The sequence below is a fragment of the Dipodomys spectabilis genome, unplaced genomic scaffold (assembly GCF_019054845.1).
Source record: "Dipodomys spectabilis isolate Male_0828 unplaced genomic scaffold, ASM1905484v1 ptg000039l, whole genome shotgun sequence".
Classification (NCBI taxonomy): Eukaryota; Metazoa; Chordata; class Mammalia; order Rodentia; family Heteromyidae; genus Dipodomys; species Dipodomys spectabilis.
Window position 1 is genome coordinate 1,327,271 of NW_024870716.1, and position 137,901 is coordinate 1,465,171.

The window sequence follows — 137,901 nt, forward strand, 5'->3', positions numbered from 1 at the left end:
CAAAAAAAACATGCCTACATTGTGTTGTATCCTGTGCTGAGCACATGAATTCCAATTTGCAGGTGAAGAAATGGAGGAGCAACTTTTAGTGTTTATTCTAGTTTGACCTGGAATAAGAATAAGGGTTGAACTCTCATCCATTCCCTCCACTTGCCAGATACTTGACTCAGGAATAGGTCTTGCAGTCAGAAAGAGGTACTCTTTTCTAGATATGACTTTTTTTTTTTTTTAAGTTTTGGTGAGGAATTATTTTAACATAATATGGTTAAAGTAGAAATAAATAGAAGATAAGAGAAGTGATTACTGCCCCCTGTGTGGGAAATGGAAGCTAAAGACTTCTTTTTTTTCTTTTTTAATTTATTTTTTATTTCAGTGCTGGGTATGGAACTCACTCAGCCTTGCACATGATAGCACTCTAGTACTTAGCCACACCTAGCCCCTCCTCAGCCCTATGGGTATCTTTTTTCTTTCCTTTGGTACCGATATTAGAGCTTAAATTCAGGGCCTGGCACAATTTTTTTTTTTTTAAGTCAGTCGTGGGGCTTGAACTCTGGGCCTGGGCACTGTCCCTCAGCTCTTCAGCTCAAGGTAGTGCTCTACCACTTGAACCACAGCACCACTTCTAGTTTTCTGGTGGTTTATTGGAGATTAGAGTCTCATGGACTTTCCTGCCCAAGCTGGCTTTGAACCGTGATCCTCAGATCTCAGCCTCCTGAGTAGCTAGGATTATTTATAGGTGTGAGCCACGAGCATCTTGCTTCACCTGGCAATGTTTTTGGTGATTAATTGGAGGTAAGAGTCCCATGGACTTTCCTGCCCAGATTGGCTTCAAACCATAATCCTGAGATCTCAACCTCCTGCATAGCTAGGATTACATGTGTGAGCCACCAGCACCCAGCTTACTTTTTATAATATTGCCTTCTTTCATATCCTCTAAGGTGCTCTGTTGCCTTAAAGGTTTGCCCACTGCTAGTTGGAACTAGACCTAGATTTGAAAACTGAAAATATTGGACCAGATCTCTGCTTGGAACTTTGAGCTCTGGGTATAGCTGTGGGCTGGGGCAGAGTTGGTAACTGACCTTGCTGTACATAGGGCCTGTCTGTGCTTATTGTGGCCATCCACATCTTGGAGCTACTCATTGATGAGGCTGCCATGCCACGGGGCATGCAGGTATGAGGATGCCCCTCTTACCATGTCTTTTGGGGAGAGAGGCTGGGTGCTGGTTGGTGCTGGTGATTGAGTGTGCCTCAATGATACTGCCTTACCCACAGGATGCCTCCCTGGGCCAGGTCTCCTTCTCCAAGCTGGGCTCTTTTGGTGCCATCATCCAGGTTGTACTCATCTTGTATCCTTCTCACTGTTGCCTCTGCTTGTCAAACCTGTCACCTGGGACTCTTTGTTTTTTTTGGGTCCGGCCATGGGGCCTGAACTCTGGGCCTGGGCGCTGTCCCTCAGCTCTTCAGCTCAAGGCTAGCGCTCTACCACTTGAGCCACAGCGCCACTTCCGGCTTTTTTCTGTTTGCTTATGTGGTGCTGAGGAATCAAACCCAGGGCCTCTGGCATGCAAGGCATGCGCTCTACCACTGAGCCACCTTCCCAGCCCCTCACCTGGGACTCTTGACAGCACTCTTCTAGGACTGTCTGTCTGGGTCTCTAGAGGCCAGTGATGGAGAAGGGAGCAAGTTTTTCACCAATCAGGGATTCAGAAAGAGGAAAAGCTTTGTGCTAGTAACTCATGCCTGTAATTCCATCTACTCGAGCGTGCGCAGCTGAGATCTGAGGATCATGGTTCAATTCAGAGCAGCCTGGGCAGAAAAGTCTGTAAGACTTTTTTGTTGTTGTTGTTGGTCGTGGGGCTTGAACTCTGGGCCTGGGCACTGTCCCTCAGCTCTTCAGCTCAAGGCGAGCGCTCTACCACTTGAGCTACAGCGCTACTTCCCGTTTTCTGTTGGTTTATTGAAGATAGGAGTCTCACGGTCTTTCCTGCCAGGGCTGGCTTTGAACCACGATCCTCAGATCTCAGCCTCCTGAGTAGCTAGGATTACAGACGTGAGCCACCAGCGCCCGGCTATCTGTAAGACTTTTATCTTCAGTTAGCCAACAAAAAGCTGAAATGGTGCTGTGGCTCAAAGTATTAGAGTACTAGCTTTGAACAAAAGAGTTCAGAGACAGTACTCAGGCCCCAAGTTTAAGCCCCATAACTGACCCCTCACCCCCTTCAACTTGACCTTGAAAGGACGATTGGGAGTAAGGACCATTCCTTTTGAGATGAGGCATTCTTTCATCCTTTGGAGCTGGTCACTTCTTCCCTAACCTAGTGACAGTTACTTGATGGTGTCCTCGGTTGTGGGCTTCTACAGCTCTCCTCTCTTCTGGAGTCTTCGGCCCAGATGGCATGATACTACCATGACACAGGTAGCTGGGAGGGAAGTGGGAAAGCCTTCTGGGGTCTAGGGCAGGGTACTAGGTACTAGTACTCTGCTACTCCTGTTTCTTTTTCTACTCCCATGCAGATAATTGGCAACTGTGTCTGTCTCCTGGTCCTAAGCTCAGCACTTCCTGTCTTCTCTCGAACCCTGGGTAAGTAAGTGGCAAGAGGAGAAAAGGGAATTGGCTTGTTTGGGTTTTTGCCTTTGTTTTTTATTTTTTAATTTTTTTGCCAATCCTGGAGGTTCGAACTCAGGGCCTGGGCACTGTCCCTGAGCTTCTTTTCCTCAGCGCTAGCTGGCACTTTACCACTTGAGCCACAGCACCACTTCTGGCCTTTTCTATGTATGTGGTACTGAGGAATGGAACCCAGGGCTTCATGCATGCTAGGCAAGCACTCTACCACTAAGCCACATTCCCAGTCCATCTTTTTTCTGTTTTTAAGTTGAAGAAATTGAGGCACAGAGAATTTAAGGAACTTCATCTAGATCACACAGCTAGTTAGGAAGGGGTGGAGCTGGGATATGAATTAAAGCAGCCTCATCACAATCTAAGCTCTGAGCTACTACATTGTTCTCTGTACTGAAGAAAACATGGTGTGGTCAGCTAGTAGATCTCTGGTCCAAAAACAAGTTGCAAGCCTGGGAACTCCTAGAGACACCTGGAGTTAGAAGTTCAGCACTGGCCCTGCGGTGGGACAGCTTGGGAGGTGACCCCAATAATGCAGAGAAGCTGTCAGCTGTGATGTGGCCACCAGGAGGCAGCAGAAAGTTGGGCTTCTATCAGGAGAGAAGTTGGGGAGCCCTCCCACCCCAAACTTGTCTCATCCTGGAATTTGTATTCTAGGACTGACTCGCTTTGACTTGCTGGGTGACTTTGGACGCTTTAACTGGCTAGGCAACTTTTACATCGTGTTCCTCTACAATGCTGCCTTTGCTGGCCTCACCACACTCTGCCTGGTGAAGACCTTCACTGCAGCTGTGAGGGCTGAGCTGATCCGGGCCTTTGGTGAGAAAGAGTGGGAGACATGGGCTGCTGGGGTGTTGGTTCTAAGAAAGGTCACTCTAGATCATCAGGAGTGAGGGTGTGCTCCTGCTTTGTGTGTATCTTTGCCTTGGTTGCCTTAGGATAAGAGACTTCTAACTGTCCATCTCCCACTTTTCTCCAGGACTGGACAAACTGCCACTGCCTGTCTCCGGTTTCCCCCGGGCATCTAGGAAGACCCATCAGTGACCTGCAGCTGGGGGTGGGAGGGAGAGAACTGGACACTGCCATCTGCTTCCTAGTCCTGGAAGGGAGTGCAAGATGGTTGGACCTCAGGACCTAGAATCTGAAAGGTTGGGTGGCAGAGGGGAACTGAGCCATCTCTGCACTGTTGCATAATCTGAGCCAGAGTTTGGGACCAGGCCTGGGTGTTTTCAGACTTAGCTGTGGCCTCAGATGAGGTAGAGCTAGGTGACTGGATCTGGCTTCTGGTCTCAAAACTGTTTACACATCAACCTGCCTCACTGCTGTTTTGGGCCAAGCCCATAGCCATGTTTACATGATTTGATGTGCAATAGGGTGGGGTGGGAGGGGGAGGGACTGGCCAGGGGCTAGTGGGGGAGACTGGTTGTGGTCTCCTTTGCCTCTGGCCAAGCAGATCCTAAAGCACTGTGCTAACCTGGAGGACTTTGGACCACTGGAGACGGAGGGCATAGGGAAGAAGAGGCTGCACCCATCAGCAATAAAGTTGATACCAGGGTTTGCTTTTTTTTTTTTTTTTTTTTAAGAGCCTGTCTCTGTGTCTATTTGAATGTCCTTGCTCCAACCAAGTGGGATAAACAGAAAGGTCTGCTACCATCCTGTTAGTGTCCTTTTTTTGGGGCTACATAGATCTGGTGTTAGGCCATACAGTTGTGCAGTGGGACCTTAGCCTTCCTTAAAGTTGGTTGGTCCCCTTACTTTATCCATTGTCTTATCTCTGTACCTTGGGAATTGGGGGTTGAAGGGCATTGTAATAAGATACACCCCACATCTTTAGCCCTGTCCTCCCTTACTTGACACTTAGCTGTAGAGTAAATGAAACGGCTGACTATCAAAGATTTTTTTTTTCCATGCTAGTAGTAGGGCTTGAACTCAGGGCCTGGGCTTTGTCCTGTAACTTTTTTGCTCAAACCACTAGAGCCATAGCTCCACTTCTGGATTTTTGGTGATTAATTAGAGATAAAAGCCTCTGGGGGCCAGGTGCCAGTGGCTCATGCCTATACTTCTAGCTCCTCAGGAGGCTGAGATCTGAGGATCATGGTTCAAAGCCAGCCCAGGCAGGAAAGTCCGTGAGACCCTTATCTCCAATTAACCACTAGAAAACCAGAAGTGGCGCTATAACTCAAGTGGTAGAATGCTAGCCTTGAACAGAAGAGCTCCAAATTCAAGCTCCACAACCAACCAAAAAAAAAAAAGCCTCTTCTGCCCAGGCTAGCTTTGAACCATTGTCCTCAGATCTCAACCTCCTGAGTGGCTAGGATTACAGGCATGAGCCACTAACACCCAGCCAAAGATTGTTTTATCCCTATCTCAGAAAAGCACCTAAGTTGATCTTTGTAGAGGCTCTCACTTCCTTGAAGGTACTCCCTCCCCACCAGGGCTAGGGATCAAACCCAGAGCTTCACATATACGCATTGCTCTACCACTGAACTATATTCCCACCCCCATGATCACCTTCTAAATGGAAGCCAGGAATGGTGCTTTGTTTCTTTGTTTTTCCTAAATGTATACAAAGTTACTGTGAATGCTGGTCATGGAGCTGGGTGAGAGGAGGGTAAATATGGAATACAAAAAAGCATAGATTCCACAAATAGTTGCTGAGCACCCTAGTGTAGACTAGACAGTTAGCCTTGGAGATATATGATAAACAAGCTGTGCTGAAGAAATGCTTTGTCTAGAAGAGTGCCAGATAATTTTAATGCTGTACTGCCATTATAGTTAATTGCTACTTCACAAGGGAACACAGATGGACATTGTTGGGACACCAGGGAAGGCTTCTTAGAGGAAGTGATTTATAAGTGGTATAATCAGTGAGTGATGAGTGAATATATAAGCCAGGTACTGGAGGCTCACACCTGCAATCCTACCTACTCAGGAGTCTGAGATCTGAGAATCCTGGTTCAAAGCCAGCCCTGGCAGGAAAGCACATGAGTCCTCCAATTAGCCACTAGAAAACCAGAAGTGGAGCTGTGACTCAAAGTGGTAGAGGGATAACCTTGGGCAAAAGCTCAGGGTCCTGAGTTCAAACCCTACTACCAGCAAAAAAGGAGGCAAGGCTGGGAATGTGGCCTAGTGGGAGAGTGCTTGCCTGGCATGCATGAAGCCCTGGGTTCAGTTCCTTAGTGCCACATAAACAAAAAGCTGGAAGTGGTGCTGTGGCTCAAATGGTAGAGTGCCAGCCTTGAGCAAATGAAGTTCAGAGACAGTGCCCAGGTCCTGAGTTCCAGCCCTAAACTTCCCCCCACAAAAAAAAAAAAAAAAAAACAAAAGCAAATGAATGAACTGTCTTCTGAGATGAGATCTGAGTCCAGAGAAGAGAATAGATGGAAAGTGAGCCAGTGGCTCACGCCTGTAATCCTAGCTACTCAGGAGGCTGAGATCTGAGGATCTTGGTTCAAAGCCAGCCCAGGCAGGAACATCCCATGAGACTCTTATCTCCAATAAACCATTCAGAAAACCAGAAGTGGCACTGTGGCTCAAGTGGTAGAGCACTAACCTTACGCTGAAGAGCGCAGGGACAGCGCCCAGGCTCAGAGTTCAAACCCCACGACCGACAAAAATAAATGAACATGGAAAGTGAAAGGAAATAACCATTATTTCCTTACAAATTAGGACTTGAAGGGCTCACTGCTTATGCCAGTCCTAGTGCTTGAACTCAGGGCTTAGGCACTGTCCCTGAGCTATTTTAATTCAAGGATAGTGTTCTACCACTTTGAGCCACAGCTACACTTCTGGTTTTCTTGTGTTTAATTGGAGATAAGTCTTATGAGCTTGCCTGCTTGGGCTAGGTTTGAATTAATCCACCAGTACCCAGCAATCTTTAGATTTTTTTGTACTTATCTTGCTGGTCCTGGGGCTTAAACTCAGAAGCCTGGGTTGCTTTTGCTCAAGACTAACACTCTACCACTTGAGCCACAGCACTATTTCTGACTTTTTTTGTTTATGTGTTACTGAGGAAGGGAACCCAGGGCTTCATGCATGCTAGGCAAGCACTGTACCACTAAGCTACATTCCCAGCCCCCTTTAGATTTTTTTTCCCCTCAAGGCTAGCAGTCTGACACTGAGCTACAGCTTCATTTATGTGTTGTTGTTTTTTTGCGGGGGGGGGGGGGGTAATGGAGTGGATAAAGGGGTGTTGCTGGCTAATTGAAGGTAAGTGTCTCACAGACTTTCCTTCCTGGGCTGGCTTTGAACTTTGGTCCTCAGGTCTCAGCTTCCCAAGTAGCTAGAATTACAAGCATGAGGTATGGGTGTCCTTTTGGAAGCTCCAAAGATATCTGGCAAGGGTTGAGAAAGCACAAAAGTTAGAAATTCATGGAGCTGGGAAGGTAGCTCAGTGGTAGAACGCTTGCCTTGCATGCATGAGTCCCTGGGTTCGATTCCTCAGCACCACATAAGCAAAAAGAAAGAAGCCAGAAGTGGCGCTGGGGGTCGAGCGCTAGCCTTGAGCTGAAGAGCTGAGGGACAGCGCCCAGGCCCAGAGTTCAGGCCCCACGACCAGACCTCCCCCCCCCAAATAAAAAAAGTTATAGAAATTCATGACTGTAAGTACCAAGACCTGCCTATTCTGGGGGGTGTTCCCCAAGGGGGACTAAAAAGTTACTAGGGAAAATGGCCCTCTGGGATGCACACCTCCCAACCCTAGTTACTGCTGAGTGAGTAGTGAGATAGAAGCTCCGGAGGTTGGGGAGGATCACAGAGAAGGGAGGCTCTGGTGGTATGCCCAAAGGATTTGGTTGGCCTTGAGCAGAAGTTAGAACTCATACTTCCTGATGACAGCAGAGGACACGGCCTGCCAGGATAGGCTTTGGGAGAGCAAAGACCCAATTCAAGCCTCAGAGGAGGATGGTTTGCTTCCAAATTTAGGCTTGGAGGTAGAAAGATGCTTATCCAGGCAGCCAAGGACTGTAAAGCTACAAGGATTTCCTAGGCAGGTGCCTGCATGGTTTCCAGGATGGGACACACTTCAGTCACAAAATGCACCAGTGGTGACCGGCTGCATCCCCCGCCCGGGGTGGGAGGGGGCGGGACGGTCCTGGGAGAAGGGCGGGGGGCGGGGCCTGGGGCCACTTTAAGGCGGAGTCGGAGCTTTCTGGCAGCACGGGAGCCAGGCAGCATTGAGACGGGGCTGGGCTGGCACTCACCCACGACCCCCCCTCCCCCTTGTCCAGCTATGGTGATCCATGAGTAGCAGGGTCCAGGCCCCCTGGGGCATGTGGGCAGAACTAGCGGTAGCCAGGTGCGCAGAGCCACAAGAGTTCTAGGGCACTCTGGGGCAGCTCTGCCTGCTGCACACTCTGGGGACCTTAGAGATGCCCAACTGACAGGAGAGCCAGTGAGGACAAAACGCTCCCTTGTACCCAAGCCCGCTGCACCCATGGCGCTGCTGGCCACTCTGTTGCCCCTGTGCTGTTTGGCACTTTTGGCATTGCCTGCCCAGAGCTGTGGGCCAGGCCGGGGACCAGTTGGCCGGCGCCGCTATGTGCGCAAGCAGCTTGTACCGCTGCTCTACAAGCAATTTGTGCCCAGCATGCCTGAGCGAACCCTGGGCGCCAGTGGGCCAGCGGAGGGGAGGGTAACAAGAAGCTCGGAGCGTTTCCGGGACCTCGTACCCAACTACAACCCTGACATCATCTTCAAAGATGAGGAGAACAGCGGTGCTGACCGCCTCATGACCGAGGTAAGGAGATTTTCCCACCTGCTGTTTGGGTGTCACTAATCTCTGAAGTTTCCATGTGGCAACCTGGGAGGGTGAGCCTGAGTTTCATGTGAAGAGACCTTAGTCTTGGAGATCTCCCTGCCACACACACACACACACCTTCCAAAAAGGTAACCTACTGGCTGGACAGTGGTTGGGAGATATCTCAGCCGGGGAGAGGCTGTGATGGGGAGAGGGAGAGGGGCTAGTGAGAGTGAAGCTGGCAGAGGCAGGGAGCGAGGGTGGGGGAAAGGAGGATGGCGGCAGGCGAGACGGGAAATGGCTGAGGCGTGGACCGGGGGTCAGCCACTGAGCCAGGCAGGAAGGGCTGGGGTGAGCTGGGGGCCAGGAGCTGGCTGGGTAGCAGATCGAAGGATCTACCCTTAGCTTGGCTCCTGACCTGATGTGGAAAAGTTTCATAGAGGGGAGGGGAGCAAAAAAAAAAAAAAAAGGTTTGGAAAAGGATGGGCAAAGATCAGGTTATTAGTTCATCTACTTAAGAAGGGGCTGGACAGGAATTCTCTTTGGGATGGGAGAGGTGTTCTGGAACCAGAATAGAGCTACTGTAGGGTCTAAACAACAGTCTTGGGGTGGAAAGCAAATCCTCAGTGAGAACATTTGGTCTCACCTGAGAAGGACTCCTCCCAGGTTTTCCAAGCTCAGCTTAGCTCAGGGACTTTTCTTCAAATTAAAGAAATTGAACTACCATGGATGAGTATCTACTGCAGGCAGAATCCACCTGGGGTGAGATGGGCCGGGTGTTGGAAGAGAAGGACTACCTCTGACCAGTGATCAGGAGTGTCCGAAATGAAAAGAAACTTGGAAGTCACTTTTCTCCATCCCGCCCCACCTCTCAGTTTACATCTGAGAGCTGGATCCCAGGAGGAAAAGCAATTAAATCAAAGTCGCACAACTCATTAGTGGCATTGCTGGGATTAAAATTAAGGACTCCTGATTCTAAGTCCTATATTCTTTCCATTACACCACCTAATTGTGTCTAGAGTGGGAAGGTGGAGGGGGAGGGAGGGGTACGGATTTCCTTTGATTAATTGCCATAATTCCAGGTTACTTTGTTAGGAAAACCTATCCAGGGGAGAAAGAATTCATTCTTGTTCTTGGGATGAAGCTATCCTCTTACCCAGAGATTGGGAAGGGACATTTTTTTTTCTCCTTGGCCATAGAACATTGTGGCCCTTCCCTCTGGCTGCCACCTGCAGCAGAGGGAGTAGAAAAGCCTAAGGAGAGCCTCTGTCAAGCTTGGGAACCCCCTCAGTCCTGCTTATCTCCCACACCCTGGTTGCAAAAGGCCTCCATTGAATTGGCTCGGCTCTGGGCTGCTGCCCCCGCAGGTCAGGGCCTCCCTAGGGGACAAAACGACAAGCTGGAAAGAGATACCACTTTTCCTGTTATCAGTCTCCCCGCCACCCCCTCCTCCCCCCCCCAAGGTGGTAACAACTAGCAAAGAGGGGCATGGGGAAAGTGTCCCCCTGGCAGTTAAGAAAACACCAAGTCCAAGGTGAGAGGTCAGAGAGGGAAGAAGAAAAGGAAATTGTCCTCTCTCTGCTTCTCCCGTGGTGGTGTCTCTGCTGTTGGGTGCCAAGGTCTTCAGCTCCCAGACTACAGATAACTGTGGCCTCACTCCCCCGGTGCAGGCCTCCAGCCTCTGCTTCTTTCCCTCTCCTCTCCACTCCCACCCTGCAGGGGGCTCCCCCAAAAAAACGTCCAAGGGTAGCCCCCACCTGTTTTTCTCAAGTATGGTTCCCACTTCCTCTCTGGACTGCTTCTGGAAGAGAGATGGAGAGATGGAGTCTCTCGGGACTGGGTGAACCTTAGCTGGAACTGGGAGGACTGGCGATGCTGGGGGAGGGGGCCTGGCGGGGCCCGAGCACGGATGGGGGGCGCGGCTTTCTGCCCTTTCCTCTCCCTGAGCCGGGGCGGTTGAAAAGCGCCTTTGTGGCTAGAGCTGCTGAGTCCGCTTCTCCCGGCGTGTTCCCGGCCTCGGCCCGGGATTCTCGCTCAGTTAAGTCATCCCCGAGAATGGCCATTGTACTTAGCGCAGCCCCCGCCACCCAGTCCTTTTTCCAGCAGTTTTGATCCCGCACAACTTCTGTTGGGCACCTCTGTGGGGGGCACCCAGCCCACGAAGGGGTTAATGCTAGGGGCTGAAAGGAGGAGGAGGAGGAAGGAAGGAAGGAAGGAAGGAAGCGATGCCCAGTGCCAGTGAAGGCAATGAAACAAAAGATGAATCAGGCAGAGGGAGGGCAGCCGGGGCCTGGGGCGGGGGCCAGGCGCAAACAGGGGCTCCTCTAGGGGAACCAGGCCCTCCCTAACCAAACTTCCACCCGTCCTCTCAACTCTGGCCCTCTCTCAAGTTGGACTGAGGTCCCAGAATAAGTAGGGGTGGGCATTGAAAGTGGGAAAAGATCCTTAGATAGGAGCGTTTCCTTCCCAACCTCAGAGGTGACCCCAGTGCTCTCCATTGATGCCTTGGGGCAAGGTAATTAGAATGGGGACACCTATTCAGACCTGCAATTCCCCAGGATATTCAAAAGCTGGTGGGGGAAATCGACCCCTCCCTTGCCCCCCACCCCTTAGGTCCCTGGAGGTGCTGATAGTAGTAAGAATATTGCCTTCTTTATTCCCTGCCAGCGTTGCAAGGAGCGCGTGAACGCACTGGCCATCGCGGTGATGAACATGTGGCCCGGAGTGCGCCTACGGGTGACGGAGGGTTGGGATGAGGACGGCCATCATGCTCAGGATTCTCTTCACTACGAAGGCCGAGCCTTAGACATCACCACATCTGACCGCGATCGAAACAAGTATGGCTTGCTGGCGCGCCTGGCAGTGGAAGCCGGCTTCGACTGGGTCTACTACGAATCCCGCAACCACGTCCACGTGTCGGTCAAAGCTGGTACTGTAGCGGGACGGGGCTCTGGAAACTGAGTCTATAATGGTCTTGTTGCTATCCTGCGGGAGATCAAGCGGGCATTAGTGGGTTGTTTGTGTTTGTTTTGTTTTATGCCGGTTGTAGGGGGCTTGAACTTAGGGTCTGGGGCTGCTTTTTTTACTCAAGGTTAGCGCTCTACCACTTGAGTCACAACTTCATTTTTGGCTTAAAAAAACAAACTGGTTAATTGGAGATGACTCTCACAGACTTTCCTGCCTGGGCTGGTTTTGAACTGTGATCCGCAATCTCAAGCCTCCCGAGTAACTAGGATTTTAGGCATGAGCCACCGGCGCCTGGCAGGAGTTGGTGTTATTTTAAATCACTCTTCCACTTGTGCCGAGAGTAGGGCCAGATCCGTGGGAAATTGCACTGTCCAGGACTGGCAACGTGTCCTTTGGGCTTAAGCCACATGTTTCAGGATCGGTACCAACTTTCTGGAGTCGCTGGTCTTAATTCAACCTCTCTGTGGTTGTTCCTTGTAGATAACTCCCTGGCGGTCCGCGCGGGTGGCTGCTTTCCGGGAAATGCCACCGTGCGCCTGCAGAGCGGCGAGCGGAAAGGGCTTCGGGAACTGCACCGCGGAGACTGGGTTCTGGCAGCCGATGCGGCGGGCCGGGTGGTGCCCACGCCCGTGCTGCTCTTCCTGGACCGGGATTTACAACGCCGGGCCTCCTTCGTGGCGGTAGAGACTGAGCGACCACCTCGCAAACTGTTGCTCACACCCTGGCACCTGGTCTTTGCAGCTCGGGGGCCGGCGCCGGCTCCAGGCGACTTTGCCCCGGTGTTTGCGCGCCGATTACGCGCTGGAGACTCAGTGTTGGCGCCCGGCGGGGACGCGCTGCAGCCGGCACGCATAGCCCGCGTGGCGCGGGAGGAAGCCGTGGGCGTGTTCGCGCCGCTCACGGCCCACGGGACACTGCTGGTCAACGACGTCCTGGCCTCCTGTTACGCCGTTCTGGAGAGTCACCAGTGGGCGCACCGAGCATTTGCTCCTTTGCGCCTGCTGCATGCGCTGGGGGCGCTGCTCCCGGGCGGGGCAGTGCAGCCGACTGGCATGCATTGGTACTCTCGCCTCCTCTATCGCTTGGCAGAGGAGCTGCTGGGTTGAGTGTCCAGACGTAAAAACCTCCAGGCCCTCAAAGGAAACCGGGTGGTGCTGGCTGAGATCTGGGGATGTGGACAGCAGGGCAGCAGGTGATGCTGATTGGGAGGGTGGGAGGGAAAAGGGAGCAAAGGGAGTTTATATGGGAACTGGTTTAGGAGGGGCAACTTTCAACCCGAGAGTCGATTCTTGGTAGGTGGGGTTGATGAGGGATACACTTTAACGAGGACACTTTAGTCTCTTCTTCCTACGTGCCTCAGCCCTTACCCATAATTTTATTTTATTTTCTATTTATAAATTGTAATATAATGATCTGCTCGCCCAACTGGCCAACCTGAGGGGGCTGGGCTAGAGAATTAACACTGTCTGACATAGCTGGCCAATCTGACCATGTCACATTTCCTGCTGGTGAGCTAATAAAGGGAAGGCTCCCAGGAACTATTGTAACACACCTCCATTCTGAGGGTGACTCACCTCCAGAGAAGGAGAAGAAAGAGAACCAACCTTACAGTCAGCACCTGCTACTTCCTGCTCTTCCTCATTCTTCAGTAGGGTCTTTGGGATCCTTTTCCTCTCCTTACAGGGGTGTCCCAACCTACCAGCATTATAGTCGAGAAGTCATGTGTGTTTTGGGATGCTGGTCCCATCTTTCATCAGATTTGGATAAAGCAGAAAGACCAGCATTCTGTTGCAGACAGACTTCTAGTAGAGCCAGGATATCCAGGCAGCTGGAAAGCCTGTGCACATCCCTTCCTTTATAGGGGACTCCAGCTAAGACACAGGCCCATAAAAGTAATGATACTCAAAGCATCTCAAGCCCAGCTCTGGTGGCTCATGCCTGTAATTCTAGCTCTAGCTACTCAGGAGGCTGAGATCTGAGGATCAAGATTCGAAGGTAGCCTAGGCAAGAAAGAAAGTCTGTAAGACTCTTATCTACAATCACACACACACACACACACCCCTGGAAATGGAGCTGTGATTCAAGTGGTAGACTGCTAGCTTTAGGGACAGTACCCAGGCCTTGAGTTAAAAAATAAAAAAAAATGCCGGGCGCTAGTGACTCACATCTGTAATCCTAGCCACTCAAGAGGCTGAGCTCTAAGGATCATGGCTCAAACCCAGTCCAGCAGGAAAGTCTGTGACACTCTAATCTCCAATAAACCACCAGAGAACCAGAAGTGGCACTGTGGTTCAAGTAGTAGAGCCTTGAGCTGAAGAGTTGAGAGACAGTGCTCAGGTCCAGAGTTCTAACCCCACAACCGATGGGGGAAGGGGGAGGGGAGAATCGAGATGCTGGTGGCTCATGCCTGTAATCTTAGGTACTCAGGAGGCTGAGATCTGAGGATCATGGTTCAAAGCCAGCCCAGGCAGGAAAGTCCATGTGGTATTATGGCTTAAAGTGGTAGAGTGCTAGCCTTGAGCAAAGAAAGCTCAGGGACAGTACCCAGGCCCTGAGTTCAAGCCCCATAACCATCAATACGTAAGTAAATAAACAATTTAAAAACCTATCTTGGTCCCCTATACTTAGCAATCCTGATCCTCTGAACCTAGAGGAGAGGCTGAAACTTTTCCTCAATGGAGGGCTTCAGAGAACAAGTTTGGCTTGAGTGTATGTGAGGGACACACATTCTCCAGGCAAGGCCATATAAGTATTAAAAGCTGAGTTTCCTTCCTGAACACTAGCCCTGGTGGTTATATACACTGGTTCCCTCCATAACCCTTTCTTCCCTCTCTTCTATCATTGCTTCTTCTGCATCTCTGGTCTGGGTGTACACAGTAGACACACGGAATCCAGGCAGGTGCCCTCTGAGTTGCAAGTGGAAGCTCAGAGGGGGCAGTTAGATTGCTTTGGAATGGGAGTGTGTAGATTCTGAGGGATAGGGTGGTTGGAGCCCTCCCTGAACGGGTATCAGCCATGTTGCCAGTTAGATAAGTCCCTGCTATACACTGCCCTCTGGTGGCCTTTAGGAAAATTCCAGGCCTGTGCATGCAAAATAGTTTTAGATAAAAGTAAAGACTTGAGCGAAAGAGCCCTGCCCAGAAGTCAGAGATGATGACTGGATCTTGCTAAACTGCCAGATGTGAATCAAGAGCTGGTGAGGAGCCCATTTGCTTCTCTTTGGGAAAGCCTTTCCAAACCTTAGCACTTTTGCGTTGGACATGCCTAGTTTAATTGTGGGTCCTGGAAGCTGGAGGTATAGCTGTAGTATACCCATAGTGCAGACTTACCTTAAATCTTGAAGCTGCCCTGTTATGTCCCTCATTTTTTTTCTTCTTGTGGGTCCTGAGGCCTAAATTTGCCCTGAGTGCTGTCCCTGAGCTTCTTTTGCTTAAAGTTAACACTTTACCACTTGAGCCACAGTTCCATTTCTGGCTTATTTTAATGGTTGATTAGAGCTAAGAGTCTCACAGACATTCATGCCTGAACTGGCTTCTATCCATGATCCTCAGATCTCGACCTCCTGATAACAGGCATGAGCCACCGGCACCCAGCATATCCCTCACTCTTGTGATCCTTGAGTTTTGTGATCAAGAGATCCCAAGGTGGCATTTGATAAAAGCCAAAACTGAAAACAGACTAAGTTTTTCTTAAGTGTCTTGTCACTCACCAATGCCCTCAACTCAAATCATGTACCTGTTGACACTCTTTTCTTGGTCTCAGAAACACATTACAAGTAGTAGACCTTGCCTATTGTCTTCCTAAACCACACTGTCTCCTTCTAACAGATCCTAGAGCCTTCTTGTCATGTCACTCAATGACTAATCTGATAAACATCAGTATTTTTGTGTTTCTGGGCTCTTTTTGTGTGTATGTGGTGGTGGGGCGGTCATGGGGCTTGAACTCAGGATGTAGGCACAGTTCCTGAGCTCTTTTGCTCAAGGCTAGTGCTCTACCACTTTGAGCTACAGTGCCACTTGCAGTACTTGAGTGGTTAATTGCAGATAAGAATCTTTTTTGGGGGAGTCCGGTCATGGGGCCTGAACTCTGGGCCTGTGCGCTGTCCCTCAGCTCTTCAGCTCAAGGCTAGCGCTCTACTGCTTGAGCCACAGCACTACTTCTGGCTTTTTTCTTATGTGGTGCTGAGGAATCGAACCCAGGGCCTCAGGCATGCAAGGCAAATGCTCTACCATTGAGCTACCTTCCCAGCCCCAAGATAAGAGTCTTATGGGGACTTTTCTGCCTGAGCTGGCTTTAAACTGAGATCCTCAGATCTCAGCCTCCTGAATAGCTAGGATTACAGGCATGACCCATTGGCTCCCAGCCTGGCTTTTTACTTTTATTCCCTTTTTCCAAGTTTCCTGAAGGCCCACTGAAAAAAGATATTGTAGCCATTAAACCATAATAACAATAATTCTTAGCACCTTAATAAATTATATAGGGAGCTGGGTGCTGGTGGCTCATATTTATAATCCTAGTTACTCAGGAGGCTGAGATCTAAGGATTGTAGTTCCAATTCAGTCCCAACAGGTAAATCCATGCGATTCTTATCTCCAATTAACCAGCAACTAGCCAGAAGTGGACCTGTGGCTCAAGTGGTAGAATACCAGCCTTGAGTGAAGAAGCCAGGCAAGAGCATGGGCCCTGAGTTCCAGTGTCAATACCAGCACAGCCAAACCAAACACATTTTTTAGGGAGATATTTGGGGACTATTCCTTGTATTCCTTGTATTCCTTGTATTCCTTCCCAGGCTTGAGGTTCTCACTTCCACTCCTAATTACCTTTGTTTCCTTGAGGCCTCTTCCAGCTCTCTAAAATAATCCCTGTGCTCAAGCAGATAAGTGCACTATCTCCCTGAGGCAGGTGGACATACCATAGCTTCCAATGATAGCAGGTAGCATCTATTCTCTAAGCAAAGTAGAGCAAGGATATGTCTTGTGAGTCAGACAGACCTGGGGATGATGCTACCTCCTTAACAGGATTGTTGGCAAAGATTGCCCTCAATGGAAGAGGGACTTGGAAAATATTTTCTATTCTTTGCATCAATTTTTCTCTCTTTTGTTGCTTTCTTCAGTCTGCATCTCTCCTCACAATTCTACCAAAAGCATTATTACTGCAAACATTTTTTTGGGGGGGTCCGGTCATGGGGCCTGAACTCTGGGCCTGGGCGCTGTCCCTCAGCTCTTCAGCTCAAGGCTAGCACTCTACCACTTGAGCCACAGCGCCACTTCCGGCTTTTTTTCTTTTTGCTTATGTGGTGCTGAGGAATTGAACCCAGGGCCTCAGGCATGCAAGGCAAGTGCTCTACCACTGAGCCACCTTCCCAGCCCTATTACTGCAAACATTTTGGGGATGAATTATGCCTGTAGTTATTTGATTTTTATACTTTTCTTCTCCCTCCCCCCCCCCCGCCCGCCTCCCACAAGGTTCTGGGAAGCAGATTTGGGTTTATTTCAGAACTAAAGTATAACTAAAAGTACTGTCAAACTGAGTGTGGCAGTACTTGTCTGTAATCTCAACACATGGGAGGCTGAGGCAGGAGATAGATAATTTGAGGCCATCTTAAGCTACATAGTAAAATCCTGTCTTTAAAAAAAATGGGGGGGCTGGGAAGGTGGCTCAGTGGTAGAGCACTTGCCTTGCATGCCTGAGGCCCTGGGTTTGATTCCTCAGCATCACATAAGCAAAAAGAAAAAAGCCGGAAGTGGCGCTGTGGCTCAAGTGGTAGAGCACTAGCCTTGAGCTGAAGAGCTGAGGGACAGCGCCCAGGCCCAGAGTTCAGGCCCCACAACCAAAAAAAAAAAAAAAAAAGAAGTACTGGGCTCCAGTGGCTCAACACTTGTAATCCTAGCTACTCAGGAGACTGAGATCTGAGGATGGTGGTTCAAAGCCAGCCCTGGCAGGGAAGTCCATAAGACTCTTATCTCCAATTAACCACCAGAAAACCAGAAGTGGCACTGTGGCTCAAGTGGTAGAGCACTAGCCTTGAGCTGAAGAGCTAAGGGACAGTGCCCAGGATCAGAGTTCAGGCCCCACGACCGGACCCCCCCCCCAAAAAAAAAATAAATAAAAGCTCAGGGACAGCACCCAGGCCCTGAGTTCAAGCTCCATGACTGACCAAAAAAAAAAAGTTTCAACCAGGTGTCAGTAGTTCTTGCCTCTAATCCTAGCTGATATTTGAGGATTTTAATTTGAAGCCCTGGCAGGAAAGTCCATGAGGCTGTATCACCAATTAAGCACCAAAAAAAAAAAAAAAAAAAGCTGGAAGTGGAACTGTGGCTCAAATAGTAGAGCATTAACCTTGAGCACAAAAGTTCAGGGACAGCAACTAGGCCTTGAGTTCAAGCCCCAAGACCAGCACCAAAAAAAAAAAAAAAAAAATTTTTTTTTTTTTTTAAATAAAAAGCTTACAGGTCAGTTGGGTGCCAGTAGCTCACACCTGTAATCCTAGCTACTCAGGAGCCTGAGATCTGAGGGATGCCATTTGATGCCAGCCCCAGAAGGAAAGACCATGAGATTTTTTTTTCTTTTTCCTTTCTTTTTTTTTTTTTTGAGACTATGAATTTTTTTTTGGGGGGGGGGGCAGTCCTGGGGTTTGAACTCAGACCCTGAGCACTGTCCTTGAGCTTCTTTTTGCTCAAGGCTAGCACTCTATCTCTTGAGTCACAGTGCCACTTCTGGCCTTTTCTGTTTATGTAGTACTGAGGAATTGAACCCAGGGCTTCATGCATGCTAGGCAAGCACTCTACCACTAAGCCACATTCCCAGCCTCAGACCATGAGACTTTTATTTCCAATTACCACCAGAACACCAGAAGTGGCACTGTGGCTCAAACTGGTACAGTACCAGCCTTGAGCGAAAAAGCTCAAGGACAGCACCTGAGTTCAAGCTCCACAAGCCAAAGGGAGAGGGGGGAAGCTTAAAGGTTTAGTTGATCTTTTCAGTTCCTTCCTTGAAATAAACCTTGCTGAACATTTACATAGTAGCATAAAGAAACAACTTCTTTCCTGAAGAAGTGGATATAAAATATTTAACTCCTAAAGCAACATTGTAACTTAATCAGTTAATGGTTAGTGGAAATAAGCTGAACTGGTAATAATATTACTAGGCGAATATAGAGAAGGTCTTAGAGAAAAAGGCCTGAGGCTGGGTACTTGTGGTTCATACCTATAAACCACCACATACTCAGGAGACTACAATCTGAGGATCAGGGTTTGAAGCCAGCCTAGGCAGGAGATCTTGTAAGACTTATCCATAATTAACTGCAAAAAAAAAAAAAAAAAAAAAAGCCCCTGCAAATGGAGCTGTGATTCAGGTGGTAGAGCAAAAGAAGCTCAGGGACAGTGCCCAGGCCCTGAATTCAAGCTCCAGGACTGCAGAAAGAGAGAGAAGAAAGAAAGAAAGAAAGAAAGAAAGAAAGAAAGAAAGAAGAAAGAAAGGAAAGGAAAGGAAAGAAAGAAAGAAAGGAAGGAAGGAAGGAAGGAAGGAGGAAGGAAGGAAGGAAGGAAGGAAGGAAGGAAGGAAGGAAGGGAAAGAAAGAAAAGAGAAAGAAAAAGAAGAGAAGAGAAAAAAGGAAAAAGGGAGAGAGGAAGGAAGGGAAGGAAGCAAGGAAGGAAGCAAGGAAGCAAGGAAGAAAGCAAGGAAGGAAGGAAGCAAGGAAGCAGATTAGATGCTGGGTGGCTTTGTGGCTCACATCTATAATCCTAGCTACTCAGGAGGCTGACATCTGAGGATCACAGTTCAAAGTCAGCCTGCGCAGAAAAGTCCATGAGACTCATCTCCAATTGATTACCAAAAGCTGTAGCTCAAGTGGTAGAGTGCTAGAATGCTAGCCTTGGGACAGAGCCGGGACCCTGAGTTCAAGTCCCGTGATGGGAACCAAAAAAGTAAATGAAAGGCCTGAGGAGGTATGGTAAGGCTTGAAAGGACTGAAATTTGGGGATGACATACAATCTGTTTAGAACAAGAGATTGGGAAATGCAACAGATATAGCTAATGTTTACTATGGAGTTAAGTCACTGCGAGCCAGCCCAGTTTATCGCAACTAAAGTAATAAAATGGAGCGAGAAGTGTGAGGAATCAGAATGTTCTGATGGCTGAAAGTTTTTTGATGGCTGAAAGCAATGGTGTGGGCCTAAGCTTCTTGATCTTTCCTTTCGTATGGAGGGGTCCTGATCCTATAGGATCAGTGCATTTACGGGAGCCACTATATAGTGATTTCTTGCACTCTCTTTACACACACACATACACACATGGAAAAACAATACATAAGGATGTAGTGTGAGGAAGAGTCTATCTAGAGCTCGCACTGAAACAGAATTGACCCAGAGTTGTTTTTGTTTTGTCAGTCATGGGGCTTGAACTCTGGGCCTGGGCACTGTCCCTCAGCTCTTCAGCTCAGGGCTATCACTCTGCCACTTGAGCCACAGTGTTACTTCTGGCCTTTTTCTGTTTATGTGGTGCTGAGGAATTGAACCCAGGGGCCTCATGCATGCAAGGCAAGCACTCTAACCACTGAGCCACCTTCCAAGCCCTGACCCAGAGCTTTGATCTCATATGTCTAGCCTCCAGAATTCCGAGAAAATAAATGCCCATTATTTAAACTAGTCATCATGATGCTTTGATGTGGGAGTCAAAGAAGACTGATGCAAACTTCCAAAAATCTTTCAACTTGGAAGAATAAAAAGCCAGGTGCTGGTGATTCACACCTGTAAGCTCAGTTACTGAGCTTTGAAACCAGCCCAGGCAGGAAAGTCCATAAGACTCTTATCTCCAGTTAACTAGGAAAAAAAGCCAGAAGTGACAGTGTGGCTCAAATAGTAAAACACCAGCCTTGAGGGAAAAAACTAAGGGCTAACACACAGTTCCTAAGTCCAAGCCCTAGTACCCAGCACAAAGAAAAAGTTGGGGAGGAGAAAAGGACCAACCAAGCTGTGTTCTGGATTAAAAAAAGCTACCAAGTTATTGACAAAAATAGATAATATATAGGAGAAGTCAGTTGTTGATGGCTTACATATGTAATCCTAGCTATTTAGGAGGCCTAAAATCTGAGGATCATTGCTTGAAGCCCAGGCAGAAAAGTCTGTGAGATTTTTTTTTCCAGCCAGTCCTGAGGCTTGAACTCATGGCCTGGGTACTGATCCTGAGATTCCTTTTAAAAAAAAAAAAATTTTTTTATTTAAGTAGTTGTAACACAAGAAGTTCCCATTCTACAAAATAGTATATGACTACAAAGTGTCCAATAACAGTGCCTGAATTTCCTTTTTCTCTACTACTTGAGCCACAGCACCACTTCTGGCTTTTTCTATATATGTAGTACTGAGAAATGGAACCCAGGGCTTCATGCATGCTAGGCAAGCACTCTACCACTAAGCCACATTCCCAGTCCCCATGAGGTTCTTATCTTCAATGAACCACCAGTAAACTGGAAGTGGTAGAGCCCTAGCTTTGAGAAAAATAAGCTCAAGGACAGTGCCCAGATCTCCCGAGTTCAAGCCCCAAGACTGGCACAAAAGAATGGGAAAAAATTAAATAGCTGGGTGCTGATCCACACTTCTGTAATCCTATCTACTCAGGAGGCTAAGATCTAAGGATCAAGGTTGGAAGCCAGCCTGGACAGGAAGGTCTGTGAGACTCCTAGCTTTAATTAACCATCAGAAAACTGAAAGTGAAGCTGTGGATCAAAGCAGTAGAGCATTAGCCTTGAGCAAAAAGCTTAGGGACAGTGGCCCAGCCCCGAGTTCAAGCCCCATGACTGAAGAAAAGGCCATAGTTAAGACAGTCTTATACTTAACAAAAGTAAGAGATGGTTCTTCTTGAAAATTGCTTGTTGATGGGGCTGGGAAGGTGGCTCAGTGGTAGAGTGCTTGCCTTGCAAGCATGAGGCCCTGGGTTCGATTCCTCAGCCCCACATAAGCAAAAAGAAAAAAGCCGGAAGTGGTGCTGTGGCTCAAGTGGTAGAGTGTTAGCCTTGAGCTGAAGAGCTGAGGGACAGCGCCCAGACCCAGAGTTCAGGCCCCACAACCAGACCCAAAAAAAGAAAATTGCTTGTTGATTATGCAAAAACTTGACATGTTTATCCTTGACAGCTTCTGAGATCTGTGTTATCTATCTAGAGAAGCTTTCCTTTCAGACTGGGAGATTGAGGCAGCTGTTTATAGGAAAGTAGGGTGTGAGTAATCTATTTTAGTTTTGGGGATTTTGTGACCAATTGGCACATTCGACCACTCCTCTTCTTGTTACTGTCCATGATTTAGTTGATGTACACAAATGAATATCTCTGTGAAAGGTGTTTTCTTTGATTAACTCTGTATTTATTGACTGCCTACTAGGTATCATGTATTATGCTGTATGTCGGGAACAGAATAGCAAATGTAAGGTTTTGCACCAGTGGCTCACACTTGTATCCTAGCTACTCAGGAGGTTGAGATCTGAGGATTGTGATTTGAGGCCAGCCCAGGCAGGAAAGGCCAGGAGACTCTTATCTCCAATTAACCACCAGAAAACCAGAAGTGGCGCTGTGGCTCAAGTGGTAGAGTGCTAGCTAGCCTTGAGTGAAAAAGTTCAGATATAGCACCCAGGCCCTGAGTTCAAGCCCTGTGACTAACAAAAAAAAAAAAGTAAATGTAGGTATAGACAATCCCTGTCCATCTTTCTTTCTCTCTCTCTCCCTCCCCTTCTTCTCTTTTCCCCTTATTCTCTCTTCCTCTTCTCCTAACCTGTTTTCCCTTCTCCCCTCTCCCTGTCCTTTTCTTTCTCTCCTTGTTTGGACAAGATCTTACTATGTACCCCAGGCTGGCAATTGAGTGTACTATCCTGTCTCAGAATTCCACATGCTCGGATTACAGTCATGTACCACCCCACCTAATTTCTCTTCTAGGTTTTTTTTTGTTTTGTTTTGTTTTTTTGCTTATGTGGTGCTGAGGAATTGAACCCAGGGCCTCATGCATGCAAGGCAAGCACTCTACCACTGAGCCACCTTCCCAGCTCCATCTCTTCTAGGTTCTTATAGGCCTTCTGGCAAAAATACATAGTTAGAATTGCAAAAGAGATGGGAAGAGTCAGGTGCTGGTGGTTCAGGCCTGTAATCCTAGCTACTGAGGAGGCTAAGATCTGAGGATTACAGGTCAAAGCCAGTCCAAGAGACTTATCTCCAAGTAACAACCAGAAAACCAGAAGTGGCACTGTGGCTAAAGTGGTAGATCACTAGCCCTGAGCTGAAGAGCTGAAGCACAGCACCCAGACCCAGGAGAAGAGATATTTTAGCTGAGATCTGAAATATGGGTTCCAGTTGCCCGGGAAGAAGGAATGCAAGGGCAAAGGCCTAGAACTGGAGAGCCTCAACAAGTTCAGAGTGGGACACCAGTGACTCATTACTGTAACCCTAGCTACCCAGATAGCTGAGATCTTAGCATCATAGTTTGAAGCCAGACTAGGCAGGAAAGTTCATGAGACTCTATCTCCAATTTAGCAAACAACTGGAAATGGAGGTGTGGTTCAAGTGGTAGAGTGCCAGGCTAAGGAGCAGTGTCGAAGTTCTGAATTCAAGAACCACTGCAAAAAAAAAAAAAAGTTTAGTAGTTAGAGAGAAATGAGAGCTGCTTTAAGAATTTTGAACTTTGGGGTTGGGAATGTGTCTTAGTGGTAGAATGATTGCCTAGCATGAAGCCCTGGGTTCATGCCTCAGTACCATATAAACAGAAAAGGCTGAAGGAGGCGCTGTGGCTCAAGTAGTAGAGTGCTAGCCTTGAGCAAAAGAAACCCAGGGATAATGCCCAGGCCCTGAGTTCAAGCCCTAAGAGTGGCAAAATTTTTTTTTGAATTTTGCACTTTTGTTATAAAGATGAAAAACAATGATAATGTTTGAAGTAGAAGCATAATCCTAATGGGAATAATCAAATTTATATATTATTAAATAAAATAAAAGAATTATTTTCATTTTGCCAGTCCTGGGACTTCAGGGCCTGGGCACTGTCACCTGAGCTGCGGCTGCTGCTGCTGCTGCTGCTGCTCCTCCTCCTCTTCCTTCTTCTTCGTTGTCAGTTGTGGGGCTTGAAAGCTGGCCCTGGGCACTGGTCCTGAGCTCTTCAACTCAAGAAGAGTGCTCTGCCACTTGAGCCACAGCACCACTTCTGGTTTTCTGGTGGTTAACTGGAGATAAGAGTCTCAAGGACTTTCCTGCTTGTGCTGGCTTTGAACCTCGATGCTCAGATCTCAGCCTCCTGAGTAGCTAGGATTACAGGCATGAGCCACTGGGGCCTGGATTTTTTTTTTTTTGGGGGGGTGTCTGGTCGTGGGGCCTGAACTCTGGGCCTGGGCGCTGTCCCTTAGCTCTTCAGCTCAAGGCTAGCACTCTACCACTTGAGCCACAACGCCACTTCCGGCTTTTTTTCCCTGCTTATATGGTGCTGAGGAATCGAACCCAGGGCCTCAAGCATGCAAGGCGAGCGCTCTACCACTGAGCCACCTTCCCAACCCAGATTTTTTTTAAACAGGCTTGATTCACTTTATTATTCTTGTATAAAATTTTGTGTTGTAGCCACAGCTGGAGCCTGAGTCCTCTGCATGGAGACTCTGGTATGGTCAGTGAATTTCTGATAAGGAGCTTTGGTGAATATGATCTCTTTCCAGAGGTCAGGGGTCAGGTAACTGTAGGTCTTGGAGATAGCATCAAAGGTAGCCATGGCAAAGTTGCCCAAGAGCAGCACAGCCCCCGGCTGAGGTATAGCAGTTATTGATGCCAGCTATCATCAACAACTTCTTTTGCTCAGGTCTAATACTCTACCACTCAAACCACAGCACCACTTCTGGCCTTTTCTGTTTATCTGGTTCTGAAGACTCAAACCCAGGGTTTCATGCAAGCACTCTACCACTAAGCCACATTCCTAGCCCTTAAATTTATATTTTAAAAAGGAAATTGCTGAACAGGCATGGTGGCTCCTAGCTGTCATCACATCTACACAGAAGGGCTGAGATTAGGTGAACTGCAGTTGAAGGCCCGTCAGCGACACCATCTCAATGTAAGTACCCATGCTATAACTCTCACTTGTCATCCCAGGAAGTATAAATTAGGAGGACTGAGATAGGTTGCTCATAGGAACTATGTCAAAAGAACCAGTGCAAAAAGGGGAGGGGTAGAGGTGTGGCTCAGCAGGGTAGAGCCTGTCTAGCAAGCTCAAGGCCCTAAGTTTAAACCTTCCAAACTCCAAAAAGGGAAATTTCAATGGGACCTTTTTTTTTTTTTTTTTGCAGGGGTGGGGGTGTTCTTTTTTTCTTTTTGGTTCAGGTACTAAGGCTTGAACTCAGGGCCTTATACTCTTTTTTTTTGTTTTTTTTTTGTCCGTCGTGGGGCTTGAACTCTGGGCCTGGGCGCTGTCCCTCAGCTCTTCAGCTCAAGGCGAGCACTCTACCACTTGAGCTACAGCGCCACTTCCGGTTTTCTGGTGGTTTATTGGAGATAGGAGTCTCACGGTCTCTCCTGCCCGGGCTGGCTTTGAACCGCGATCCTCAGATCTCAGCCTCCTGAGTAGCTAGGATTACAGGCGTGTGTCACCAGTGCCCAGCTTAGATTGATTCTTGTCTGAGCATCTGGATATCTCCTGCTGTGGTTTCAAACATAAGTAGGCAATGTTCCCACTTCCACATGGGTGTATTATGGGAACAAATGGGACAGTACAGGAACAAGATAGATGAGAAAAAGACTTGAAGCTGATTCTTCCAGCCCTAGCACTGCTTCCTTCAGAAGCCTAAAACCAAACTGTCTCTTCACTGCTGTCCTTGAGGCCTCATAACCTAAGAACACAGTTGTTTCATTTCAAACCACAGGGTGTCCAAACAGTAATCTTAGAACTGGGGATGATTTTGCTGCTGTTCTCGTTTGCTTTCCAGTTATCCTTTGAGCAGATCCTTGGAGCTGATGGCTGCAAGCTGAGGCAAAGCTACCATCCTAACAGTCAGGCCTGGGCTGAGCATTGCAGCTGCTCACGGAGCAGCTGGTTAATCCCTCAACAGCTGCAGCAGCTGGGATTCCACCCAACATTTGAACTGGGATTAATCCCATTTCCTCTACATACACATCCCTTTCTAGTTGTAGTTCCTGGCTCTTGGACAGTATCTAGTAGAATCTTTAAGAATAGATATTGCAGATATTTTCTTTAACTAAGCTGGAGCCTAAGTTACTCTGCCTACTCCTGGGCACAATTGACCTAAAGAACCTGGGAACCATAGGAAAGATGGTATGGGCCTGTCCCTCTTTTCTTTCTTTCTGTTTTGGTGTCCATATTGGGACTTGAAATCAGGTCTGGGTGCTGTCTCTTAGCTTTATTTTGCTCAAGACTTGTACTCTACCACTTGAGCCACAGCTTCACTTCTGGCTTTTAGTTGTGAATTAAAGAGACTCACGAACTTTCCTTCCCTGGCTGGTTTTGAACCATAATCCTCAGATCTCAGCCTTCTGAGTAGCTAGATTATAGACATAAAGCATCAGCACCCAGCTTTATTTTTATTTATTTTTAATAAACTGATTAGGCAGGTGACAGTTCACACCTATAATCCTAGCTACTCAGGAGGCTAAGATCTGAGGATCTTGGCTCCAAGCCAGCCTGGGCTGCAAACATCTTTGAGATTCTTTTTTTTTGGGGGGGTCCGGTCATGGGGCCTGAACTCTGGGCCTGGGTGCTGTCCCCCACCTCTTCAGCTCAAGGCTAGCACTCTACCACTTGCGCCACAGCACCACTTCCAGCTTTTTTCTTTATGTGGTGCTGAGGAATCGAACCCAGGGCCTCAAGCATGCAAGGCAAGCACTCTACCACTGAGCCACCTTCCCAGCTCATCCTTGAGATTCTTAGCTCCAACTAAATACTAAAAAGCTGGAAGTGGAGCTGTGGGTTAAGTAGTGGAGGACTTGCCTTGAATGAAAGAGCTCAGAGATAGTGCCTAAGCCTTGAGTTCAAGCTCCAGAACTGGCAAAGAAAAAAAAAAGGATAATGTGTGTGTGTGTGTGTGTGTGTGTGTGTGTGTGTGTGTGTGTGTGTGTGTGTGTGTGTGTCTATGTCTGTGTCTGTAAAGAGATGAAGATGGATTCTTCTTTGAATGGTATGATTTTCAGTAATTGTTGGAATTGGCTAAAGATGAAAGAGCTTTTCTGGTGGGGTGAGGAGACGGATTTTCTTCATCTTTGAAGACTCCATCCAGGTCCTAGAAATCTTTAGGAGTGTCGTAGAGAGTAGCATACCAGAGTTCGGTCGCTTTTTTTTTTTTTTTTTTGCCAGTCCTGGGGCTTGAATTCAGGGCCTAGACACAGTTCCTGAGTTTCTTTTGTTCAAAGCTAGCACTTTATCACTTGAGCCACAGTGGCACTTCTGGCTTTTTCTGTTTATGTGGTACTGAGGAATTGAACCCAAGACTTTATGCATGGTAGGCAAGCACTCTACCACTAAGGCACATTCCCAACCCCTTAATCACTTTTAAACTGATTGCTTTTCACTGAACTGATTCTACAGTTAAAAAAAACAACAACAACAAGCCACAAACTGGGTGCTGGTGGCTCACACCCGTAATCCTAGCTACTCAGGAGACAGATCTGAGGATTGAGGTTGAAAGCCAGCTCTGGCAGTCCATGAGACTCTTACCTCCAATTAGCCACCAGAAAACCAGAAGTGGCACTGCGGCTCAAGAGGTAGAGTGTTCTCCTTGAGCTGAAGAGCTGAGGGACAATGCCCAGGTCCACAGTTCAAGCCCCACCACTGACACACACAAAAAAGAAACAACAACAACAACACAAAACATAACCAAAATCAAAAACAAAAACAAAAAATAAAGCTATATATTGTATTTGGTTCTTAGTCTCTAGCTGTGTGACCTTGAGCAAATAAATCACTTCATGTAAGATGCCAAAGGCTACAATGAAGGGCTTCCAAGAGGGTGAAAAAGAAGAAGGGCTCTGAGCCAGGTTTGGAGGTATATACATATAGTCCCAGCATTTTGGCTCTTGGCAGGGTGAAGCAAGAGGATCTTGTTTGAGGACAGCCTGGGGCACATCACAAGACACTGTGTCAAAAGAGAAACAAAGATTTTGTTTTTGTTTTTGTTTTTGCCAGTCCTGGGGCTTGAACTCGGCCTGGGCACTGTCCTTGAGCTTATTTTGTTCAAGGCTAGCACTCTGCCACTTGAGCCACAGCTTTTTCTGTGTATGTGGTACTGAGGAATTGAACCTAGGGCTTCATGCATGCTAAGTAAGCACTCTACTTCTAAGCTATATTCCCAGCCCCATAAACAAGATTTAAACAAGGTGAATTAATACACTTAGGAACTAGGCAGTTCTTCCCAGATAGAGAAATGACTCCTTCCTACAACAAATATTTATAAGGCCATGCAAATACCGATAGAGTGCCAACCACTGCCCCCCCCCCCCCCCCCCCCCGCAATCCATCATGGGGCTTGAACTCTGGGCCTGGACACTGTCCCTCTGCTCTTCAGCTCAAGGAGAGCACTCTACTACCTGAGTCACCGTGCCACTTTTGGTGTTCTGAATGGTTTATTGGAGGCTTTGAACAGCTATTCTCAGATCTCAGCCTCCTGAGTAGCTACGATTACAGGCGTGAGCCACCGACACCGGGCCTGATAGAGTTTTTATTGTAGTAAAGATTTTGATTTTTTTCCCCCTCAGTACTCTAATACTGGAGATTGAGTCCCACAGCCTTCCAATAGCTAGACAACATTGCCATTAACAGCTCAATTTGGTAACCAATTGTGCCACAGAGACTTACTTTTGTTTTTTGCTTTTGGTGCCTTATGTTTTTTGTGTGTGTGTTGGTACTGGGGATTGAACTCTCAGGGCCTGGGTGCTGTTCCTTAGCTTTTTGCTCAAGGCAAGCACTCTATTACTTGAATCACAGCTTGCTACTTCTGACTTTTTGGTTGATAATTGGAGATAAGAATGTCCAGCATGGGCTTTTCTGCTTAGGGCAGCTTCAAACTCTTATCCTTGGATCTCAGCCTTCTGAGTAGCTAGGATTACATGTGTGAGTCACTCATGCCAGGCTCTGGCCTTTTGTCTAGAATTCTCACTTCTCCTGTCTCCAGGTCTGGAATAGCTGGGATTACAGACATGCACCACCATGTTTGGCCTTTTTTCTTTTCTGTTTCTTTCTTTTTTTTTAAAATTTATTTTATTTTATTTGTGAACATACTGTACAGAGGGGTTACAATTACATGGGCAGGATAATGCGTACATTTCTTACCAAGCATTGCAGCCTCCTCCTTTGTTTACCCTTCACCTCCCTTCCCAGCCTCCCCCGTCCCCCCCAATCCCAATCCTTCTCGCGCCCCACCCCCCCCCCACTGACATTGTAAAGCTCGTTATGGACATGACAACTTGTACTTCTCATTGTTGCAACAGGTTCACCTGTATCCTTAAATGACTTGTTTTTCCCATCTCCTCCACAAGTTATACTGACATCAAATATCTTTTCTGTTTCTTGATGTTGGGGCTAGGTCTTACCTTGTTTATATTAACCTTGAATCCTGGGCTCAAAAGAGCTCCTGCCTCTCAGCTTCCTGGAGAGCTAAAATTATAGGTGTGTATCACTACATGAAGGGAATTTTACTATTTTTCTAGAGAAACAGTCTGTCCTTTGAGTGAATTGAGTTAATATACAAGTTTTTAGCTTAGAGGACAGATCTGATCAAATTTGAATTTTATTTATTTAATTTATTAATTCACTAATTGTCAGACATGGGGCCTCCACTCTAGACCTGAGTGCTGTCCCTCATCTCTTCAGCTCAAGGCTGGCACTCTATCACTTGAGCCAAAGTGCCACTTCTGGCTTTTTCTGCCTATGTGAGAAAATGGAACTCAGTGCCTCATGCATGGAAGGCAAGCACTGAGCCACCTTCCCAGCCCCCAAATCTGAGTTTTAAAAGGACCAGTTGCTGCAAAGTAGAGAATGAATGAGCAGGGAGCTAATAGATTTAGGGAAGAAAGAAAACAAAAGGACAATTTAGTAGTGCAGATGAGAGATGGTTTTTTGTACAAATGGCCCAGGAGATGGAAGAGTAGGACAGTTTCAGGAAAGATTTATAAGATTAGTCTACTTTAACAGGTCACCATTCAATGATTCTCTAAGTTGCTGATTGTGATCCATGGATTGAGCAAGATAGTACTTGCTTGCCATTTTCCAGGTTGAGTGATATTGTTCAGCCTCCATGTAGGCAGAAGTTAAGGGTAGTCCTTGGAATGAGGAGATAAGTAGACATATAAAACCCATATGAAGATATGTGTACCTGTCCTGTTTAACTCTTGTTGCATGGAAATAGATCTTTCCATCACTGGTCCATTACCATGCAAACATCTGGGAGAAATCTCAAAATGTATGTCAATGCAATTATTCAATAACCTCCTCCTCCCTTCAACTAAAAAGATTCCTACTCTTTTTTCCATGTCCTGTAATCCTATAAATGGATTTACCATCTTCTACTCCCATCTATACTGGGGTTTGAACACAGGGCTTTGCTAGGCAAGCACTCTACCACTTGAGCCAGTTTCACTTTCAGCTTTTTGCTGGATAATTGCAGATAAGAGCATCACAAACTTTCCTGCCTGGGCTGGCTTCCAACCATGATCCCCAGATCTCAATCTCCTGAGTAGCTATGGTTACAGGCGCTGTGCTTCAGTAATGAGTTTTTTTGTTTGTTTGTTTGTTTGTTTTTTGGGACGGTTGTAGGGCTTGAACTCTGGGCCTGGGCACTGTCCTTGCTCTCTTCAGCTCAAGGCGAGTGCTCTACCACTTGAGCCACAGCGCCACTTCTGGTTTTCTAGTAGTTTATTAGAGATAAGAGTCTCACGGACTTTCCTGCCCGGGCTGGCTTTGAATGGCAATCCTCAGATCTCAGCCTCCTGAGTAGGTGGGATTACAGGAGAGAGCCACTGACGTCTGGTTTCAGTAATGAGTTTTAAGTTTTGTATATTGCCTAAGTTATCTTGCATACTGCTAATGGTATATTTTGGAACTTTTGGGTCATAAGGTTGAAATTTTTTTGTCCATTGTGGGGCTTGAACTCAGGGCCTGTGTGCTGTCCTGAGCTCTTTTTGCTCAAGGCTAGTACTTTACCACTTGGAGCTACAGCTCCACTTCCAAAAATAATTGTGTGTGTGTGTGTGTGTGTATGTGTGTGTGTGTGTGTGTGCATGTGCGCAATGGTACTGAAGCTTGAATTTGGCCTCCTTTTCTTATTAAGCATTTTTCCCCCCTCAAGATTAGCATTCTAGGGCTGGGAAGGTGGCTCAGTGGTAGAGTGCTTGCCTTGCATGCATGAAGCTCTGGGTTCGATTCCTCAGCACCACATAAGCAGAAAAAGCTGGAAGTGGCACTGTGGCTCTAGTGGTAGAGCGCTAGCCTAGAGCTGAGGGACAGTGCCCAGGCCCAGAGTTCAGGCCCCATGACTGGCGAAGAAAAAAAAAAAAGATTAGCATTCTACCATTTGAGCCACACATCAACTTCCAGCTTTTTGCTGGTTAATTGGAGATAAAAGTCTTTGCTGTGAGCTGGTCTTCTGAGAAAGGTCTACAGATACAAAAATCAAGTGACAGAACAAGCTGGGTGCTGGTGGCTCACACCTGTCATCCTAGCTACTTAAGAGGCTGAGATCTGAGGACTGCTATTCAAAGCCAACCCAGGCAGGAAAGTCTATGAGACTCTTATCTCCAAATAGCCACCAGAAACCTGGAAGTGGAGCTGTGGCTCAAAGTGGTAGAGTGCTAGCCTTATGCAGAAGAGCTCAGGGACAGTGCCCAAGACCTGAATTCAACCCATAACTGACAAAAAAGAAAAAAAAAGTAATAGTGAAATTAACTGCTCCCCCCCCCCCCCAAAAAAAGAAATTAACCGAATAAACAGCATTTTTGCATCATTTTGTTGTTGTTGTTTCTGCACTTGCATTTTTTTTTGGGGGGGGGGGGTCTGGTTGTGGGGCCTGAACTCTGGGCCTGGGCGCTGTCCCTCAGCTCTTCAGCTCAAGGCTAGTGCTCTACCACTTGAGCCACAGTGCCACTTCTGGCTTTTTTCTTTTTGCTTATATGGTGCTGAGGAATCGAACCCAGGGCCTCAAGCATGCAAGGCAAGCACTCTACCACTGAGCCACCTTCCCAGCCCTATCTAAACATTTTTTTTTTTTTTTTGGCTGGTTGTGGGGCCTGAACTCTGGGCCTGGGAGCTGTCCTTCAGCTCTTCAACTCAAGGCGAGCACTCTGCCACTTGAGCACAGCGCCACTTCCAGCTTTTTCGCTATGTGGTGCTGAGGAATTGAACCCAGGGCCTCATGCATACAAGACAAGCACTCTACCACTGAGCCACCTTCCCAGCCCCCTATCTAAACTTTTTAACTGGACATAATTTTTAAAAAGATGCTGCCAAAAGTAGATGCTATGTTAGGTTTGTGTCATTGAGACAAAGTATCTAAGTTAAAAGCAGGCAGGGGAACTAAGAATGTAGCTTAGTAGTAGAGTGTTTGCCTAGCATGCATGAAACCCTGGTTCAATTCCTTAATACCATGTAAACAGAAGCCAGAACTAGCTCTGTGGCTCAAATGGTAGAGTGCTAGCCTTGAGCAAAAAGAAGCTCAGAGACAGTACCCAGGCCCTTAGTTCAAGCCACAGGACTGGTCCAAAAAAAAAAAAAAAAGAGGCAGGGTGCTTTAGAAACTGTAGGTCATGGCCAACTGGTTCTATTCATTTTAGACCCATGGAAAGACTAGGAAATCATGAATGAATGAATGGCATGACAGGAAAATGTTGTTCACCTCATGACAGTAGGAGAGAAGAGACAAGAAGGGGTCAGGGCTAAGTTATACCCTTCAAAGGCCTACCCCATAGTGACCTGTTTCTCCAGCAAGGCTCCAACTTCCATAGTTCTTCTACCTCCATATAATAAATCCATCAAAGGGTGAAACCATTAAATAGGATCTAATTATCTCTGGAAAGGCTTTCACAGACACACTCAGAAATGTGCTTTACTAATCGTGTAGGTGTCTTTCAATCCAATCAAGTTGAAGATTAAAATTAACCACCCAGATGATCAGCTTCTTGTTTACTTAGTAGATCCCAAATAAAAGATGGTGCTTGGTCAACTTTAGCCAACTTTTAAGAATTAAATAATGAACTATCTTAAGTTATATTTAATGTGTTAGCTTATATACACATTTTTAAAATTTATAAATAACAGAAAAATATGGAACAATTCACACATATGCATGCTATCCATGCACATCACATCTACCACTTGAACCACACTTCCACTTCAAGCTTTTGCTGGTTAATTGGAGATAAAGGTTTCTGGTAGGTGGTGGTGGATCTTGTGAGAGAGGTCTTTAAATCTTTCTTTCTCTTCAGACTTTCAAAGGGGCTGTGATAATCCCTCCCATCCCCCCCTTCCTGGGCTTCAACTCAGTGGCTGGGTGCTATCCTTGAGTGGTTTTGCTTAAGACTACAGCACCAGCCACAGCTCCACTTCTGGCTTTTTTGGTGCTTAAGTGGAGATGAGAGCTTCAGATTTTTCTGTCCTAGCTGGCTTTGGACCAAATATCATTAAATCTCAGTCTCCTGAGTGGCTAGGGCTACATGTATAAGCCACAAGCTCCTGACTATTGTTTTGATTTTAGCATATATGTTTCAGAAGTAGAGCTACAAACACATATTTGACAGTACATGACCTATAAAATAATAGATTAGGCTAAGGGTATAGCTTAGTGATACAGTGAATGCTGAGCATATTCACAGCTCTGGATTTACTTCCTAGCAATAATAATAATAATCATAATAAATTAATTTTCTTTTTCATTTTTCCCCCATTTTTTTTTTTGCCAGTCCTGGGACTTGAACTCAGGGCCTAGGCACTATCCCTGAGCTTCTTTTTCTCAAGGCTAGTGCTCTTCCACTTGAGCTACTTTTTCTGCTTATGTGATGCTAAGGAATCAAGCCCAGGGTTTCATGCATGTTAGGCAAGCACTCTACCACTAGGCTATCTTCCCAGCCCCCTATTCCCCATTCTTACATTTGAAAACCACAGACAGGCTATGTTGAAAAATAGCCCAAACTTGGGCTGGGAAGGTGGCTCAGTGGTAGAGTGCTTGCCTTGCATGCCTGAGGCCCTGGGTTCGATTCCTCAACACCACATAAGCAAAAAGAAAAAAGCCGGAAGTGGCGCTGTGGCTCAAGTGGTAGAGCACTAGCCTTGAGCTGAAGAGCTGAGGGACAGCGCCCAGGCCCAGAATTCAGGCCCATGACAGGACCCAAAAAAAAGAAAAAGAAAAATAGTCCAAATTACTTTTAGTTCTTCTTATCAAGAAATAGAATCTATTTTCCATGCCTTGAATCTGGAATGGCCTTGTTACTTGCTCAGACTAATACATATGGAAGAAGTCATGTTTTTGGATGAGTCCGGAGTTTAAAGCCCAAGAGGTACATCTGCCTTTGCCCTCTTTTTTTTTCTCCTTTCTTTCAGTTCTGGGGCTTGAACTCAGGGTTTGGCCACTTTCCCTGAGCTCTTTTGCTCAAGGCTAGCACTCTACCATTTTAAGCCACAACTCCACTTTTAGTTTTTTGGTGGTTTATTGGAGATATGAGTCTTATGGACTTTTCTACCTGGGTTGGCTTTGAACCATTATTCTCTGATCTCAGCCTCCTAAGTAGCTAGGATTACAGGCATGAGCCACCAGTTCCTGGCTGTTCTTTGGATTTTTTTGGGGGGGGGTCTGGTGGTGGGGCCTCAACTCTGGGCCTGGGCGCTGTCCCTCAGCTCTTCAGCTCAAGGCTAGTGCTCTACCACTTGAGACACAGCACCACTTCCGGCTTTTTTCTTTTTGCTTATGTGGTGCTGAGGAATCGAGCCCAGGGCCTCATGCATGCAAGGCAAGTGCTCTACCACTGAGCCACCTTCCCAGCCCTTTTTTTTTTTTTTTTTTTTTTTGCCAGTCTTGAAGCTTGAACTCAGGGCCTGGGCATTATCCCTGAGCTTCTTTTGCTCAAAGTTAGCATTCTACTACTTGAGCCACAACGCCACTTCTGGCTTTTTCTGTTTATGTAGTACTGAGGAATTGAATCCAGGGTTTCATGCATGCTAGGCAAGCATTCTACCACTAAGCCACATTCTCAACCTTTCTCTTATTATTATCAAACCCAGAACCTATGTCTTTGAGAGTTAAAAGATCTTTCTGTCATGTTCATGTACTATTTCTAAAGTATGGAACAAGTAGTAGGGGCCCCATAAAATATTTGTTGAATAAATGATGAATGAATAAATGATAATGTTAATAAAACCTCATACTACCTGTCACACATTCTAGCAATTTTCCCAAGAACAGTTCCAGTTCCAAAGTTGGATCATGAAAGCCTGAGAAAATTTGGGGAAAGTTTGGGCTGAAGGCTGGGGGATGGAGTATACTGCCACTTTGGCCTTTTTTCCTTAGCCAAGGATCCCAAGAGATCTTGCAAAAGGGAGAACTTAGAAGGTTTTAACTAGAAACCCCAGCTTAACCACAACGGGTATTTTCTATGCTCGATTCTTCGTAGCCACTTTGGCAAATGCGCAAAGAACTTTAGGACCCTGGGTGTCTTTCTATTTCTTTATGAATGAACCCAGCTCAGGTTTACGCATGCGTGTTTTCCAGTTCTCCAGCTCCATGTGAGACCCACCCTTCCCTCCAGCCGGCGGCTCCGCCCTCATCTATTCTAATAGACCAATGAGGAGTGGAATGGGGGGCGGAGCCCGGAGCTGTAAGGCACTATATTTCCTTTCCGCAGCCGGCTTTCTTAGTTCAGTTGTGCTGTGTTGTGATCACGTGACCATCCCTGGGCTTGGCGCTTGTTTTGGTTTTTCTTCAGCTTGCCCTGGCCGCTTCGCGGTGCACGGCTTTCCTGCATCGGTTGCTGTTCCTGTCTGCAGCCTGACCTGTTCTTTGGGCTCTCACCCCGAAATTCTGCAAGTCTCCAGGGACAGGTCCCTGGCATGCCGCCGCCGGTTCGCTATAGGAAGGTGCTCGTACTCGGATACAACGCTGTAGGTGAGTCTCTCCCTGCTGTGGCTTTGCGGCTAGCAGAGGCTCAACCATGGGAATGAGACACTGGAAGGAATCGTGGCATCGCACCAGGCGCTTGTACAGCGAGGTTTGGAAGGATGAAGGAAGAAAGGCCGCAGGAAGCCGAGCGGGTTAATGTGGACTTGGCTATGGGAACATCACAGTGTTCCCCGGGGTTACTCTGGGAGCAAGCCTGGTGTTTGGATTTGTTCCCCGGGGTTACTCTGGGAGCAAGCCTGGTGTTTGGATTTGTTCCCCGGGGTTACTCTGGGAGCAAGCCTAGTGTTTGGATTTGAAGATACCGCCGAGATCTGTGTGGGATTGATAGGCATTAAGTGTTCTGCAGCAGGGCGGATTTGATCCTAGGGAATTCTAGATCTTCCCCAGGACGGGCTAAGCAACAGGAAAGCCTTACTGCGTCTTGCTGACTACAGCCAAAGTGGTACAGAGACAATGTGAAAGAGGGTGTGGGTCAGATACAGAAAGCAGTTGCTTGGGGTGTAGTCACAGACTGAGAGCTGATGTGGGGATACCCTTTGGTTCTGGGGCGCAGTCGAAAGGACTGATGGATGATTTGGATACAATTGCTTCTCCTCACAGGGAAGACATCTTTGGTACATCAGTTTGTCAATGGCGAGTTCTTGGAAGACTACGATCCTACTGTGGAGAATAGTGAGTAAACTCTCCATTACGTGTAAAGGGGTGGGACCTGGAGGTCTTGGGTAACTCATCCATCTCCAGAGTTTGAGATTTCTTTGTTGCCCAAGGGCTGATTTATTTAAAGTATAATATAATTTTAAAATATAAAATATATTTTATTAAAAATAAAATATTTATTTTAAAATTTAAATATAATTTACTTTAAGTATAATTTATTTTAAAGTAAAATACAATCTCTTCTACTAATCCTATTCTGTGAGTCTAGAGAATCAATTTTGCATGATACTCAGTCCAGGGTAGTGTACATGTAAACAGTATGAACCAGAGGATCTCTTTTTATAGCGACTTCCTTGTACCTGGTCTGTGTCACTTTCAGGATCAAGAAGGTTTGGGGTCCGTATCTCTGACACTATAAAATATCTCACAGACAAGTTTTTTTCCTTTTCAGCTTACAGCAAGATAGTGACTGTTGGCAAAGATGAGTTTCACCTACACCTGGTGGACACAGCAGGGCAGGTACCAGTTGTGGTATTCAAATGTGGCAGTTCAGCCTTATGACATGATATCCAGCACCCTCTGTGGTTCATGTGTAAAGTAGTAGTAAAAGTTTGTTTAGGTGTCAGAGTGTCACAAAGTATATAGCCCAGGCTGAGCTTGAACTCTTGATCCTCTGGCCTCAGCCTCCAGAGTGCTGGGATCATAGGCTTGTATCACTATGTCCAGTTAAAAGAAAGTCATTTTTAGGTGCTAAGGGAATGCAGAACTCATTGGAACTGCTTTGTAAATACTTGTTGAAAAGAAGCGACTGGAGCAAGAAGTGCTATAGGGAGGGTCATCTTAATGTCATCTCACTAAACCTGTTGCCATCTAAATGGTAAGGGTCTAGGTACTGATGTTTCTATTTCTTACCAGGATGAGTATAGCATTCTACCCTATTCATTCATCATTGGGGTCCATGGTTATGTGCTTGTGTATTCTATCACCTCTCTGCATAGGTAAGTGACTGTGATTGTGAGCTGGGGGCTTGGGGAGACCTTAATTAAGTAGTCCTAGAACTAAAATTATAACTCCATTTTTTGTGTTTAAAGCTTCCAGGTCATTGAGAGTCTATACCAAAAACTCTATGAAGGCCATGGGAAAATCCAGTAAGTAGTCCTAGGGGTTAAGATAGTGTGGGGACTGGGAATGTGGTGTAGTGGTAGAATGCTTGCCTAGCATGCATGAAGCCCTGAGTTCAAGTCCTCAGTACCACATACACAGAAAAGGCCAGACGTGGTGCTGTTGCAAGTGGTAGAGTGCTAGCAAAATAAGCTCAGGCCCTGAGGAGTTCAAGCCCCAGGACTGGCAAAAAAACAAAAACAAAAAACAACGAAAAACAACAAAAAAACACACACCTTAGTCAGTTCGTGGTGGCTCATGCCTGTAATCCTAGCTATTCAGGAGGCTGAGATCTGAGGATCACAGTTCAAAATCAGCTCAGGCAGGAACCTCTGTGAGACTCTTACCTGCAATAATCCACTCAGAAAACCAGAAGTGGCACTGTGGCTCAAGTGGTAGAGCGCCTACCTTGAGCTGAAGAGCTGAGGGACAGCACCCAGGTCCTGAGTTCAAGCCTCACAACCACCACCACCAACAACAAAAAAGGGAGTGGGAAAGAACAAAGGGGTTAATTATCCAAACTACACAGGAGTCTGGGATATAGATCATGCTTGGTTTAATTGGGAAGTTGTCTAACTTTGACACATAGGAGATTGGGATTCACAGAGAATAATAACTGCTGTTTCCTCTTAGGCTGCCGGTGGTGCTAGTGGGGAACAAGTTGGATCTTTCAACAGACAGGTATGTAAATTCTTTGCTGCTTAGGGGCTTTGAACCTCAATTTTCAGATTTTAGGCCTTCTAAGTAAATAGAATTTCAGATGTGAACCACCAGTGCCTGGCTCTAGCCTCCATCTTTTATATCTTAAATTTTCTTTCAGAGAAGTGAAAACAGCTGAAGGAAAGAAGTTAGCAAAGTCCTGGGGTGCAACATTTATGGAATCATCTGCTAAAGAGAATCAGGTGCTGGGCCTAATGACTAGAATGGTGGGAAGGGTAAAGCAGTGTCTTACATAGTGCTTGGTGGTGGAGATGATTGGGATGTAGCATAAGTGTGTTTATCTCAGGGCTAGAGAGTGTTAGCATTGAACTGATTCTTTTCCTTAATATCTATTTCCTTGTAGCTGACTCAAGACATCTTCACCAAAATTATCCAGGAGATAGCCCGTGTGGAGAATTCTTATGGGCAAAAGCATCGATGTCACGTCATGTGAACACTTAACTACCCTGGCACGAGCCAAGCTCCGTTAAGGCAGGCATGCAGACTCTCAAGGACCTCAAGAGTATGGTTGGCAGCCATGTCCTTGGTCCTCTGGACACCCAGTGTGGTGCCCTTATTTGCACTTTTTCCAGGTCCAGTGGCCTGGTTGTCAATGTTTACAAAGAGGAAAGGTGTCTCCTGAGCCCTGACCTCTAGCTCCCTGTTGTTCTAAATAAATTATGCTATAATCTGTAGGATAAGGAGTCCTGGGCATTATTTATCCAGAATCCACCTTCCTGTATAGGTTTTGGTGTTGGCTGGGTAAAGGAGAGCTGGAGGACTCCTGAAGTGGGAAAATATATATATGCAAATAAACTAAGAAATCGTTTGTTGACTTCTGTGTGTGTGGGGAGAGCTCAGGGCTAATATTCCCACCACCCTTTTTTTTTTTTTTTTTGCCAGTCCTGGGGCTTGAACTCAGGGCCTAGGCACTGTCCCTGAGCTTCTTTTTGCTCAAGGCTAGAGCTCTACCACTTGAGCCATAGCACCACTTCTTTTTCAGTATATGCAGTTCTAAGGAATCAAACCCAGGGCTTCATGCATGCAAGGCAAGCACTCTACCACTAAACCACATTCCCAGCCCCTAATATTACCCTTTTCAAAGAATTTTTTTTTTTCAGTCGTGGGGCTTGAACTCGGCCTGGGCATTGTCCTTCAGCTCTTCAGCTTAAGGTGAGCCCTCTAACACTTGAGCCACAGTACCACTTTCAGTTTTCTGGTGGTTAATTGGAGATAAGAGTCTCATGGACTTTCCTGCCTGGATTGGCTTTGAACCATGATCCTCAGATCTCAGCCTCCTGAGTAGCTAGGATTACAGGTGAGAGCCACTGGTGCCTGGCTTAAGGAATTCTTACTGGGGTGTTTTTGGAGTCTTTCATTCTATCTCACTCTGATTCCTTATTCCTCACTTATTAAGGATCATTACCCTAAAACTTACTATTTGTCTTTTCTATTTTACTGGGTTATTTCTATATAGTACTAAGTCCAGTTGGTTGCCCCACCTAGCCAAGTTTGTAGATTCCATTTTTAACTACGGAAACACCACCCTCTAGTGGCCAGCTGCTATATGCTGCAGTCATCTGAACATTTGCTGAAACTCAAAGAGCAGAGTTTGGGAGGAAGAAGGAAGCTTTTCACTCCTAATGTAAGAACCAAAGATTCCAGAGGCAGACTAAAAGTGCTGCAAGTGTTTTGATTCCCCAAGAAAATCGAAGAGAAAAGTAAGAATGTCGCAGATGGATATCAGTCTGCCATCTCTTACAGTCCGTTGTCCCTTTCATTACTGTGGACTCTGCCGGCCTCCCATACATACATTCTTTTCATAAGTTTAGTGGTCTTTTTCCACCTTTGGAGTCATGGTGCAGTTTTTAGATGTTAAAAGATTGCCACTGAATTACTACCTCAGTAGGAATATGGATATTTCAGCTAGAAAGGTTTTTGGATTTTGCTTTTTTTTTTTTTTAGAGTGGTATTGGGATTTAAATTCACACTTACTAGGCAGACAATATATCGTGAGCTATTTCCCTTTTCTACTTTTCTTTTTTTTCTGCCTTTCTTGATTGACTGTCCCCCCTGCCCCTTCAGTTCATCAGGCAATTGGATACTCTGTGTGTGTGTGTGTGTGTGTGTGTGTGTGTGTGTGTGTAAACATATCAGTATAGGAGTCTCACAGACTTGTTCCAAACTGTCATTGAACAGATACCTCAGATCTTAGCCTACTGACTAGCTAGGATTACAGGTATGAGCCACTGGAACCTGGCTAAATGGTGTATCTTCACAGGAAGAATGAAGACCTCCCCACTCTGCTATTTGGGGTGGAGGATGAACTACCCTATTCAAGTGTACTTGTGATTTTTTTTTTTTAAATTTTTGGTCAGTTGTGAGGCTTAACTCTGGGCCTGGGCATTGTCCCTGAGTTCTTCTAGGCTAGCATTCTGCCATTTGGGCTACGGCACCACTTCCAGTTTTCTGGTGGTTAATTGGAAATGAGTCTCACTGAGTTTCCTGCCTGAGCTGGCTTTGAACCATGATCCTCAGATCTGAGCCTCCTGAGTAGCTAGGATTACAGGCATGAGCCATGGTGTCTGGCACAAATTGTGATTTTTTTTTTAAGCTATGAGCTTGTCAGTGCTTAATCCAAGCTTATACTTTGGGTATGGAGATAATGATTTGCTATGGTTTCCCCCCTCCCTTTGTTTGCTTTTTCTTTAAAATAACATACAAACAAAAACCAAGAGGAACTTAGCCTTCTGAGTGATGGAATTACAGGTATGTGCCTGGTTCACAATACTGACTTTAATTGTCCTGCTAGCTGCTTTTGTTTCAATGATTCAGATCAAACCATACTAAAATAAAATGGATACTAGAAAAATCATACTACCAAAAACAACCTGTGGTCTAGGAGGTCCTTCAGGGCTGTCACCATCCTCTCCTGATTGTAATTCTTTTTACACATCTGACCAGTACACTCACAACATGGTCCTCCCATTGCCATTTCCACAAGGTCTTTGAAATAAATATCTGAAGTTTCTAGTTGCTTATTTTTATTTATTTGTCAGTCGAGGGGCTTGAACTTTGAGCTTGGGCGCTGTTCCTGCACTCTTCAGCTCAAGGCGAATGCTCTACTGCTGAACTACAGCACCACTTCCAGGTTTCTGGTGGTTAATTGGAGATTAGTCTCATGGACTTCATTGCCAGGGCTGGCTTTGAACCATGATCCTCAGATCTCAGCCTCTTGAGTAGCTAGGATTACAGGCGTGAGCCACCAGTGCCCGGCTTATTTACTTATTTAGTTGGTCGTGGGGCTTGAACTTGGGGCCTGGACTCTGTCCCTCAGCTCTTCAGCTCAAGGCGAGCACTGTACCCCTTGAACCACAGCTCCACTTCCAGTTTCTGGTGGTTAATTGGAGATTAGTCTCACAGACTACTGCCTGGGCTAGCTTTGAACCATGATCCTCAGATCTCAGCCTCTTGAGTAGCTAGAATTACAGGCATGAGCCATTTGTGCTCAGTTCTAGATGCTTATTAATAAGCAATATCAAGACCTGGACATAGTAATTGTTATTGCTGGTCAATAGCTTTTCCATTTAGCTTTGTTGTTATTGTTTTTTGTTGTTGTTGGTCGTAGGACCTGAACTCTGGGCCTGGGCACAGTCCTTCAGCTTTTCAGCTCAAGGCTAGCGCTCTACCACTTGAGCCACAGTGCCATTTCTGGCTTTTTCTGCTTATGTGGTGCTGAGGAATCGAACCCAGGGCCTTATGCATGCAAGACAAGCACTTTACCACTGAGCCACCTTCCCAGCCCCTCCATTTAGCTTTGTAATCATAGGTGTTCACTTAACCTTTCTGAGCCTTAGTTTCTTCCTATGACATGTGGTTGAATGTGTTTCAGAACCAGGCATTAGGGGCTCATGCCAATAATCTTAGCTACTCAGGAGGCCGAGATATGAGGATCACAGTTCAGAGCTATGTTGAGCATACAAGTCTTTGATACTCCATCTTCAAAACAGCCAGCAAAATGCTGGGTTGGTAGCATGGCTTTAATGGTAGAATGTTAGCCATGATTGAAAAACAAGCAAGAGCATGAGACCCTAAGCAGAAAAAGAAAAAAGAAAGAAAGAAAGAAGTCTACTAAGAGCTTGAGGCTCTGAATTTAAGGTCCAGTACTGATGCTTCTGTGTATATACACATACACAGCCTCAGAGGAATGAAATAATATACAGAATGCTTAACATAATTCACCATACATAATAACCCTTTAGAAATGGTGGCTATCAGTGTTATTGGAAGGCTTTCTGGTGAGGGCTTGCCTCTTCTGGCCTTTGGGTACTAACCATAGTGAGGTACAATCCTTTTTTTTTTTTTTTTTGTCAGTCATGGTGCCTGAACTCTGGGCCTGGGCACTATCTTTCAGCTCTTCAGCTAAAGGCTAGCGCTCTACCACATGAGCTACAGCAGCACTTCTGGCTTTTTCTGCTTATGTGGTGCTAAGGAATCGAACCCAGGGCCTCATGCATGGAAGGCAAACACTCTACCACTGAGCCACCTTCCCAGTCCCAATACCATCCATTTTTTAACTTTAATCTTTTCCTTTTCTTTTTGTGGTAGCCCTGGAGCTTGAACTCAGGGTCTGGGTGTTGCCCCTGAGCTTTTTTTGCTCAAGGTTAGCACTCTACCAGTTAAGCCATAGCTCTACTTTTAGCTTTTTTGTTGCTTAATTGGACATCAGTCTCATGGCCTTTCTTGCCTGGGCAGGTTTTGAATTGTGATCCTCAGAGCTCAGCCTTCTGAGTAGCTAGGATTACTGGGTGAACTGTGGGTCACTGCTGAGTTTTTGCTGAAATGAGCTTAAATGGTCAGAGAACATGATGTCAGTGTGTGGATAGCAGAAATTATGCCTCATCCTGATTCTGTCATGACCACGCCACATCTCCTGCACTGCCAATATGGAAACCACAAGTTGCAGTTGGCTATATAAATTAAAATTAAAAGTTGCTCAGCTGCACTACCTACATTTCAAAGTATTCAATAGCTACATATGAGTTATGACTATTCTATTAGGTAACATGGACACAATACATATTGATCATTAGAGAGTGCTATCAAATGGTGGTATAAGCCCTTCTCCACAAAACTAGCCCCAGGTCTAATATGCACACTTCTTTCCCCTTTTTCATATATCTTTATCTGGCCTATGTCTATCTATCGGAACCTATCCATACTTATAGGTCCTTATTTATAGATTTATCTATAACAGGTAGATAAATAGGTCAGGTAAAAACAGCCTTTGATTTGAATCATGGCTCAACTTGTCAACAGATGTGACTCCTTGAGCAATTTTTATCTATTTTAGCCTCAATCTTTTCAATTTGTGATATGGAGCTAATTCCTTGCAATTGGTATTCTTGTGGGAGGTAACTAAGAGGATATAAAGTATCTAGCACATAGTTTGTCTCCTGCTGCCCACCCAGTGTGTACAATTCATTCAGAAAAGGTAGTGTAATCACTTCCTTGCATCCATATTGAGGGTGTGTGTGTGGGGTGGAGGATTGAGGGTGTGTGGGGGGGTGGGTGGAGAATTGCCTGTCCAGATGTGTGTGCTTTGGGGTTTTGTCCAGACTAACAACAGTTTCCTGGCCAGGCAGTGAGGCTACCTTAGTTTACTTGAGAAGAGAAAAAAGAAAGAAAAAAAAAAAAAAAAGAAAAATGAGATTAGGAAAGACTAGTGATGGGGTACGGTGCAAAGGAAGGGAATCTTTATAATTGATGTTTGATGGGGAGATGGTCTGTGTGGTGATTGTGACATCAATACCCCCGCTGCACAAGGTGGCCTGGAAAGCAGGAGAGGAGGTACTTGTTCAGTTTTCTCCGGGCCCCCAAACGTGGCAAGAACCCACCCTTTACAGCGCTAGGCGCCGTGCCTCACTTTCTCCATTTGTGGACTCCAGTTCCCAGGATGCAGAGCAGTGGCCAATCTCCAGGCTCTTCTTCCATTCCTCCCCCCCCCTCTTACCCCCCCAGGAAAGATTGTCCCTGGCCTAGGCAAGGGGATAGCTAGAGTTTCTAGGGCCGATGATGAAAGCGGACGGAATTGGAAGTGGTTAGAACCCTAGTTTTACCGCTCCGGAGATAGAGGAGGTAGTTGCAGGGCAGGGGGCGAAAAGGAGGGGGGCTTCTTTCCCACGTGTCTGCTCAGTGGCCGGCCCGGCGCAGTCGGGGTTAACCCGTGGCGGAGGGATCCCGTTTGCGTGTGCGTAGAACTGCAGAGTCACAGCCTTTCCTCCGAGAGGCCCGTATCCCTCCGCCGCCCCGCTCCAACACAAAATAGGGCCGCGTCTTCTCCTTTCTCCCCCCGCCCCTGCTCGAGTGGGGTTCCCCGAGCCAAAGAGTCCCCCCACCGCCACACCTGGATCTCGCGCCGGAGCTTCACGAGTCTCCACGACCGCTTCCCAGATCTCGGGCCAGGAAATAGCCCCTTCGCAGGAACCACCCTACCGGCCGAGCAGGAGGCGGAGGGGTGGGGGGGGGGGAGGCGGAGCGGCGCCGCGCTGCACTACTTTCCTCTCCGGTTGCAAATGGCTGCCTCGTTCCCCACTTTCCGCTCAGTTTCCTGACCCCCCGGCGCCGGGAGCCGGGGTTGGGCCAATGCACCTCTAGGCCCCCCGCGATCACAGCCTGCTGGGGGTCAAGGGGGTGCCTCGGACCGGAGCCGGCCAGGCCGGGGGCGGGGCAGCTCCCCAGGCCAAGAGGGGAAGGGAGGCGAGCGCAGGGCCTGGAGCGGCCGGAGGGGAGCGGGCAGAGGGCTCGCACCGCCCGCCCCTTCCTCTTCCTCGCCCACCTACCCTCCTCCCTTCCCCAGGGGGGAAGCCGAAGGTGGGGGGCTCGTAGCCACCGAGGGAGAAGCGCTCGGGGGTCGAGGAGCCCGGCGCTGGGTGTGTGTCAGGTTCAACCCCGCGGCCCCGCCGGCTCCGCGTCGCCGTAGCTCGCGCGGCCCCGGGGCGCCGGCCGGCCGGGCAGGGAGAGGGGGCTCGACGCCGCGGTGAGGGTCTCTCGTTCCATCCGGGCTCGGCACGGGGCGGCGCGGCATTCCTTCCGGGCTGCTTGGGGAGGCGCCTCGACGTTCCATCTGGAGAGCCTCGACGTTCTGCCCGAGCCCGGCGCGGGCGGCCGGGGCGCTGGCCGGGCCCTGGGACTGAGAGGCCGCCCGACGACGCGGATGCGGAGCCTGCTCGCCCAAGATCAAAGCCACCGGTGCTCTCTTTGTGTCCGCTCGGGATTCGCCACCCTGGGGCTGTCCATGGAAACCTAAACTGCTGGAACCCAAGGCAGAGAACCCCTCTTTTGGCTTCTTGCTTTTTTTTTTTTTCTTTTTGCGTGGGGGGGGGAGGGTGGCCACTCCGACCTGGATTTACCGTTCTTGGCACCCCTAAGCCCCCCCGTGCGGGGGGCGGCTGTGATCGCTCTGGCGGTTGGAGGTCGGGGAGCGGCCCGGGCTCTGGCCATGTTCTCGGATGAAGATTTCTGGATCGTCCTGTGAAGAGGTGAGTGAAGTCCGCTCGGCCAGGGCCCAGAAAGGGTTGGACTGGGGGCACAGCCAGATGGACTATCTTGGCTGGTGGTGGCTTTTAGATTGGAGAAGGGGATATCAGAGCTGGGGAGGCTTCCTTTGGCAGAGTCTGTCAAGGGAACTTGAGCCAGTCGCTAGACAGAAGCGAGGCCTGGTGTCTTGGGGTGTGCCTCTTTAAAAGCTGGGGGTTCAAGGAACCACAGGAGTTTGGGAACCTATCCAGATAGCCTTGCTGCCTGTTTATTTTTGTATTGGGGGGAGTTCGACTAAACAAGGACCCAGGCCCTGATGCCAGCACCAATCCCAGGCTGCTTGCTGCTTCTCCCCACAGGGTTCCCTGGGACAGAACAACTTGGGAGATTGGGGGGAGGGGGGGGCAGGGTGTCACTGCCAGGTTGGACTTACTGCCAGGTTGGACTTTAAGGTTGTTCCTACCCAGCCGGGCACCCACAGCAGTGGATGGGAAACTCAAGAAGCTCTAGGTCCTTCACCAGGCCTTCTTTCCCTGGCAAAGAGGAGGGTGGGTGGAAACTGACTAGTGTGATGAAGGGGGTGGTTGGGGCAAGAAGTAGGCGGGACTGGGGGCAGTTCTGGCCCTGCCGGTCAACTTTAAACTAGCCCTGCCTGGCAAAGTGACCCCAGTGAGGCCTAGTGCTGTCTTAGCCTGCTTTGCCTCCCCTCCTCTCGGGATGGACATAATCTCCAGGGATTATAGAGGAGGCCGTTGAGATTTGTTCCCTGCGAATGTGGGCTGAAAAAATTAAAAAAAAAAAAAAGGCTTTTGTCTCCTGCTTTCTCTGGGCCTGGTGTGGAGAGCTAGCTTCTCTTGAGTCTCTGTCCAGTCCTGCAGGCCCCTCCCCAACTTCTACCCTTTTCAAGCTAAGGGAGTTTTAACTGTCCCCTTGATGCTGTACCAAACCTGCAGCATAGGGTGGCCTGTATTGCTTCCTAGGAATGACTTGACTTGAGCTCTTTCTGCTGGAAGCCAGTGTTTCCAGCCCTGCCTGGATGTGCTGGAGAGGAGTGTATATACACATGAAAGAAGGGTGCAGCATAAGTCTCATGTCTCAGTCTCTGGGCTCTGGGCTGGGACAGCCCCTCTCACACCTGTCATGCTGCCCAGCAGGGATTTGGCTAGTGCATTTTGCTCTCCTTCTCTACGCCCTCCAAAAAACATTTGCTAGATCTTCTTGAGTTTAGATTTTGAAAAAGAGAAAGTGAGGATTTTGCCCTTGAAAGATTGCTGGGGAGGTTAGTGGTGGCCAGGGGTGGTGGAATCAGGTGAGCTGTCAACTATGCTCTCTGTTCCTACCTTCTAGGGAGAGTCCTTCCTGTTCTCAAATAACTTTCTTAGGTGGGATTGTACTTTGTTAGCTATGGCTGCCCCTAGGATGACCCAGGGACGGTATGGAGGGTCTGCAGGGCCAGTGTTGCCATTTAGATCCTTCCTAGAAGACTGACCCAAAATGAGGGTGGATAGAGTTGTGGTTTGATTCTCAGGCTGGGAACCAGGAAGTCCTGAGTCCTGCTGAAGAGCTGTTCACTCAAAGGCTTGTTCTATCCTTTAACCTCTCCAACCCTCCATTTCCCTCTTGGTTCGGAAAATGGAGTGAAAGCTGTTGGTTTAGAGTGAAGCATGGGAGGAGAATGGGTTGATACAAACCCTTGCTGTTTTCTATTTGGGGCCTTTTATGCTTAAGAGGAGTCAGCACAGTTTTACACCCTAGATCAGAGGAAGCCTGGCTAGGCACTAGTGTAGTTTAGATCCAAGGAAAACCTCTTGGTGAATTTGTGTTTGTATTTATTTGTGAATTTGTATTTGCTAACTAAATAACAGAGCAGGGAGAGCCTGTCCCTTTATTTGTTTAGATGTGTTCAAGGGCTTGATTGCTGGGGGACTCAGTATTGGGGTGCAGATGCTACACTGCAGAGATTGTTAAGTAGTAGAAGCTGAGTTTTAGACTTCTTGGATGTACCTTTAGATTCTTTTGGGGACAGTTTGGAGGACACTTTTCTAGATTCTTTTTGGGACATCTTGGAGGACATTCTGCTCCTTGCTTCTTAATCTCTCATCTTCATGGCCCAAGACTGGGTCTCTGACTTTGGACAGTGTTGATATGATGTTCCCCAAGGCTGGATGAAGATGGTTTCTGTACCTCCTTTAAGCATTGCCAGCTTTTACCAGCCCGAGAGGGCTGCGCTCGGGGGAGGGCAGAGGAATTTGTTCCTCTGGCCTTGTGGGAAGCAGTCGTCCTCCTACCCACTGTATTATCTATCACTGTTGCTTTTTATTTGTTGCTGTTTGTGACTCTTTTGGTCTTAGCTTTGAGAACAGAATTAGAGAAGAATCTTTGGGCTGGGGAGCATGTGGTCATAAGGTATAGTGAGGTGTAAACATTTAGAAAACTTTTAGAAGGTCCTCTTGGACCTTCTGGGTGTGGCCAGGCCTTGACTGAATAGGAAGAGAGGTCTGGCTGGTACCCTGTCCTACAACTCCTACATCCCTGGAAATCTTAGAGAAGCTTTTCTGTGAGCTGGCCAGATAACCCATGGTGCTTTCCTTTCAGGTGTGATTGTGTGGCAGGTTTGGGAAAGGTATGTCTGGGACTGGAGATGACCAAGTGTCAGGTGCTGCTGTATGTTCCATGTGTAGAAGATTCTGAGTGTTCAGGGAAAAGTAAAATAGTTTCTTTTCCTGTGACATGGGCTCCTCAGGAGGGGCGTTGGCAATATCTGAAAATGAAGTGTGAGCTTAGAGAAGAAAGACTGGTATTGGAGTTGGACATTGATCACTACAGGTTTCTCTTGTCATTCAAACCCAGGTTATTATTGACTGGGGTATTATCCTTCCAGTTTGAGAGAGCAGGGTTGTCCTTACCCAGGTTGGTGTGGTTACTGGCTAAACAAGAGGAGCAGAAAAGATGGGATTACTCAAACTTGCACTATTTACATTTCTTTTTTAGTGACTCCCTACCCACAAATCAACTTGTAGAAACATTATACTTTATTTTTCTGACTAGGAGAAGGGTCTACTATCCTTCTCATTAACAGCTTCTGGCACCAGTCCCTTTCTCCTTTCAGGATCCCTTTCCGATTCCTCATCTCTGTGATTCTTATTTGCTCCTCTTCTCTGTTTTTGTACTATGCTTAGTTCCTTCTGAGGTTAAGGAAAATATGCCCAAAGTTGTGGTTCTCAACTTATTTACATATAACTTTAGTGTGTTTCATTTGGCTGTGGTATAAGCTAGCATATCTTAGAAGGGGACCGTTACTTCTCCCCAACCCCCGCCCTAACCCCCCAGTTTATGTAGAAACCCTGCTTGGCGGAAGAGGAAGGAAGCTACTCTGCTCTGCTATGTCCTGCCTCATTTAGATCTCCTCCAAGTGGCAATGTGCTTCCTGAGACTACAACTCCCAGCATGCATAGCCTTAGGTCTGGCTACACATGCTCAGTAACTCTTAAGGCCCACTTCTGTTAACTACTAGGGACATCTGAGGAGGAAGGGCAGTTGGCGTTGCTAAGGGCAACAACTTAAGGCCTTCATTCTAGGTGAGACTCAGGCCTCAGTTATGGCAGGGAGCAAGCGTGGACAGTTAGGGCAGGAGCTATATTTGGGTGGAAAAATTTTTTTTTTTCCTGTTGTGATTAGGATATCCTTGGTTGAACCAGTGGAGGTGGGGTAGATCTATCCAGAGCTAAGGTTTCATTCCAATAGTGTATTCTGTCTCTTGAAAGACCCTAGGACTCTGCTGATGGGAGAGAGATTTTTGGCTTGCCTCAGACTTCCTGGGTTGGCACTGTAGGATAGTAGCTACCTAAGACCTGAGGTCAGAGGCCAAGGGATAGGACCCACCAACAGCCAGGAGCTCAGAGATGAGGCAAAAAGTGGCACTAGATATGCTTCTAGTTGAATGCTGTTTTTCTGTGAACTTTTATGGAGGAGTCTGGAAATGGGAAAGTGTAGTAGACCCCCTGAGAGTCCAGAGTAGAAGAGGGTATGTGTTTATCTGGGGAAGAACTAGGCAGTGGTATAAGAGTTGGGGAGACTAACTCTTCTTGTTGTTACAGTTTGTAGGTAAGACTTAGCTCTGATGTCTGAAGGGTGCTGGTCATACAGCTATGTCTTGACATGAACAGGTCTCCCCGAGAGGGCCCTGCCCAGTCGGAGAGAGGGATGGACAGTCAGAAGCCGCCTGGTGAAGATAAAGATTCAGAACCGGCAGGTGAGTTGCTCAAATTCTGGGTTTGCTGACAACTTTTGGCTTTTCATAGGTGTCCTTTTATTTATTTCTGATCTTGGCATAAGGATGAGCTAAGTCTCTGTACTAGGCTATTGGGGGACATTGTTCTTTGAGAGAACAGTTGAAATGCCATCTCTATGATCAGCAGAGGGTTTTGGATAATCTCAAATCTGGTGAGTGGACTTAGTATCAAGTGAGGCTAATGTGCTGCTCTATTTATTCAGCCGATGGACCTGCAGCCTCCGGGGAGCCAGGTGCCACTGAGCCAGACCTTCCCGGCCCACGTGTGGGGGAGGTCTCTATTCCCAGTTCTGGGAGTCCCAGGCTTCAGGAACCTCCCCAGGACTGCAGGTAACTTATTTGGGAGGAATTGGTCATAAACGGTCGCACAAGAATTTTGAGACTTTAGTGCTTCAAGAGGAGGATTTAGGAAGTGAGTGTTTGGAAAACATAGGCATGCCAAATCATGGGGTTGTCAGGGGCTTGGCATGATACTGATGATTGTGTATCCACAGTGGGGGTCCAGTGCGGCGGTGTGCTCTCTGTAACTGCGGGGAGCCCAGTCTGCATGGGCAGCGCGAGCTACGGCGCTTTCAGTTGCCATTTGACTGGCCCCGGGCTCCAGTGGTGTCCTCGGAGGGGAACCCAGGTCCCAGTGAGGCAGTGCTGCCCAATGATGACCTGTCAAAGATTGGTTTCCCTGAGGGCCTTACACCTTCCCACTTAGGAGAACCTGGAGGTAAGTGAGGGCAAGTGGGACAGAAAATGAGATAGAGACTGAGCTAGCACCCCCATTTTATTGTTAACTCTCTCCTCTCTACTTCTTCCCACCTATAAAGGATCCTGCTGGGCACACCATTGGTGTGCTGCGTGGTCAGCAGGTGTATGGGGGCACGAGGGTCCAGAACTATGTGGTGTGGACAAGGCCATCTTCTCAGGGATTTCACAGGTAGGGCTAAGGCAAAAGGCGTTGCATAGGTGAAGGCAGGGCGGGAGGACCTCTGAGTTAGAGTAGAAGGAGAAGGACAATGGTTATGCGGGGCTGGGCGAGTACCTATACTGTTTCTCTTGGGAAAGCTGGCTGATACTAAGGCTTTGTCTCATCCTGGCAGCATTGCTCTCACTGCACCAGGCTTGGTGCCTCCATTCCTTGCCGCTCACCTGGATGTCCACGGCTTTACCACTTCCCCTGTGCAACTGCCAGTGGTTCCTTCTTATCCATGAAAGCACTGCAGCTGCTATGCCCGGAGCACAGTGAGGGTGCTGCACATCTGGGTGAGAAGTCCTATCCTTTGGACATAGAGCAAATGCGGGGCTAAGTGTGCCTTAGATTTTGGACTGTGCAGGGAATTCCTCGAAGTCTTTAATGTGCTCCACTAAAATAGGTGTGAACTTTTTGAGTACAGGGGCTTTGCCTAACAGATTTACTGTGATGTTTGTGGTGTCTAGAATGGTACCTGGCATACATTGGACAAGCACTTAAAAACTATTTGCTCCTTATTCTTGAGCCTGGAATACCTGTTACCTATATAGCACTGTGCTGAGTTGTGCAAAGACTGTGCTGATCACAAAGCTGACCTGTGCTGTTTGTCACTACTGCAGAAGAGGCGCGCTGCGCAGTGTGTGAAGGACCAGGGGAGTTGTGTGACCTGTTCTTCTGTACCAGCTGTGGGCATCACTATCATGGGGCCTGCCTGGACACTGCTCTGACAGCCCAAAAGCGTGCTGGTTGGCAGTGTCCTGAATGCAAAGTGTGCCAAGCCTGCAGGTAAGAATAGGAAGGCCTGAAGGAAGCCTTAGGCTGAACATGTTAGGGTTGAAAATGATGGCAGGAAGGCTCCTGTAATGTGCCATGTGCTCCTGCAGGAAACCTGGGAATGACTCTAAGATGTTGGTCTGTGAGACATGTGACAAAGGGTACCATACCTTCTGCTTAAAACCACCCATGGAGCAACTGCCTTCTCACTCTTGGAAGTGTAAGGTGAGTGTCTGCTAATTCTGCCTGCAATAGCATCCCCAGTGTCCTTGTGATGGCTAGTCCTATACTCTTCTCCAATCTCGACTGTCAGTTTGACTAGAGACTGTTTTGCTTGCTTTCTCCCTTAGACATGCCGGGTATGTCGGGCCTGTGGGGCAGGCTCAGGAGAGTTGAACCCCAACTCTGAATGGTTTGAGAACTACTCACTCTGTCACCGCTGCCACAAAGCCCAGGGAGGTCAGGCTGTCAGTTCTGTTGCTGAGCAGCATCCGCCTATCTGTAGCAAGTAAGTGGTGTGAACTGCTTGACGTTGGGAATGAGGGATCAGAAGGACTGAGATCGGCAGGGGCCATGTTAAAGCAAGTGGACTTTTCAGAGGAAAGCCCTAAGGTGGGCAGTGCAAATCATAATATTCACGCCTCGCCCCAGTGTGCTCTCTAAGAGTTCTTAGCTGGCGAGAGCCACAGTGCCTGCTCCCCTGTACCCTCTGCAGATTTTCGCCCCCAGAGCCTGGTGATATCCCCACTGATGAGCCCGATGCTCTGTACGTTGCATGCCAAGGGCAGCCAAAGGGTGGGCACGTGACCTCTATGCAACCCAAGGAACCGGGGCCCCTGCAATGTGAAGCCAAACCACTAGGTGAGTAGGGTTTGAGGGTCCCTGAAATTAATCTTCTGTGGCAAGAGACAGTTTTTGTTTTGCCTTAGACTCTATTCTTGTAGAGTAGATCTGAGCTAGGTAGGACTATTGTGTGTTGTATCTGCAGGGAGAACAGGGGTCCAGCATGAGCCCCAGTTGGAGGCCCCCCTAAATGAGGAGATGCCACTGCTGCCGCCACCTGAGGAGTCGCCCTTGTCCCCACCACCTGAGGAGTCACCCACGTCCCCGCCGCCTGAGGCCTCCCGCCTGTCCCCGCCGCCTGAGGCCTCCCGCCTGTCCCCGCCGCCTGAGGAGTCACCCGCGTCCCCGCCGCCTGAGGCCTCCCGCCTGTCCCCGCCGCCTGAGGAGTCACCCCTTTCTCCACCACCTGAGGAGTCTCCTCTGTCTCCCCCACCTGAATCCTCACATTTTTCTCCACTGGAGGAGTCGCCCTTCTCTCCACCAGAAGCGTCACCCCCATCTCCGGCACTTGAGACACCCCTGTCTCCACCACCTGACCCTTTGCCCCTGTCTCCGCCATTTGAGGAGTCTCCTTTGTCGCCACCGCCTGAGGCATTACCTACTTCCCCACCACCTGAAGCCTCTCGCCTGTCACCGCCACCTGAGGAGTCGCCCATGTCCCCTCCGCCTGAGGAGTCGCCCATGTCTCCACCACCTGAAGCATCTCGTCTGTTTCCGCCATTTGAAGAGTCTCCTTTGTCCCCTCCACCGGAGGAGTCTCCCTTGTCCCCACCTCCTGAGGCATCACGCCTGTCCCCACCCCCTGAGGACTCACCCATGTCCCCACCACCTGAAGACTCACCCATGTCTCCCCCACCTGAGGTGTCATGCCTATTACCCCTGCCTGAGGTGTCGCGCCTGTCCCCACCGTCTGAGGAGTCTCCTTTGTCCCCACCGCCTGAGGAGTCTCCCACATCGCCCCCACCCGAGGCTTCACGCCTATCCCCACCACCGGAGGACTCCCCTAGATCCCCACTACCTGAAGACTCACCTGCTTCACCACCACCGGAGGACTTGCTCATGTCCCTGCCGCTGGAGGAGCCACCTCTGTTGCCACTGCCCGAGGAGCTGAGACTGTGCCCCCATCCCGAAGAGCCACATCTGTCACCCCAGCCTGCGGAGCCCCAACTCTGTCCCCAGCCCGAGGAGCCGCACCTGTCGCCTCAGCCTGAGGAACTGAGACTGTGCCCCCAGCCCGAGGAGCCGCACCCATCCCCACAGCCTGAGGAGCCATGCCTGTCTCCTGCGCTTGAAGAGCCGTGTCTGTCCTCCCAGCCAGAGGAGCTGCCCTTGTCCCCTATGCCTGAGGAACCATGCTTGTCCCCCCGGCCTGAGGACCCGCACCTGTCCCCTCAGCCTGAGGAATTGCACCCGTCTTCCCAGCCTGAGGAACCTCAGCTGTCCCCCATACCTAAGGAGCCCCACCTGTCCCCCCAGCCTGAAGAAACACACCTGTCCTCCCCTCAGCCTGAAGAGCCTCCTGAGGAGCCAGGCCAGTGCTCTGCACCTGAGGAATTGCCCTTGTTCTCCCAATCCAGGGAGCCACCCTTATCCCCCTTGCTTGGAGAGCCGGCCCTGTCTGAGCCTGGGGAACCCCCCCTCTACCCTCTACCTGAAGAGCTGCCCTTGTCCCCATCAGGGGAGCCATCCTTGTCACCTCAGCTGATGCCACCAGGTGAGGGGATGTTAGTGCCCCCTTATTCTGGGACAATCTTAAATCTTTATGGCACATCTAATCTAAGCTGTTCTTTTTCTCCCCCAGATCCTCTTCCTCCTCCACTCTCACCCATTATCCCAGCTGCGGCCCCACCTGCCCTGTCTCCTTTGGGGGAGTTAGAGTACCCCTTCGGTGCCAAAGGGGACAGTGACCCTGAGTCGCCATTGGCTGCCCCCATCCTAGAGACACCTATCAGCCCTCCACCAGAAGCTAACTGCACTGACCCTGAGCCTGTGCCCCCAATGATCTTTCCTCCATCCCCAGGCTCCCCAATGGCACCCACTTCTCCCATCCTGATGGAGGCCCTTCCTCCACCATGCTCGCCGCTCCTTCAGCATTCCCTGCATCCCCCCAACTCCCCTCCTTCACAGTGTTCCCCTCCCGCTCTTCCACTGTCCATTCCCTCCCCATTGAGTCCCATGGGGAAGGCAGTGGAGGTCTCAGATGAGGTTGAGCCGAATGAGATGGAGACTGAAAAAGGTCCAGAACCTGAGTGCCCAGCCTTGGAACCCAGTGCCACCAGTCCTCTCCCCTCCCCCATGGGAGACCTGTCCTGCCCTGCCCCTAGCCCTGCCCCAGCCCTGGATGACTTTGCCAGTTTAGGGGAAGATGTAGCCCCTCTGGATGGGACTGATGTCCCTGGTTCACAGTCAGAGGCTGGACAGACCCCTGGCATTTTGGCTAATGAACTTAAAGGTTCCCCTGTGCTCCTGGCCCCTGAGGAGCTGGCCCCTGTGACCCCTATGGAGGTCTATGGCCCAGAATGCAAGCAGACAGGACAGGACTCATCCTGTGAAGAGCAGGAGGAGTCCCGTGTACCAGTGGCTCCTACACCACCTACTCTCATCAAATCTGACATTGTTAATGAGATCTCTAATCTGAGCCAGGGCGATGCCAGTGCCAGTTTTCCTGGCTCAGAACCCCTGCTAGGCTCTCCTGACCCTGAGGGTGGTGGCTCCCTGTCCATGGAGCTGGGGATATCTACAGATGTCAGTCCAGCCCGAGATGAGGGCTCCCTGCGGCTATGTACCGACTCGCTGCCAGAGACTGATGACTCACTCTTGTGTGATGCTGGGACGGCCATTGGTGGAAGCAAAGCTGAGGGGGACAAGGGGCGGCGGCGCAGTTCCCCTGCCCGTTCCCGAATCAAACAGGTGAGGGACTGTCTAGCTGTTACCTGAGGTCAAGGTCATGCACTGTCAGGTACAGTTCTGTGCCACAGACTGGTACCCTCACACGTGGTTTACTGAAGCCTAAACTGACTCAGATCCTTTAGTTCAACTTGTTTACTGAGGAGACCACTGATGATAAAAGCAAGTGATTTACCTAGCTTCATGATTGCACAGTAATAGAAATGAGACCACAAACTTGGGTTTCTCAAGTCATTTTTTTATGTTTTGTGCTATGTTAGCTACTCTTCTTGGGAGAGGGATATGGGTCTGGGGTTGGAGCTCTCTACTTGTTGATTATTTCAGCTTTTTTTTTTTTTTTCTGTTTCAGTGAGACTTCTAGGTTGTTTTTGTTTTCTCATACAGTATCTGTTTGTCTTTTTCCTTCCCTCCAAGACTATGAATCCAACATTTGCTTCTATAATTGTCCTCTTCCTTTACTCAGGGGCGTAGCAGTAGTTTTCCAGGAAGACGGCGGCCTCGTGGAGGAGCTCATGGAGGACGTGGGAGAGGACGGGCCCGGTTAAAATCAACCACTTCTTCCATTGAGACTCTGGTAGTAAGAAGAGGCTTCCCATCCTCTAGACATGCTTCACATGGCCCCTTCAAAATTCAGCCCTTAAATTCTGCCAGTTCCCTATTTATTTGCTGTCTACTTGTTAGCCTAGGTCCTGCCTGACTAAGTCTATACTGTGTACTTGGCCCCTAGGCTTTTCTGAAGTCTCTGCCATTGAGCACGGTCCCAGTTAGAGAGCTGGGGGTTTCTTTTGCTGCTTAGTCTTAGTGTCTGGCCTTCTTAGCCAGGAGTTCATACCTCCTTCCCCAATACCAAAGAGGAAGTTAGCTTAGTTGGAGCAGACTTAACCTTCCTCACTTTTCTTTCCACAATTCTCTGTCTATAAGGTGGCTGATATCGATAGTTCACCCAGCAAAGAGGAGGAGGAAGAAGATGATGACACCATGCAAAATACTGTGGTTCTTTTCTCCAACACAGACAAATTTGTTCTAATGCAGGTACCATATTTCGCTAGGGCAGTCCCATTCTTGGCAGAGAGAGTTGACATACTAATCGTGTGTGTGTGTGTGTGTGTGTGTGTGTGTGTGTGTGTGTGTATTGATGGGAAGGTAGATGGGAAACTCAGGGATTACTTTTGGGGCCACTAGTTAATGAGAAAGCAGAAAATGAATCAATGAATTAATCCCACATAGCAATAGTATCAAAACTTGTATCACCCAGGGAGCCTAGAATAATCTTGGAACTGGTAGAAATTTGTACTTTCATAACTATCATTTGAGCAGTCTTCTCCATCTTCATGTAATTTTTTTCTTCCATGTACCCATGTCAGAGTTCAAATTACCTGATCAAAGACGCAAGCTGCATAGGGAGGCACAGTTCTCTGGTTGTATAGGAAGTATAGAGTTCTCTTAAGTGTCTTAATGTTGTGGGATGTGCTTCTGACCTCTAATCTCAGAGTAGTGTTGTAGGACTTGGCTGTGACGACAGGGTAGGATGAGACTTGATTAGATGTCCATATTTCTGTGTTTTCCCAGGATATGTGTGTGGTATGTGGCAGCTTTGGCCGGGGGGCAGAGGGCCACCTCCTGGCCTGTTCACAGTGCTCTCAGTGCTATCATCCTTACTGTGTCAACAGCAAGGTGAGTTCAGGGCCCAATGACACTGGGGAACAGAGTCATTACCCTAGTGCCCTGTTCTGGCCACACTACTTTTTCTTATAGCGTATATTAATTGTACAAATGAATTTCATCGTTATACTTCCATACATGTATGTAACTTATTTGATCGAATTATCTGTCCCCCCCCCCCCCCAGTACTGGAGCTTGAATTCAGGATCTTGATACCTTACTTGGCTTTCTTACTCACACCTGGTACTCTGTTACTTGAGCCATACCTCCAGTCCAGCATTTTGCTGGTTAATTGGAGATGGAATCTTGTAGGATTTTCTACTTGGGATGCCTTTGAACTATGATCTTTTAGGTTTTAGCCTCCTCCCTATTACTTCTTAAAGTAAATGTGGCTTCTGGAAGTCTTTCATAGTCCATAATGATTATCAGACTTATTGTAGGGAGAAATGCTTTGGAACTCAGCGAATACTTTATAATTTTTATGGTAAACAAAATCATGATATAACTCAGTCCATCATAAATAATGACAAATCCAGGTGCTAGTGGCTTAATTCTATAATCTTAACTACTCAAGAAGATGAGATCAAAGGGTCAAGGTTTGAAGCCAGCTCATGCAAGAAATTCTGTGACACTTACCTCCAATTAACTATCAAATCCTCCAGTAGAGCTGTGGCTCAAGTGGTAAAGTGCCAGCCTTGAGCAAAGAAGCAAAGGGACAGCTCCTAGACCCTGAGTTCAAATGCTAGTACTGGCACAAAACAAAACAAAACAAAAAGCTACTAGTTGAAGATACATACAGTATATACTGGAAATGGAACAAAATCAAAACCATAAGGCATATCCACAAAGGGAAAGCCGTGTATTTGACCTAAGCATGAGTTGTCATTTTAGGGTTTCAATAGTACTATTAGGTGAGTTAATCTACTGCTAATAATCACTAACTTGTATTTAATTAACAGGTTCTAAGAGTTCAGAAAATTTAAGGAAATACAGGTAGCTGTGTCCCCAGTATTGTCAGGCACACATGGTTAAGTGACGTTGTTATTCCCCTCTCAAGATGAGGCAGTAGCTAGTGAGGCTGTTCTGTGATCAGCAGACACCTCTGGAAACCTGTTTTTATTTACTTATTTTTTATGTATTTATTTTTTGGCCAGTCTTGGGGCTTGAACTCGGCCTGGGCACTGTCCCTGAGCTTCTTTTGCTCAAGGCTAGCACTCTATCACTTGAGCCACAGCACCACTTCCAGCTTTTTCTGTGTATGTGATACTGAGGAATGGAACCCAGGGTTTCATGTATGCTAGGCAAGCACTGTACGTACCACTCAGCCACATTCCCAGTCTGGGAACCTGCTTTTAGAACCACCGTTTTGTTGGTGAGAGTTCTCTATAAACCTCCCTCTGTTGAGTTCTGGTTTTGGGCTTCTTCCAGCCTGATAAAAGTTCTGCCCCCCACCCCCTCCGCCCCTGAGGTATTCTGTCTTCCATACCAGATCACCAAGGTGATGCTGCTAAAGGGATGGCGTTGTGTGGAGTGTATCGTGTGTGAAGTATGTGGCCAGGCTTCCGACCCTTCACGCCTGCTGCTCTGTGATGACTGTGACATTAGCTACCACACATACTGCCTGGATCCCCCACTGCTCACTGTGCCCAAGGGCGGCTGGAAGTGCAAGTGGTAAGGAGACCTGGGAGCTTCCAAGGAGGTTGAAAGGATAGAGTGTCTGGATCTTGCATACATGACAGAGGCTGTGTTTAGGAGGCTCAGCTGCTTGTGTAGTTATCAGTGGGAACTCCTCCAGATTTGGATTCCTTGGGTAGGTTAGGTGCTAAGAGTCTTTCTTTCTGCCCCTACCAGGTGTGTGTCTTGTATGCAGTGTGGGGCCGCCTCCCCTGGCTTCCACTGTGAATGGCAAAATAGTTATACACATTGTGGGCCCTGCGCTAGCCTGGTGACCTGCCCTGTTTGTCATGCTCCATATGTGGAAGAGGACCTGCTAATTCAGTGCCGCCACTGTGAACGGTAGAAGCCACCCTTTACCCCTTTAAGTCAGCCTTACTCCACACTGTCAGCCTGGCATTACCTGTGCTCATCCTCCTTCGTCCACTCTTCCTAGGTGGATGCATGCTGGCTGCGAGAGCCTCTTCACAGAGGATGATGTGGAACAGGCAGCTGATGAGGGCTTTGACTGTGTCTCCTGCCAGCCCTATGTGGTAAAGCCTATAGGTGAGTACCAAGAATTTGGAGGAGGAGGAGGAGGAGACAAGGTAGTTGTTTCTGGCTTAGGGACAGTGCCTCAAGTTGCCATGGTTTGTCTTTTCCACAGTACCTGTTGCCCCACCAGAATTGGTGCCTATGAAGGTGAAAGAACCAGGTAAGTTAGGGAAATTTTGAATGCCAAAAACTAGATAAGACTTTAGGTACCATTTCTTCTAGTTCCAACACATTCCAACTTCATCTCCTCATTTTAAAGGAGAACTAAGGCCCAAAGAGGTTGAACGGCCTGCCCAGTTTCAATGTCACCTAGGAAGTGAGTGGCAAGTTAGAACCAAGACTTTGAGTTTCCTGGACACTCTTCCTTTCACCAGGCAACAGGATTTCTTCACTACCAGCAACTCATCTCTAGAGAGCACGTCTCTTCTCAGTGAAGGGGAATAGGGCTATCTCCTCCATCAGGATGCAGGCACTACTTCTGGCATCTGGGACACTGTGTGCCAGAATTCAGCAAGTAGCATCCTTCTTGTCCCCTGATAGGGAATCCTGAGCAAAGCCAGGCTTCTAAAGTAACAGATCCTGCGTGAATCCCTTGAGTCACTGATGAAAACTCAGGCCTTAGCCAGTGCCCCTTGGTGGCTTAAGGTCAAGCTGGACTTTCTGTCACTGCTTTTATATCAACTGAGAACATAGGCTGAAATTTGGGGTCCTTGTTTCCGTGGGCCTCCATCCAGAGATCACATTCTTTCCCCTTGTCAGAGCCCCAGTACTTTCGCTTTGAGGGTGTGTGGCTGACAGAAACTGGCATGGCTGTGCTGCGTAACCTGACCATGTCACCACTGCATAAGCGGCGCCAGCGGCGAGGGCGGCTTGGCCTTCCAGGAGAGGCAGGGCTGGAAGGTTCTGAACCCTCAGATGCTCTTGGTCCTGAAGACAAGAAGGATGGAGAACTGGACACTGATGAGCTGCTCAAGAGCGAAGGTTGGGCCAGGGAATCTCAGGAAGAGGCAAAGCATGTGGGAGTTGGGATGTTGGGTGGGGGCTGCATTACCACTCTTGCTCTCCCCACCAGCATTGTTTGTCTTATCCAGTTGGCTCTGTGGCAAGGTACTGGTCTTACTGGTCTCCGTCTGGCAGGATGACAAGTTAAAGGGCCTATGTCTCTGATCTGCCTCTTTCACCACATACAGGTGGTGTGGAGCACATGGAATGTGAAATTAAACTGGAGGGCCCCGCCAGCCCTGATGTGGAGCCTGGCAAAGAGGAGACTGAAGAAAGCAAAAAACGCAAGCGCAAACCTTATCGACCTGGTAAGCTCCTGGGGTGAGGAGGTTGGGTGGTAAAGGGCAGTTCACCAGGTCCCCAGCAGCTTCTCACGAGTTCTGCCTCCTCATAGGGATTGGTGGCTTTATGGTGCGACAACGGAAATCTCACACACGCGTGAAAAAGGGGCCTGCTGCACAGGCGGAGGTGTTGAGTGGGGATGGGCAGCCCGACGAGGGTGAGACGGGTGAGGGCACCAGTGGGACCTGGGAGATGGTGGGGGTCACAGAAACCATGGGGCATTGCCAGGGAGGTTTGGGCTGGGGGCTCACTGCGGCAGTCAAGAGAGTGGTGGACCTAGCTAGCTTTGGGGAAAAGAATAGACTGAAAATGATTCCCAATGGAGTTGGGCACAGCATGCTCTATCCCCAGGGAGCCTGATCCACTTTGCTCTGTCTATAGTGATGCCTGCCGATCTGCCTGCAGAGGGCTCTGCAGAACAGAGCCTTGCTGACGGGGATGAGAAGAAGAAGCAGCAACGAAGAGGGCGCAAGAAGAGCAAACTAGAGGATATGTTCCCTGCTTACCTGCAGGTGGGTCTTGAGTTCCAAAGGTTTCAAGGGGGTGAGGAGGGGAAGAAGTGGAGTTATGGCTCAAGTGGTAGAGCACTCACCTTGAGCTGAAGAGCTCAGGGACAGTGCCCCAGCCCAGAGTTCAAGCCCCATGACCAAAGGGGGAAAAAAAAAAATCTTGGGCTAGGATGGTGGCTCAGTGGTAGAGTGCTTACCTTGCATGCATGAGGCCCTGAGTTTGATTCCTGAGCATCACATAAGCAGAAAAAGATGGAAGTGGCACTGTGGCTTAACTGGTTGAGCGCTAACCTTGAGCTGAAAAGCTGAGGGACAAGATTTGGGGGAAGTATCAGTGCCCATAGGGCATCAAGAAACTGTTTCTCCTGATTCTTCCCACAGGAAGCCTTCTTTGGGAAAGAGCTGCTGGACCTGAGCCGGAAGGCCCTTTTTGCAGTTGGGGTAGGCCGACCAAATTTGGGACTAGGAACTTCAAAACCCCGGGGAGATGGAGGCTCAGACAGGAAGGATCTCCCTACATTGCAAAAAGGTTAGTTATGTGGAGATGAAGTGGTGTGAAGAGATCCAGCCTGCCTCTTGCTCAGGAGCTGACAAAGGTGTCTGGAGGAGAAAGGGACTGGGTCTCTATGTGTTAAGGGTAGGCCAAGGGCCCTGACCTGTGAGGTTAGGGACCCATTGTGAGCAATGGATATTGTGTATCACTGATTGGAGTGGAAACTGTTGCTTGTAGGAGATGATGGTCCAGATGCTGCAGATGAAGAGTCACGTGGTCCTGAAGGCATGGCTGATACACCAGGTAAGAATCAATGGGGGAGGGGCTGGGAAAGTGGCTCAGTGGTAGAGTGCTTGCCTTGCATGCATGAGGCCCTGGGTTCGATTCCTCAGCACCACATAAGCAAAAAGAAAAAAGCCGGAAGTGGTGCTGTGGCTCAAGTGGTAGAGCGCTAGCCTTGAGCTGAAGAGCTGAGGGACAGTGCCCAGGCCCAGAGTTCAGGCCCCACGACCGGACCACCCCCCCCCCCAAAAAAAAAAAAAAAAAAAAAAAAGAATCAATGAGGGAAATATGTCCTGACTTGGCTTTGCATCTACCAGTCTGTTCTTCCCCTGGAGGCTAGACACTGTTCTTTGCCCTGCTGTGCTTCATGGTGGGCTTGGCTGATGGGTTTTTCTTGGCAATTGCAGGACCTGAGGATGGGGGTGTAAAGGCATCCCCAGTACCCAGTGACCCTGAGAAGCCAGGCACCCCAGGTGAAGGGATGCTTAGCTCTGACTTAGACAGGATTCCCACAGAAGGTGAGACTGAGAAGTCTTCTTCAAGGGTCCCCCTTTGGAACGCAGAAGGTCCTAACTATGGGACTGATCTGCATAGCTTTCATGGGGAATCCTGACCATCCCTTCTGGCTGTGACCATTTGTACATCTAAAGTGTCCTGTGAACCTCTTAAGTCTTCCTCAGCAGTGTCCTTGATCATTTCCCCATAGAACTACCCAAGATGGAGTCCAAGGACCTACAGCAGCTCTTTAAAGATGTCCTGGGTTCTGAACGAGAGCAGCATCTGGGTTGTGGAACTCCTGGCCTAGAAGGGAGCCGTACACCACTGCAGAGGCCCTTTCTCCAAGGTGATAAGACAGAGAGAGTGTCTTGAAGACTGCTGTGGTTGAATTTGTTCCCTAAGTAGCTACTTACTTCCTTTTCTCTGATACTGTCCTTTTTATAGGTGGACTCCCTTTGGGCAATCTATCTTCCAGCAGCCCAATGGATTCCTATCCAGGCCTCTGCCAGTCTCCCTTCCTGGATTCTAGGTTGGTATCTGCACTCAACTTCTAGGGGTAGTCCCTGTTGTCCCTCCCCTCCAGCCTGGTTCCTACCTTGCCTCCTAGATCACTGTAGTGACTGCTGCTCCCATTCTCTTGTTAGTGGCCACACTGTTGAGGCAGGGCAGTGGCCTAGGTCTCTGGGCTGTTTGTCTAGGGTGGGTTGTGGCATCCCTACCCCCTGTGACTCTCTGCCCCTGCGCCCCAGGGAGCGCGGGGGCTTCTTTAGCCCAGAACCCGGTGAGCCAGACAGCCCCTGGACAGGATCAGGAGGCACCACACCTTCCACACCTACCACCCCTACCACAGAGGGTGAGGGCGATGGGCTCTCCTATAACCAGCGGAGTCTACAGCGTTGGGAGAAGGACGAGGAGTTGGGCCAGCTCTCCACCATCTCGCCTGTGCTCTATGCCAACATTAACTTTCCTAATCTCAAGCAAGATTATCCAGGTACCTGTGGGAAGAGGGCGAGAGAGACACTCTGGGAGCTTAAAAGGTGGAGGGGTCACCTGCTGAGACTTCTCTAACTCAGACCTTTTGCCTTCCAGACTGGTCTAGCCGTTGCAAACAAATCATGAAGCTCTGGAGAAAAGTTCCAGCTGCTGACAAAGCCCCCTACCTGGTAAATCAGAAAAGAGCATAAGCTATCCTGGGAGCCAAAATGGAGGGATATGTCCCTAGGGCATTCACCCTTAGTGCCGTAAAAGCAACTGGGCCTGGGGGACAGGCTTCTGAGCAAGGAGTTTGAGTAACACTGTAAAGGATGAGGGTGGGATTGAGATGTGAGTGCTAAGCCATACATGTGTCCTGTGTCCCTCAGCAAAAGGCCAAAGATAACCGAGCTGCTCATCGCATCAACAAGGTGCAGAAGGTGAGTGGAGTTTGGGCTGGTCCAAGCCATCAAGGTTAACAACTGGGTGGCTTCTTTATAGGGGGAGAGTGTGGGTCCTGCCTCTAAGTGTCTGATTGCTTTGTGCTTGCTCTCATCCTGTAGCAGGCTGAGAGCCAGATCAACAAGCAGACCAAGGTGGGCGACATAGCCCGTAAGACTGATCGACCGGCCCTCCATCTCCGCATCCCTCCCCAGCCAGGGGCACTGGGCAGTCCGCCCCCCGCTGCGGCCCCCACCATTTTCATTGGCAGCCCCACTACCCCCGCCAGCTTGTCTACCTCTGCGGATGGGTTCTTGAAGCTGCCAGCGGGCACGGTGCCCGGCCCCGACTCACCTGGTGAGCTCTTCCTCAAGCTCCCGCCCCAGGTGCCTGCCCAAGTGCCTTCGCAGGACCCCTTTGGACTGGCCCCTGCCTACGCCCTGGAGCCCCGCTTTCCTGCAGCACCACCCACCTATCCCCCTTATCCAAGTCCAACTGGGGCTCCCACACAGCCCCCGATGCTGGGTGCCTCATCTCGCCCAGGGACTGGCCAGCCGGGGGAATTTCACACCACCCCACCTGGCACCCCTCGACACCAGCCCTCTACACCTGACCCCTTCCTCAAACCCCGCTGCCCTTCACTGGACAACCTGGCTGTGCCTGAGAGCCCAGGGGGAGCAGGAGGCAAAACTTCCGAGCCCCTGCTCTCACCCCCACCTTTTGGGGAATCCCGGAAGGCCCTAGAGGTGAAGAAGGAAGAGCTTGGGGCATCCTCTCCTAACTATGGGCCCCCAAACCTGGGCTTTGTTAATTCACCCTCCTCAGGCCCCCACCTTGGTGGCCTGGAGTTAAAGGCACCTGATGTCTTCAAAGCCCCCCTGACCCCTCGGGCATCTCAGGTAGAGCCCCAGAGCCCAGGCCTAGGCCTACGGCCTCAGGAGCCACCCCCTGCCCAGGCTTTGGCCCCTTCTCCTCCCAACCACCCAGAGGTCTTTCGCCCTGGTCCCTACCCTGACCCCTATGCTCAGCCCCCATTGACCCCTCGGCCCCAACCCCCGCCTCCTGAGAGCTGCTGTGCCCTACCCCCTCGCTCATTGCCTTCAGACCCTTTCTCCCGAGTGCCAGCTAGTCCTCAGTCCCAGTCCAGCTCCCAGTCACCACTGACCCCTCGTCCTTTGTCCACTGAGGCTTTCTGCCCGTCCCCTGTTACCCCTCGTTTCCAATCCCCTGACCCTTATTCTCGCCCACCCTCACGCCCTCAGTCCCGTGACCCATTTGCCCCATTGCATAAGCCACCTCGGCCCCAGCCCCCTGAAGTTGCCTTTAAGGCTGGGCCTCTAGCCCACACTCCGCTGGGGGCTGGGGGCTTCCCAGCAGCCCTGCCCTCAGGACCAGCAGGTGAGCTCCATGCCAAGGTTCCAACTGGGCAGCCCCCCAGTTTTGCCCGCTCTCCTGGGACAGGTGCATTTGTGGGTACCCCCTCTCCTATGCGTTTCACTTTTCCCCAGGCTGTAGGGGATTCTTCCCTAAAGCCCCCTGTCCCACAGCCTGGTCTCCCTCCACCCCATGGGATCAACAGCCATTTTGGGCCTGGCCCCACCTTGGGCAAGCCTCAAAGCACAAACTATACAGGAGCCACTGGGAACTTCCATCAGTCGGGCAGCCCTCTGGGGCCCAACAGTGGGTCTTCAGGGGAGGGCTATGGGCTGTCCCCACTGCGCCCCACATCTGTTCTACCACCACCTGCACCGGACGGATCCCTCCCCTACCTGTCCCATGGAGCCTCTCAGCGGGCAGGCATCACCTCTCCAGTTGAAAAGAGAGAAGACCCAGGGGCTGCAATGAGTAGCTCTTTGGCAGTACCTGAACTCCCCAGTACCCAGGATCCAGGCATGTCCACCCTTAGTCAGACTGAGCTGGAGAAACAACGTCAGGTAAGTGAACATCCTGGAGCTGAGTGGCCCCCTGTCTGCCCCTACCCCGTCTATGCCAGCCCCATCTGTGGTCAGAAGGTAATGGGATTGCTTCTCTTTTCTGTTCTCTGCACAGCGCCAGCGATTACGGGAGCTACTTATTCGGCAGCAGATCCAGCGCAATACCCTGAGACAAGAGAAGGAAACAGCGGCAGCAGCTGCGGGTGCACTGGGGCCCTCGGGCAGCTGGGGTGCTGAGCCCAGCAGCCCTGCCTTTGAGCAGCTCAGTCGAGGCCAGACCCCCTTCACTGGGACCCAGGTAGGTAGACTGGCAAGAGATGTTGGGGCCAAGATCCTGAAGGTAGCCTTACCTTCATCTATACTTCTGACTTCTAGGACAAGAGCAACCTTGTGGGGTTACCCCCAGGCAAGCTAGGTGGCCCTGTCATGGGATCAGGGGCCTTCCCCAGCGATGATCGTCTCTCCCGGCCACCTCCATCCGCGACACCTTCCACTATGGATATGAACAGCAGGTGAGGCTCGAGGAGGTTCCTTGCAGGGTAAACCAAAAGATCCAGTTTTACCAACATTGCATGTCCCCTCTGATTTTCCCCTTGCACTGATCCTTTCCTGATGTCATTTACTCTTCCTCCTCATTCCTTCCCCCTCACTGTTTTCATTTGGTCCTTCCTCACTGCCCTAAGCCCCTGTTCTAGTTCTCCATCTTGATTTCATCTCACTGACTTACTGCATATTTCTTCCAGGCAACTGGTAGGAGGCTCTCAGGCCTTCTATCAGCGCACGCCCTATCCTGGGTCCCTGCCCTTACAGCAGCAGCAACAGCAGCAGCAGCAGCAGCAGCAACAACAATTGTGGCAGCAACAGCAGCAGCAGCAACAGCAGCAGCAGCAGCAACAACAACAAGCAACAACAGCAACCTCTATGCGACTTGCTATGTCTACTCGCTTTCCATCAACTCCTGCACCTGAACTTGGCCGCCAAGCACTAGGCTCTCCCATGGCAGGAATTCCTGCTCGCCTGCCAGGCCCTGCTGAGCCAGTTCCTGGTCCGGCTGGTCCTGCCCAATTCATTGAGTTACGACACAATGTACAGAAAGGACTAGGACCTGGGGGGTCTCCATTTCCAGGTCAGGGTCCCCCTCAGAGGCCTCGTTTTTACCCTGTAAGTGAGGACCCTCATCGACTGGCTTCTGAAGGGCTTCGTGGCCTGGCAGTAACAGGCCTTCCCCCACAAAAACCCTCGGCCCCACTGGCTCCTGAATTGAACAACAACCTCCATGCAACCGCACACACCAAGGGTCCTGCCATGCCAGCTGGCTTAGAGCTGGTCAGTCGGCCCCCATCAAGTGCTGAGCTTGGCCGCCCCCCTCCTCTGACCTTGGAGACTGGGAAATTACCCTGTGAAGATCCTGAGCTGGATGATGACTTTGATGCTCACAAGGCTCTAGAGGATGATGAAGAGCTCGCTCACCTAGGCCTGGGTGTGGATGTAGCCAAGGGTGATGATGAATTGGGTACCCTGGAAAACCTGGAGACTAATGATCCCCACCTGGATGATCTGCTCAATGGAGATGAGTTTGACCTACTGGCGTATACCGACCCTGAGCTAGACACTGGGGACAAGAAGGACATCTTCAATGAACACCTAAGGCTGGTAGAGTCAGCAAATGAGAAGGCTGAGAGAGAGGCTCTGCTTCGGGGGGTAGAGCCAGGACCCTTGGGCCCCGAGGATCGCCCACCCCCTGCCACTGATAACACAGAGTCCCGCCTGGCATCTGTGCTCCCTGAGGTGAAGCCCAAGGTAGAGGAGGGTGGACGTCATCCTTCCCCTTGCCAGTTCACCATTACCACCCCCAAGGTCGAGCCAGCATCTGCTACTTCTCTTGGCCTGGGGCTGAAGCCAGGACAGAGTGTGATGGGCAGCCGGGATACCCGGATGGGCACAGGGCCATTTTCCAGCAGTGGGCACACAGCTGAGAAAGGTCCCTTTGGGGCCACAGGAGGCCCACCAGCTCACCTACTAACTCCCAGCCCACTTAGTGGCCCAGGAGGATCCTCTCTTCTGGAGAAGTTTGAGCTGGATACTGGGGCCCTGACTTTGCCTGGTGGGCAGACAACATCTGGGGATGAATTGGACAAGATGGAGAGCTCACTGGTAGCCAGTGAGTTGCCCCTGCTCATTGAGGACCTGTTGGAGCATGAGAAGAAGGAGTTGCAAAAGAAGCAGCAACTTTCAGCACAGCTACAGCCTGCCCAACAGCAACAGCAGCAGCAACAACATTCCCTGATGTCCACACCAGGTCCTGCCCAGACCATGCCTTTGCCACATGAGGGCTCTTCTCCCGGCTTGGCTGGGCCTCAGCAGCAGCTTGCCCTGAGTCTTGGAAGTTCCCGACAACAAGGATTGAGCCAACCATTGATGCCAGCACAGGCGCCACCTCATGCCCTCCAGCAGCGGCTGGCCCCATCCATGGCCATGGTGTCCAACCAAGGGCATATGCTAAGTGCGCAGCATGGGGGCCAGGCAGGCTTGGTGCCTCAGCAGAGCCAACAGCCAATGCTAGCACAGAAGCCCCTGGGCACCATGCCACCTTCCATGTGCATGAAGCCCCAGCAGCAAGCCATGCAGCAGCAGCTGGCAAACAGCTTCTTTCCAGATACAGGTAACATCAACTCATAGCATAGTTGAGTTACTAAGAATTGATCTTTGTTATTAGTAACCTTAAGCCCTAGTAAAGAGAGCGAGAGCCGGGCGCCGGTGGCTCACGCCTATAATCCTAGCTACTGAGGAGGCTGAGATTTGAGGATCACGGTTCAAAGCCAGCCCGGGCAGAAAAGTCCGTGAGACTCTTTATCTCCAATTAACCACCAGAAAACCGGAAGTGGCGCTGTGGCTCAAGTAGCAGAGCGCGCGCCTTGAGCTGAAGAGCGCAGGGATAGCGCCCACGCCTAGAGTTCAAGCCCCATGACTGACCAAAAAAAAGAGAGAGGACACAAAAGAGGTTTGGCTAAACACCAAAGCTAGTGTAGTTAAGAGCATGGTAGCTTTTAAGAAGGGAAGTGACAGGCTGGCGTTGATGACTGTAATCCTAGCAGACGTCAGCCTGGACAGGAAAGTCCATGAAACTCTTTATCTCTAATTAAACTACCTGAAAACCACAAGTGGAGCTGTGGCTCAACCTGGTAGAGTGCTAGCCTTGAGCAAAAAAGCTCAGGGCCCGTACCCAGGCCTGCCGTGAGTTTAAGCCCCATAGTGACCAAAAAAAGAGGGGGATGAGGGTGGCAGAGTGACATTTCTGACATGTAGCAGGCATTCAGATATCTGAATAAACTAATGGAATGAATGAATGAAACCTGATCAGCAAAGGCTTTGTCACTATGGTCAGGCTGGAAGTTTAGGACTTGGAAAAAAAGAGGTAAAGGAAAATCAATCCAGGTAAGTGAAAAGGTGGAGATTGTTTTGGCCTCACTTGGGAAAATCTGTGGAATGTTTGGAGATGAGTGAAGTAGTGTAGAGAAGTGAGGCTGGGGGCTGGGAATGTGGCTCATTGGTAGAGTGCTTGCCTCGCTTGCTGATTGCTCAGCAGCACATAAGCAGAAAAAGTTGGAAGTGGTGCTGTGGTTCAAGTGGTAGAGTGCTAGCCTTAAGCTGAAGAGCTGAGGGACAGCGCCCAGGCCCAGAGTTCAGGTCCCACGACTGACAAAAAAAAAAAAAAAAGTGAGGCAGTTGATTTTGGAAAGAACTAGAAGCCTGTGGGTTTGGCTTGAGTGGTAAAATACTAGCTTAGCTAGCATGAAACCCTGAGTTCAAACCCCAGGACTGCCTAAAAAAAAGTAGAGCCATATTGTGGAAGACCAATTATAACATAGTTATAGTAATTACTATTTGACAAGCAGTGCTTTATCCTCATTGTCTATTTTTATCATCTCAACAGACTCATTAAATAGGTAAACTGTTCTCTTTGATTACAGAGAAGAAACAGTAAGTAGCAGACTAGATCTGATTACTGGTAGTTTTCTTAACTGCCTCACAATTCTGGACCAGTGAGATGGGTTAATCCATTAGAATGTGGAGAATCAGTTAAATTTTCTGAGCAGTGTAGTGAAGCTATCTATAATAAAGTACATAATTTTAGGAAGATTTTATTTGGAGAAATGGCTATTTATCTGTCTAATCTATCTCTATCTGTGCCAGTCCTGAGTCTTGAACTCAGTACTTGGGTGCTGTTCCTGAGCTTTTTTGCTCAAGGCTAATGCTCTACCACTTGAGCCACAACTCTACTTCAAGACTTTTTGCTGGTTAATTGGAGATAAGAGTCTCATGAGCTTTCCTATTGTGGCTGGCTTTGAATCATAATCTTCAGATTTTTGTCTCCTGAGTAGCTAGGGCTATAGTAGCTAGGTGCCATTGGCACCTAGTCATTGTCATAGCCTTCTCGGCCGCCTTCTTCCTCTTCCTCCTCCTCCTCTTTACTTCTTCTTCCTCCTCCTCTTCCTCTTCTTCCTCCTCCTCTTCCTCTTCTTACCTCTTCCTTCTCTTTCCTTCTTCTTTCTTTCCTCCTCCTCCTCTCCTCCCTTCTCTTCTTTCTTCCCTCCCCCCCCTTCTTGTCCTCCTCCTCATTCTCCTTCTTTTGTCAGTCATGGGGTCTGAACTCTGGGCCTGGACGCTGTCCCTCAGCTCTTCAGCTCAAGGCTCTACCACTCTACCGCTTGAGCCATAGAGCCACTTTCTGGCTTTTTCTGCTTATGTGGTGCTGAGGAATTGAACCCAGGGCCTCATGCATGCAAGGCAAGCAATCTACCACTGAGCTATCTTCCCAGCCCCTTCTTACTCTTCTTATTATTTTGTGGTGCTGGTACTGGGGTTTGAACTTAAGACCTTATCTTGATCAACTTTTTCACTCCACTCTTTTTTTTTTTTTTTGCAGCCGTGGGGCTTGAATTCTAGGCTTGGGTGCTGCCTCTCAACTCTTCAGCTCAAGGCTAGCGCTCTACCACTTGAGCCACAGCACCATTTCTGGCTTTTTGGTGGTTTATTGGAGATAAGAGTTTTATGATCTTTCCTGCCTGGGCTGGCTTTGAACCAAGATCCTCAGATCTCAGCCCCCTGAGTAGCTAGGATTACAGGCATGAGCCACCAGCACCTGGCTTTTACTCCACTCTTTTGCTTACTGTTGGCGGTCTACACTGGAGCCACATTTCCATTTTTAGTTTTTTGCTGGATAATGGGAGATAAGAGTCTTGTGGATTTTCTTCCCCAGCTGGCTCCAAACCATGATCCTCAGACCTCAGTCTCCTGAGTAGCTAAGATTATAAGTGTGAACCACCAGCACTATTTTTTGTTGTTGTTGTCTTTAAATTTTATTTTATTGTAAGGGTGATTAATGTACAGAGAGGTTACAGTTACATAAGTAAGGTAATGAGAACATTTCTTGTTGAACATTGTTACCTCTTCCTTGTGTCCTCCCACCTTTCCTCAACCTGATTCCCCTCCTCCCCTTTTTTTTGAGACAAGGTCTCACTGTGTAGCTAACGCTGACTTGTAACTTAGGATCCTCCTGTCTCAGCTTCTCAAGTGCTAGTATTGTAGAGCTAGCCACCATGCCCAGCTTTGCTTCTCTCTTAAAACACAAACATAAAACCAGCAACAAAAAAAATAGGACTGATAGAACAATAAGTTATTAGGTAATTCCTTTTTGTGTCCCAAACAGCTCTACATCTAGGGCTTTGCCAGAGTGCACACATTCTTGGATTCTAGGTACTCTCTTTGCACTAAGTATACTACTTTGATAAGTACTTTTCACTTCATAGAGTGTACCCACATTCTTGTTATGCATAGTTCTCTATAGCTCCATTAGGTAGGCTGACTAGGGATCCTGATCTGTATCAAATAGAGTTAAACTGAGGCCCAGAGTAGTAAAGTGATGTCAATCTGTTAACAGATATTTACTGACTCTTTTCCTTGTACGGTGCAAGGAAAAACAGGACCACATATCCTGGGAATAATAGAGCTATATCACCAGGCTATCAGGCTCCTAGTTTAATGGCCCTTTTGCTGGGCTGTGCCATTGTTCTGTGTGCCTTGGTGAAAGTCAAGATGTTAGAACAAATAGGAATCATACAATGAAGCATTGATCCCCCCCCTCAAAAAAAAAACAAAAAAAACAGCTCATTTGGTTCATCCCTTGCCAGATCTGGACAAATTTGCTGCAGAAGATATCATTGATCCTATTGCAAAGGCCAAGATGGTAGCTTTGAAAGGCATCAAGAAAGTGATGGCTCAGGGCAGCATTGGAGTGGCACCTGGCATGAACAGGTAAGACTGGGATGTGGTGAAGCTGGCACTTCTCTTTCCCAGCCATATTTCCCTTCTTGACTTTGCCTTCTCCAACACTTAATCCTCCATGCTTTTTATGAACTGCAGGCAGCAAGTGTCGCTGCTAGCTCAGAGGCTTTCTGGGGGATCCAGCAGTGATCTGCAGAACCATGTGACTCCTGGAAGTGGGCAAGTAAGTGATGGTGGTGGAGTAAGAACTTAGGTATTTCGCTGTAGGGATGCTGTTCTTAGGACCTGGCATGGAACAATGACCTTTTAGCAGTTTCTCTCATCACAGGAGCGGAATGCCAGTGATCCCTCCCAGCCTCGTCCCAATCCACCTACTTTTGCCCAGGGAGTGATCAGTGAGTATAAGGCATAGAAGGAAAGAGTGCACGGAAGTTGTTAGAGAACCTATATATATAGAGAGAGGGATCAGAGTCACCATTTTTTCAGGTCTTGACATCCCCATTTTGTCTCTTAGATGAGGCTGACCAGCGGCAGTATGAAGAGTGGTTGTTCCACACCCAGCAACTTCTACAGATGCAGCTGAAGGTGCTAGAGGAGCAGATTGGTGTGCACCGTAAGTCCCGGAAGGCTCTGTGTGCCAAGCAGCGCACTGCCAAAAAGGCTGGTCGTGAGTTCCCTGAAGCTGATGCTGAGAAGCTAAAGTTGGTTACAGAGCAGCAGAGCAAGATCCAGAAACAACTTGATCAGGTAGGGGAAAGCAAACTTCGGCTTAGCACCCAGAATCCAGGCACAAGAGATGGCATGGGTGGGCAGGCTCTAGACTGACTTCTCTGATCCTCCAGGTCCGGAAACAGCAAAAGGAGCACACTAACCTTATGGCAGAATATCGAAACAAACAGCAGCAGCAACAGCAGCAGCAGCAGCAGCAGCATTCGGCCGTACTGGCTCTCAGCCCTTCTCAGAGTCCACGGCTACTCTCAAAACTCCCTGGCCAGCTACTTCCTAGCCATGGGTTGCAACCACCACAGGGACCCCCAGGTGGGCAAGCCGGAGGTCTTCGCCTGCCCCCTGGGGGTATGGTCCTACCTGGACAGCCTACTGGCCCCTTTCTCAACACAGCCCTCGCCCAACAGCAGCAACAGCAGCATTCTGGTGGGGCTGGATCATTGGTTGGCCCCTCAGGGGGCTTCTTCCCTGGTAATCTTGCTCTCCGCAACCTGGGACCTGACTCAAGGCTCTTACAGGAAAGGCAGCTACAGCTACAGCAACAGCGTATGCAGTTGGCCCAGAAACTGCAGCAGCAGCAGCAACAGCAACAACATCTACTAGGACAGGTGGCAATGCAGCAACAGCAGCAGGGTTCCGGAGTACAGGCTAACCAGGGCCTAGGTCCCAAGCCCCAAGGGCTTCTGCCTCCCAGCAGTCACCAGGGCCTGCTAGTCCAGCAGCTGTCCCCCCAACAACCTCAGGGTTCCCAGGGCATGCTAGGTCCTGGCCAGGTGGCAGTGTTGCAGCAGCAGCAGCAGCAGCAGCAGCAACACCCTGGAGCTTTGGGTCCTCAGGGCCCTCACAGACAGGTGCTTATGGCGCAGTCCCGGGTACTGAGTTCCCCTCAGCTAGCACAGCAGGGTCATGGCCTTATGGGACATCGGCTGGCTACAGGCCAACAGCAGCAGCAACACCAACATCAACAGCAGGGATCCATGGTGGGGCTTTCTCATCTTCAGCAAGGCCTGATGTCACACAGTGGACAGCCCAAACCAAATGCTCAGCCTCTGGGCTCCTTGCAGCAGCAGCAGCAGCAGCTCCAACAGCAACAACAACAGCAGCAGCTCCAACAGCAGCAACAGCAGCAGCTCCAACAGCAACAGCAATTCCAACAGCAGCAGCTTCAACAACAGCAGCTTCAGCAGCAGCAATTTCAGCAGCAACAACAGCAGCAGCAGTTTCAACAGCAGCAACAGCAGCAGCAGCCATTGCAACAGCAGCAGCAGCAGCAGCCATTTCAACAGCAGCAGCAGCAGCAGCAGCAGCCATTTCAACAGCAACAGCAGCAGCAGCAGCAGCAGCCATTTCAACAGCAACAGCAGCAGCAGCAGCAGCAGCCATTTCAACAGCAACAGCAGCAGCAGCAGCAGCAGATGGGCCTCTTGAACCCTAGTCGAACTTTATTGTCTCCTCAGCAGCAGCAGCAGCAGCAGCAGCAGCAGCAGCAGCCACACCCACAGCAGGTGACCCTTGGTCCTGGCATGCCAGCTAAACCTCTTCAACACTTTTCTAGCTCTGGAGCCCTAGGCCCAACTATCTTGACGGGCAAGGAACAAAACACTGTAGAGACGGCTCTTCCTTCAGAGGTCACGGAAGGGCCCTCACCACATCAGGGAGGATCATTAGCAATGGGGACTCTACCTGAGCCAATGGCTGTTGAACCAGGGGAGGTAAAGCCCTCCCTCTCTGGGGATTCACAACTCCTGCTGGTCCAACCCCAGGGCCAGCCTCAACCCAACTCTGTGCAGGTGCAGCCACCTTTGAGGCTCCCAGGACAACCGCAGCAGCAAGTTAACTTGCTCCACACAGCAGGTGTAGGAAGCCATGGGCAGCAGATGGGCAGCGGATCATCTTCTGAGGCCTCATCTGTGCCCCACCTGCTGGCTCAACCCTCTGTTTCCTTAGTGGAGCAGACTGGGTCAGTGGCCCAGAACCTTCTGGGCCCTCAGCAGCCCCTTGGGCTAGAGCGACCCATGCAGAATAATCCAGGGCCACAGCCTCCTAAACCAGGACCTGTCCCCCATTCTGGGCAGAGTCTGCCTGGGGTTGGAGTCATGCCTACAGTGGGTCAGCTTCGAGCACAGCTCCAAGGAGTTCTGGCCAAAAATCCACAGTTGCGGCATTTGAGTCCTCAGCAGCAGCAGCAGCTACAGGCACTCCTGATGCAGCGGCAGCTGCAGCAGAGTCAGACAGTACGCCAGACTCCACCCTTTCAGGAGCCTAGTACCCAGCCATCTCCTCTTCAGGGCCTCTTGGGCTGCCAACCTCAATCTGGGGGCTTCCCTGGATCTCAGACAGGTCCTCTCCAGGAGCCAGGGGCAGGGCCTCGACCTCAGGGCCCATCCCGGCTCTCTGTCCCACAAGGAGCCTTATCCACAGGACCAGTCCTTGGTCCTGTCCATCCCACACCTCCACCATCCAGCCCCCAAGAGCCAAAGAGACCTTCTTCACAATTACCTTCCCCCAGTTCCCAGCTCACCCCCAATCATCCAGGGACTCCAAAGCCCCAAGGACCAACCTTGGAGTTGCCCTCTGGGCGGGTCTCACCTGCTGCTGCCCAGCTTGCTGATACCTTCTTTGGCAAGGGATTGGGACCCTGGGACCCCCCAGAAAACCTAGCAGAAGCTCAGAAGCCAGAGCAGAGCAGCCTGGTACCTGGGCATCTGGAGCAGGTGAATGGACAGGTGGTGCCAGAGGCACCCCAACTCAGCATCAAGCAAGAACCTCGGGAAGAGCCATGTGCCCTGGGATCCCAGGCAGTGAAGAGGGAGGCCAATGGGGAGCCACTAGGGACACCAGGTACCAGCAACCACCTCCTGCTGGCAGGCACCCGCTCAGAGGCTGGGCATCTGCTCTTGCAGAAGCTTCTTCGGGCAAAGAATGTGCAACTCAGTGCTGGGCGGGGGCCTGAGGGACTGCGAGCTGAGATCAACGGGCACATTGACAGCAAGCTGGCAGGGCTGGAGCAGAAACTACAGGGTACCTCCAGCAACAAGGAGGTGAGTACTGTGCTGAGAGTGACAGACAGTGGGGTCTGGAGTGATGGGAGGCAGAGCCATCAGGTCAGGGTCAGGCAGAGCAGGTGAGGCCTGTGAGGGTGAGGGCGGCAGTATTCATAGGGCTTATCTGGCTTAGGATGCAGCAGCGAGGAAGCCATTGACACCGAAGCCCAAGCGGGTACAGAAGGCAAGCGACAGGTTGGTGAGCTCCAGAAAGAAGCTGCGGAAGGAGGACGGGGTCAGGTCCAACGAGGCCTTGCTGAAACAGCTGAAACAGGTGACCCCCAGGAGCCAGTCCCTTGGTACCATCCCAGGATAAGGGACACCCTGTCCCCCAGCTGTACAGTGACAGAGATGCAAATGTTGCAGGTTTCCAACTTTGTCATCTTGCCCCTCATAGGAACTCTCTCTGCTGCCCCTGACGGAACCTACCATCACTGCCAATTTTAGCCTCTTTGCTCCCTTTGGTAGTGGCTGCCCAATCAGTGGGCAGAGCCAGCTGAGGGGAGCCTTTGGAAGTGGGGCACTGGCTGCCAGCTCTGACTACTATTCCCAGCTGCTCACCAAGGTCAGAAAAATGGCAATACCTTTTGGGAATGGTGAAGTTTTGGGGAGGTGGGGGCAGAGCTGCAGACTGGAGGAAATTGTAGTATGGGGCCAGGAGATTATACCAGTCTCCCTATGCCATCTTGCACACAACACCCACCCCACCCCTCAGAATAACCTGAGTAACCCGCCGACACCACCCTCGTCGCTGCCCCCCACCCCACCCCCATCGGTGCAGCAGAAGATGGTGAACGGTATCACTCCTTCTGAAGAGCTGGGGGAGCACCCCAAGGACGCGGCCTCTGCCCGAGACACAGAAGGAGCCCTGAGGGGTAAGTGAAGAGCCCACTTTCCTTTCCCAACTTGGTGGCTGGGGTGGGAGTAGCTTAGCGTCCAGTGACAGGATAGGCTGTCCAGGTGGGAAGGGCCTCATCAAGACTGATGGCATTTTTTTGAGAGGGCAAGGATAGGCTTCTAGAGTCGGAACAAAGACAACTGGGGAGGTTGGTGACAAGGAGAAACTTTGTGTGGAAGGAACAGTCCTGCTTTCTTGAGTGCGGAGTTGTACTCTGACCTAGATTTGAACTCTGCTATCTGAATATATTTATCTGTGTTATTTTAGTCAAGTAAATTGATTGACTTGGTGTGAGCCTCAATTTTCTTTCTATAAATTGGGTATTCTAATGTTTATCTCATAGAGCCATTAGATTAAATACTGACTGTACTTAGCTAGGTGTGGTGGTACATTCTTGTAATTCCAACACCCAAGAGACCAAGCGAGGCACAAGAATCATCAAGTCAAGGCCAGTCTGGGCTATAGTAAGACCCCAGCTTAAACAAGAGAAAAGGATGAAAGTGGTGCTGTGGCTCAGGTGGTGGAGCACTAGTCTTGAGCACAGAGAGGCTTGGGGACAGGGCCTAGGCCCTGTGTTCAAGCCCCAGGACTGGCAAAAAAAAAAAAGTGAAATTGACAAAAGGAGGACTGGGAATGTGGCTTAGTGGTAGAGTGCTTGTCTAGCATGCATGAAACCCTGGGTTCAATTCCTTAGTACCACATACACAGAAAAGGCTAGAAGTGGTGCTGTAGGTCAAGTGGTAAAGTGCTGGCCTTGAGCAAAAGAAGCTCAGAGACAGTTCCCAGGCCCAGAGTTCAAGCCCTAGTACTGGAGATAGAGAAGGGGGCTGGGAAAGGGGGGGACAGGGAGGGAGAGAAGGAAAGCCAGGTGCTGATGGTTCATGTTTGCAATCCTAGCTACTCAGGAGGCTGATATCTGAGGACACAGTTCAAAGCCAGCCTGGGCAGAAAAGTCAGACTAATCTCCAGTTAACCACCAGAAAACCAAAGTTGTAGAGCACTAGCCTTAAAGAGCTCAGGGCCAATGCTAGTGGCTCATGCCTGTAATCTTAGCTACTCAAGAGACTGAGATCTGAGGATCACATTTGGAAGACAGCCCAGGAGAAAAGTCCTTGAGACTCTTATCTCCAATAAACCATTCAGAAAAAGCCAGAAGTGGCTCTGTGGCTCAAGCACTAACCTTGAACACAAAGAAGCTTGGGAACAGTGCCCAGGCCCTGAATTCAAGCCCCAGGACCGGCAAAAAAAAAAAAAAGAAGAAGAAGAAAAAAGAAGAAAGAGCTCCCAGGCCCCAAGTTCACGTCCTACAACTGACAAAAACAAAAAGAGAAAAAAAGATACCTAAAGCCCAGTAACTGCCACACTAGAAAGACTCTATAAATAAAGCTTGTCTAACCCAAACTGGTAGATGAACAGATGGTCAATCATATTAATGCTGAACTAGATCTCATGCTAGTTGATCCTGGAATATTGGTGTGAAAATGCCATCCAGTATGACCCCAACTTTTCTCTCCATTCCTACACTTCAGATGCTTCAGAGGTGAAGAGTCTAGACTTGCTGGCCGCTTTGCCTACACCCCCTCACAACCAGACGGAGGATGTCAGGTGAGAGTGGGCCTAAAAATGTGGGTACGGAATAGGGTAGAGGACAGGGTGGCTTTATTTTTTTCTGGGCCAAAGGCAGAGGCAGATTTCAAGTAAGGCTGTAATACCTGCTAATGTCTACATTTGGGAGAAAAACCACAGGGCTATACTAACAGATGTCTCCGCTTATCCTGTAGGATGGAGAGTGATGAGGACAGTGATTCTCCTGATAGCATTGTGCCAGCTTCATCCCCCGAGAGCATCCTGGGGGAGGAAGCCTCCCGTTTTCCACAGCTGGGCTCACGCCAGTGGGAGCAGGACAACCGTGCTCTTTCACCCGTCATCCCCATCATTCCTCGGGCCAGCATCCCAGGTGTGTGCTCTTCTGAAAATGAGCCAGAGTTGTCTGAACCCAGGGATGAGTGGCGGAAGGAGGCAGCAGAGTCTACATGAATTCTTTTCTCATTCAGTCTTCCCAGATACCAAACCTTATGGGGCCCTCGACCTGGAGGTCCTTGGAAAGCTACCTGTCACAGCCTGGGAGAAGGGCAAAGGAAGTGAGGTGTCAGTCATGCTGACAGTGTCTGCGGCTGCAGCCAAGGTGTGTCCTGGGGAGCCCAAGGGAAACCTGGCCAAGGAGCAGTTCCTGGAGTTTGCTTGGATAAAAAGAGTTTCAATAGTACATAGTGTTTGTGAAAGCCTGGGCTAGCGGCTATGGAATGAGGGTAAATGAAGCATGGTCCCTTCCCTCCAGGGGCTCATCTTGTAGAAGCAAAGACAAACAATTCAACAGTGTGTTTCAGTGTGACAAATGCTACAAGATAGTTCTTTCTCAGTCACAGCTGGCAGAACACTGCTGTTTTTGAACATGAGCAGGGTTTTGTGGACAAAGAAAACTGGAAAACCTGGTTAAAACAACAGCACCATTTTTATCCATTTTTATTTCTTTATTTCTACAAGACCACCCCTCGTTTTTCAAACATTGGGTGAACTCCCAAATTGTGAATAGAGAGAGGATTATTTCCTAAATTCTTGTTTTGTTTTTGCCCGTCCTGGGCTTGAAACTCAGAGCCTGGGCACTTCCCTGAGCTTCTTTTGCTCAAAGCTAGCATTCTACCACTTGAGCCACAGCCCACTCCTGGCTTTTTCTGTGTTTATGTGCTACTGAGGAGTTGAACCCAGGGCTTCGTGCATGCTAGGCAAGCACTCTACCACTGAGCCACATTCCCAGCCCCTAAACTCTTGTCATTCCCTTCCTGTGGGAGCTCCTGTGGGTATCCACAGTGGTTTGGGCAAGGCTGCTATAAGATAGGTGAGATCTGGAGTGGCATGGACAGCACGAGCTAACCACTTGGGCAGTGGGTTCCAAGTGTTGTTGTCCCCACCCAGTTCATGATTACTTCAAACACTGCTGACTTGTCTCTCCCATCCCTTTGTCCACCTTAACAGAACCTGAATGGTGTGATGGTGGCAGTGGCAGAGCTACTAAGCATGAAGATTCCCAACTCCTACGAGGTGCTGTTTCCAGACAGCCCTGCTCGAGCAGGCATTGAGCCTAAAAAGGGGGAAGCTGAGGGTCCTGGTGAGTAGGGCAAGAGAGTACCTTGGGATTGGAGGAGGGAAGGGTTCCACCCCTTCCTTTCTATAGGTTCTGACCCCTTCTTTTCTGTAGGTGGGAAAGAAAAGGGTTTGAGTGGGAAGAGCTCAGACACTGGCCCTGATTGGCTGAAGCAGTTTGATGCAGTGTTGCCTGGTTACACTCTTAAGAGCCAGCTAGACATCTTGAACCTCCTCAAACAGGTGAGTTTAGGGGAGGAGGGAGGATTGTGAGGCAGGGCAAAAAAAGTACAAGATTGTGGAGTATGTAAAATCTGGGTGAGACAAAGGAGAGCTGCTTAGCTGAGGAACTGGCATTAATTAATTAACATTTAACAATGCCTTCCTGTAGGAGAGCCCTGCCCCAGAGCCATCCATCCAGCACAGCTACACCTACAACGTCTCCAATCTGGATGTGCGACAGCTATCTGCTCCACCTCCTGAAGAACCCTCCCCACCTCCATCCCCCTTGGCACCCTCTCCTGCTAGCCCCCCTGCTGATCCCCTTGTTGAACTTCAGGCTGAACCCTCTACTGAGCCACCAATCCCCTCACCCCTGCCACTGGCCTCATCCCCTGAATCGACCCGGTCCAAGCCCCGAGCCCGGCCCTCTGATGAAGGTGAAGATTCCCGTCCCCCTCGCCTCAAGAAGTGGAAGGGGGTACGCTGGAAGCGACTGCGGCTTCTGCTGACCATCCAGAAGAGCAGTGGGCGTCAGGAGGATGAGCGAGAGGTGGCAGAGTTTATGGAGCAGCTTGGCACAGCCTTGCGACCTGACAAGGTGCCTCGAGACATGCGGCGCTGTTGCTTCTGTCATGAAGAGGGGGACGGGGCCACGGATGGGCCCGCCCGCCTACTCAACCTGGACCTAGACCTATGGGTGCACCTCAACTGTGCTCTGTGGTCCACAGAGGTGTATGAGACCCAGGGTGGGGCATTGATGAATGTGGAGGTTGCCCTGCACCGAGGGCTGCTAACCAAGTGCTCTCTGTGCCAGCGAACTGGTGCCACCAGCAGCTGCAATCGCATGCGTTGCCCCAATGTCTACCATTTTGCCTGTGCCATCCGCGCCAAGTGCATGTTCTTCAAGGACAAGACCATGTTGTGTCCGATGCATAAGATCAAGGGGCCCTGTGAGCAGGAGCTGAGCTCGTTTGCAGTCTTCCGGCGGGTCTACATTGAGCGAGATGAAGTAAAGCAAATTGCCAGCATCATCCAGAGGGGAGAAAGACTGCACATGTTCCGTGTGGGGGGTCTTGTGTTCCATGCCATTGGACAGCTGCTCCCTCACCAGATGGCCGACTTCCACAGTGCCACTGCCCTCTATCCTGTGGGTTATGAGGCTACACGCATCTACTGGAGCCTCCGTACTAATAATCGCCGCTGCTGCTACCGCTGCTCCATCAGTGAGAATAATGGCCGGCCAGAGTTTATAATCAAAGTCATGGAGCAGGGTCTGGAGGACATAGTCTTCATTGATGCTTCTCCCCAAGGTGAGCACTAAGTCACTTATTACCTATTACTTAGGTAATAAGAAATTGGGTGAGTTTCACTTATTACCTATTACTTAGGTAATAAGAAATTGGGTGAGTTTCTCCAGGGGTTTTCTAGAGGGTTTGCAGCTTCCATGTGAGTGATTCTCCTCTATCTCTAGACAAGCAAGCAGGAGGCTCTCCTGAAAATTCTGAGCAGCTATTTTGCTTCTTGGTTCCTTTTCCCATCTTTGGTGGATTGGATATCAGTTCTGACACTCCCATCATCTGGTGTACCCAATCTAATCCTAAGTTCCTTGTGTTCATTTTTCCCTATATAAAATATTTTATCTTTTTTCTGTTTGTTTTTTTGGTACTTGGGATTCAAACCCAGGGCTTGTCTGCCACATGCTAGGCACTGAGCTATATCCCGTGCTCCTTTTTATTGCAATTTTTGTGTTAATCATAAAAATATCAAGAAACTCGTGACTTTTATTAATCATGTACTATGGGTCACAAACTAAAGTGATTTATATGGGTTATATCGTTCGTGCAACTCTATGAGGTAAGTACTATTACACCCAGTATATACAAAGGAACTGAATCTTAGCTGGGTCACGCCTGTAATCCTAGCCACTTAGGAGGCTGAAATCTGAAGATTGTGGTTCAAAGCCAGCCCAGGCAGGAAAGTCCATCATGAGAGTCTTTTTTTTTTGGTCCGGTCGTGGGGCCTGAACTCTGGGCCTGGGCGCTGTCCCTCAGCTCTTCAGCTCAAGGCTAGCACTCTACCACATCACGAGACTCTTTATCTCCAGTTAACCACCAGAAAACCAGAAGTGGAGCTATGGCTCAAAGTGGTAGAGTGCTAGCCTTGAGTGAGAGGTCCCAGAGACAGTGCCCAGACCCTGAGTTAAGCCCCATAACTGACCAAAAACAAGAAAAGGGACTGAGTCTTACAGAGAGATTTAGGTATGTGGCTTAAGTCCCTTGGCTAGTACTAGTACTTGGACCCAATTCTTCCCAACTCCAAAGCATACCTGTTCTTTCAGAAGACCAAGGCTTCTTCTGGCCCTCTGGAACCTGGATTTGTTTGTTTGTTTGTTTGTTTGTTTTTTGGGTCTGGTCGTGGGGCCTGAACTCTGGGCCTGGACACTGTCCCTCAGCTCTTCAGCTCAAGGCTAGCGCTCTACCACTTGAGCCACAGCACCACTTGCGGCTTTTTTCTTTTTGCTTATGTGGTGCTGAGGAATCGAACCCAGGGCCTCATGTATGCAAGGCAATTGCTCTACCATTGAGCCACCTTCCCAGCCCTAAGGGACCTGGGTTTTTGTGTTTCTGTATCACAAACTCTATGATCCTCCTCCACCATTGAAGTCTGCATGGAGTAGAAAGCCAGGAGGGGGTCCTGAAGGTCCATACTTGTAGGGAAAAAATAAAACACAAACAAAAAAATTTGTGAGGAGTTAGAAGTCAGGAGCCTCTGAGAGGAGCTTTCTTTTTCTGCCTTCTAGCTGTGTGGAATCGCATTATTGAACCTGTGGCTGCCATGAGAAAAGAGGCTGACATGCTGAGGCTCTTCCCTGAGTACCTAAAAGGAGAGGAGCTCTTTGGGCTGACGGTGCATGCTGTGCTTCGTATAGCTGAATCAGTAAGCAAGGGGCCAGGTGGTCTGGGGCATGAGGTGGGCACTGGGAATCTTGGCTCTGTCCCCAAGGAGCTCAGAGGCTGAGGCAAGCACTACCTGTGCCCACAGCTGCCTGGGGTGGAGAGCTGTCAAAACTATTTGTTCCGCTATGGGCGCCACCCCCTGATGGAGCTGCCACTCATGATCAACCCCACTGGCTGTGCCCGATCAGAGCCTAAGATCCTCACACACTACAAACGGTGAGCTTGTGGGCCTGGGGCTGGAGCCTGTGGGGGTGGGTGTTTATAGGGATCCTTTGGCCACCTTGAGAGTTTGGGATTGGGATTAGAGTTTCCTCAGAGACGGGGGGAGGGGGGGGGTTAACGCTTAAACTTCCAGATTAAAGAGCACATGTGTATCAGTAGGGTACCCCTCTCCTCTTCCCTAATCTGCTCAGGTGTACTGGGTTGACTAGTGGGAATGGTTTGTTGGGGAAGTTTTTTGATAGACAATGGTGAAACTTTATGAAATATAGGAGGAGTCTTGTCACTTTTTTCCTTCTTCAGTTTTGCTTCCAAAGGGCCTGTGATAACTCCCAAATCCCAGACACCCTATGAGCGCTAGGATCACCTTCCCTTCCCAAGTTGGTGTTAGAAATAATTAGAAATATAATAGAAAAATAATAAAACCTTACATTTGTATAGCACTTTATACTTTTTTTTTCAAAGCGTTTTCACATCCATTATCTCATTTGATCCTCACAACAACCTTATGAGGTAGGTAGGGCAGGTGGTATGACCCCCATTTTACAGCTGAGAACACTGAGGCCCAGAAAGACTACGTGACTAAATAAAGGTCACACAGCTGGGACTAGACCCTTACTTCTTCACTTGTGGGTCACTGTTCTTTCTGTATGTCACAATAGCCTAACCCTGGTCCTTGGGTAGAGGGAGGCAGGATCCATGGTTGCAGGGCTTTCTTGAGGACCTTTGGTGACTGACTCCTAGTTACTGTAGAGCGTCAGAGACTCCACCCCTAATCAGCCCTAGTCCTTGATGCTCTACAACAGTGGTTTTCAAACTGTGTGTATGTGTGTATGTGTGTGTGTTCCAAAAGTCCTGGAACACAAAAAAAATGGGCAGAACTTAGCCCTTCCTATGTGTTAAAACCCTCCCCCCCCCCCCAAAAAAAAAAATAGTTTTAACCAGAAGAGCTCCATTTTAACCTATCTTATGGACTGGAGTTCTGACCAACATTTTATTAAAGAAAAAAAATCTTTTAAAAAGAAAAAGGAAAAAAAGAATGGAAACGTTTGAAAACCACTGCTCTGGGATGGGCAAGACTTTGGCTGGTGCCCTAGGGTGGTGAAAGGCATACCGCCAGGCAGCAGTCATTCCCCTGCACTGAGCCATCTGCACAGAGCCCGATGCTATGTCAGGGAATGGGACAGACTGAAAAAAGGCAAGGATACCACCTTTAGGCTGGGAATGCACAGCCATTTTTTTATTCTAATTCAGCCACTGTAGTAGAGATGGCCCCTATTTTCAGGGCTTACAGCATGGGCAGGAGGTAAGCTTCAGACATTTGGACAAACCATCAGCTTAAATTCCAGGCCTAGGCTGCTTGAGGAAGACCTCCCAGAGGAGCGTGGCCTTAATGTATGGTTTGGCAGGAGGGTGGTAGAAAGAGAGGAATGGGAGAACAGGCTCAGTGTAGGGGAATTGGTGCCCCCCTTTCCCTCCATACCTACCCCCTATCTTGGGCTGTCTCTTCTACCCAGAGTATCAGAAGGGTCCCTGTAACTAGTTGCTGCCTCTTGAGAGCTGAGACCTGAGTGCCTCTACTCTCCTCCCAAGGCAGCACTTCAATGCTTGCTGGCAATACATGCCCATTGCTGGCATGTTGTATTCCCAGAGAAGAGGTGGGTAGTATATGCTTTGTCTCTCTTGTCATGGACTGTATCACCTCCCAGGCCCCATACCTTGAACAGCACCAGCATGTCTAAGGCATATCAGAGCACCTTCACAGGCGAGACCAACACCCCATACAGCAAGCAGTTCGTGCACTCCAAGTCATCTCAGTACCGGCGCCTGCGCACGGAGTGGAAGAACAATGTTTATCTGGCTCGGTCCCGTATCCAGGGCCTGGGCCTCTATGCAGCCAAGGACCTAGAAAAGCACACAATGGTCATCGAGTATATTGGTACCATTATTCGAAATGAGGTGGCCAACCGACGGGAGAAAATCTATGAGGAGCAGGTATGGGCTGTATGAAGGGCTGTTGTGGTCATTGTCCACACTCAGCCAAGGAGCAAGGGGAAGGTTTGGGCTCAAGACGGCAGTCAGAAAGCAGTGCATGATGGGAAAACAGGAGAAATGGATATACCACATAAGTCCACTTACCTCAGTCTGTTTACCTGATAACCTTGTCTGTCTTTCTGCAACTTCTGCCTTTGTAGAATCGAGGCATCTACATGTTCCGAATAAACAATGAACATGTGATTGATGCTACGTTGACTGGAGGCCCTGCCAGGTGAGAGGGAGGAAGGAAGGATTTGGGTGGCAGGGCCAACAAGGAGCCAATATTGTCTCAGTTGCCTAGTATTAATGACTTGTGTCCCACTGGGCAGGTACATTAACCATTCCTGTGCCCCTAACTGTGTGGCTGAAGTCGTAACATTTGACAAGGAAGACAAAATCATCATCATCTCCAGCCGGCGAATCCCCAAAGGAGAGGAGGTGAGAAGAAGAATCTTGAGGACTTGACAAAAGTAGCTGTTCCTTCTTTCCTGGCCCCCTTTTCTATTCTTTAGGAGTTGGGTTCTGTCACATTTTGGCCCTCTGCTCCCTTCCTTTGGGAGCAAACCTTGATTCTACCCTCTTTTTTTTTTTTTTTTTCAGCTGACCTATGACTATCAGTTTGATTTTGAGGACGATCAGCACAAGATTCCCTGTCACTGTGGAGCCTGGAATTGTAGGAAATGGATGAACTAAGAAGCTTTGAGGCTACCAGGCAGGGGAGTCCTACCCTCCAACCTCTTTCCCGCCAGGGATGAAGGGGAAGAGAGGTAGCAGCCAGAGCCAGGACCCAGGGCTGGCGCTGCCAGCTGACTGGAGCCCCTGAAGCAGGAGGCTGGGGCAGAGGGCCCTAGGCCAAACCCACCCTGGGCACCAGGGACAACCCTCTTCCCCACCACCGGCCCTCAGGCTGGCATCTCTGCCCCCAGCTCCAAGAGGGGCTAGATAGAAGCAGCCATGGGCATCTCAGGTTTGAGGGGGATATGGGCCGGGAACTACCCAGAAGCATCTGGGAGGCAGCAGGGAGGGGGGAAGAGGATGTGTGGCCAGGCCTCACAGCCCTGCTGCTCCCACTGACCTCTCTGGCCCAACTCAAGGCTGCAAAGAGACTTGACTAAGCTTGACAATCCCAAAGGCCGGGTCCCATACCTGGCCCTGCCTGCCGGGTCCTGCCCCCACCCACCCTCACCCCCATCCCCTTCCCTCTCTATCTGTCTCTGTCTCCCTCTTCTCCTCTGTGTTTCTGTCTCTCTATGGGTTGTGTTTCCTTGTTTTCCACTCTGACAAATGCAACATGAACGGGAAAGAGGCATCCAGCTGCCCAGGAGGGCGAGCTGGGCAAGCCGGGCAAGGAGACCCCGCACCCACACCTACCTCATTTAAGTGTTGGATTTTTTGCTGTTTTGAAATGTGAGACCCTCTCCAAGCCCCCTACTGCCCCAACCCTCTCCCCCACCTCACTGCCCTCTTCTGAGTGGGTGGAAGGGGGGGTAGGAGGAGGAAGAAAAAAACAACAACAAAAAATCCATCTTTGTTTTTAATTCTGGGCATGGGATGGTGGTTGAGGCAAATGGTGATGAAGATTGGGGATGACTGGCCCCTAGTTGCTCTAGGACTTCCTTCTCCATCTGGACATGGGGGCAGGAGCGGTGTGCTAAACCTAGGACCAGGACATTTCCCCGCTGTTTTCCCAACCTCATCATGAGCCCATTTGCCCTCCAGCCCCTGGATGGGGTCAGTGGGGGGTAGGGTGAGGGCTATCCCTGAGTGGCATGCCCATACCTAGTGAGGCAGGGTGTGGCCTGGAGCTCCCACTTTTCCTCAGTCACCAAACTGCTGCTGGTCTGGTGGGAAGGGGTGGTGATGTGGGGGTGGGGAGCTTAGTGTCAGCGCGGGGAGGGTGGGGGGTATTTATCTATTTATACATGGGATTGTACATAGTCTTGTGGGGCATGGGGGAGCCGGCTGGAGGTGAGAACCCTCCCCTCTCCCCTCACCCCCGGGGAGAGCAAATGTAAAACTACTAATTTTTGTGCTTTATATATTCTATATAAATATATCTATTTTCTTTTTACAAAACCAGTTTATAAATGGTAGGGGGGTGTGGGGCGGACAAATGGAGCTCCCCTTGTGGGGGAGCCCCCTCCATTACCCAACCTACCGCCCTTTTTCTCACCCCCCCCCACTCCCCACCCCCCTGGCTGTGACTGCTGTAAGGTGGGGGTATAGAGAGAGGCTGGGTGATTTCTACCCTGTTGTATAGTTGGACTATGTTATAACGCACAAAAGTGAGCTGGCCCCAGGGGGAGCCAGAGTGTGATGGGTTCCCTGCCTCCCTTTCCTTCCCCTTTCTGCCCAAGCTTGTGCTGCAGTTGAACCTCTTCCTGGGGGTGTGGGTAGGTAGAGGATGGGTAAGGCCCCTGTCCCCTCTCTGGTAGGGAGCCATAGGATGATGGTGAAGCTTATATGCAGTTCTCTCCTGGGGGCTGGGGGCGAAGGGCATTTTGTAATTAATATTTTCAAGAATCAGATGTCGGGAGTGTAGGGGTGGGCTTGGTGGTGGCAGATGGGCTGGCCTGCTGGAGGGGAAGCATGGTCGCTGTTGTGATTTTAGGTTTGTTTTTGTTTTGTTTTGAATTGCGGGGTTGTGGATTGATGGGGGTAGGGAGATTTCTTTCTTTTTTTTTTTTTAAGTTGCTTCAACTGTTTCAAGCTGCAAATGTTTAAGAGAGTAACATCCCCCCCCCCCCACTCCCACAGGAATCACTGCAATTAGATCAGACAGTGGGGAGGATGAGCTGCTGCCCCCCAAAGCCACAGCAGAAAGGTGGAGGCTACTGGGAAGGAGATAATGCTCTGGGAAGTCAGGCTGTGGTTGTTTGGGGCTTGGGCCCTGGGATTAGGAAAAGGAGATAGGGCAGACTTTGTAAGCATATGCTAGGTATCCCATAGTCCTGTAGAATTTAGTGAACTCTTATACAGTTTTTAATTTTTATATAAACTATAACTCAGACCCAAGCTACAAGGTTGGAATTTTGGTTGTTGGTTTTTTTTGTTTGTTTTGTTTTTTTGGGTTTTTTTTTTTTTTTAAGAACCCTGCCTGTATAATTGCATCAGACTCCCCCCCCCCCCCCCGTGTTTGTATTTTGGGTTGGTTTACACTTGCACATACTCAATTTTTCAGTTTCTCCCCCTTACCGTCATCTACCCTCACCTCCAGGACCCTGCCCCTTTTTAAAAAAAAAAAAAATAAATCGCTGACAAGTGTGAATCCCGTGAAGACTTTATTTTGTGGTGTGTGTATCCTGTACAGCAAGGTTGGTCCTTCGTAACAACGGATGAAATGGTTCCCTTTTTTAAAGCGCCCTCTCTCCCTCCGCCCCCAGCGGCCCCCACCCCCACCCCGCCCTCGGCATGTTTTGTATCAGCGATCATTCTGAACTGTACATAATTTATGTTGCGAGAGGCAAAGGGCAAGTTTTGGATTTTGCTTCTTACAAGTTTGTTTTTAAACGACAAATAAAAAAAGAACATTTTAAATACAAGCGGCTCCGTCCCGTGACCCTCGCCGGCAGTCAGATCCGAGAGAGAGGCCCGAGAGGACCCGAGGCTGAGGGGGGGGGCGGGGAGGACGGGGAGGACGCTCTGCTTAGGCCCAGGCCACCGCCGGAAGGGTGGGCTCCCCGCTCTCCGCCCTCAGCTTGCGTCTTTCGTGGCGTAAGCGGAAGTGGCGTCAAGACACCGGACATGGGGCGGGGCCTGCCCCCAGACCAATTTACTAAAGCGAAAGAGTCCGGTCGGTCCCCTCTCGCGATGGAGACGGTGAGGAGCTGAGGAGGGTGGCGGAGGGGGGGCGCTGTGGAGCCCGAGATCCTGTTCAGGAGCCGTGTGGGACAGGGCAGGGGCAAGCACTGACGTTAGAAGCCGGGTAGGACGGGGCAAGGGCTAGCAAGCAGCAGCCGAGTGTCTTCTGTTCATTAACTCTGCCTTTCTGCTCCAGTGCGGGTGCATCTCCTACGACCCGGCCACGCCCGTGGGCTGCGGCACCCCTAACCCAACAGGCAGTGTCACTCCGGGAGACTCATATAAGCCCATGTATGCATAGGCCTCTTTAACTCTTAAGCACTCCCAAGACCTTTCAAGAAGTTTGCATGGGGCATCAGGCTTTTTTGTGGTCGATTTTACTGGGCGAGGGGCCCCCGTTTGCAGGTAGCAGCTTCTGGACCGTGGCTGTGTGGCTGTGATTCCTGCAATTTCCTGTCAGGAAGATCATCTCAAAGACTATCCTGCAGCCACCGATGTTGCATCTCTTTCATATGACCAAGAATTGAGGCTTCCGCGAAGGAGAGCATCATTGTTAAGGGGCCGCTTTGTCCCTTAGACAAGTTTAAGTCTCCTCCTGCGCTGCGACTCTTAAGCGGGCGTGTTGACATAGTTCCTTCTTGGCAAACAAGCTTTAATCAATGGTGACAGGTCCTTTCACCTTCCCACAAATGCTGCAGATTGGCAGTTTTTAACCATGTATCCTGTATTAGGCATCTTGTTTTTAATCACCTGCTTCTGTATCTGTGTAAGGACTCCAGGTTCACTTTTCTTTGGATCAATTGTTACATGCCCAGAGTAAGTCTATGCTCTTTCTCTGCCTGCACAGTGGTGGTGTCTCTTAAGTTATAAAGAAGAAAACAGTCTAAACTGTTAAAGTGATCATGCAATTGCTCAGGCAAGGGAGTTATTTTCTATACAGTAAGGCATTTTGAGCAATAGTCTGATCCCATTAAATTCTAGATGATTTTTTTTTCTTACTTCTAAATGTATTATGGTTTACAAAGCTTTTTTTTTTTTTTTAAGTTATTTGTGGGGCTTGAACAGCACCACTTCTGGTTTTCTGGTGGTTTATTGGAGATAAGAGCCTTAGGGACTTTCCTGCCTGGGCTGGCTTAGAGCCACAATCCTCATATCTCAGCCTCCTGAGTAGCTAGGATTTCAGGCATGAGCCACCGGGGCCCAGTTTACAAAGCATTTTTATGTATAGATTTTCAAATGTAGCCCTCATGGCTTATGTATTGGATTGGTTATGTACTGGATTGGACTTTGGGGTTAGAAATTGTTTTCTAAAATAAGAAAGTGGGAAACGAGCAGGGAGAGAAAAGGAAAAAGGGAAGGAGGGAGGAAGGAAAAGAGAGGGAGGGGGAAGAGAGAGAAGATACAAAACTACAATTGAAAATCCATAGCTTAACTGGTTAAGCTAAGTGGGGATGAGAGCAAGCCAGTGTCTGCTGTTTTTAAGGTAGACTGTAATAAGTGCTCATAAAGATGCAAAAGACTGAAAAGCCAGAGGAGGGAGAAATTACAGTGCCCTAGAAGAAGGCATTGCAGATTGTGTAAGGGCATAGAAATTGGGTATACAGGGGAAATGGGGTGAAACTGTTCTTGATATTGCTAGAGCTTTTGATTTTGATCACAATATAGAAACAGGAAGATAAGACAAGGTCAAGTTGGCAGTGTTGCATACCATACTAAGTTTGAAGTTTATATATTTTGTCAGTTGTGGGGCTTGAACTTAGGGCCTGGGTGCTGTCCCTGGGCAATTTTTGCTCAAGGCTAGCACTTTACCACTTTGAGCCACACCACCACTTCCAGTTTTCTGGTGGTTAATTGGAGATAAGAGTCTTACAGACTTTCCTGCCTGGGCTGGCTGTGAACTACAATCCTGAATCTCAGCTTACTAAGTAGATAGGATTATAGGCATAAGACACCAGTGCCCGGCTTTGAACTTTTAAAATTTTGTAACAAGGAGATCCATGAGAGTGTGCTTTGGAAATATTCTTTGTTTTTGGTGGTGCCCTGGGGTTGATGACACAGGATCTTCTGTAGCCCAGGCTAACCTGGAAGTCACTATATACCTAATGTTGCCCTTGAACTCACTCTCCTATAATCCTGTTAGGATTATAGAAGTGGGCTACCTCATCTGGTTTGGAAATGTTTGGTTTTTGTTTTTGTTTTTTGGCTAGTCCTGGGGCTTGAACTCTGGGCCTGGGCACTGCCTCCAGCTTCTTTTAGCTCAAGGCTAGTGCTCTACCACTTGAGCCATAGTGCCAATTCCAACATTTTCTATTTATGTGGTACTAAGGAATCGAACCCAGGGTTTCATACGTGCTAGACAAGCACTCTACTACCACTAAGCCACATTCCCAGCCCTTTGGGAATTTTTTTTATAACAGCTGACCATAAGACTGAACTAGTTTGGCTGGGAATGTGGCTTAGTGGTAGAGTGGTTTCCTAGCATCCATGAAGCCCTGGGTTCTATTCTTCAATACCATATACACAGAAAAAGCTGGAAGTGGCACTATGGCTCAAGTAGTAGAGTGCTGGCCTTGAGCAAAAGAAGCTCAAAGACAGTGTCCAAGCCCTGAGTTCAAGCCCCAGGACTGGCAAAAAAAAAAAAAAGATTAACTACTTCAGAAAGTAGTGAGTTTTAGGATGCTAGAGATAAAAACCTTTTCTATACTGAAGATGCACTGGCCAGAGAACTTGGTAAAAGCACAAAAGGTGTTGAGGAGAGAGAGATTTGAACAGAGACAAGGTTAGGGAATGTAGCAGAAATCAGGAGTAAAAGCCTAAGTCAAGTCTACCTGTAGAAAGGAGAGAAATGTTCTGAGGCATTGCCAAATGGCAGTTTAGCACCTCATGCCCTACTTGTTCAGGAAAATAGAGGAATGGATTAAATTCTAGGGACCTAGGAAGAGAGCAATGAAAAAAAAATTGGAAGTGGAAATCACATTAAGAATGATATTATTGATTCAAAGCCATCCCAGGCAGAAAATCTAAGAGACTCCTATCTTGAGCAAAAAAGCCAGCAGCTCAAGTGGTAGAACACAAGCTGTAAGCAAAATGCCAAGCAACAGCCAAGGCCTTGAGTTAAGCCCTGTACTGGCGCATGCACGCACGCACGCACGCACACACACACCAAGTAACAAATCCTCTCTCCCTCTCTCTCTCTCTCTCTCTCTGTCTTTCTCTGTCTCTCTCTCTGTCTCTCTGTCTCTGTCTCTGTCTCTCTCTCTTTCTCTCTCTTTGTGTCAGTCGTGGGTCTTGAACTCTGGGCCTGAGCCCTGTCCCTCAGCTCTTCAGCTCAAGGCTAGTGCTCTGCCACTTGAGCCACAGCACTACTTCTGGTTTTTTGGTGGTTGATTGGAGATAAGAGTCTCATGGCCTTTCCTGCCCAGGCTGGCTTTGAACCGTGATCCTCAGATCTCAGACTCCTGAGTAGCTAGGATTACAGGTGTGAGCCACTGGCACCCAGCCAAATAATCTTTTCTGTATTGAAACTGTGTGTGTACCAGTCTTAGGGCTTGAACTCAGAGCCTGGCTACTGTCCTGGAGCATTTCTGGTTTTGTTTTTGTTTTCCCCTCAAAGCTAGTACTCTACCACTTGAGCCATAGCTCCACTTCTGGCTCATGGGCTTTCCTGCCCAGTCTGGATTCAAATCATGATCCTCAGATCTCAGCTTCCAGAGAGTAGCTAGAATTACAAGTGTTAGCCACTGATGCCTGGCTTTTTATTTTGAAGAGTCTCTGTGATGTCTGTTGTTGGCAAAAAACAAAAAATAAAACCAATTGGAAATGTAGATCAGGAGTTCAGAAGAAATTCATGTCAGTTCATATCTAGTCTATTTCTGTAATAATATTTAGTCTATACCTCTGTAATATTTATGCTTGAGTAATACAGAGGTGCCTTCTCAGTCCTATGTGTATTAAAAATAGAAAGGAGGGGTTGGAGGCATGGCTTAGGGCATAGAGTACCAGCCAATGAGCAAAAGCATTGGATTATGAGTTTGAGTCCTGATCTCCAACAAAAAAGAAAGAAAAATGGAAAGGAGTGGTTTTAATCTCTCCTTTTATGTGGATAGTCACATTTAGTTGTGTCTCTCCTATGTTGATATCTGTATGTCTTTCCCTCTTTCACTTAGTATTTAGTCTCTGTTCACATAAGTGTAACTCATTATAAGAAAATTTAAAAATAGAACAATTGTAAATATATATGATACTCCAGACTAGGTGGTACAGATACAAAGTATAAGGCAGTTATATGCTTCTGGGAGTTTACAATGTGTTTGAATAGATAAAAACAAAGTAACTATAGTTCAGTGCAGTATGTAAGTTTCATATGATGGAGGCTGTAATTTCTAGAAGTAGCTGCTTGTGTGCCTTTGTGTAGATCTTTGTCAGACTTGTATATCATGTATGTGTATTTACCGTAGGACAGCGCTCTCTCTCATTTTAAGTCATGAGCCTCTTGTTCCGATAGCCTTGCCAAAAATACCACGTCAAGCTCATAGTCTTAAAGCAACCAAGAGAGAAGAGAGGGAGATTATCTCCTCTCCCAGCAACTCACACACTGGGCAAAGGAGGTTTAGGGCTGTCCCACCGACTTGACCCAATTTGCTAGCCAACTTCCTAGGCTCAAGCCAAGGCCTTTAATTCAATATTATTACGGAAGATACATAATCTGTTTAAGGATATTACCCAGAAAAAGTGGAGCTAGAATGACTGATGCCAGTGGATGAAAAAGAAGTTCCAGGATCATTCCTGGCTTTCTAGATAGCAATGAAATTTTCAAATATTTCCACCGAAGGAAACCCAAAGAGGGTTCTGATGGTTTGTCTGTGCTCAAAGCACCCTTTAATCCTCAATTGTCTTGAGAAAGAAAAGTTGAAAACCTAACATCTCCTTTGACTCACAAGAGTGTGGAAAGGACTCAAGTCACTGGTTTCAGATCATGTTCCTCGTTTATTCCTCATTCATTCAAGCTTTGATTGACTGATAGTCAGCTACTGGGATCTTCCTAGATGTAGCCCTCTCTCAATGATAAGGACTAGAGTAGGTCCATGATTCTAGTACTACCATGCCTGTGTTTGGAGAAAAGAATTTCTGCAATCTGTGTGGTGTTTTGTTTTGTTTTGTAAACAGAGTCTTTCTTGTTTTGCACCCCAAGCTTGCCTCAAACTCACTATGTAGTCCATGTTTCAGATTTTAAAGCCTTCTATCTTAGCCTTCTTAGTCTTGGATTACAGGTATACATCACTGTACCAGCTACATCAATGTTTAAATAAAGGAAATCTGCAAGAATCTCTTTTTCTTTTCTTTCTTTTTCTTTTTATTTCCAGTCCTGAGGCTTGAACTCAGGGCCTGGGCACTGTCCCTGAGCTTCTTTTGCTCAAGGCTAGCACTCTTTCACTTGAGCCACTTCTGGCTTTTTCTGTTTATATGGGTACTGAGGAATTGAACTCAGAGCTTCATGCATGCTAGGCAAGCACTCTGCCACTAAGCCACATTCCCAACCCATCTGCAAGAATCTTACAGGATCAGCCCTAAACTCATAGCTTTTATTTTATTTCTTTATTTATTTTGCCTAGGGCTTGCACTGAGGGCTGGGCACTGTCCCTGAGCTGCTTTTGCCCAACGCTAGCACTTGAGCCACATCATTACTTCCGGCCTTTTCTGTTTATGTGGTACTGAGGAATCAAACCCAGGGCTTCATACATGCTAAGCAAGCACTCTACCACTAAGCCACATTCCTAGGCCAGCTTTTATTTTATTTATACTGCTGGAACTTGAGCCCAGGACCTTATGCATGTTAGTCAAGCAGTGTATTATTGCACTACATCCCCAACCCTAGTCTTAGCTTTTAAGACTTAATGTTTCATTAGGCAGTATGGTATATAAGAACCAGAGCTATACCAGCATGTGACTTTGGGTAGGTTGTTTTTTAACTCTTACAGTTTCCTACTCCAAAAATAGGCTAATGATAATATTTACCTTGGGGTTGTTATGAAGTGTAAATGAGATAATATTTTTGAAGGACCTTACAATGCTTTCAAGAGTGTCATTAGTTCACCAGCCATTTTTCTCATGTTGCTAGACTAAAATGAATAGAGCCTGAATGTATTTTTTTTCTTACCCTTCCAGATCACTTCAGATAGCTCCACAGCTCTGGAAAATGAGAATCTTCAAGGTAAGTGACATTTGAGATAAACTGGAAAGAAAACTGAGCATGAAAACCACAGCCTGACCCTAACATGTCTTCAGCAATGCTTTTGAATCTCTTTTGAATCCCCTGAGAACAATCAAGGTTGGGCCAGATACTGTGTCAAACTACAGAAAGCACGAATAGTAGTTTAGCAAAATCACCCAGGAATCAATCTTGGGCAACCCAGGAATCAATCTTAGGCACAGTGAAGGTGATTTCTATCTGCAATCATTAAATCATTCAAGAAAAACTTCTGAGGTACAGGGAAAACTTGCACTGGCCAACTCCGGGCCAACTAACCATATTATCTCCAGCATTTTATTACACAGCAGGCTCACCAAAGCCATTTGGTGTATGCCAGAAATTATAGAAACTCCTTAAAACTTTTAAGACTCATCTGGAAATAGCACTAACTCTCTAGAATCTAGAGAAGACAATTCTAGCACCTACCCAAATACCTATTTAAAAGTTGTAATAGTCCAATCCTCAGTCATCTGAAAAGAAGCAGAATTGACAGGCATCTTTGGTAAATCGTGCCCAGCAATACTGCTAAGTCTTTCTAGGATGGCATTAGGGGTACACATTTTCTCTGAATATTAAAATAGGGGCTGAGTACAAGAGGCAGTTTAATGTCATATCCTCGTAATGTGTCTTAGGAAATACTAGGGGTGTATGAGGTCTTGGTCAGATTTTTACAGTTTTGAGGGGCATAGTGGGGCCCACCTGTAATCCTAGAACTCAGGAGGCTGAGATAAGAAGATCCAAAGCTTGAGAACAGCCTAGACTGCATAACAAGACTCTTCTTTAAAAAAAAAAAAAGGAGGGGCTGGGAAGGTGGCTCAGTAGTAGAGTGCTTGCCTCACATGCATGAGGCCCTGGGTTCAATTCCTCAGCACCACATAAACAGAAAAGGACAGAAGTGGCACTGTGGCTCAAGTGGTAGAGAGCTAGCCTTGAGCTGAAGAGCTCAGGGACAGCACCTAGGCCTAGACCGACCCAAAAAAAAAAAAAAAAGGAAAATTCAAAAATTTGTTTTCATCTTACCCAAACAATTAATTTACTAATATTTTGCATTACTCAGATGGCTTCATAACTGAGTTCAGCCACCTGATGCTGTGCCTATTTTGTTCACATTTGCATTGACACCAAGCAGGAGTTAGAAATTCAATTATTTACATGGACCAAACAGTGAACTAAATTTTTCAGTGGCAACCTGTAGATCTGGCTTGAAAGGAAGCAGCGGCCATCTATAGTTAGTCAATTAAGACTTTTTTTTTTGCCAGATGTTCTGCTTTTTAAAAAGAAACTGCAAAGTTGGCTTTGTATATGAATCTGAAGATTATTAAAATTTGGCAACTGATTTAAAATTTTTATTTTTGGTGGTATTGGGGATTTAACACTTTTTTGGTGGTGGTGGTAATACTAGAACTTAAAGTTGGTGAAATTTTGGTTTCATGCTTGCTTACCCAGCTGGTGCTCAGCTGGTGCTCTACCGGTTGAGCCATTCTTTAGACCTAATTTTTGCTGGTGGTTTTGGGGATGAAGTCTAAAATTTTTCTTTTAAGCTGGCCCATCTGTGTTGGTGACTTTTGTGGTAGAATCTCTCTTTTTGCTGGGTGGACCTGGACTGAGATCTCCTGAGTATGCCTTCCACTGTAGAAAGGACAATAGACCAACACCACCACATCCAACTTTTTTCTGTTGAGGTGAGGTCTTGCTAGCTTTTTTGCTAGACTGGCTTCAAATCTTGAGATGGATTATTTTAGCCCTCCCAAGTAGTTAGGCTTACAGGTGTGAGCCACCACACCCCCAGCTTGAACAAAGTTTCTTTTCTTTCTTTCTTTTTTTGTTGTTGTTGATCATGGGGCTTGAGCTCTGGGCCTGGGCACTGTCCCTGAGCTCTTCAGCTCAAGGAAAGCGCTCTACCATCTGAGCCACAGCGCCACTTCTGGTTTTCTGGTGTCTAATTGGAGATAAGAGTCTCACAGACTTTCCTGTCTGGGCTGGCTTTGAACCACGATCCTCAGATCTCAGCCTCCTGATTAGCTAGGATTACAGGCCTGAGCCACTGGCGCCCAGCTGAACAAATTATTTTTAAAACACCAGAAAATCCAGATTCAGTATGTGTGTAGGCCTGCAGCCTAAAATGATTACTATTTAATTTTCAATGTAGTATATATTCACCTGATATATAAAAATATGTCTTGTGAGTTCTCATCTTTGCAAAAACCATGGAAAGCTTCACTTAAAGATTGACAGAGTAAGCTAGGCACTGGTGGCTCATACCTATAATTCTAGTTACTCAGATTTCTAGTTGAGATCTGAGGATCGAGATTCAATGCCAGCCTGAGCAGTAAAATCTGCGAAACTTATCTCCAATTAACTAATAACAGCTGGAAGTAGAGCTGTGGCTCAGGTGGTAGAGCAGTAGCTTTGAGGGAAAAAAAATGCTGAGGGTTAACAGCCAGGCCAAGTTCAAGCCTCAGAATTGGTATGTGCACATGCTCTCTCTCTCTTTCTCTTTCTCTCTCTCTCTCTCTCTCTCTCTCTCTCTCTCTCTCTCTCTCTCTCTCTCTTTCAAAAGGTGGAAGGGGAGCTGTGACTTAAGTACTAGCCTGGAGCAGAAAAACTCAAGGACAGCACCCAGGTCCTGAGTTCAAGCCCCAGGACCTGTACAAAGTAAATAAGATGGCAGGGCAGGGAAAGTGTCTCAGTGGTAGAGTGCTTGCCTTGCATGCCTGAAGCCCTGGGTTTGATTCCTCAGCACCGCATAAGCAGAAAAAAAGCTGGAAGTGGCACTGTGGCCAACAGCCCAGAGTTCAAGCCCCATGACCGACAAAAAATATAAATAAATAAATAAATAAATAGAAATCCACTCTTGTTTCTTCAGGAAATCACAATACAGGAATTCAGGGGAAAAAAGCTAAGCTTGAGTATCTCACACCTATAATCCTAGCTACTAGAGACTGAGATCTGAAGATTGTGGTTCAAAGCCTGTTGAGGCAGAAAAGTCCTCAAGAGATTCTTATCTCCAGTTAACCACCCAAAAACCAGAAGTGGAGCTGTAGCCTTGAGCAAAAGAGCTCAGGGGCAGTACCCAGGCCCTGTGTTCAAGCCCCAAGACCAAAAAAAAAGTTAAAAAAAAAAAGAATAAAGAGAACAGGAAAGCAGATCATCACAGTGAACTTTGGAAGCTGGAAAGCAAATGAAGGGTGTTGAATGACTTAGCTAATCTGAGCAAATTGAATTATAACTAGCAGTAAGAAAGACAAGAAAAATTGAAAATCTAAGAAACAAATATCCAAGACTCCCTACCTGCACTGAATACCTGTAACACTCCTCCCCATACTCATACAATCTGGGGTTCTAGAGAGGGACTCAGGTACAGCTGAGGGCTGAGCCACTTGACTGAAAGCACTAGCCTGGAGTGAACTCCACTGGTTGCTGAGCCTTCAGCCTTCTTCCCCTTATTCAGCTTTGAGAATTCTGCAGAAAAGACTTCACCCTTCAAGGTCAAAATTGAATAGTCTCTCCAGAATCCCCTTGTGGGAAAAGCCCTAAAAATGTAAGTATTGAACATTCCCTCTCTAAACGCTCATAGCCAGCAAGGCCTCCTTAGACACTTGCAGCTTCCAATCAGCTTTCAAGCCTGCCCTTACAAGACATAACAAACCAAGCAACAACAACAACAAGGGTATGATCTGGAACCTCCTTTAAACCAACAGTTATCAAACATGTACAGAAAGTGAGAAAAAAGTCTAAACGATCACCAGCTCACATGTACCAAGAGAAAAACAAAACCTCCCAAAAGAATTGCAACTGGGGGTAAGGGTGGGGAAGTCACTGCATAGAGAAGAAAACTTTAATCGTAACATTATTATATATTTAGATTAAAAGAACATATTTCTGCCAGGAAATATGAATATATAAGTATCTTTTAAAGGCATTTTCAAGAGAACAAAAAGGAGCAGGGCCTCCAGGGTTGGCATAGCTATGGTGGCTTGTGTGCTTTCCACCTGTGTTCACTGCCTGCCCAAAGCTTGGAAGTTTATGTTACTGCTGCTGCTGGTCCCCATCCTCTGCTGGCCCAGGCCCTGGCTGCTTGTGATTGCCCTATGCTGAGCAGAAACTTGGAAGAGGGCCTGGACAATATATCCAGTCTTGGCACTTGCACAGGTTCCACAGAGCTACCCAGTTGTGCAGCTAGAACAGCAGCAATTTTGCCCCATTAACATTAGAGGGGATCAAGAACCAAATTTTGTGCATCTTAAAATCTTGACAAGATGGACACAAAAAAGATTTTAGTAAATTCCCATTTTATGAAGATCTGGGCTTAGGCAGTTTAGACCAAGTGGAGAATATGGGCAGGGAAGATGAATTTGTATTTGAAAGTCCTAATCTTGAAAAGAAGTTTATGTATCCACAAGAAATTATGGATTACATTGTGGATAAGAAGGATGTAAATGAATAAAATATTAGAACCCTCTTCCTCATAGAGAAGGCTCAGATAATACCAGTGAGTGTCTGGAAATTAGAACACAGTTTGACCAAAGTAATATGACAGCCACTGCTGGATCAATACTAAAATTGTCCCAAGTAGTTTGCTCTTTGGGAATAAATCTATAAATCAAAGGGAAGGGAGGGAGTAAGGAAGAAACGAAGGAAGGCATGGAGGAAAAAGGAGCTCTTGGAATTAAATACACAATCATAGCAAGAACTCTACAAACCCAAATAAGAGATTTGGCAAGTCAAAAAAAAAAAAAACAAACCTCTCAGCAGAATTGGACATCAAAGAATCAGAAAATAGGGGACAAAGATTTTTTGTGTGGAGAGGAGGGCACTGAGTTAGAGATCAAACCCAAGGACTTTGAGTCCAGGCAAGCATTCTATCACTGAGCTACATCCCTAACACAGAAAATATTTTAAAATAACAAGCTACAGAATCAAAACAAAAACCCAGTCTTGAAAGGATCAGTCTAGGAGGTCCAGTATGTAAGTAATAGGGGTTACAGAGAGAAAAATAGCACCAGAGAGAAGGAAATAATCAGTACAAAACTTCAAGGACATTTTCTGGAACTAAAAGACATTCATTTTCATATGAAATAACTTGCTGAACATCCAACTCAGAAGATGAAACTGACCTATCCAAAGCACAATCATCATGAGATTTCAGAATACTGGAAAAAAGAAAGACCTTTTGAAATTCCAGAGGGGAAAAAACCGAGTCACATACAAAGAATTAGAATTGCCTAAGACAACAGTACCAGCAACTAGCTTAATAGAGTAATGCCTTAAACATTCTGTAGGAAAATACCCAATTTAGAATTATCTATCCACTCCAATTATAAATCTGGTGTAGAATATAGGCTACATGGTCTCCAAAGATTTATCTCACATAAATCTTTTCTCAGGAAGCTACTAGAAAATAAACTTCACCAGAACAAGAGAGTGATCAAAAAAGATGAAAGAGCCAAGCCAGTGGCTCACGCCTGTCATCCTAGCTACTCAGGAGGCTGAGATCTGAGGATCGAGGCTCAAAGCCAGCCCAGGCCAGAAAGTCCATGAAACTCTTATTTCCAATTAATCACCAGAAACGTGGAAGTGGTGCTGTAGCTCAACTGGTAGAGCACTACCCTTGAGCTAAAGAGCTGAGGGACAGTGCCCAGGCCCAGAGTTCAAGCCCCATGACTGACAAAAAAAAAAGATGAAAGTAGAAGGCACAGTAACAATACAGAAGAGCGTTGGGAGCAGCCCTCTAGGTCATGAAGAAAGATTCTAGGATGGCAGTGGTGTACACAGGCAAACCAGCCTAGGTCTGAGCAGACCAGAAGGCTCTAGAGAGACATTATTTTATTTTATTTTTTTGAGCAGGAAAGCTCAGAGACAATTCATAGACCCTGAGTTCAAGCCCCAGGACCAGCACACAAAAAAACTCAACTTTTTGCCTGAGCTAGTTCAAACTTGAGATCCTCCTATTTCCACTTCTGTTTTTTTGTTTTTTGTTTTTTGGTTATTTGTGGGGCTTGAACTCTGGGCTTGGGTGATGTCCCTGCGCTCTTCAGCTCAAGGTGAGCGCTCTACCACTTGAGCTACAGCACCACTTCCGGTTTTCTAGTGGTTTATTGGAGATTAGAGTCTCACGGACTTTCCTTCCCGGGCTGGCTTTGAACTGTGATCCTCAGATCTCAGCCTCCTGAGTAGCTAGGATTACTGATGTGATCCACTGGCGCCCGGCTTCATTTAATTCTTACAACAAATCTATAGGGTAAGTACTCTCTCAACATGATGGCAAAAGCCCTATTACCCCAACCATATGGGGAAGACTAAACTAGCAGACTGGTCCCAGTAAAGCCTGGGCAGGGAGCAAGACCACATTTAAAAAATAACCAATGCAGAAAAGAGCTACAGGTGTGGCTTAGAAGTAGACCAGTACCAGTACCAGTGGTACATGCCTATAATCTTAGCTACTCAGGAGACTGAGATCAGGAGGCTTGTGGTTCAAAGGCAGCCTAGGAAGAAAAGGCTTCAAGTCTCTCACAAATAAGTATCTAAAAGCCAAGCTGGAGGCATGGCTTATGTGATAGAACATCAGCTAAACTTGCAAGCCAACAAAGTGAGAGTTCCTGAGTTTTTAGATCCTGGTACTAGCAAGAAAATAAAAAAAGATGGGCCTGGGAAGGTGGCTCAGTGGTAGAGTGCCCTGGGTTCGATTCCTCAGCACCACATAAGCAGAAAAAGCTGGAAGTGGGGCTGAGGCTCAAGTGGTAGTGCGCTAGTCTACAGCTGAAGAGCTGAGGGACAGCGCCCAGGCCCAGAGTTCAGGCTCCATGACCAAAAAATAAAAAAGAATAAAAATCATAGAAATAGAGGTGTGCCAGGCTTTCATTTATATAGAGTGAGTAGAATGACTTCTGACTCAGAGTGACCACAGAACAGACTCTCAGGCTATTTGGGCTAGGTTGGTTGGATACCTAGTGTTGAAAAGTGGCCCAATTTGAACTCTGAGTTTCCCATCTACAGGTCTTAGAAGAATTTTCAGAATTTTACTTGGTATTTCACTTAGTGGAGAAAGGGATTTTTCCAGGTTTTGTGGGAATAAAACAGCATATTTTTTAAATGTCAATATTAAACAGTTTCTTTTTCTGTCTTTTGATTGGACTTTGCTGTATGCAAGAAAGCAGCTAACTTTCTCACCCTATTCAGAGACCCCAGAATCCAACAACAGTGTGTACACCTCCTTCATGAAGTCTCACCGCTGCTATGACTTGATTCCTACAAGCTCCAAGCTGGTTGTATTTGATACTTCCCTGCAGGTGGGTGGCTTCTTCTTTTTCCTTCCCCCTTCAATGGAACCTCTCAGCCCATCTCATCCCCATGGGTAATATAGGGTTAGTCTTATGTTTTTCCTCTCTTTCTTATAGCCCATCCCCCTGTTGGCGTGTCCCTTTATGATGATTACTTTCTTGACTACAGGTGAAGAAAGCTTTCTTTGCTTTGGTAACTAATGGTGTACGTGCTGCTCCTTTGTGGGATAGTAAGAAGCAAAGTTTTGTGGGTAAGCAGTTTCTGGAACACACTATTAGTGGCTTCTTGTGCTGGGAAGGGAGAGAAGCTTTGCGTAGTGCTGAGGGCTCTTGTCTTGATGTCTAGGCATGCTGACTATCACTGATTTCATCAATATCCTGCACCGCTACTATAAGTCAGCCTTGGTAAGGAATAACAAGACCAAAACCAGTTTCTTTGCCTTTCTGTTCCTCATTTGTATTTTTTTTTTCCTCCAAGCAAGCTACAAGACTTAGATTCTGTTGCTTCTAATTCCAGGTACAGATCTATGAGCTAGAAGAACACAAGATAGAAACTTGGAGAGGTACGTAGAAAACTGGGAGTTTAAAAAGTATGAAGGGAGCTGGGTGCCAGTGGCTCACGCCTATAATCCTAGCTCCTCAGGAGGCTGAGATCTGAGGATTGCGGTTTGAAGCCAGCCTGGGCAAGAAAGTTGGTGAGACTCTTATCTCCAATAAAGTACTTGGAAAAAGCCAGAAGTGATGCTGTGGCCTAGTGGTAGAATGCTACTCTTAAGCACAAAGAGGCTCAGGGACAGTGTCTAGGTCCTGAGTCCAAGCCATAGGATTGGGGGAAAAAAAAAAAAGCTGGGGGTGGGGGTGGGGATAGAGGGTTTCTGGTTTCATGTGAAGTTTATATTTTGTGTACTGTCCCTTTTCCCTTCAGAGGTGTACCTTCAGGACTCCTTTAAGCCACTTGTCTGCATTTCTCCTAATGCCAGGTAAGTTCCACTATCCACTTGCTATCCATGTATCCAAAAAAGGGAATAGCTGTGCCAACCACATAGCTAAAGTCCTAAGTACCCAAAGATCCAAGGAAGGGTCAGGGGAGAGAAAAGATAACACACACACACACACACACACACACACACACACACACACACACACACACACACACACACACACACACACACACACACACACACACACACACACACACACACACACACACACACACACACACACACACACACACACGTTTTAAGTCTGTTCTGAACACTACCTCCTGAGAGAGAAAAGGTATACTCTACACACACACACACACACACACACACACACGTGTTTTAAGTCTGTTCTGAACACTACCTCCTGAGAGAGAAAAGGTACTCTCTCCCAACACACACACACACACGTTTTAAGTCTGTTTTGAACACTACCTCCTCCTCTAACCATGACATTTTCTGGTCTATAAAGAAACTCTAAGGAGCTATATAACTCAGTTTTAGTACTTAACCATCGTCCTTCACCTTCTCACAGCTTGTTTGATGCTGTGTCTTCATTAATTCGAAACAAGATCCATAGGCTGCCAGTTATTGACCCAGAATCAGGCAACACCTTGTACATCCTTACTCATAAACGCATCCTCAAGTTCCTCAAATTGTTTGTAAGTATTCCTCAACACAGTTCTTACTTCTTATGTACTAGGATGGAGAGGTATCCATGGGTGGATCATGGAGCCTTAAAAGTAAGCTGGTGGTTCTTTCCTCAGATCACTGAGTTCCCCAAGCCAGAGTTCATGTCTAAGTCCCTGGAAGAGCTACAGATTGGCACCTATGCCAATATTGCTATGGTCCGTACTACCACCCCTGTCTATGTGGCTCTAGGCATCTTTGTACAACACCGTGTCTCAGCCTTGCCAGTGGTGGATGAGAAAGGTGAGAGACTGGGGAAAAAAAATGAGAGGGTTCCAGGGTCAGGAGGCCCTGGGAGGAGCCTTTGTCCTCTCTGCTCAGCCTGGAGGGTGATTCTTTGGGTAGGGGGAGCATTGGATGCTAGATCCTCCTTACTGAGCTGCCTCTGTCCCCCCTAGGACGTGTGGTGGACATCTACTCCAAGTTTGATGTTATCGTGAGTGTGGAAGGGCTGGGAGGAAGGGAAGAGGAGGGGGTATTGAATATAGAATGAGAGGAGGAAAGCCTCCTCTCTAACCTGCCAGTGTTGGAGACTTCCATACTGTCAGATTCTATTTGCAGAGGAATTGAATGAGTTGAGTATGGCTGTGGGCATGGCTGACAGTTGCCCTCAGTCCCTCTAGTGAGGTTGAGGAGGTCCAGGGTTTGGGGGCTGGATCCCTTTCTTCCCTGCAAGCCCTTCCTCTCTTTCTCTCTTCAGAATCTGGCGGCAGAAAAAACTTACAATAACCTAGATGTGTCTGTCACCAAAGCCCTGCAACATCGATCCCACTACTTTGAGGGTGTTCTCAAGTGCTACTTGCATGAGACTCTGGAGACCATCATCAACCGGCTCGTGGAAGCTGAGGTAGGGAGGTCAGCCACCATAAAGGAGCCAGGGGTGGGGCGGGGAGCCTTGAGATTGGGTTTTGGCAAAGAGGGTAGGGGCTGAGGGGCTTTCCCCAGCAAGGCTGGCTGGCACTCAGTATTCCTTCTTGTTGCTCTGTGCCAGGTTCACCGTCTGGTAGTGGTGGATGAGAATGATGTGGTCAAGGGAATAGTGTCACTGTCAGACATCCTGCAGGCCCTGGTGCTCACAGGTGGAGAGAAGAAACCCTGAGCTGGGGAAGGGGTTGGGCAGTCTCAGGGAGATGCCCCCCTATTCCCGTTGCCTGCTTGAAGCTCTGGGAAGCAGATGAAACCTTGGGAGAATGGACTGTGTTTTCTGCTCAGGAGACCCTACCTGCTATCTGAGATCTAGGAGGCATCGGGGGAAGGAGGAGAAAGGCTTCTTAGCTGCCTTTACCCTCACACATTCATACTTGGCATAAACTTTCAGCCTCCCCAGTCCTTGCCCCTGTCCCCTTAGACGCAGACCCCTTTGAGGGTGAACCATGGACTCTGTGCCCTTCAGGCAGATTCTGATCTCTAAGAGATCCCTGGGCCTCACCCTGCCTTCGCCTCTGTCTCTGCCCTGACTCTACCTTAAGATAACAGCACAGCAAAAGCCTTCATCAGGATGTTTTCATTCATCCTGTTTCATGATATATGGAGGAGGCTGGGTCCATTTCGTGGCATTGCTTCCCATGATTTGAGTGGGGAGGATGATGGGGAGGGAGGCCTTTGGGTTCTGTGCTGTATGAATATGCAGGGAAGTAGTTAGGTGGCGGAGGAGGCAGAGTGGTTAGCCGAAGTTATTGCTTTTCATGACAGATCTAATTAAATGACAAGATTCTCATCATGGTGTTGCAGTGCTTGATTTTTACCGTTGTTAGACACTATTTCTCCAACCCTCCTACTTCATAGGGCTTTCTCAACTCAGTAACAATTTGTAATTACACACACACACAAAACTATGTCCCAGTTATTATTCTCAGTATTATATCTATACAGATAACCCTTTATCTAAAATTCTTGAGAGCATACATGTTTCAGATTTTAGAGAATTTCAGTTTCTGTTTTTGTTTTTTTTTTTTAGAATTTCAGTTTTCTTGATGAGGGATTGCTTAGACCATGTGAACTCATTTAGAGTTCCCCCCCCCCTTTTTCTTTGCTTTTCTTTCCTTTTTTTTTTTTTTTTTTTTTAATTTTTGGTCAGTCATGGCCCTGGGCGCTGTCCCTCAGCTCTTTAGCTCAAGGTTAGCACCTACCACTTGAGCCACAGCACCACTTGCAGCTTTTTCTGTATATGTGGTGCTGAGGAATCAAACCCAGGACCTCATGCATGCAAGGCAAGCGCTCTACCACTGAGTCACCTTCCCAGCCCCTCTCTCTCCTTTTTCTTTTTCTTCCCCCCCTTTTTTTTTTTTTTTAACCAGTCCTGGAGTTGAACTCAGGACAGGGTGCTGTCCCTGAGCTTTCATAAGGATAGTGTTCTACCACTTGAGCCACAGCTCTACTTCCAGCTTTTTGGTAGTTAATTGGAGATAAAGTTCTTACAGACTTTCCTGCCTGGGCTAGCTTTGAACCGTGATCCTCAGATCTCAGTGTAACTAGGATTAACAGGTATGAGCCACCAGTGCTTCATTTAGTCTTTTTTTTTTTTTTTTTGGTCCAGTTGTGGGGCCTGAACTCTGGGCCTGGGCGCTGTCCCTCAGCTCTTCAGCTCAAGGCTAGCGCTCTACCACTTGAGCCACAGTGCCACTTCCGGCTTTTTTTTCTGCTTATGTGGTGCTGAGGAATCGAACCCAGGGCCTCATGCATGAAAGGCAAGCGCTCTACCACTAAGCCAACTTCCCAGCCCTGCTTCATTTAGTCTTAAGACTTGATACTAGCCGGGTGCTGGTGGCTCACATCTGTAATCCTAGCTACTCAGGAGGCTGAGATCTGAGGATCATGGTTCAAAGCCAGCCGGGACAGGAAAGTCTGTGGGACTCTTATCTCTAGTAAACCACCAGAAAACCACAAGTGGCACTATGGCTCAAGTGGTAGAGCACTACCCTTGAGCTGAAAAGCTGAGGGACAGTGCCCAGGCCCAGAGCTCAAGCCCCACAAGTGACAAAAAAAAAAAAAAAGACTTGGTACTATTACTACTATTCTAGTTTAAACAGATCACTCAGCTTGTAAAACTTAAAACACAAATTTGAAACCCAAGTGGTCTGGCTCCATCATTAAGTATACTTATACCTCTTTGATCTGTACTCTATTTCCTGTAGCTCCCTGCATTATTTCACTTTCTCCTCTGCCTAGACCATAGCTGGGGCCCATGGCAAATCCCACAGAGATCTCCAGGGAATAGACAAGTGTCTTCAAGTGTCTTCTTTAGGCAGAGAAACCAGCCAGTATCATCAGCTTTCCTGACTGAAGATTGGGCTGTGATTGGATTTGGCTAAACTGTCTCTTTGAATCTATAAATCTCTTGCCATTCTTTCAATGTAAGAAAGAGTTAAAAAACTGGATGTCAGTGGCTCACACCTATAATCCAGGAGTCTGAGAGGATTGCAGTTCAAAGCCAGTCTGGGCAGGAAAGTCTGTGAGACTCTTATCTTCAATAAACCACCAGAAAACTGGAAGTGGCGCAGTGGCTTAAGTGGTAGAGCACAAGCCTTGAACTGAACAGCTAAGGGACAATGCCCAGGCCCAAAGTTCAAGCCCCACGACCGACAAACAAAAAAAAAAAGAATGAGCTGGGCGCCTGTGGTTCATGCCTGTTATCCTAGCTACTCAGTAGGCTAAGATCTGAGGACCATGGTTCAAAGCCAGCCTGGGCAAGAAAGTCCATGAGACTCTTATCTCCAATTAACCACCAGAAAACTGGAAGTGGTGCTGTGGCTCAAGTGGTAGAGTGCTAGCCTTGAGCTGAAGAGCTCAGGGACAGTGAGTGTCCAGGCCCAGAGTTCAAGGCCCATGACCCTCCCCCCCCCCCAATAAAAAAAGAATGAGTTAAGAGTAGGGCTAGAAGAAAAAGCCAGAAAGTGGCACTGTGGCTCAAGTGGTAGAGCACTAGCTTTGAGCTGAAGAGCTGAGAGACAGTGCCCAGGCCCAGAGTTCAGGCCCCAACAAAGAAAAAAAAAGAGTAGGGCTAGAATAGGGGAACAACAGAATATGACCTATGACCACCCCATCACATCCGTTCCCAGTGCTGGAACTATGTGACAGAAAACTAGTCAGCTCCAATCACAAGCATTGGCAGACTGTGGGATATGAGCCAAATCCTGGATACCATTTCCCTACTGCCTTGTAGGCATGATAGAATTTTCTTTTCCTTCCTTCCTTCCTTCCTTCCTTCCTTCCTTCCTTCCTTCCTTCCTTCCTTCCTTCCTTTCCCTTCCTTCCTTCCTTCCTTCCTTCCTTCCTTCCTTCCTTTCTTCCTTTCTTCCTTTCTTCCTTTCTTTCTTTCTTTCTTTCTTTCTTTCTTTCTTTCTTTCTTTCCCTTTCTTCTCCCTCCTTCCTTCCTACAGGACATCTTGTAAACTAGACTGGCCTTAAATTCATAATCTTCCTGAGCCTCCTCCCCAGTGCTAGATTTACAGTCATAAGCCACCATAAGCCGCCATGGCTTTACCATCCTCGCTATCCTGATTCTTTCAAACCATACTTTGATAGTGTGCACCTGTCATCCTAGCACTCAGGAGATCAAGGCAGGTAGATCACAAGTTTGAGGACAGTCTGGGCTACAGAGCAAGACCCCCCAAACAAGAAAAACATGGCTTCCTCACCTCCTCACAGCTCTCACAGCACATTCCCAAACTTGGGGGAGGAAGGCTGCCAAGTTATTAGAGCTAAAATATGTTTGTATGTGTGGGAATGGGTATATGGTGGAAAGGACAGATGCCTCCTTACATCACATTCCTTCATCAAGGAGGTAGGGAGGAGGCAAGGACTTTATAAAGCCATAGGCCTTTAGTGAGACCCAGGGTGGAAGGAAGCGCCTGCAATTAGAGCCATCGGTACAGCTGGTAGGTGCAATGTGTGCAGTTGAAGGGGTGGGGGAATGGGAAAGGGGACGTTCTCTTTATGTTTTGTGTGTGCTGATCCTAGGCTTGAACTCATAACCTGAGTGCTATCCCTGAGTTTGTTTTTTTTTTTTTTCCTTAAGGCTGTCTGAGCGAGCCACATTCTCCACTTCTGACTTTTAGGAAATTAATTAATTAGTTAATTGGAAATAAGAGTCTGATGGACTTTCCTGCAAGGCTAACTTTGAATCATGATCCTCAAATCTCAGCCTCCTGAAGAGCTGGGATTACAGGCATGAGGCACCAGAACCCTGTTTTGGGTTCTCTTTAAAACTTCATGTTAGGGAACAGAAAGCCCTGGGTTTTGTTATGCAGTTTCTCAGTCAGTAACGCTCATCTCTGGCTCTCCACAACAACCCTTCTGGTCCTCATCCCCCTAAAAGGTACTTTTGTGGGCAACAAACTGGGGTCTCTTGCTTCTCTCATTCCCCACCACCACCTGGAAAACATAGACCACCATTCTCCATCTAAGGATGGGGCTGAGAGAAGGGCAGTCTCACAAGCTTCTGTTTTTACCTGTTCCTTTCAGGAAAGGCAAATTGTCCCTTCTTGCTAAGGAACCATTGCCACACACACACATGCTTCCCTCCCTGCCCCCCTCCCCTCCAGTGGAGCTGCTGCTGCCATGGTTGCCAGGCATGGTTGCTAAGTCTCTGCATGGAAGGGTTGGCGTGGGCTGTGCTGCCACTAACATTACCATGGTGAATCAGGGGACACCTGGTAGAGGCTTAGGGGGAGGGATCATGTGGGTGTAAGCAACAACCCCCTTGTCCAGAATGAGCCCAAAAGGTGAGCTCTGCCTCAGACAAGCACTAAATAAGTGAACTAGCACTTTGAGGTGGGGGAGGAGGGTTGCAGGGGGACGCTATGCTAGGAGTGACTACTTTTATTTCAGTTGCTAGTGGATTCCGTTTGCCAAGGGAGCATAACATCTCCCTCCCTGCCCCCCATAAGCATAAGCACCCTAGTTCTCCATAAGACTGGGCAGAGTTGTATAGGCACAGATCAGAACCCCCAAATTCTGGCTTCTGTATTGGGAGAGAAAGCCTGCTGTTGAGGGGTAAGGGGGTTCCATGGGTTCCCAAGGACAAATATTTTGGAAAGGCAGTGGTGGAGTAGCTTCAGTAGCCAAGACAGACATCCTGCGCTATATCCGCTATATCAGCAGCTCTGAGCTGCAGCACTGAACAGAAGTGTTAAGAATGTTTTTGAGATGGGGGAGGGGGCAACTCGCCCCCAAAGTGGCACAAAAGCTTCCTGAAAGCCACCTCCTCCTCTCTACTGCTTGGGAGCTGGTTACTCATCTCATCTCTGCACCCAAATGCCACTGCCGCTAAAAATAGTCCCCATCAGCCAGCCCCTCCTGCACCCCAACCCCATGGTAACCAGCCAAGAGTGGCAGGCAGAGACCTTGAGTTCTGTTGTCACCACTCCCTGTTGGGGAGACAAGTCCGAGGAGGCAGGAAGTCAAGGGTAGAAGAATCCTGGTGGTCAGGCAACCTGCCAAGCAGGAGAGTAGAGGGTTAAACCGGCTGGAAGGTTAAAGAAATGGGGGCAGAGAGTGGGGGGACTGTCAGCTTGGCAAGAAGTCTGTCCTCTGCCCACTCGCCCACTCGCGAGGATCCCATCATGCTGGGGGTGCGGGGGGGGGGGGAGGGGACAGATCAGAGCAGGGGGAAGGGGCGTCCAATCCCGGGCCCCGGGTGTGTGTTGGGGGGGGGGGGAGGCACATGGGGGAGGTAGCAGCGCAGAGCAGTCCGCGCCGTGTCACATGCGCGCGCACACTCACAGACAGGCACACACACGTGTGCCTGGGTATATATAGTTCCCAGTGCCTGGGCCCGCCGCTCTGCAGTGGGCGCCAGCTCCCTGGGCTGGGAGGGGGGCTCACGGGCGGGGTGGGAGGGTGGGGGGCCGGGGTGGGGTGGGGCAGGATGCTGGATGGCCCGCTCTTCTCCGAGGGGCCCGACAGCCCCCGGGAGCTCCAGGACCAAGAGTCTGGCAGCTGCCTCTGGGTGCAGAAGTCTAAGCTGTTGGTGATCGAAGTGAAGACTATTTCCTGTCATTATAGTCGCCGCGCCCCTCCTCGACAGCCCATGGACTTCCAGGCCAGCCACTGGGCTCGCGGGCCCCAGATCCGCACGTGAGTGAAGGAGGACGGGTGAAGGGAAAGCCAGTGGTGAGGTGGGGAGTGGGGTCTCGATCTCCCCTCCCCCTCCCCGCCCCTCCCCCTCCCCCCAGGCACCCGTGAGTAATAATCGCTGGTCCCCCCCCCTCCTCCTCTTTCCCGCGCCTCCCTCCCCCACCCCTCGAAGTCTGGGACCTGATTCATTCAGCGTTGTTTGGAGGGGTGAGGTGGGCGGACAGGAGTGGGCGTGAGAAAGGGCACGAGGGGAAATGGGACCGGCGCTGGTAAAGTGTGCGTGGAGAGAGGGCGAGAAGTTCGACTTCAGCCCTCACCTGTGCGCACGTGCACGGCAGCACAGCCTCGCCAGCACCCCATCCCACGGCCGTCCCGCACGGTGTGCAGCGCTCCCAGCTCCCCGGACCTCGGCTCCCTTCCCCCACACCCTGCTCACCTGGATTCCCGCTCATTGTCCCAGGTGTAGGCCACGCCCGGGATCCCCTGAACCGCCGCCGCCCCGCCGACCCTGGGCTTCCAGGGTGCTGCAGGAGGCGACCAACTGGCGGGCAGGGCCCCCGGCCGAGGTTCGAGCCCGGGAGCAGGAGAAAAGGAAAGCGGCGTCGCAGGAGCGGGAGGCCAAGGAGACCGAGCGAAAAAGGCGCAAAGCTGGTGGGGCCCGACGGAGTCCCTTGGGTCAGCCTCGCCCAGAGCCCCGGAACACCCCTCGGCTGGCCCAGCCCTCGGGGCTCCTGGTTTACTCTCGGCCTGGGCGCCTCGGGCAGGTGGGGCGAGCGTCCCGTCCATCTGCGCAACCGCAGAGCGACCCAGGGGCGGCGTGGGGGGGGCCCTGGGGGGGGAGGAGGCCAGGGCCCCCCAGCTATGAGGCACACCTGTTGCTGAGAGGCGCAGCGGGCACCGCCCCGCGTCGCCGCTGGGACCGGCCACCCCCCTACGTGGCTCCACCTTCCTACGATGGCCCCCACAGGACCTTGGGGACTAAGCGAGGCCCGGTGCTCTCCCAGGCGCCCATCTCCTCCACCCCGGCTCCCAACCCTGTCAGGACAGAGGGAGGGCTCACAAAAAAGAGGCTGGATCCTCGAATCTACCGGGACGTCCTCGGGGCTTGGGGTCTCCGACAGAGCCGGGGTCTCTTAGGGGGAGCTGCAGGCTGTGGAGTAGCCAGAGAGAGGCTGGAGTCCGGCCAGCCGGCGGCCGTGGAGAAAATCCCAGGCCTAGCTGCTGCTGGCCATTCCCAAGCCAAAGGTACTGGTAGGCCCGGCACCGAGACAGCTCCTTCTGGATCTGTACCTGCGACCCTCAGCCCCACGCGCCCCGCGCCCCGGCCCAGGCACCACCTGCAGGGCTCCAGGGAAGGGAAAGAAGGAAGAGAACACCCCTGGCTTCCCAAATGCTGGATTTCCTCCCCTAAAAAGCAGCCCCCTAGACATAGCCAGACCCTCCCCAGACCTTGGGCTCCAGGCGGCACCGGGTGGAGAGAGTCCCTGGGTCATAGAGAGGGGGCAGGACCTGAGAGCCTGGAGGGCTGGCCGGTGGCCCGGCGCGCCCACACCCTGCCCCGCAGTTCCCACGGCCGTGCTCGGAGAGAAGGCGTCTTTGTCATTGATGCCACGTGTGTGGTGATAAGGTCCCAGTATGTGCCGACCCCTCGAACCCCGCAGGTGCAGCTTTTGCCTTCTGGGGAGCCATGTATTGTTGGGGCTGGCCCTGGGCAGCCCAAGCCCTGCAAAGAAGAGGAGGAGGGCGAGAGGCCCACGGTTTTACCTTCCCCAAAGCAACTGTCCAACGGTCGGATTGTACAACAACCGGGCACAGGGCACAAATGTGAAGCTAAGGGCGGGAATCCAGGGGACTCCTCAATGGAGGGGCGGTCCTCCTCCGGCATCTTGGGGCTCCCTGTGGGCGAAGTAAACTTGAGAGATGACCCCACTCAGCCAGGTAGCCCAGAGAATTCAGTCGTAGGCCCAGCGGCTCCGGGATGCGCCCGCAGCACCAAGGGCTCCGAAGTGGCAGCGGCGGTGGTCGCCAAGCGTATAGGTGGAGGCTGGGCTCGAACCCCAGGGCCCTATGCTGGAGCCCTGCGGGAAGCTGTGTCCCGGATCCGTCGCCACACGGCCCCGGACTCGGATTCAGACGAAGCTGAGGAGCTCAGCGCCCATAGCGGCTCCTCAGATGGAAGCGACACAGAAACCCCAGGGGCTTCCTGTCGGAATGACAGGACCCTGCCGGTGGCTGGGAAGACAGCAGAACTGCGCCACAAGGTAGATGCCATCAGCCAAAATGAGGAGACAGACCCTTTTCCCGGCGAGGGATACCAAGGGGACCCCAGAGGGAAATAAGGAAAGACAGTGAGGTACACCTCTTCTTGTTTTCCCCTGGACCCATCTATTCTTGGGCCTGCTGGGTCCCCTTTCTCCCCCCCCCCCCCCACTTCCTTTGCTCTTCTTCATCTCCCTACCTATACCTGTTCCCATACTTCAAATAGAAAGGAAGGAAAGGGAGCATGTGCCCATTCATGATTTTGTTTCGAGACAGGTGAGTCTGAGCAGTAGATTTAGTATCTGCCAGATTCAGGACACACAGTGGTGTCCTCTGCAGGGGCTGTTAGCCTAGGTGTGAGGCTCAGGCAGGAGGGCAGGGATGGTGGCAATATCAAGGCAAGGCCTCTGGGCAGAAAGGAGAAGATCAGGAGAGAGGGGCTTTGGACCCAGTGACAGAGTGATCAGGTGACAGAAAGCTCCTTAGCAGAGGAGGAAAGAATCCAGAAGTGACCAACAAAGCCGGAAGAGGGTTCACTTTTCATGTCACAAGTCTTGAGCTTCATTTCCAAATCTGCCACTGATGGGTTGGTTGACTTAAGACCAATCCTTTCCCTTTCTGGAATGTACAAAGAAGAAACTCTATGGTCTATCCTTCTATCTCTGGAAATTTGGCTTTTTTTTTTTTTTCCTTGAGGAGGGCTTTATCTTATCTTCTCCTTTAACAAGGCAGGAAAGAGTGGCAGGAAAAAGTGAATAGAATCTGAGGTTCCAAGACAGCCTCCTTGTCCGTTGCATTTCATCCTCAATTCAGGAGACTGTCCAGGGATTTACGAAGATCCGAGTGGGAGAAAGCCTCTTATCTCAGCCTCCCAGGTTTCGGTGAGCGCCAGGGCACGAGAGTAGCACTGCCACTCACTCTCCCTGGTCTGTAGTAGTCCCAAGCTGGGAAGGGAAGACAGCCAATGAATGAGCTTGAGACTTCCTTGGGCTCTTCTATTCTCTCCTACTCCCCTCCCCCTTAGTGAGGGTCGAATGTAAACAAACGGAGCCAGGATTTCCCATCCCCTTGGTGCCGTCCACTTGACAGGACCCGAGAATGTCTGTACCTCTTCCTTTTCCAAAACAACAGCCAGGCCCAGGAAAGCAAGTCTTAGGATAAGGCGAGACCCAAGAAACCTGTAGGTGTGGGGTGTCATTCTCGCTATAGCCACTACGGGGCGCGCGCAGGTCGCGGATCTCCCGGGTTGCTACTCCCCGAGTCCCCCGCGGTTCCCCGGTACAGCCGGTTAATCCGATTCCTGTCCCCGGCGTGGTCGGCTCCAGCGCGTGCGCGGCGGGCGTGCGGGTTCGGGAGCAGGCCTTCGGCCTCCTAGACCTCTGGAGCGCCCCCACTCCACCCCCTCTTTTGTGCTCATTCATGCCAGCCGGCTTGGGACTCCGACAGACATTGAAGTCTGGCTTTCCCCACCACTCTTCTCCGATCCTGGATACCTCCTCTGTCTCTGCCATGTGAACTTGGCCAAATCACTTCACCTCCCTGAGCCTCAGTTTCCTCATCTGTCAAATGGGGTTTTATTTTTTAAAGAAACACCTACCTCGCAGGGTTGTTGTGAGGACTTAATGCGGTAATGTATGTATGTACAAAGCGCCTTGCACAGTGCCCGGCACACAGTAGGCGCTCAATAAATCTAAAGCTTCCCTTTATCTAGCTTTGGCTTGTTCCTTTCCCTGGCCTTTGTCCCCCATAGGGTCCTTCCAGTAGGGCTTCTCTGCTCCAGGGGTAGGAGGGCTCCCTTGTTGGCTGGAAACTCCTGAGCCACCCATCTCCCCTGGCCTTCGGGACTCTCCCTTCCTTGCCTCCTCCTCCCCCCCCCCCACACCATCACCACCACCGGCACCACCACCACCACCACCACCACCATGCCGCACCCTGCCGGTTCTTCCCACTGTCCCGGCGCACTCCCCCCGCCCCCCATTCCGGGCAAGGGCTGAGTCAGCCTGGGTAAATTTAGCCGCTGGCGGGCAGGCGCGGGGGCTTCGCCCAGACTCAGTCTCCGGGTCCTGCCCGGTCCCTCAGCCCCACCTCAGTCCCCCCCAACTCCCACTGAATCCCGCTCGCGTTCAGGTCTCCAACTCTGCTCTCAAAACACTTAGGGGTTTAGTGTCCAATTATCTCCATGTCACTTGCCAGCACCCACGGAGACTCAGCGCAAGAGTCAAGGGGCAGGGCTGCCAGGAGGCCCCCAGGCCACCCTGAGCCACAGGCCAGGCTCCATTCTGTGAGAGTCTCTCCTCTGTGGGCTTAAGAACCTGTGGGAGTCAGGTGTTTGGTGGCTCACGCTTGTAGCCCTAGCTACTCAGGAGGCTGAGAGCTGAGGATGGCAGGCCAGGAAACAGCTCCAATTAACCAGCAAAAAGCCGGAAGTGCAGCTGTGGCTCAAGTGGTAGAATACTAGCCTTGAGCAAAAACAACAATAACAACAACCAAAACACACATACAAAACAAAACAACCCCAAACTCAAGGACAGCGCACCCAGGCCCTGAGTTCAAGCCCCAGAACCAACACACACACTCCACGGGGAAAACAGAAAGTCCACCCCAGAGCTTCTTTGAAGCCCATACTGCCCGATTTCTAGTAGCTCTTGTAGGAAGAGGCAAAGAAAGGGGAGGGGCTGTTCCACTTTGTGCAGATACTCCTTCTCCTACAATTCTAATTACTGCTAATTCTACCACTGAATATTTACTTGAGCACCTACTACAAATGAATCACTGGGCTGGGCTGCAGGATAGAGATGAGCAAGGCTTCAAAATATACAAATGATGTATTGATTTTTTTTGAGACAAGATCTAGGTAGCTCAGGCTAACCTCAAACTCAAGATCCCTCCTGCCTCTGCCTCCCAAGTACTAAGATTATAGGGGCTTACCACCATGGCTGGGGAAATTACAGTACTTGAGCAATGCATATTAAGTACTGAAGAGTCAAACTAGGGACAGTGTAATTTTGAGACTCCAGAAGGCTTCATGGAGGAGGTGACATCAGATAAATTTACTGAAAGGGCATTTCAAGAAAGGGAAACAAACTGGGCACCGTAGTGTATGCCCGTGGTACCATCTACTTCTCAGGCTAAGAAGTGTCTCACTTGGAGACCAGAAGTTCCTGACTAGACTGGACAACATTGTCATATCCTGTGTCAAAAACAAAACAAAACAAAAAATCAATTAGAGAGACTAAAGTAACAAAAACAGAGGGCAAAGCTGCAGAGAGACAGGGTTCTTTAGAAACTTACCAAAAACTCTGGGTTGCCTGTGGTTGAGAGGACATTCAGGAAATTGTGGGAGATGAGACCAGAATGAACACTGCAGGCCAAACCTGGCTCTGGGATGGCTCACACCAGTAATCCTAGCTCTTCAGGGGGCTGAGATCTGAGGATCATGGTTTGAAGCCAGCCCAGGCAGGAAAGTCCATTTAACCACCAAAATACCTGGAAGTAGCACTATGGCATAAGGGATAGAGCACTAGCCTTGAGTGAAAAGGCTTAGGGACAGTTCTCAGACCCTGAGTTCAAGAGTCAGGACTGGCAAAACAAAGAAACTAACCACACAACCACCCCGTCCCCAAACTGGAGGCTAGACAGGTAAGCCTGATGCACTGGAACCCTGGGCTTGGGACAAGGATGGGCTTTCAGGTGGCGAATTAGGGATAGCCCAAGCAGCTGCTGGATCTTCCTACAACCCAGGGGCTCTATGCTTGGGGAAGGGGGAAGTGAGCTTCACTATGGTACCTCAACCCCTTTGAGCATGAATACATAGAGTTCAGTTCCTAGGTGCTTCCCCCCCCCCCTCCCCAGAGCTGAGGACTGAACCCAGGGCCTTGCATTTGCCAGGCAAGTGCTCTTCCACTGAGCTAAATCCTCAGCCCCTTGAGTTCAGTTCCTAAGAACCCACCCACACTGCCAACATTGTCCAGGAGCTGCGGTGGTGTTTTTGCTTAGAACATTAGCTCTGGGGCCTGGCAGCCTATGTTTAAATTCTTTATTTTTTAAATTTATTTATTTATTTATTTTTTGGTGCCAGTCCTAGGGCTTGCTCAAGGCTAGCACTCTACCACTTGAGCCACAGTGTCACTTCCGGCCTTTTCTGTTTATGTGATACTGAGGAATCAAACCCAGGGCTTCATGCATGCTAGGCAAACACTCTACCACTAAGGTACATTCCCGTCCTTGTGCTGGTTTTGACTGATGATCTTCAGATCTCAGCTTCCTGAATACCTACAATTACAGATGTGAACCACCATTGCCCAGCTAAATTCCTGCTGTGACTTTGACCTTGGACAAGTTAACTTAACCTCCCTGTGCTGCATAAAATAGGTTCAGGGTAAAACATGATAATGAACACTTATAATACAAACTGAGGGGCTGGGAAGGTGGCTCAGTGGTAGTGTTTGCCTTGCATGTATGAGGCCCTGGGTTCCATTCCTGGGCACCACATAAGCAGAAAAAGCCGGAAGTGGCGCTGTGGCTCAAGTGGTAGAGGACTAGCTTTGAGCTGAAGAGTTGAGGGACAGCGCCCAGGCCCAGGGATCAGGCCTCATTACTGACAAATAAATAAATAAAATAATACAAACTGAGGCAGGGGACCTGGCTACATAGTAAATTGCAGACTAGCCAGGGCTACATAGTAGACTGAGTCTCATGAAATTAAAATTTTAAGTTGCCTTCTGTATATCACCTTTATAATAAAAACAAAAGTTTTGAAAAAAAATAATTTACTAAAAGTGCTTTTTTTCCTCCAGTCCTAGGGCTTCAACTCAGGGCCTGGGCATTGTCCCTGAGCTTTTTTTTGCTCAAGGCTAGCACTGTGACCCACAGTGCCACTTCCAGCTTTTTCTGTTTATGTGGTACTGAGAAACTGAACCTAGGACTTCATGCATGCTAGGCAAGCATTCTACCACCAAAGCTACATTCCCAGCTCTGCTAAAAGTTCTTTTTTCCCAAGGTTGGGATGAGGCTCAAGTAATAGAATGGCCTGCCTTGTGAGCACAAGGCCCTGAGTTCTAACCCTAGGATGAAAAAAAAAAAAAAAAGCTTGGAAGGATTAAACGATTCAATATGTCCAGTATGTAAAGTATTTAGAATGTTCAAATTGTCCCCATCTAGTAAGTAACCTGCAGGTATTGTTTCTCTTTAGAGCTATTTCATTAGGGATATTGTGTAGAAACAAAGGGATGGGAAAAGAGCTGGTGACTCATGCCTGTAATTCTAGCTACTCAAGAGGCTGAGATCGAAAGAGGGTGGTTCAAAGCCAGCCCAGGCAGGAAAGTCTGTGAGACTCTCATCTCCAATTAACTACAAAAAAGCCGAAAGTGAGCTGGAGGTAAAGTGGTAGAGCTCTGGCCTTGAGCAAAAAAAAAAAAAATCGCAGGGACAGTGCTCAGGCTCTGAATTTCAGTCCCAGAACAGAAAGAGAGGGAGGGAGGGAGGGAGGGAAGGAGAGACAGAGAAACAGAGGCCACACAGGCCATACCAAGAGGTGCTAACCAGAGCCAGAGGTGTAGCTCAGAGGCAGAGCCCTGGCATGGGCTTGATCTCCACCACCACAGCGTGTGAGGAGGAGCCCAAGGTGGGTGCATATAGCCCCTGGAACAGGCCATGGCTGCTCGTGGCTTGAATGTCAGAACAGCATGGCCCCTCTCTCAGAACTTCCCCCATCTTTGCCTAAGGGTAAAGCCAGAATCAGAAGCCAAAATTCTAGGGTGAGCGAGAGAGAGAGAGAGAGAGAGAGAGAGAGAGAGAGAGAGAGAGAGAGAGAGAGAGAGAGAGAAAGAGGAGAAGGGACTGCAGGTCTGGGGAGCCATATCTTAGGCTGGCCCTGTAGGGCCCTGTGGGTGGAAGGCTGGAAGCTCCCTGCTGTGAAAATTACTTCTAAATCTGGCTATGTCTGCCAGCCAGCTACATAATGGAGGCCGCAATCTCCTCCCTCCCCCTAACCCTTCCCCGGCCTTGGGACAGCCTCAGTGATCAGAAGTAGAGACAGCAGATGCAGGGGACATGGTAGAACCCTAGAAACTCCCAACAGCCAAGGCTGCCCTTTCACTCCCACATTTCTTCCCCAGATAACTCCCCAGTTACCAAGCTGTAATTCTGGGACTTCAGAGAGTGTCCAGAATGTGGCTGTAGATGCGTGTGCAGTGGAGGGCAACCGGAGACAGAGGAACATGAGGACATGGGAAGTGTACCATGTGTATTTCTGAAAACGATATGAATGCTCCTTTAGTTCCTCATGTCATGTGCTCACTTGTCAATGTATGCCCAGAGCAGACTGTGGTGGCACATACCTGTAATCCCAGCTACTGGATTATAGAGGCAGAAAGATTCAGAGTTCAAGGGCAGCCTAGGATAAGGTAGTGAGACTCTATCTCAAAAACAAAAATAAAAACAAAAGGCCTGGGGTATGGTTCAACTGGTAGAGAGTTTGCTTAGCATGCAGGAAGTCCTGAGATTAATTCCAAGTAATAAAATAGAAACAGTATGTGAAGAAGACCGAAGAGACTCTGGCACACTTTTTTAATTGGGGGGGAGGAGGGGCTCAAGCTCTGGGCCTGGGTGCTGTCCTTGAGCTTCTTAAAGTGAGCACTCTACTACTTGAGCCACAGCACCACTTCTGGCTTTTTTTGAGTAATTTATTGGAGATAGGAGTCTCATGGAGGGCTGGAAAGGTGGCTCAGTGGTAAGAGTGCTTGCCTTGCATGCAGGAGGCCCTGGGTTCAATTCCTTAGCACCACATAAGCAGAAAAAGCTGGAAGTGGCGCTGTAGCTCAAGTGGTAGAGTGCTAGCCTTGAGCTGAAGAGCTGAGGGACAGCGCCCAGGCCCAGAGTTCAGGCCCCACGACCGATCAAAAAAAAAAAAAAAAAGTTTCATGGAGTTTCCTGCTCAGGATAGCTTTGAGCCATGATCCTCAGATCTCAGCCTCCTGAGTAGCTAGGATTACAGGCATGAGCCATTGGCGCCTGGCTTTCAGACACACTTTTTTTTTTTTTAACCTTCAGTAGAGCTCACAAGAAGTGGGAGAGGAAACCCACAGAGGCATTATAGAGCAGGTAGACAATATAATATACCTTCATGAATGAATTCCTGAGAGGAACTGTGAAGAACGGAACAGCTCCCCAATTCCCCAATAGCTCTCAAACTTGTACCTACAGGGAATGGAACTACTGTATACCCAAACCTCAGGGAGACAAATTGCTGAGGGTGGAAGTTTCATGCCCCTGATGGCATGGAACAAGTCCCCTTTCTTGAAACTCCTGATACTACAAAGCCTTTTGTGGATGGGTATTCCACTTGTGCATCCATCCATCCATCCATCCATCCATCCATCCATCCATCCATCCATCATCCAGCCAGCCATCATCCATCTATCCATCTGTCTGTCCACCCATCATCTACCCATCAACCCATCCTCAACGCATGCATGCAAACATCCATCATCCATTATTCGCCCATCCATTCATCCCATTTACCCATCCATCCACCAATGCATCTATCTGATTACCTTTTTATATTCATCTATTTATTCAATCATCTATCTTCCCATTATCCATTTGTCTTTTATTTTATTTTTTTTTTTTGCCTGTCATGGGGCTTGAACTCTCAGCCTGGGCACTGTTTCTGAGCTTCTCTGGCTCAAGGATAGTGCTCTACCACTTGAGCCACAGCTCCACTTCAAGCTTTTTTCTGTTTATATGGTACTGAGGAATTGAACCCAGGGCTTCCTGCATGCTAGGTAAGCATTCTGCCACTGAGCCACATTCCTAGCCTCCATTCATCGTTTAATGAGGGCATGTGATATGCCTCACTCTGTGTTGGAAAGGAATGCCAAGCTGAAGAAAACACAGAACCTATGTCCTCAGAAGCTAGAAGTCTAGTAGGATTAAAGCCAATAACATATACAGGTAAACACCCATGCCAAGGCTAGTATCTGCTGTTACCAAGAGCCCCACCAGTGAGTTATTTCCAGGAGCACAAATAAAGTCATTCTGTCAGGGGAAATAAGAGTCTTTGTGGAAGAAGGGACATTTGGGACAGATTTTAAGAGAGATGGGGAAGAGGTGCATTCCGTGATGTGAGAAAACATGTGGCTTTTACAGAAAGCAGAGGCTTTGAGAGAATATAAAAGTCCTAAGGGTGGAGTCCTGGAGAGATGTATGGGAGCCAAGTCATGAAGTGATTCTTTTTTCTATTTATTTTGACTTTTTTGTGTTGGTCCTGGGGTTGAACTCAGGGCCTGGGTACTGTCCCTGAGTTTTTTTTTTTTGCTTAAGGCTAGCGCTCTACCATTGAGCCACAGCACCACTTCTGGATTTTTCTGTGGTACTGAGCAATTGAACCTAGGGCTTCATGCATGCTAGACAAGCACTCTACCACTAAGCCACATTCCTAGTCCATGGACCTGGTTGATCTTACTACCTTGAGGAAACCCCTGGTACTCAAGAGGTCATGCCTTTGGCTTAAGTTCTGTAGCCCTTATAATCACAAAAGAGGTACTCAGAAAATGCTGGCATAAGGAAAGAACAAATGATAAGATTGTGCCACAAAAGCACTAGCATGAGGATGCAGCCTCAGATATATAAGAGGAGAGATGGCAACCTTGCCTTTCTTGGATGGTGTCCTGAGGAGCCCTTCCAAGAAGTACCACGAGGTGTCGCTGTTTCTGGCCACAGTTCTTAATTCTGCCAGTGTCTTTACTGTTTTAGCTGGTGAAATGCCCATCCAAGAACTGTCGAGGAATGCTCTAGACATCTCCTTCCAGCAAGTCTCCTGAGAGAAAAGAAAAGCCTAAATGCATCTGTAGAACTGAGTAGCCAAGAAGACCCCCAACTTCAATGCAAGTACAGGTCTTATCCACCCATCCATTCAACCTCCCACTAACAGTGCCTGCTAACAGGTACAATGTTAGGATCTTGTAAAAACAACTGTGACCAACACACCTCAGAGTCTAGTTCTGCCCAAATCTTCTCTTCCCCTCACTTTCTTTTCTTTCTCTTTCTTTCTCTCTCTCTTTCCTTTTTTCTTTCTTTCTTTCCTTCTTCCTTCCTTCCTTCCTTTCTTTCTTTCTTTTTTCTTTCTGCCAGTCCTGGGTCTTGAACTCCTCAGGGCCTGAACTCTGTCCCTGAGCTTCTTTTGCTCAAGGCTAGCACTCAATCACTTGAGCAACAGCTCCACTTCTGGCCTTTTCTATGTATGTAGTACTGAGAAATCGAACCCAGGGGTTTCATGCATGCTAGGCAAGCACTCTACCTCTAAGCCATATTCCCAGCCTCCCTTCTCTTTCTTTTACACACATGTATGTGTGTATGCATGTATGTATGTATGTATATGCATGCATGCAATTATCCAAACTCCTTTTCCCTGAGTTGCTGCATGGTCCTGCGTTTGTGTGGACCCTTGAGAATGTGCTGACTTTGATTGCTCTTCCCCAGGAGAGCTTCTCTTGCCCTTCTCTTCAGCTACCTGACTTGCTCTGTTTTGTTTTCTTCTCCTAATCTTTCCTTTCATATCACAGCCACTCTGTCAGCCACGGTAGCTTTAGGAACCATCAGTAAAACAAGCTGGTAGCCAGATGCCTATAATCTTAGCTACTCAGGAGGCTGAGATCTGAGAATTATAGTCTGAAGCCAGCCCAGGCAATGAAGCCTGTGAGATTTTAAGCATCATTTAACCACCAAAGAGCCCGATGTAGGGGTGTGGCTCCCAGTGGTAGAACACCAGCCATGAGGGGAAAAGCTCAGGGACAGCACCTAGGCCTTGAGTTCAAGCCCCAGTACTGGTGGACACTAGTGTCCTCTTGATACCCTAGAGCCCTGGAGGCTCGAGGGGTTCAAAGACGGATCTAAGGAAGAGCCTTGTGAGATCCTGGGACCACCTATCCAGAAGTGAGTTGTTGGAGAGTGTAGAAAACCAAAGAGCTCAGAAACCAGCCCCTCTGGGACCTGAGGGGCTCTACCAGCCAACCCTGGCCCCCAGTAGAAGCTGACTTCTTTTTCACACCTACTTGGAGAGGCCCAAGCTTTTCCCAGGACACAATTCCATAGAGGTGGTGGCTGTAGGAGACACAAGTTGGGAGCAGAGCATTGTGGGATAGTGTCCACTTTCCCACCATGCTCCTGGGTCCATCTTAGCCCTTGGTGGGGGTTTGGGAGAGGAAGGGAGGGAGGGTTGGTGCCGAGAGAGAGTGGGAGCCAGGCCCATCAAGGTCCCAGGAGTGAATGCCGCATTGTTGGCCAGGCTAGAGTCACAGATAATTACCTCAATTAGTGACAATGGGAGAGTAATAAATACAGGCTTAGTGTCTCCTACCCCACCAGGGCTCCGAAGATTAATCCAGGCTGACGGGCGGGCCCTGAAAGGCGTGATGGACAATTCATTAAACTCCCCAAATGCTGCACAACCTGGGCGTGAAGGCTGAGTTAGCCCCCTGGGGGCTGTGCCTTTGTCCTGATTGTGTGTCTCCACCACAGCAGCCCCCAGAGAGCCGGGAGGTGAGTGGGGCTCCCCCAGCCGGGCCAGGCGGCGGGGGGATTAGGCCTTGGTCCGGCCCTGGTTGCCCTGGCACACTGGCCCAGCCTGGCTGGAATGTCCGTGGGGGGGGAGCGGGCCGAGCGGAGGGGCGGGGCGACAAGGTGGGGTAAGGGGGGCACACAAAACCAGGGGCAGGAGGAGTTAATTAGACGCCAGCCGAGGAGGGCGAGGGGCCGCAATAGGGCTGAAGGGCCCGTCAGGGACGGCCCCTTTACTTCCGAGGATTAATAGGGAGAGGGAGGAGGGAGGGGTTCCATCCTGGGGGAGGAGGACTGGAAGCTTCACAGGGTGGCACTGCCCCTCTTGGCTCATCTGGGCATCTACTTGGCAAATGGCTGGAAAACAGGAGGCTCTGGCAACCTAGACAGATACCCTCAGCCTCCACAGAATACTTCTTGCTCCCTACACGGGCAGAATGATAGGGCAGGGAGGGGCGAAAGGACGCCCCATTTGTCTGTTGGGGCACCAGTAGAGGCAAGCATGCTTAGGGACCCTTTTTCTTAGATTCTCCTCTCCAGTCTCCAGAGATAAAACCAGAAGCCTAAGGCATTTTACCCTAGGAGGCTTCTCTGGTTAAAGCCAGGGGTGATAGGAACACATAGCAGCACACACATGCTCCTACACTCAAGCATGCAGTTATGCATGCATGGTTACCAGGCCTGGTAACTAGCAGGCCCTCAGTAAACACCTGTTGAAGGAAGGAATGAATGAATGAACTTCCGTTTTGCTAAGAATAAATGGGTGAGCCTAGAGCCAGGAGTCTAGGCTTCATTGTGGGGTAGCTGAGCTTCTTTCTAGCCATGGCTCAGAGAAGCTAAGGATTCCCATCTCTAAGGAGATGAGCAAATGTCCTGGAGTGGTGGGGAGAAAGTGCCAGAGGGTCCTTCACCTGCAGAAGGCTAAATAAATCAATAAAATATGCAATCGCCTGTTGGAAGTCCCACTTCCTCCCGGGGCCCCAGGGAATACAGGGCAGCCCTGGCTCCTCCCTAGGAGCCACCCCACCCTACCCCTCTCCCAGGAGATGACAAGAGAGAGAGAGAGAGTTGGCGGCAGTTCCCTGGGCATATTTATAACTTACTGCTCGCTCACCAGCGGCTGCTTTTAGCCCAGACAGGGGAGGGGGGAGGGGGGAGGTGGTCTGTCTCATGCTGGGCCCGGGTTGGCTGTGGAAAGAGTGAGTAAGGGTGAGTGGTGGGCAGCTCTGCATGGATATTCCTGCTCACACCACAGCCAAACAGCTTATTTTCTCCTCATTTTGTTATTTTTCTCCCTCTGGCCTGGAGGGGAAGACTGAGCCAGCCTGGGGCCATGGGATGGGGTTGGGGGGGGGGGGGAGGTGGAGAGCTGGACCCTAGGGTATTTGCAGACCCACTGACAGGGTTTTTCCAAGGTGCGTGTGACAGGGTGTGTGCGGTGTCAGCTTGTTGACCCCCCCCCTCCCCCGGGACTGCGCAGGCCTGCCATCTCAGTCCTCTCAGCTTTTCCACTATCCTCAGGATATTTCAGGATCAGTTCCTCCTGCACTTATGAAGACTGACCTTATGTTCAGGGTCCCTGCCAGCTTCAAGTTGCCCCCCCCCCCCAAAAAAAAAACCCCAAAACCAGGCGTGTGAGACACCTGAAGATCAGAAGTAGGTGGGAAGTAGAGCATGAAGCACATTCCTGAGGACACTGTCCTATGGCTGCTGCCCGAGCAGCTTTGGGAGACTCTTTCTAGGCACAGCTATTTTTCTTCCCAGGATCTATCCACGCTGGCCCCGAAGGAGGACAGCATGCATAGCACAGGTGATCATAATAAATGAATTGGGCCTATGCGGTACTTTGCTGATCCTACAGCTCTTTCATTTTTTTTTTTTTTTTTAATGATGAGGGTAGAACAGTAAAAGCTCTACTAGTAAGCCAGGTGCTAGTAGGTCATGCTTGCAACCCTAGCTACTCAGGAGGCTGAGATCAGAGAATCAAATTTTGAAGCCAGCCTGTGCAGGAAAGTCTGTGAGACTTTTATCTCCAATTAACCAGAAAAGAAAGAAGCTTGTAGCAGAGCTGGGGCTCAAGTGATAGAGCACTATTCTTGAGCAAAACTGCTAAGGGACAGTACCCAGGCCCTGAATTAAAACCCTAATACTGGTACACAGAAAGAGAGGGGGGGAGAGGGAAAGGGAGAGGGAGGGGGAGGAAGGAAGGAAGGAAAGAAAGGGGAAGGGAGGAAAGGAGGGAGGGTCTGTCACTGCACCAACACTCCCAACTTTTTCCTTGAAGTTTGTCATTTCACTGATGAATCGCCAATTAGGACCAGCCTTATTCTGTACTTTTCTGCAGCCTATCCAACCCAGTCTGGAGAAGCTCCAAACCTTGGAGTTAGGCAGTTGGTGGGAATGGTAAAAGTTGACTGCCAGCCACTCTGCTGCTTCTTCCCAATTCTGAACAGCAGTTTAGCAGTGGCCCAAGCCCCCTCTCTCACCTCTGGCAGCTCTTTTATTTTGAGAGCTCAATTTTCTCTCTCTCTCTCTCTCTCTCTCTCTCTTTCTCTCTCTCTGTACATGCATACAATATTAGGGCTTAGAGTCAAGGCCTAGGTGCTGTCCCTCAGCTCAAGGTTGCTGCTCTACCACTTGAGTCACATTTCCAGTTCCTGCTTTTGCTGGTTAACTGGAGATAAGAGTCCCACTTTCCTACCCAGGTTGGCTTTGAATCCTAATCTTCAGATCTTAGCCTCCTAATACAAGGGAGCCACTGGTGCCAGGCCTAATGGCTCTTTGGGTTAGAGATTGGCAATTTTCTTTTTTTCTTTATTCTTTTTGTGCTGGCTCTAGGGCTTGAATTATTTTTCTTCCCAGGATCTATCCACGCTGGCACAGAAAGAGAACAGTATGGATAGCACGTGATCATTGGGCATTGAGTATTGTCCCTGAGCTTTCTGCTCAAGGCTAGTGCTCTACCACTTGAGCCACAGCTCCACTCCCAGTGTTTTGGTTGGTAGTTAATTGAGCATAGGAATCTCCCAGAATTTTCTGCCCAGGCTGCCTTTGAAATGTGATTCTCAAATCTTAGCCTCTTGTGTTGCCAGGATTACAGATGTGAATCATGGGCACTCAGTGGAAGATTGACCATTTTCTGCTCATTGTTCTTACTGGAAGTCTGAGGCCTTTCAGGTGCCTCCTACCCAGGACCAACAAAATGTTTGTTTATTCATCCCCCAGGCCACACATGAGAGCTGAGATAGAGCTAGCTTGACCAGTGGGGAGAAAGAGATGCCACTTCAGAATGGACAACGTCTCTACCACTTTCCCGTTACTTCCCCCACCACACCCATATTCCAAAGATCAACAAGGGTCAGAGTTCAAATATCCTGGGAAAGGTAGGAGGCAGCAAGAATAGCAAAGGAATCCTGGGGAGAGAAGGAAATTCTTAAGTTGACTGGCACCATTTGTTGCCCTTTGAGTATGGAGTGCTTCATAGATCCCACTGCCTGTTGAATCCTACCCTGGGGGCTGGAATTGGAATTAGGGACAGACTTTAGTGGTTAGGGAGGGGTTAGTGTTGGTTTAAGGTTCAGATTAGGACTAGAGTTTGACTTAGACCAAGGGTTAGGAAGAAGATTGCAGTTAGAGATAGATTTAGAATTCTGGGGTAGAATTAATGGCCCTCTAAACATGACTGTGAATGCACACAGAAGTGTGTCCCATAGGTATTGTCAGCTATGGAATCCTCATGCTGGTACTTTGTGGGAATTTGAGTTTATTGGTTTGTTTATGGACCATATTTAAGCTTTCTTTTGATTATAGTGGTTTAAACCTTGCTTGTGTTAGATTCTAAGACTCCTGGTTGTTTTTTTGTTTTTTTCTTTGGTAGGGTGCAGTGGTACTGAGACTTGAACTCAGGCCTCTTGCTCTTTACCTTGGCTTTTATGCTCAAGGCTGGCACTTCACTGCCTTTACTTTTGGCTCTTTGCTAGTTAACTGAAGCTAAGTTTCATAGACTTTTCTGTCCCGGCTAGCTTTGAACGATGAACCTCAAATCAGCCTCCTGAGTAGCAAGGATTATAGGTATGAGCTACTAGTGTCCAATACCCACTGCTTCTTTCCTTTCTCCCCACCATTTCTGGGGTCAGAACTAGAACCCTCATCCCCATTGCCTGGATTCTACTGTGCTCAAGGTTAGGAGCAAGGGTAGCAGTACTATGTAGCAGTACCTTGTCTTGTTTGGAGGAGTATGTCCACCACTGCCAAATTCCTTGACAGATGTAAAAGAAGGCCAGTTTCCGGGCCCAATGGCCCTACCTCAGGGCCAACATCAGTCTTTCTGCTTGGTGTTTCTTTTTTTTTCTTTTTTCTTTTTTTTTTGGGGGGGGGGTCCAGTCGTGGGGCCTGAACTCTGGGCCTGGGTGCTGTCCCTCAGCTCTTCAGCTCAAGGCTAACACTCTACCACTTGAGCCACAGCGCCACTTCCGGCTTTTTTCTTTTTGCTTATGTGGTGCTGAGGAATCGAACCCAGGGCCTCATGCATGCAAGGCAAGCACTCTACCACTGAGCCATCTTCCCAGCCCTGCTTGGTGTTTCTTATCTTGCTTTTCAGAACATGACCACTCACTGGTGGCTACTTTCACAACTCTTCTAAGGTAGGAAAAGTAGACTCAGAGTTTGTTTAATCCCATGCATCAAGTGAATATATGTGTCCTTATCACACAGACAGCTGCTAAAAAATAGGAAGAAGAACCCTGCAGGATCATTTGGCTTCTGACTAGATTCTTCTTTAAGGAATCCTGGATCCTCTCTCAGCAGCCTCATTAGGGTCATCCAAAGGTCAGAATCTCAGGGACTTCTTACAAGGCCAGGAAAATAGCTCCCCAACAATGTACTTACTCTATGTGTTTGAGAGAATAAAACACCCAAGCCTGGTAATAAAAGAGTTGAGGAAGAAGCCAGACATTCCTGGCTCACGCCTGTGATTCTAGCTACTCAGAAGGCTGAGATCTGAGGATTGCAGTTCAAAGCCAGCCTGGGTAGGAAAGTCTATTATTATTTCCAGCAAAAAGCCAGAAGTGGAGGTATGGCTCAAGTGGCAGAACACCAGCTTTGAAGGCAAAGAGTTAAGAGACAATACCCAGACCCTGAGCCCCAGCACACACACACACACACACACACACACACACACACACACACACACACACACACAAAACAAAAACAAAAAACCAACTAACCAAACATCAAAGTTGGGGGAAGAGGGTCAAGACAAACTGATCTGTGTTCTGGATTCAAGGAAAAGCTACCAAGTCATTGATAAAAATAGATATTTTATTCTGCAGAGGAAGATAGGATGGTGGGGGCGAGGAGCCACTAATAGCTAGAGTGGAAGGAAATACTGATTCTGGTAGGCAAAGGCATCTTTAAGATACTTGGGCAGGTGGAAGGGTGAGAAAAAAGGTTGGAAGACAAAAGGAGAGAAGACGGGAGAGGGGATGCTTTGGGGTTGAAGGTGGTCTCTGCAAACCAGGCTGGAACCCAGCACAATAAATAGTTTTATTTACAACAACCAAAACTCGTGGCTCTGTTTCCACGTTTCAGTGCAAATTATTTACACACTGATGAGGAGGCAGGACAGGAAGGGGTAGGAGGCAGCAGAGGGAGGCTTGGCTCACAGCTGTTCAATGGCTTCATGATAGAAGCTGGGAGAGAGAATGGAGATTTTTCTGCTGGGTTCCCCATTTTCCACATCATCACAGCTGCCCTTTTCACCCCTGCTTCAGCTACCAGTGGAGAGGAGAAAGGCCTTAATACGAAGGCGAGTGCTCAGGATTTGCACCTCGGCTGGAAATGAAGGGGGGACCGGTAGGGACCCAGAGGAAAGAGGACAAGAGGGAAGGAAAGAGACGCAGAGGTCGCTGGCACAGTGGAGCTGAAGCCCGCCCCCTTCCCCTAGAGGAGAGGGGACAAATCCTTCTCTCACCTCCAGACCAAGTAGGGGCCAGTGCAACAAGGGGGTCTCCCGCGGAGAGGGAGGGAGGTAGGTCAGGGCAGGTCCCTCAGGATGGCAAAGAGGGTTCATGCAGCCCCAGGTGAGTGGTTTGAGGAATCCCCAGGTAGGGAGGAGGTGGGAGAGACAGAACGCCCCGGGGTGGGCGATTGATCAACCAGGGTCTTGAGTGGTAGCGAGTGTGGACTGTGGAGGAGAGCGATCTGAGGGTGGGGGTGGGGCAGGGGGACGAGTCCGCGCCACGCATCACAGACACTCGTGCAGTACGCGCGTGTGCGTGCAGTTGCGGCAGCTGACGTGGCAGCACCAGTGAAAGGTGCAGTTGCAGCGCTCGGTGACGCGCTGCGTGCGCGTGCGGTGACCCCGGCCACAGCAAAGGAGCTCGCAGCCGTCCAGCGCTGGCGACGAGCTATTGCAGGCGCGCCCGGCAGTGCCCGCGGTCCCCAGGCGTCCGCTGTACGTGCAGAAGTTGGGCGATTTCTCGAAGTAGACCAGGTCGTGGGGGGAAGGGGGCTTGTGCGCGGGGTCTTCGGGCTCGAGGCGCAGCAGCTCGGCTCTGGAAGCGCGGTTGCTGCCTCGGTTGCCGTAGAGGACCCGAGAGGCGCCGTCGAAGCGATCGCGCAACACATCGCCCACGGCGCGCAGCGTGGGCAGCCGCATCCAGCAGGTGCGCACCGTGCACGAGCCGGACATCCCGTGGCATTTGCATTCCTGGCGCATCTCGGAGAAGACGGTCTGGAGGGAGACGGGAAGATCAGTGTCCCCAAGGCATAGTCAGAGCCAAGAACCACCATCATCCCAGATACTGCCCCCTCCTGGACGCTGCTGGGACCTCAGCAAAAGCCAAAAGCCCAGACAGGAACCCAGGGCGAGGATGGCGCGAACTGTCCCCCGCAGAGATTTGGGCCCTGGACCAAACTCGGCTCCAGGCCGGCGAGTCAATCTCGGGCCTTACAGCCTAATTTTCAAAATAGTTCGATAGAGGGGGTGGCAGGAAATATATTCTGTGTGTGACATGTCTTGTAACTTCTTTCAACACAGGTATTCTCCCCACCCCACCCATGTGTGTGTGCGCGCGCGCGCGTGCGCGTGGGGGGGCGCGCGTGCGCGTGGGGGGGCACGCGCGCGCCTGTACTAGGGCTTGAAGTCAGGGTCTCGGCCCTGTCCTGGAGCTTCCCCCCCCCCCCCCCCCCCGCTCTGGTCGCCGTCCTTAAGCTGTTTTGCTCAAGGCTTGAACCCTGCTACTTGAGCCACAGCTCCACTTCTGGCTTTTTGGTGGTTCAATGGAGGTAAGAAGTCTTAACAGACTTTCCTGCCCCGGCTGGCTTCGAACTGCTATTCTCAGATCTCAGCTTCCTGAACAGCTAGGATTACAGACGTGAAGCCACGGGCACCACCGGGCAACCCAGGTATATATCCCTTTGCACTCGATCACTAGTGTCTTCTTTTCTCCAGCTCTTCCCAAGCCTCCAGCCCCGTAAGGACGCTCTTTCCTAGCGCCCCTACCCGCATTACTGACATTTACTTCGCTGCCACTCCGCTTAGGGTGCGGACGGAGCCATTTGGGCGCCTTACCGTCCGGCCCGCCTCGTTGTTGTGAAGGTTCATGAGAAAGCGCAGGTCCCGCCCCTTCTCTCCCGAGTCCACGAACTCTCGACCGAAGAGGCGGCCGAAGTCAATGTTGTCGCTGCAGCCCCCCCAGTGCCAATCGGGACCCCCAGGGCCACGTCGCCGGTAGTCACACGTGCAAGACTCGATGGAACCCTCAGAGCAGGAGCGCGCAACCGAATGGGTGACTCCCGCCGAGGTGATGGCGAAGATGAATGCGGTTTCCCTACAGCCTGGGGAAATGAAGGAAACCGAGTTGAGAAGGAGCGAGGGGGGGGGGGGGCGTGCCAGCAACGCCCCTTGCAGGGCTTAGGACCCTGAGGTTGGAGCCCTGAGATCTGGATGGACCGGCAGCGCTGGAAAGCTGGGTCTCCGGGTCTCACGGAGAAGGCAGGTGCGTGGGCACGCACCCATGAACTCCGCTTGTAATCACACCTTAGGGAGAAGACTCTTTGGGGGCGATTTTTTTGGTCTGTAAAACGGAAGTGGGACAGCAACAGAGGCAAAACGGAAAAGAGGGGAGCGGAAGAAACTCTGCCTTGCCGAGACTTTCGTAGCCCAAAGTATCATGTTGGTGATGCAAACGTGGCTGGGCACCGAAGCACGACATATGCCCGCAGAAAGCAGATTTCCAGACATCTTTGAGAAAAACCGGGGAAAGGTGACCCCCGTCTCCCAGCATGCACGATCTGGAATTGCCTTTCTCTTGGGAAGTGGGGTGGGAGAGGAGTGGCTTTGAAAAGTTAAAGTTTTATGCCCAAAGTGTGTGTCTAGGGGAAAGAAGAAGAAGAAGAAAAAAGCCTGGTAGAAAGTCTGGGCCGGATCTAATGGCTAGGCACGAGGCGCTTGGCAGGTTGATGGTGAAACACTGCGGGCGCCTGGGACATCTTCCCTTGCAACTCGCCCGCCTATGCCCTGGGGGTGACCTTGCGTTTCCCCTAGTCCCGGAAGCGTCGCCTTCCTGGGCACCCACCTCGGTTGACAATCTTGCCGAAGAGGTGGGGCCCCGGAGCCGTGGGGCAGTTCCAGCGGCGGTTCCGGAATTGCCACTTGCACTCGCGCACGGCGCTCTGCAGCCCACCGCTCACGCTGTGCAAGATCCCGGGGTTCTGGCGGATCAGACGCCGCTGCTTCCGGCTTAGCAGCTGCAGACTGGGTTCCAGTACTAGCTGGAGACTCTTGGAGTCCGTCAGCAGGTTCGTGGAGGAGGCTACGTTCACGATGCCCCTAGTAGGACGCAGAATGAAAGTTCAGGCACGGGAAGGGGACCAACACCCTATCCATAAAGGCTATACCTACCCTGTCCTCGGGTGCCTACTCTGGGGTCGGGTGCCTGCAGAGAACGGCGGCAGATCAACAATAAGGTAATGACTAGGTGCTCCTGGGCTTGCTAGTTAAAAAGAACTTCACATTCAGCTTTTTGTTTTTGGGTTTTTTTTTTTTTTTTTTTGTATCCCTAGGGGTCTTAAGGCTGCTCCCAGCAGGAGTTGGACAGAGGCTGGACCCAGGAGGAATGGGGAACCCAGAGACTATGTGTGTATTTTGGCTTTCCCAGCCCACTTCTGGTCAGTCCCTGCGAGGAAATCCTGGCCTATGGTCTTTGCCCACCCAAGGCTTGAAATGCTTAGGAAAACCACCCTCTTCTCATCTCCTTTTGAAGGGAACACAACTTGGATTCCTGACCTGAGGAGACCTGCAGGACAGCCACAGGCATAAGGCTGGAACTGGGGTTCAAAGTAGATGAGTGATGTTAGATGGGTGTGAGCTCCCCACTAGAGTTCCCTGGGTCTCAAGGGGGACAAGGGGGGGGGGTGGCTGGCAGATCATTCACCAACTTTGGCTGAGCTCAAGTCTCTGGGCCAGAGCGCCCTGTTTGTGGTGGAGTGAAGTCAGAGAGCCCAGAGAATCTGTGGGCTGAGGGATCCCACAGCGTAGGAGCTGGGGAGGGCTGGCTGGGCGCCCCAGGACAAGTGGCGACCCCGCAACAACTCACTTACCACCATCGGCCACTGCTGTTGGCAGCCAGGGCTGCAGGCAGAGCGGCCAGTGCCAGTAGCAAAGTAGCAGAAACCCAGCTGGGCAGCAGAGCCCAGCGCCCCATGGCCTGTCTGGCCTTGCCGGTTCTGTGTTGCAGTTGTGGCTGGCTTTGGCTGCTGCCCGCGACGGTGGGACCGGACGCGGCGGTGGCGGCAGTGGTGAGAGTTCGCAGTCTGACTCTTAACAACCCTGGAGGCGGGCGGCGGGCAGCATGGTTCGCTGTCCCGGCTGGTGGGCTGAGGCGGCCACGGCGGGCAGCACCGCCTCTTATAGTTGCGGCGCTGGCTGGAATGACGAGAAGAGGCTGCCGGGGCCCGCAATGTGGCACCAGGGCGCACTGGTCAGGGGCGCAAGACAATGGGCAGAGAGCGGGGCTGTGGCTCCCGCCCGTCTGAGCAGAGAGGTGACAGGCTGGCCGTCGGGGCTCGCCCCCCCGCCCCCTGCCTGGTGGCCCCCGCCTCCGGGTCTGCACTGGCCGCCGACCCCTCCCCTTGGGGCGCCCTCCCACGCGCGCGCCTGCTTCACTCTTCTTCGTGTCCGGAGCCCCGTCGGGGCCGAGCATCCGCCAGGGGGCGCGGCCACAGTGTGCTTAGGGAGAACCCGCCTGTATAGCCCTAACTGCCTAGATCATATGCTGTCCCCTCGACGTCATCCAGGCCCCCCCCCCACGTCGGTGTCCTTTCTCTCCCCCCCCCCCCCCAATCCTGAATGCTAGAAGGAAAGCTGTGGTTCGGGCCAGCATCTCTGGGGAGACACTTCCCCCGCCCAGGAACCCCCGACGGCTGGACAGAGAAGGAAAAGAGGGATAAAGGGGCATGGGTGGAGTTGTGGTCAGGGATTCCCGGGGGTGGGGTGTCGGGGTGGACCGACCAAATGAAGCTGGCTGGGAAGAGAGACATGGAGTAGCATATGGTCCAGGACAGCACAAGTGGCTCTTGTGTGTGTGTAAAACACACAAATAAGAATATTCATGTGTTCTAAGGGTGCAAATTGCCCTATATTGGTGTTTTCAGAAATTCCTAGTTCTGAGGAGGGAGACTAGGAACTCTTTCCAAAGAGTTTTGGAATTTAGCTCATCAAGAGATCATTGAGTTACTTGGTCACAGTCACTGCCCCAGGGCAGTGTGTCAGAAATGAGGGGGGGGGTAGCAGCAATGACAGGAGACCCAGAAACTTGTCTGACTCAGAGATGACTCAAGTAAATGAACAATCTATATGGATAACCTGTCCTTTGTCCCCTAGCTATTTCTCCTGGCTAGGGCCTGGGTCACACTTAGTAGACTGATACAACCCCACAAGGGTGGAAAAAGTAGGTTTGAAGACAGAGACTGTGGCTACTGGAACTACTCAGCAGTGGGAAGAGAGGAAAGGAACCAGTGCTCTTTGTTCCAACATCTCAGGAACAATTCTGTGTTCCTCTGTTTCCCAGGGGTATATGTGGGGGCTTAGAAGGGACAGGAACATTATTTATGACCTATGATTTCATTTTTAATTTCTTTCCTTCCTCCCTTTATTCCTCCTTCCCTTTTTCTTCCTCCCTCCTTCCCTCCCTTTTCCCCCTCCCTCCCTTTTCTTCCTCCTTCCCTCCCTCCCTTCCTTCCTCTCTTCCTCTCTCTCTCTCTCTTTCTCAATTGCTCGCTTTTCTGCCCATATTGGGGCTTGATCTTAGGGCCTCAAGCTTTTGCTCACAGTTGGTACTCTATATCTTGAGCCAACCCTTGAGCCCAGCTTTTTGTTGGTTAATTGTCCATTCTGCCTAGTTGTCTTTGAACCTCAATTCTTCAGATCTAAATTTCCTAAGTATAAGCCTGAGCCACTGGTATCCAGCTTCTTTCTTTCCTTCCTGTTTTCCATACTGAGGAAATAACCTACGATCTCTTAATTTCCATACCTTTGAATCATACTATTACACATCCTTATCAAAATCACAATGAACCTTTGTGTGGCCTCCAACTAATAATCAAGTCTTTTGTTGTTGTTGTTGTTGTTCCAGTCCTGGGTCTTGAACTCAAGACTTGAGCACTGTGCCTGAACTTTTGTGCTCAAGGCTGGCACTCTACCACTTGAGTCACAGCTCATCTTCTGGCTTTTTTGGGGGAAGGGGTGCTAATTGGAGATAAGAGTCTCATAGGCTTTCCTATCTGGGCCAGCTTCGAACCACAATCCTCAGATTTCAGCTTGGATTATAGGTGTGAGTCACCAGTGCCTGGCAATAGCCAATTCTTAATTCTCATCTTTCTTTTTTCTTTTTCTTTTTTTGCCAGTCCTGGGACTTGAACTCTGGGCCTGGGCACTGAGCTCCTTTTGCTCAAGTCTAGCACTCCATCACTTTAGCCATAGTGCCTCTTCTGGCTTTTTCTGTGATTAACTGGAGATAAGAATCTCACAGACTTTCCTACCTGGGATGGGTTTGATCTGTGATCCCCAGATCTCAGCCTCCTGAGTGGCTAGGATTACAGGTGTGAGTCACTGATACCTGGCTTCATTCTCATTTTAACCAGCCTTTTATGAGACATTGTTGGATATCCTCCCGCCCCCTACCTCTCCCATGGCAATGGGTTTGAACTCAGGGCCTCATGCTTTCTAGGCAAGCACTCTAACATCTGAACCACTCTACTAGCCCTTTTTTACATTAGTTATTTTCAACATAGAGTCTTATTTTATATTTGGAATAGATAGACTGTGATCTTCTTCTTTCCCAGTGGCTTGGAATGACAGACTGACAGAGTCAGACTTTCCTGAACTTTCTATTTTGTGTCTGGGCTGGGCTAGAACCATGATCTCCCTATCTCCACCTCCCAAATACCCAGCATTGAGCCACCTTGCCTGGCAAGGCACCATGTCTGCCTCACTGGCTGCTCTCCTCCCTGTCTCCTTACCTCAATCCTTTTTTTATTTTTTTTGGTCAGTTATGGGGCTTGAACTCTGGGCTTGGACGCTGTCCCTGAGCTCTTCAGCTCAAAGCTAGCACTCTACCACTAGTGGTTTATTGGAAATGAGTCTCAAGGACTTTCCTGCCTGGGCTACCTTTGAACCACAATCCTCAGATCTCAGCCTCCTGAATGGCTAGGATCACAGGCATGAGCCACCAGTGGCTGGCTCAATCCTTTTTGTTTACCTACTTTCTAAACATTGCAGTACAGTACCTGTGGCTCATGCTTGTAATCCAAGCTACTCAGTAGGCTGAGATTACCATTCAAAGCCAGCTTGGGCAGAAAAATCCCTTGAGACTCATCTCTAATTAACAACCAAAAAGCCAAAAATAGAGCTGTGGATCAAGACAGAGCACTAGCCTTGAGCACAAAAGTTCAGGGACAGTGCTCAGGCTCTGAGTTCAAGCCCTAGGATGGTACAAAAAAATATTATAGGGGCTGGAGATTTACCTTAGCAGTAGTGCTTGTCTAGCATGCTTGATGCCTTGGATTCAATCCCAGGCACCACAATAAATAAATACACTAAATAAATATCAGTACATACAGGGTACAGGTCAGTGGTGAAGCACTGGCCTAGCATGTACAGTAAACTGTTTGTCCTTCTCCCTCTTCCCTTCTGCGCTCCCCCTCGTCCCTCCCCCCATGGTAAAAATAAAGAAATATGTACTCTAGGGGCTGGGAAGATGGCTCAGTGGTAAAGCGCTTGCCTTCCATGCATGAGGCCCTGGGTTCGATTCCCCAGCACCACATAAGAAAAAAAGCCAGAAGTGGCGCTATAGCTCAAGTGGTAGAGTGCTAGCCTAGAGCTGAAGAGCTGAGGGACAGCGCCCAGGCCAAGTTCAGGCCCCACAACCAGACCCAAAAAAAAAAAAAAGAAATATGTACTCTAGTTTCATCTGATCTTCTCAGTCTACTCAAACTTCCCCAGTAAACTTCGAATCTCATTCTTTCTAGTTGATATCTCTGGCCCTGAACACTGGTCTTACATATCTAATACTTAAACAAGCACCTTAAAATTCCCATCTCCAGGACTGTGAATGTGGCTTAGTGGTAGAGTGGTCGCCTAGCAGGCATGAAGCTCTTGGTTGGATTCCTCAGTACCACACAAACAGAAAAAGGCAGAAGTGGTGTTGTGGCTCAAGCAATAGAGTGCCAACCTTGGGCAAATGAAGCTCAGGGACAGTGCCCAGCACTGTCAAAATGCCCCAGCACTGGCAAAAAAAAAAATAATAATAATCCCCATATCCAAAACTGAACTCCTCCACTGGCTTTCTTCAGTCATTCCATCTCAGTAAATG

At 49.1% G+C, this 137,901-nt stretch overlaps 7 protein-coding genes across 13 annotated transcripts in view; 6 read left to right on the forward strand and 1 right to left on the reverse strand.

The window, feature by feature from the left end:
* Positions 1-4,188, forward strand: part of Lmbr1l (limb development membrane protein 1 like) — a 16,999-nt gene extending 12,811 nt beyond the window's left edge. For all 3 annotated transcript variants that reach the window (XM_042677736.1, XM_042677735.1, XM_042677734.1), the window contains 6 exons: positions 1,094-1,171; positions 1,273-1,346; positions 2,326-2,416; positions 2,515-2,581; positions 3,275-3,436; positions 3,597-4,188. In XM_042677736.1, the coding sequence (XP_042533670.1) occupies positions 1,094-1,171; positions 1,273-1,346; positions 2,326-2,416; positions 2,515-2,581; positions 3,275-3,436; positions 3,597-3,661 (537 nt within the window). In that variant the 3' untranslated portion in view covers positions 3,662-4,188. The remainder of the gene's footprint in view (positions 1-1,093; positions 1,172-1,272; positions 1,347-2,325; positions 2,417-2,514; positions 2,582-3,274; positions 3,437-3,596) is intronic.
* Positions 4,189-7,808: 3,620 nt separating this feature from the next.
* On the forward strand, positions 7,809-12,484 carry Dhh (desert hedgehog signaling molecule). Its single transcript, XM_042677699.1, has 3 exons — positions 7,809-8,354; positions 11,022-11,283; positions 11,802-12,484. The coding sequence occupies exons 1-3, from the start codon at positions 8,052-8,054 to the stop codon at positions 12,425-12,427; spliced, it is 1,191 nt and encodes a 396-aa protein (XP_042533633.1). The 5' UTR covers positions 7,809-8,051; the 3' UTR covers positions 12,428-12,484.
* Positions 12,485-35,269: 22,785 nt separating this feature from the next.
* Rhebl1 (RHEB like 1) lies at positions 35,270-38,733 on the forward strand. The gene is made up of 8 exons (XM_042677718.1): positions 35,270-35,414; positions 36,030-36,101; positions 36,538-36,605; positions 37,002-37,084; positions 37,178-37,234; positions 37,881-37,928; positions 38,068-38,149; positions 38,311-38,733. The coding sequence occupies exons 1-8, from the start codon at positions 35,360-35,362 to the stop codon at positions 38,398-38,400; spliced, it is 555 nt and encodes a 184-aa protein (XP_042533652.1). The 5' UTR covers positions 35,270-35,359; the 3' UTR covers positions 38,401-38,733.
* A 6,255-nt stretch (positions 38,734-44,988) lies between these two features.
* Positions 44,989-88,401, forward strand: Kmt2d (lysine methyltransferase 2D). Of its 4 annotated transcripts, none has more exons than XM_042677667.1 (55): positions 44,989-45,487; positions 49,583-49,737; positions 49,980-50,106; positions 50,271-50,494; positions 50,595-50,704; positions 50,868-51,030; positions 51,358-51,523; positions 51,622-51,736; positions 51,862-52,019; positions 52,227-52,372; positions 52,500-54,068; positions 54,156-55,264; positions 55,725-55,838; positions 56,183-56,293; positions 56,831-56,935; positions 58,413-58,594; positions 58,775-58,939; positions 59,034-59,143; positions 59,244-59,291; positions 59,891-60,112; positions 60,322-60,441; positions 60,528-60,632; positions 60,857-60,987; positions 61,366-61,513; positions 61,715-61,780; positions 62,167-62,277; positions 62,466-62,603; positions 62,702-62,786; positions 63,007-63,248; positions 63,347-63,420; positions 63,619-63,669; positions 63,793-65,604; positions 65,720-65,902; positions 65,980-66,116; positions 66,348-68,266; positions 71,796-71,919; positions 72,028-72,112; positions 72,218-72,284; positions 72,404-72,636; positions 72,732-75,656; positions 75,793-75,933; positions 76,057-76,224; positions 76,375-76,534; positions 78,087-78,162; positions 78,339-78,514; positions 78,612-78,742; positions 79,591-79,723; positions 79,814-79,941; positions 80,090-81,230; positions 82,721-82,857; positions 82,963-83,093; positions 84,806-85,091; positions 85,292-85,365; positions 85,463-85,571; positions 85,734-88,401. In XM_042677667.1, the coding sequence occupies exons 2-55, from the start codon at positions 49,644-49,646 to the stop codon at positions 85,824-85,826; spliced, it is 16,878 nt and encodes a 5,625-aa protein (XP_042533601.1). In that variant the 5' UTR covers positions 44,989-45,487; positions 49,583-49,643; the 3' UTR covers positions 85,827-88,401. The 4 variants fall into 4 exon arrangements, with proteins under 4 accessions (XP_042533601.1, XP_042533602.1, XP_042533603.1 ...); XM_042677668.1 differs by having other exon boundaries at positions 49,652-49,737; XM_042677669.1 differs by lacking the exons at positions 44,989-45,487; positions 49,583-49,737; positions 49,980-50,106; ... (5 more) ...; positions 51,862-52,019; positions 52,227-52,372 and having other exon boundaries at positions 52,929-54,068; positions 60,528-60,641.
* A 470-nt stretch (positions 88,402-88,871) lies between these two features.
* Positions 88,872-105,851, forward strand: Prkag1 (protein kinase AMP-activated non-catalytic subunit gamma 1). The gene is made up of 12 exons (XM_042677693.1): positions 88,872-88,952; positions 95,100-95,145; positions 102,364-102,473; positions 102,634-102,715; positions 102,811-102,869; positions 102,982-103,027; positions 103,390-103,444; positions 103,980-104,106; positions 104,212-104,377; positions 104,533-104,570; positions 104,835-104,981; positions 105,126-105,851. Exons 1-12 carry the CDS (start codon positions 88,878-88,880, stop codon positions 105,231-105,233), a joined length of 1,059 nt encoding a protein of 352 aa, XP_042533627.1. The 5' UTR covers positions 88,872-88,877; the 3' UTR covers positions 105,234-105,851.
* A 3,125-nt stretch (positions 105,852-108,976) lies between these two features.
* Positions 108,977-115,162, forward strand: Ddn (dendrin). 2 transcript variants are annotated; one of them, XM_042677637.1, is made up of 3 exons: positions 108,977-109,011; positions 111,140-111,211; positions 111,672-115,162. In XM_042677637.1, exons 2-3 carry the CDS (start codon positions 111,165-111,167, stop codon positions 113,548-113,550), a joined length of 1,926 nt encoding a protein of 641 aa, XP_042533571.1. In that variant the 5' UTR covers positions 108,977-109,011; positions 111,140-111,164; the 3' UTR covers positions 113,551-115,162. The 2 variants fall into 2 exon arrangements, with proteins under 2 accessions (XP_042533571.1, XP_042533570.1); XM_042677636.1 differs by lacking the exon at positions 108,977-109,011 and having other exon boundaries at positions 111,003-111,211.
* A 15,098-nt stretch (positions 115,163-130,260) lies between these two features.
* Positions 130,261-134,051, reverse strand: Wnt1 (Wnt family member 1). The gene is made up of 4 exons (XM_042677738.1): positions 133,631-134,051; positions 132,607-132,860; positions 131,601-131,866; positions 130,261-130,760 (listed from the first exon to the last, which is right to left on the reverse strand). Exons 1-4 carry the CDS (start codon positions 133,732-133,734, stop codon positions 130,272-130,274), a joined length of 1,113 nt encoding a protein of 370 aa, XP_042533672.1. The 5' UTR covers positions 133,735-134,051; the 3' UTR covers positions 130,261-130,271.
* Positions 134,052-137,901: the final 3,850 nt, after the last annotated feature.

Bases quoted from the DNA above. Each gene is read 5' to 3' on its own strand.
- Dhh (XM_042677699.1), top strand. From the start codon at position 8,052: ATGGCGCTGCTGGCCACTCTGTTGCCCCTGTGCTGTTTGGCACTTTTG. The intron at 8,355-11,021 runs GTAAGGAGATTT...ATTCCCTGCCAG, and splicing joins CTGACCGCCTCATGACCGAG to CGTTGCAAGGAGCGCGTGAA. The intron at 11,284-11,801 runs GTACTGTAGCGG...TGTTCCTTGTAG, and splicing joins CCACGTGTCGGTCAAAGCTG to ATAACTCCCTGGCGGTCCGC.
- Rhebl1 (XM_042677718.1), top strand. From the start codon at position 35,360: ATGCCGCCGCCGGTTCGCTATAGGAAGGTGCTCGTACTCGGATACAAC. The intron at 37,085-37,177 runs GTAAGTGACTGT...TTGTGTTTAAAG, and splicing joins TCTATCACCTCTCTGCATAG to CTTCCAGGTCATTGAGAGTC. The intron at 37,929-38,067 runs GTATGTAAATTC...ATTTTCTTTCAG, and splicing joins TTGGATCTTTCAACAGACAG to AGAAGTGAAAACAGCTGAAG.
- Kmt2d (XM_042677667.1), top strand. From the start codon at position 49,644: ATGAACAGGTCTCCCCGAGAGGGCCCTGCCCAGTCGGAGAGAGGGATG. The intron at 60,442-60,527 runs GTAAGCTCCTGG...GCCTCCTCATAG, and splicing joins GCGCAAACCTTATCGACCTG to GGATTGGTGGCTTTATGGTG. The intron at 62,787-63,006 runs GTTGGTATCTGC...CCTGCGCCCCAG, and splicing joins TCTCCCTTCCTGGATTCTAG to GGAGCGCGGGGGCTTCTTTA.
- Prkag1 (XM_042677693.1), top strand. From the start codon at position 88,878: ATGGGGCGGGGCCTGCCCCCAGACCAATTTACTAAAGCGAAAGAGTCC. The intron at 102,474-102,633 runs GTGGGTGGCTTC...TCTTGACTACAG, and splicing joins TATTTGATACTTCCCTGCAG to GTGAAGAAAGCTTTCTTTGC. The intron at 103,445-103,979 runs GTAAGTTCCACT...ACCTTCTCACAG, and splicing joins TGCATTTCTCCTAATGCCAG to CTTGTTTGATGCTGTGTCTT.
- Ddn (XM_042677636.1), top strand. From the start codon at position 111,003: ATGCTGGATGGCCCGCTCTTCTCCGAGGGGCCCGACAGCCCCCGGGAG. The intron at 111,212-111,671 runs GTGAGTGAAGGA...TCATTGTCCCAG, and splicing joins CGCGGGCCCCAGATCCGCAC to GTGTAGGCCACGCCCGGGAT.
- Wnt1 (XM_042677738.1), bottom strand. From the start codon at position 133,734: ATGGGGCGCTGGGCTCTGCTGCCCAGCTGGGTTTCTGCTACTTTGCTA. The intron at 132,861-133,630 runs GTAAGTGAGTTG...GCGTCCTACTAG, and splicing joins AACAGCAGTGGCCGATGGTG to GGGCATCGTGAACGTAGCCT. The intron at 131,867-132,606 runs GTGGGTGCCCAG...TCATTTCCCCAG, and splicing joins CGGCAAGATTGTCAACCGAG to GCTGTAGGGAAACCGCATTC.